The 141,861-nt window shown below is 38.9% G+C and overlaps 11 protein-coding genes across 25 annotated transcripts in view; 6 read left to right on the top strand and 5 right to left on the bottom strand.

Moving 5' to 3' along the window:
• The window catches only part of xpo4 (exportin 4), a 51,673-nt gene extending 51,131 nt beyond the window's left edge, over positions 1-542 (top strand). Inside the window, exon 23 of the mRNA XM_057336291.1 lies at positions 1-542. This exon is cut by the window's left edge and continues 649 nt beyond it. The gene's annotated coding sequence lies outside the window, so the exon portion shown is untranslated.
• Positions 543-664: 122 nt separating this feature from the next.
• On the top strand, positions 665-4,909 carry eef1akmt1 (EEF1A lysine methyltransferase 1). The gene is made up of 5 exons (XM_057335879.1): positions 665-767; positions 881-1,041; positions 1,138-1,220; positions 3,327-3,616; positions 4,368-4,909. The coding sequence occupies exons 2-5, from the start codon at positions 892-894 to the stop codon at positions 4,493-4,495; spliced, it is 651 nt and encodes a 216-aa protein (XP_057191862.1). The 5' UTR covers positions 665-767; positions 881-891; the 3' UTR covers positions 4,496-4,909.
• Positions 4,910-5,085: 176 nt separating this feature from the next.
• On the bottom strand, positions 5,086-6,116 carry il17d (interleukin 17d). Its single transcript, XM_057335881.1, has 2 exons — positions 5,642-6,116; positions 5,086-5,490 (listed from the first exon to the last, which is right to left on the bottom strand). Exons 1-2 carry the CDS (start codon positions 5,938-5,940, stop codon positions 5,220-5,222), a joined length of 570 nt encoding a protein of 189 aa, XP_057191864.1. The 5' UTR covers positions 5,941-6,116; the 3' UTR covers positions 5,086-5,219.
• Positions 6,117-6,346: 230 nt separating this feature from the next.
• Positions 6,347-17,086, bottom strand: ift88 (intraflagellar transport 88 homolog). 6 transcript variants are annotated; one of them, XM_057335873.1, is made up of 28 exons: positions 16,769-17,086; positions 16,380-16,469; positions 16,231-16,293; positions 16,077-16,136; positions 15,731-15,784; positions 15,581-15,644; positions 15,399-15,468; positions 15,214-15,304; positions 15,006-15,110; positions 14,822-14,924; positions 13,835-13,949; positions 13,503-13,734; positions 13,078-13,148; positions 12,880-12,966; positions 12,692-12,791; positions 12,228-12,314; positions 11,937-12,123; positions 11,676-11,784; positions 11,287-11,437; positions 11,045-11,160; positions 10,870-10,922; positions 10,722-10,787; positions 10,522-10,628; positions 10,043-10,103; positions 8,553-8,597; positions 8,132-8,179; positions 7,042-7,155; positions 6,350-6,739 (listed from the first exon to the last, which is right to left on the bottom strand). In XM_057335873.1, exons 2-28 carry the CDS (start codon positions 16,464-16,466, stop codon positions 6,618-6,620), a joined length of 2,568 nt encoding a protein of 855 aa, XP_057191856.1. In that variant the 5' UTR covers positions 16,467-16,469; positions 16,769-17,086; the 3' UTR covers positions 6,350-6,617. The 6 variants fall into 6 exon arrangements, with proteins under 6 accessions (XP_057191858.1, XP_057191857.1, XP_057191856.1 ...); XM_057335874.1 differs by lacking the exon at positions 8,132-8,179 and having other exon boundaries at positions 6,348-6,739; XM_057335877.1 differs by lacking the exons at positions 6,350-6,739; positions 7,042-7,155; positions 8,132-8,179; positions 8,553-8,597 and adding exons at positions 8,613-9,530; positions 9,637-9,696; positions 9,860-9,904.
• A 49-nt stretch (positions 17,087-17,135) lies between these two features.
• cryl1 (crystallin, lambda 1) lies at positions 17,136-33,671 on the top strand. 2 transcript variants are annotated; one of them, XM_057336887.1, is made up of 8 exons: positions 17,136-17,254; positions 17,728-17,835; positions 19,181-19,307; positions 20,011-20,172; positions 24,322-24,516; positions 31,444-31,570; positions 32,780-32,886; positions 33,002-33,671. In XM_057336887.1, exons 3-8 carry the CDS (start codon positions 19,212-19,214, stop codon positions 33,098-33,100), a joined length of 786 nt encoding a protein of 261 aa, XP_057192870.1. In that variant the 5' UTR covers positions 17,136-17,254; positions 17,728-17,835; positions 19,181-19,211; the 3' UTR covers positions 33,101-33,671. The 2 variants fall into 2 exon arrangements, with proteins under 2 accessions (XP_057192870.1, XP_057192871.1); XM_057336888.1 differs by having other exon boundaries at positions 17,144-17,272.
• Positions 33,672-34,853: 1,182 nt separating this feature from the next.
• gjb8 (gap junction protein beta 8) lies at positions 34,854-38,239 on the top strand. The gene is made up of 2 exons (XM_057336145.1): positions 34,854-34,963; positions 36,383-38,239. Exon 2 carries the CDS (start codon positions 36,407-36,409, stop codon positions 37,205-37,207), a length of 801 nt encoding a protein of 266 aa, XP_057192128.1. The 5' UTR covers positions 34,854-34,963; positions 36,383-36,406; the 3' UTR covers positions 37,208-38,239.
• Positions 38,240-38,672: 433 nt separating this feature from the next.
• On the top strand, positions 38,673-44,625 carry gja3 (gap junction protein, alpha 3). Of its 2 annotated transcripts, XM_057336814.1 has the most exons (3): positions 38,673-38,961; positions 39,443-39,502; positions 40,756-44,625. In XM_057336814.1, exon 3 carries the CDS (start codon positions 40,791-40,793, stop codon positions 42,093-42,095), a length of 1,305 nt encoding a protein of 434 aa, XP_057192797.1. In that variant the 5' UTR covers positions 38,673-38,961; positions 39,443-39,502; positions 40,756-40,790; the 3' UTR covers positions 42,096-44,625. The 2 variants fall into 2 exon arrangements, with proteins under 2 accessions (XP_057192797.1, XP_057192798.1); XM_057336815.1 differs by lacking the exon at positions 39,443-39,502.
• A 7,799-nt stretch (positions 44,626-52,424) lies between these two features.
• On the bottom strand, positions 52,425-66,889 carry zmym2 (zinc finger, MYM-type 2). 3 transcript variants are annotated; one of them, XM_057336365.1, is made up of 23 exons: positions 66,671-66,889; positions 63,408-64,227; positions 62,931-63,219; positions 62,663-62,828; positions 61,516-61,728; positions 61,138-61,285; positions 60,429-60,544; positions 60,218-60,340; positions 59,971-60,121; positions 59,623-59,795; positions 59,001-59,166; positions 58,886-58,917; positions 58,552-58,693; positions 58,338-58,465; positions 57,920-58,082; positions 57,602-57,739; positions 57,401-57,510; positions 57,021-57,210; positions 56,592-56,737; positions 55,836-55,950; positions 55,345-55,587; positions 54,607-54,742; positions 52,425-53,657 (listed from the first exon to the last, which is right to left on the bottom strand). In XM_057336365.1, exons 2-23 carry the CDS (start codon positions 64,210-64,212, stop codon positions 53,471-53,473), a joined length of 4,080 nt encoding a protein of 1,359 aa, XP_057192348.1. In that variant the 5' UTR covers positions 64,213-64,227; positions 66,671-66,889; the 3' UTR covers positions 52,425-53,470. The 3 variants fall into 3 exon arrangements, with proteins under 3 accessions (XP_057192348.1, XP_057192349.1, XP_057192350.1); XM_057336366.1 differs by lacking the exon at positions 66,671-66,889 and adding an exon at positions 65,506-66,291; XM_057336367.1 differs by lacking the exon at positions 66,671-66,889 and adding an exon at positions 64,912-65,484.
• A 1,472-nt stretch (positions 66,890-68,361) lies between these two features.
• On the bottom strand, positions 68,362-86,404 carry mphosph8 (M-phase phosphoprotein 8). 3 transcript variants are annotated; one of them, XM_057336165.1, is made up of 14 exons: positions 86,167-86,404; positions 75,110-75,259; positions 73,403-74,431; positions 73,213-73,303; positions 72,656-73,126; positions 72,099-72,221; positions 71,880-71,968; positions 71,530-71,670; positions 71,326-71,412; positions 71,045-71,199; positions 70,794-70,951; positions 70,584-70,708; positions 70,417-70,500; positions 68,362-69,651 (listed from the first exon to the last, which is right to left on the bottom strand). In XM_057336165.1, the coding sequence occupies exons 1-14, from the start codon at positions 86,263-86,265 to the stop codon at positions 69,610-69,612; spliced, it is 2,844 nt and encodes a 947-aa protein (XP_057192148.1). In that variant the 5' UTR covers positions 86,266-86,404; the 3' UTR covers positions 68,362-69,609. The 3 variants fall into 3 exon arrangements, with proteins under 3 accessions (XP_057192148.1, XP_057192146.1, XP_057192145.1); XM_057336163.1 differs by having other exon boundaries at positions 72,656-73,129; positions 73,403-74,428; XM_057336162.1 differs by having other exon boundaries at positions 72,656-73,129; positions 86,167-86,403.
• Positions 86,405-87,170: 766 nt separating this feature from the next.
• On the bottom strand, positions 87,171-105,791 carry aff3 (AF4/FMR2 family, member 3). 3 transcript variants are annotated; one of them, XM_057336823.1, is made up of 18 exons: positions 105,482-105,791; positions 99,660-99,737; positions 99,454-99,487; positions 98,793-98,850; positions 98,243-98,294; positions 95,843-95,880; positions 95,288-95,477; positions 91,623-93,635; positions 90,950-91,065; positions 90,465-90,618; positions 90,245-90,378; positions 90,084-90,147; positions 89,764-89,900; positions 88,994-89,065; positions 88,742-88,835; positions 88,588-88,637; positions 88,289-88,482; positions 87,171-88,127 (listed from the first exon to the last, which is right to left on the bottom strand). In XM_057336823.1, the coding sequence occupies exons 1-18, from the start codon at positions 105,548-105,550 to the stop codon at positions 88,006-88,008; spliced, it is 3,669 nt and encodes a 1,222-aa protein (XP_057192806.1). In that variant the 5' UTR covers positions 105,551-105,791; the 3' UTR covers positions 87,171-88,005. The 3 variants fall into 3 exon arrangements, with proteins under 3 accessions (XP_057192806.1, XP_057192807.1, XP_057192808.1); XM_057336824.1 differs by having other exon boundaries at positions 105,532-105,790; XM_057336825.1 differs by lacking the exon at positions 105,482-105,791 and adding an exon at positions 104,813-104,853.
• A 5,124-nt stretch (positions 105,792-110,915) lies between these two features.
• On the top strand, positions 110,916-129,289 carry arhgef7a (Rho guanine nucleotide exchange factor (GEF) 7a). 2 transcript variants are annotated; one of them, XM_057335769.1, is made up of 21 exons: positions 110,916-110,980; positions 114,056-114,140; positions 114,296-114,423; positions 114,573-114,774; positions 114,869-114,957; positions 115,126-115,220; positions 118,283-118,378; positions 118,728-118,850; positions 118,943-119,081; positions 119,452-119,511; positions 119,687-119,833; positions 120,589-120,675; positions 120,842-120,920; positions 121,025-121,164; positions 121,537-121,758; positions 121,862-121,955; positions 122,033-122,122; positions 123,101-123,271; positions 124,839-124,935; positions 125,095-125,149; positions 128,622-129,289. In XM_057335769.1, exons 4-21 carry the CDS (start codon positions 114,576-114,578, stop codon positions 128,781-128,783), a joined length of 2,145 nt encoding a protein of 714 aa, XP_057191752.1. In that variant the 5' UTR covers positions 110,916-110,980; positions 114,056-114,140; positions 114,296-114,423; positions 114,573-114,575; the 3' UTR covers positions 128,784-129,289. The 2 variants fall into 2 exon arrangements, with proteins under 2 accessions (XP_057191752.1, XP_057191751.1); XM_057335768.1 differs by lacking the exons at positions 110,916-110,980; positions 114,056-114,140; positions 123,101-123,271 and having other exon boundaries at positions 114,315-114,423.
• Positions 129,290-141,861: the final 12,572 nt, after the last annotated feature.

Genomic DNA, 141,861 nt, shown 5'->3' with positions numbered 1-141,861 from the left:
TTTTGAAATAGAAACCAAATCACTTTGTGTTTAAGGGTGTATATATTTTCGAAAAGACAAAAATGAAAGTGTTTAAGAGAAAAAAGGACTGTAAAGTTTTTATAAGATTATAGTTGATGGAATTTCAGATTTTTTATGATGACTTCACCTGAAGGAGAGAAGGGGGCTAGATTACATTTTTCTTTTTGATTGATTGTAGTTTTAATGTTTCGCCCTGATCACAGCAGTACTGAAAGTGTTTCGACAAGACTTGATCTCTGATCATCTTTGGACGTTTTTCACTGTCACGTCGCCTGATGTGCCCATTTATTTAGGATTTTCTTACTTCCAGTAATGTTCCACATACACTAGCACACGTGCATACTCAGAATTGTGGAGCAGTGACCATTGCTGTAGCAATAAAATACCAAAAATTATGATTACTGAGGGATGTTACCTGTTTTATTCAGATTATGACTTTATTTCCATTGTTCAAAGCACTAATTCTCTTGTTTTGGGATGCCTGAAAAGACCTGTAAAAGTGTACATAAACTTGCTGTAAAAATGGGTGTCGTCTTATTTGGTCATGCATTTATTGTTTGTCAAGTGCTGTCTGCTTGTTCTCGAAATACTGAAAGTGTGCCACTATGTGAACAGCCCACCGAGCGCGATTGATTCTCTGCGGCCACCGTAGTACAGAACACGTGTGTGTGTTTATGAGACGTGTGTTCTGTTCCAAGTTAGTGCTTCATGCTAATATTGAAATTGCGGCGTGATTCAGTTATAAGGTGAGTTCCAAGTCTATATAACGTAAGTATATTTGGTATCGTCTCTTAGCGTCATCTTGCCTTCAGCATAACGTTATCTTCACGTGCGTTAATTCTCGTGTCATTTTGTGAAGGCTTTGCTGTCATGAGTGACAGTGAAGATGATGTGCCGCAGCTCTCAGCGGATACACTTGCAGCTTTGCAACAGTTTTATGCCGAAAGTGGAAGGACGGGACATAGACGAGACTCAAACCCGACTGATAAATTCTCTGTCGGTGCCATGGAGGAAGACTGGGTAAAGTTTGAGTAGTACGGACAGCTGTCATTGTAAAATATGGAGAAATAGTTTTTGTGTTGATTGTAGCTTACAACAATCAGTTCTTTTCGACAGCACATGAGTCAGTTCTGGTACAATGAGGAGACGGCCACACAGTTAGCGGAGGAAGTCCTACAGCAGGCAGGAACAGATGGGAGGTTGGTTTCAAGCTCCTTTGGGCACGTTTTTACACAAGTGGAGTACTTGTGAATGTGTTGTGTAAAAAAGACCACTGCAAAAAAAGACATACTTCTAGATATCGTGCTAATACTACACGTGATAATATTGTAAATATTTCATCAGCACCCTTTTACATTCCATCACGGTTGATAGATCCGATAGATTCTACTTGTTATTGATCCAAAATGATACCGTAGTGTTGTTCCATCTTGTTCATACGCCATAACTGATAGGTCTAACTATCCTGCAGACTTGGATGTCAGAGGGGAAGAACAGCAGGCAGGAGACGAAGTGATGTTATGATAAAATGAACAAAGTTTATTGTAGAGAGATAACATAATTGCGTTCAGATGCCCATTCTAACTCTGCCTAGAGTTCACTCTTATCTCCATCTAACGTTGTCTGACTAGAAACACATTGAGCAGGTGTTATTATACAAACGTAGACAGTGGAAAATTACTGCTTCACAACATTATCTCGTGACGTTATTATGAACGTTGAGAATGAGACCACTGCAAACTCATATCTAGTTGTGAAGATGATACAAATGTAGCATCCAACAGAATGTAGAATATAGCATTAAGAAAAGCAATTTAGAATATAATAAATAGATAGAAATGAATATAATCTATAACTAATAAAGTAAATATGTAGCAAAATAAAGAAGAATAAAGAATAAAAAGGAAATTAAATATTAAAACAAAATGTATGTCTGTACTCTCAATTCAGAATTTCATCATCTTTAGGAAATACACACAAACAGGTTGCTTTTAAGAAATTCAGATCCTACGATCTATCAGGTTATAAACACTCACTACCTCACTTGTATTTTGGGTATGATCTAGGCCCAATTCTATTTTCTACCCCTTGCCCCTTGAAACAAAGTGGCAAGGGGAAGGGCTACAAACTTTCCACTAAGAAATGGGACTACACTGTTAAGCGTCATCATATACGTCGTTGCTACTAGCTCGTTACGTCAGAGGACATGCGCCGATGCACTGGGTATATGACATAAAAATATATTTTCTAATATCGTGCAATCAGTGCTGTCCGCTTGCAAACTTTAGCGATTTTTTTTGCAAACGTTAAAAGAACATCACCGTAAATAAAAACACAAGATTGAATGTAACATACATAAAATGAAAAAGTGTCATAAAAATCCTTACTAATGGCAAAAATTACTTACATTTATGGGTCTGCTTGCTCGAGTGAGCAGCCATGTTGGAAATTTCTCTTAACCCTTCGTTTGAAGTGAGGTCCCGAAAAATCTTCGTTTGAAGGGCTATCGGGCCCTTCCCCTTGGTCACCAACCCTGCTCCTGGAGATCAACCGTCCTGAAGATTTCAGCTCCAACCCCAATCAAACACACCTGAACTATCTAATCAAGGTGTTCAGGTTTGCTTGATAATTACAGACAGGTGTGCTGAAGCAGGGTTGGAGCTGCAGTCTGCAGGACGGTCGATCTCCAGGAGTAGGGTTGGTGACCACTGCCTTAGCCCTACCCCTCCAACCAAAAGAGAATTGAGACACCCCTACCCCTTCATGTGAACGCGCCAAACAGAGGGGTAGGGGAAAGTGTAGGGGTAAGGGGTAGAATTGGGATTAGGCCTTAGTCCAAAAAAAGAGAAGACCAAATTAAAGACAAATTTGACTGATATCATTATTTAAAATAAATTGTATTTATCTACATTGTGCAATAATATATATTTTTTCCTGAATTCTGTTGTCCACAAGAACTGTGTAGTGCATCCCATATGCATTAATTAATAAACACATTGAGATAAGTAACATTGATGGTGCTTGGGCATGTGACACTGAAAGACCTGAATTGGGTGTCTCTGATAAAAGAGGCATCCAAAATGTACTGGGCTAAAGGTTCCAGGAAAAGGTTGAGAAGCACTGTCTTAAGCATTTGTCTGGAGTGTATATTTTGTATTCAGCACAGTAAACATTGACAAAGTAGGCATCACTGAGGTGCTGTATATAACAGAGTTGTCAACTAAGTATCTTACTAGATACCACTGCCTTGTTTATTGTACTCCTTCACTCATTCATAAACAAAAGTTTTTTGTCATCGGCTGTAGGATAGCTTGTGTGAGTGCACCCAGCGTTTATCAAAAGCTAAAGCAGTTGGAATCCGAGAGGCCAGACAGCACCTCAGCTGTTCTGCTGGAGTTTGATCGACGTTTTGCAGCATTTGGAGATGAGTTCATCTTTTACGATTACAACAATCCTCTGTGCCTACATGAGGATATTCTTCCACAGAGCTTCGACATCGTCATCGTAGACCCACCGTACCTGTCAGAAGAGTGCCTTAGCAAGGTGGCGCTTACGGTTAAATACCTCACTAAGGGCAAAATCTTGCTCTGTACAGGTGAGTGGATGAGTTATAATTTGTCCATACTTGTGGTATTGTCTTTGTGAATATTACATCAGTGTTAATAGAAAAGTCAAAGGTATAGTTCACCCAAAAATGAAAATTCTGTCATCATTTACTCATTCTCTTGTCATTTTAAACCTGTATAGCTTTTCTCTTCTGCAGAACACAAAAGATATTAAGGATGTTGGTAACAGAACAATTCCGGCATTGACCTGCATTGGTTTTGTGTCCGTACAATAGAAGTCTACAGGTACTGCCATTGTTCGGTTACCAACATTCTAGTTTTTTAATGTTCTGCAGAAGAAGGAAAGTCATACAGGTTTGAAATGACAAGAGGGTGAGGGATAGTTTACCCGAAAATGAAAATTCTGTCATCATTTACTCACCCTCAGATTGTTACAAACCGTATAAATGTCTTTGTTCTGCTAAACACAAAGGAAGATATTTGAAAAAATGTCAGTAAGCAAATAGATCTCATCCCCCATTGACTACCATAGTATTTATGGGATGAGATTTGTTTGGTTACTGAAATTCTTCCAAATATCTTCCTTTGTGTTCAACAGAACAAAGAAATTCATACAGGGTTGGAAACACTTGACGGTGAGTAAATGGTGACAGAATTTTCATTTTGGGGTGAACTATCACTTTAAAACTTGTGAAGCTTATACACCTGCTTGGACTTAACTGGTTAAATGTGCAGTTATCTTATGATCTCTGCATTCTAATCTTGTGTTTATTCTTACAGGATCTATTATGGAGGAGCACGCAGGGAAACTTATGGATCTGAAGATGTGCAGTTTTTTACCAAAACACAGTCACAATCTGGCAAACGAGTTCCGCTGTTACATCAACTATGAATCAAGTCTTCTCTGATGAAAAATGCTTTTGATCAGACACTTAAATCTACCCTTTCCACTTGGACATGTACAGATCATTCGGAACAATTAATACTCTCACTACAGGATCCAGATTTTAGAGTGGAATATTTGGCGGTTCATGAGAGATCTGAGATCACCGTCTTTAATTATATTGCTGGCTGACTTGTGGTTTCAGTTCATCAGTCATACAGACATTGAAGACAACTATCAAACAGTATAATATCAATAATGATATTAGATAAGACTTTGAGTTTAATTTAATTGCATTTCTGTATAATACACTAACTAGATTTGTGTGGAACCCGTGTATTTAAAGCAATAATATGAGTGCTGTCACAAACTCAAAATAAATGGTTTCTCTTTTAAAAAGTGTAAATGGTTCAAATAAATGCTTGTTTTTAAAAGCAGCATTTCTGGTCATTCCTTTTGAGCTTGGACGCAGCTGAATGGTATTAGCTATTCAACACCATGGTGTTGACTGGCCTGTTCCAAGTATTTTGGATTTGTAAATGGTTATTTTTTGGCACCAAAGTTTTCCTTTGGCTTGGCACTCCAGACTCGAATCTGGAATTGAAGGAAAAGTTCTTGTTACACTATCTACCTTTATTTCTTACAATAGTTTCAGGTGTATAAAAAAGTAAAAGTGGCATGAGTGATGTAGAACTGGCAAAAATGTTTATCATCTCAGTTAAAGTAAGTGCAGTTTTAGGCGCTACTCTTTACCCAGTTTGCTTGCCCTTTCGTGTTTTTCTGTCTTTTTCCAATACTGGCAAACAAGTACAACCCACGGCGACGGACACGTAGCTCTCAGTGTAGGAATGACGTCCTCCGGCACACGAACCGACGCGGCGCAGCACGACGGTGGGCACGTAGACTGGAATGCTTCGGAAGCGGTCACTCTCCTCCCCGTTTGGACCGGTCAAGCATCCCTTACACAAGCAATATGCCTCCGGGAGAAATCGAGGGTATCTCGCAGGATCGTGGGAGATTCTACAATCAAACAAAAAAAACTGAGTTATATTAATGCCACACAAGATTAAACGCCCGTATGTGTTGACAAGATTTGTACAACAATTCTGAAAAGATTAAAAGATCTTGAAAAATAAAGAAGGGATTTGTCGAGTCTTGTGTTGCAACCTACCTGTACGCCCAAGGCGAGAGGCTGAGCAAGTTTACGGGGGTACGTGATCTGTCACGCGCTAGGCGATTCACTGATGTGCAGGTGAGATTTTGTCGCTCTGGAGGCGCGAGCTGAAGGGTGTGATGAAAAGCACTAAGCACCCCGACCGAAAGTCTCCCGAACATCTGCTCTAAAACTTCCTCCGGCATGTCCTGACAGGAGCGAGTCCTCTGCGCTCTCCTGGACACCTTCGGTCCCCGTTCACCCAGCGCGCCACCGCAATAACACATCATCACCAGAAGCGCCAAAACAGCCCGCATTTCTCCTTATAAGTTAGATTAATAACAAAGAAATAATAATACAAATCTTCAGTTAGCTCGTCAAGATTTTGTGTGCGACCTAAATTAAGCTCCCAGCTGTTGCGTAAAGCCCGCCTGTCCCGTGAATGCGCTCAACTTTCCACTCAGATAGCTACTGGGCGGACTATGATACTGAATACCGAAAGCTCAATGGAACAAGTATAATATGTACTCATACGGATAATTAAAATACCAAATATCAATTTAATAAGTAGACACACTAAAGATGAAGAAAGTTTTATATGGATATATCCATATTTAGAAGGCGTTTAGTAGCCTATATTGTGCCATGCAAATATAAAACATTTACCAATCAAACTGATAAGATATGCATCTCAATTATCTCTTTATTTTATGCAATTAATATGGTGCACTCAATTAAAACGCGTATATTTACATGATGACGTGGAATAAATAAAGGAACATATTTTCTAAATATGTTTTATATATAACTGCTAGAGATCTAAAATAAAACATAGTAAACAGATACAGTATACAAAACATGTTGTTGATTGAGGACAATGCAGACAAATGTAGTCTCGGTGTAAAAATGAATTGTATTGGGCAAATATTCAATATTAACATTCAACCTAAAGAATTTCTGCAAAGCAGAATGACAAAGACTTAAGTGCTGCATATCACTCAGGCAGTAAGTCATCTCCCAGCTCTTCATCAGCAAATTCATCTTCCTCATTACGTTTCCTTGCTGCAGTTTTTGGTCTCTGGATTTGAGGTCCCAACGGATCGACATAAGAGGCATCTGAAACATTGAGAATTTAAAATGAGTACAAGTCAAGCCTGCACAAAGCAGAAAAAGAATATTTGAAAAAATGTAATAAGTAATGTCCCATAATGAACAGACAAGGGTCGGCATTTTCAACAGGCTGACACTTTATGCAATTAGCACACAATTTCATCCTAAGAAACATTCAGTATTTGCATAAAAATGTGGGATAAAACCCACCTTGGTGTAACACTACCAGCTATGGAACTGTACCATCATGTTTCCATTCACTGTATTGTGAATTAGAGCCAATGATAAGAATTGATCTCGTTTCTCACCTATTTCCTGCTGGGTGCTGGCCTCGTATGGCTCATTGGATCCTGGAAGCGTCTTCAGTTTAACACTCAGCCGCTCACCCTTGGCACTGGTGCCATGGTTGCTCTGTCCACTGTCTGAGAAAACACAACCAAGCAGTTAATGCTGCACTTACAAACATTTCTGGAGTGAGAATTATTGCGCACACGTTTGGTCAAATAGTTCTGAACACCAGGAAAGAGAGTTATTAACGTTATGTGATGCCACACAGATGTTAGAAAGCTAGAAAAAAATCATGTAAAGCAACAGCTCTAGCTTGTACAAAAACGTTGCAAAAGTTGTGCAACACAGGAATTCTAATTAATGTAAAGTGAGTTTGATCATGTATGGTATGGTTTGCGTAATTGAGAGCATTTTCTAAGCAGCTGCGTTTCGCATCTAGACTGTGATGACAGGAACAAGAGCACTGAGGGGCAGCCGTGAGACCAGAGTCTGGCAGCAGGTAAATATAAAATCTTTAAAATTCCCAGTGACAACGCAGAGGTCATTAAAATGAAAAATCCTTCTCTAACATTGTTCCCCCACAACGTGGAATATACTGGTTAATCCAGCCAAACTCAAGAGCAAATGTAACGCAAATTTAAGAAGTAAAATATCTGTTGAGTTATTCTTTTGGTTCATATAAGTACAATAAGAAAATGGTGTGGTGGTGTTCAGGAGGGTACGTGTGAAATTTTTCACTGGTTTATTTGCACAAAGTGCTGTGCAAACAGAAAGCGGTAGAGGGGCTGGAAACACTCTGTCAGACAGCATGAGTGGGCTATTCTCTGGAAAGAGTGGTTTTGGCAGAGATGACATTGTCAGGCTTTTACACCACATGTTTATGTTTTATTGTGTTGGGATTTAATTGATGTCCTTGGATCTTTGGATGCAGCGTCATTTAGGGGAATTTAAGGCTTTAAAAGAGCATCTTGGCATATCCAGTGCTCTCAACCAGTGGGTTTGAAGTTCTTCATGCTGTTTGTAGCTGTACGAGTTAAACAAATAGGCATTTTTGTTTTTACCACACAGAGGTTTGATGATCTGAGCTGCGAAGCAGAATATAATACATACCTCTGCCCTGTTCCAGTGCAGGGCTATATTTAGCATCAGAGCGAGAAACTGCAGACAAAACAAACAAAAAGAGAAGAAAACAGAACTCTGAGGACAGTGAGAAGAAGAGGCTGGAAACGAGGATAGACAGAACACTCAGAGAGCTGGGCGAGGCCTACACAAGTGAGGTTGCACCATGCAACAACATCAGAAGACAGAAGTGGATTATTTTTTGAACACAATGGTCTCCCACTGTTTAAAACTAAAAAATAAACACAGCATTGTCTGTGGAGCTTAGTTATAACGGCAGGGCAGAATGTAGCCAGGCTCACTAATGGGTACAGTAGCGACAGTTTATTTGTGAGCAAAATGCCATGCCTGTTGTACAGTTATAGAGGAAGAGCTCATAAACGTCTGTAATCTGTAGTGTGTGTAGTCATACCACTGGCTCTTAGAGGAGGGGTAGTGTTGGGGCTTGAGCTGCTCCCTTTCAGGTGTACAGCCATGAAGAGAAGATAAACACAGAAATATAACAGACAGAAACAGATTACTAAATAAATGAAATTTGAGGAAAAATAAAGATAAAGTAAACGAACAGATCAGTTCCAAAATATTTTGAAGAATGTTGGTAACCAAACAACACTGGGCCCCATTGACTTCCATTGTATGGACACAAAACCACAGAGACATTTCTCAAAATATCTTCTTTTGTGTTCAACAGAAAAAGTCATATACAGGTTTTAAATGACATGGGGTGAATAAATAATGAGAGAATTGTGGTGATACAATACCAGGATACAATATTTTCATAATTACTTTAATTCTATAGACCAATTTGGAGTCGACGTCACGGTTACGTCACTGCCAGCTGCGCGCGCATACTGGTTGCAGAAAAACAGTGGAAACAAAGCAGCAATGAGCGAAACGTAGGAGACAATTCCTTCAAAAGCTTGTTTTTGTGTTGTTGAATGTCAGAATAGGAATGGCAAAAATTATGGTATTATTTCTTATGGAATATTGTCGTTGAATATGCCATTTTAAGCTAAACAAGTCATTAAACGAACAGGCTGGACTGACTAAATCACCCGGATCGGCGTTTATTTTATTTCAGGTAAGGTTTTCTATAATCTTTCTAAGTCTAACTATTTTTGTATACCGTATCCGTGGAATTCTCTAGTCGCTATGAAGGCTATCTCTTTTCTGCAACCAAGATGCGCGCGCATCCCGAATGTTTACAAACTTATAATTAGCGTATTGCTCTACAGTATATCTCATCAATAAGATCACAGTTAGGGAGTGTGGGTTAACTTCATTATTTTGACTGTTCACAACTGCTTTTATAACACCGTGTCTGTTCTATTCTACATGCAGCTGCTGTGAGTCATCGTACCACTGGACTTCTTTGGGTTTGACCCACTTCCTAATGCGTTGCGAGAAGAAAATATTGAAAGAAGAGAGCGGTTAGAAGGCTGATAACACTCGCATCCTTAAAGATGATTGTAAAACTGTATTAGAAACAGAATCACCTTTAATCTCAGAACTACCTGATGCACCCAACTGAATATCACCTGAGATGAAATCAACATCTGATTGTCCAAAAGAGTCAAGAAAAATAATTATTTACTATTACTAGTACCATATCTTTTCATTGGTTTTGACCTTCTACAACCAAAATTCTACTGAGGATAAGGTTCTATAAATTGTGTAATTTATCTAAAGAAAATACAATGAATTACGTCACAGTCATACCAGTGGCTTTCTTAGGGTGAGTGAGTGTAAAGTTTGAAGTGTTTCCTGATCAGAGAAGGAAATGACAGGTTTGGGTTAAAAACTAAAACTAAAGAAATATTTAAAAGTAAAGAAAAAGAAAAGAGGATTTTATACAGTTAATGAGGAGGATTTTTTCAAATAAAATCAAAAACGTCCACTCACCACTGCCAGCACTGCCTTCTCTTCGACTCCGAGCGCTGCTCTCTCTCCCAGACCTCACCCTCTGAGACATCAGACAAACAGAATCACTACAGTGCCACATTACAGTAAACACAGTATGCAAATTAGCCTTTTCAGGCTCTTTATTCTTGAATATCACAAATGATATAACACACAGCTGTGTTCCTTATCATCAACCATTATTGTCTATTGTCAAGAAATAAGGAAGAATATTCATTTTCTCTTTATGGAAGCTACATTACAAAAATGTTTCCTGGCAAAAGCAGTTGGAGATAAACCATCTGGGGTCATTTCAGTAAATTTCAACCTCTCAAACTTGATTTAAAGGCAGCTGTTTCTCCTTCAAAAGATGTGGGATCTAGCTTTTTTTGGTCACTCTTCAATCCCACTTGACTATTTTATTCCATTTAAGGAGTCCAAAGACGCCAACATTTAAGTAGAAGCAGGAATGAACAGAGTACCTGCTCTCGGATCTCCTTCATTTTCTCGACTTTCTTGAGTTTGGTGGCATAATCCTGCACCTCTTTTAATCCCATATCTGTGCACAACCTGACCAGGAAGCGCAAACCTGCCCGACATAGAAACACATGAGATGAAGACATCCTAGATAGATGACCACAGAGAATCAGTATATAAAAGGAAAAGAAATTCTGATGTGTACATTCAACGTTTTCTGGAAATTTCCGATGAATGTCCTTGTAGGTCTCAAGTGCTTTTTGATAATTTCCTAAAGACACAAAAAGTTTTGTGTGAAATGTCCATTTTCGCAAACTGTCTTAGTGTCAGGTTGGTTAAAATAATTTTCCTACCACTTCTTCTGTAACAGCTGGCCACCATTAGCTGCCACTTTACCTGTGTTGGTCTGAAATTCATGTCAGGTCATTTACACAAATCCATATTGTACATGTACTTGACTGTATACAAGTAGAATGTAACAATGAGAATATTAACAGATCATAAATACAGATTTCATGAGTAACTTACTGAATAAGGGTAGCTCTCTCAAAATACTGAATAGCTTTCTCACAGAACTGGGTGTCGATGTAATACGCACCCAACCATTCAATGACACTAATGTTTGAGGGAAAATACCTGTATGACTGAAACAAAACACACCATTTAAAATCAGTTAAAAGGATAGTTCACCAAAAACTATTATTTGAACACATATATTAATGCTGTATATGACATGTATTTTGAATGAAATAAGGATCCCCGTGCTTTACCTCATAATAGTACTGGAAAGCCTGTGATTTATCTCCTTCATTATCATATAGATCTCCAAGTTTGGCCAGCACCTGGGCATCTGTGGGGGTCACACTGGTGAGCTGCATCAGCCATTCAATGGCCTGGTGAGGGTCCTCCAACATCTCATATCTAAATCTGATTAAGGAACATACATCTATACTCTTTAAAATTAAACTACGCCTGAACTCAAATTCAATACCATGTTTAATAAGTACTATAATTTTAGTTACCATGAGCTGGTTATTATTTTAAAAAGCCCACTAAAGTGATAAAAAGCCCTGTGCAAAATCAGTTGCCCTGGACAAGAACAGTAATTTAGTGGTCAGTACCCAAAATAAGACCCTAAGAGGAGTCTAATAAAGGATACAGACTGGCCAACTGGTACATGACTTCAGCGCTGTTTCTGAGGATAGCATGCAGCTTGTGGAAACAGTCCAGAGCTTCCTCTAGTCTACCCAGTCTCTTATAGGTCAAACCTGTTTCAGGATACATTAGAAATGTACTAAATTACACACACTTTTATTTATTATTTAAGATGAAAAAATTGCTCTGTATTCCACTAACAACGAATTAGTTCAAAAAGATTGTCTCATGTCTTTATTAAAAGACGTCGTAAGTCATGACGCACCTAAGTTATAGAGACCCTCAGTGCAGGACGAATCATTACGAAGAGCTTCCTTATAAAACTCTGCTGCTTTCTCATAGTCCTCCTTTACAAACTCCGTGTTGCCCTTGTTTATGAGGGCAGCAGGGTTGTAGCGGTCAGCGCTCATGGCCAACTCGGCATAGCGGTCAGCCTGATCATAATCCTTTTCCTGAAGACACACAAACAGATGTACACAAGGGCACGTCTTAACACAATGTAACAAACAGCAATGCTTGGTTCTTTTAGGAATGTACTCCATAGCATTGTACTCACCAAAAAGTAGAGAAAGGAAAGGTTTGTAGCAGCAGCACTTTTCACCCGACTGTCCTTCTTCTCAAACATCTTTAGGGTCTCAACTGCCTAAATGCGAATCATTCACAAAAATGTGTTTTTTCATCATTTCTTTGCAGAATAAAAAGTTATATTTCAAGTGTCGCTACATAAAATGAGTGAAGCAATGTAACACAACACAACACAACACAACACAACATAAACGAAACACGTGTACACAAGGCCTAGAGCAGACAGACACACATTCTCCAACAACACATACCTCAGCCTCAAGAGTCATGCAGATGGACAGAAAATAAAAACAAAAGAACACAGAAAATTTAATGTGTACTGTATAAAAAGACAGAAACAAGGGTTCCACACAGACAAGGAGCATTATGGCCCTGTTCTGTAAAAATACTGTATGTCAAAAGCAACATCATTCCATTGTGTGTCTGCAGATATACCTGTTTAAAGTCCCTCTGTCTTAAGTAAGTAATAGCTTTGTTGATCTCCAAGTCATTTGCCAACTCCACATATTGTGAACCCTTCACCATGTCTACACACCTGCAAAGGTACCAGAGTCAATTAGGGACATTTCATGGAACAGGATGCGGTACGACTCCCCATCGAGAACTATACATCAATAACTCACCAGTCAAACCCAGCGGCAAATGATGATTCTATGGCTGGGGCGATAAGCTTAGCTGATGTCATGATGTATTTTTCTGCTAGGGCTTTCCTAGGTGAAACAAACAAAGAAAACTACGGATGACCAATGTATATTCGCTGAATTGAAGTACTTTCTAAAAAAGATGTAGTCTTATAGATCTAAGAGCATCCTTTAGAATACCTCTCCCTTTCCATCTGGTGAAGCTTATCATTCTTTATAGCCTCAATCACCATGTTTGCATGAGGGTCATCCTAAAATAAAAAAAATAAAAACGTTTTAAGAAAACAGCACAGTAAATTTGTATTATACCCTCTTGTCATTTCAAACCCGTATGACTTACTGTCCCTCTGCAGAACACAAAAGAAGATATTTTGAAAAATGACGGTAACAGAGAACCGTTGTCCCCTATTGACTTGCATTGGTTTTGTGTCCATACAATAGAAGTCAATGAGGACCAGTGGTTTTTGGTGACCAACATTTTTCAAAATATCTTCTTTCGTGTTCTGCAGAACAAAGAAAATCACACAGGTTTAAAATAACAGCAGGGTAAACGATGACAGAATTTTCATTTTTAAGGTGAACATTTCCTTTAACTACACACTCACATTAGGAGGGATATACTTGTCTTCGTCATCAATCCCGAGAGGCACACTGATGAGTTTCTGGAAGGCTTTCTTCATCCTCTCACGGTCTCCGATGGCGTAGTAGCACAGGATGAGGTTAAAGCCCGTCTTTATGTTGGGACTCTCACTCATGATGTATTCAAAGGAGGTGATGGCATCTGAGTACTGACCCATGTGTATGAACACAACCCCAATGTTCTGCATGATCTTTATCCTACACAGCATGAAAAAATAACATTCCACTTTTAAAATCTGCTGCCTATTTAAATGAATAAAATATAGGCATGCTGTTCAGTAGATCTAGTAACACTCACCTCATTGCATTGTGGGCATTTGAGATCTGATCCAAAGCCATGCGATAAAACTTGATGGCTTTCGTGTAGTTTTTTTGCTTGAAATAGATATTTGCCATGTTCACTTTTAATCGTCCTACAGTAGAGAAAACCGTTAATTATAACAAAGGAAGGTTCAATTACATTTACATTTAGTCATGTAGCAGACGCTTTTATCCAAAGCGACTTACAAAGTAGGGGAAAACAAAAGAAGCAATATGTGAAACAAAAGAACAACAATGTATAGGTGCAGTAAAACTGGTCTCAGTTAGCCTACCACAGTATACGAAGCTAAGAATATTCTTTTTTTTAGGAAAGTAGAAAAGAAGTAGAAGACTGTACTAATGTATTAGTGTGTAATTAATATATGCTGTTATTTTATTAAAGAGTAACTATTACAATGTCCTTAAAATGACATATCATGCAGTGTAATGATGCTGTGTGTGAATGTAAGCAGTCTGCTAAGTTGTAAAGCAGAAAGTGAACAAATAACAAATTATTGGCTCGAGGAAAAAGGAGTCGACTCTGAATCACGCGAACGACTTGTTTGTCGTTCTGATTTCAGTTCAGTTCTCGGTGTAATGCCTGCCTACGTTACATTTGCGACGCTGTACGTGGTAGACCAATCACAGCGGACTAGACCATCTGACCAATCACATTTACATTTAGTCATTTAGCAGACGCTTTTATCCAAAGCGACTTACAAATGAGGTAAACAATGGACATAAGACAACAATCACATCAGAGTATGCTGACAGAAAGGCGGGGATTAGACAGATGAATCGCCGAACGAATCATTTGAGAGTCAGTCAAGGAGTAAGGTAATAATAACTGCCTATTAATAGAAAATGAAAGTGTTTTTACACCTTGTGTGCACGTAAACTTGTTGTTGGGCACTCCATAAACCAAAGTAGGACCTTAAAAATCACAAAATATTTACTATTTAAAACAAATTTGAAATCCTCTCACCGGCATTATTGAACATTTTATTCTTCACAATGACTTGGTAAGTGTTCAGGGCTTCTGTATACATGTCATTATTGGCATACTGGTTTGCTAAATTAAACAGCACCTAAACAGAACAGAAAAGGTATCATATGAATGTTCGGTAAGAAGGACAGAATTCAATGTATGTGTTTTATTTGGAACTCACCGAGTAAGTCAGATCCAGATTGATGTGGTCTGCAGTGCCTGTTTGTTCTCTCTGCCTCACCAGAGCTCTTTCCTTCCTGCCTGCCTCTTTGGCTTTCTCTAGAGACTGTAGAAAAATGATAAATCAGCATCTTTTCACAAAGTCCATTTTTATTCTCAGGATGTGTAGTGTGCTAGACTTGCTGAGGGATGATAGCAAACAAACCCACCTGTTGTAAATCCCCACGTGCATGTGCGAGACAGCTCTCCTCTATTAAATCATTCACTTTCTTTTCCATGATCTTTATCTTCTCCTCTGGACTAAACAAGAAAAACGTATTTTTAGTCTTTTGTGGCAGTCTTTTGGTAAAACTACAGATGCCATGCGGGACTATGAGAACAAAAGAACTGATACGTGTCATCATTCTTCGTCTCCAGCGGAGGCGCTGGTCCTTTTGATTGTCCCAGCGGATCAAACGATGAGCCTAGAAAGACCATTTAAATAAAGACCTTGAGAACTAATTCGTCTCCATGATTTTTATTTTGTAGTGTTTAATACAGTTCAAAAATACGTTTAAAAGAATGTAATGAAGTCACCTTTAGCCAGCGTTGAAGAATATCCTGCTGCACGCACCGCAGTCATGGGACGGGCTGCACCATCCTGTATATCACACAAAAACACACTGAGGATGAACACAGTTTCATGGCAAGCAATGTAAACAAAAAAGATAGTAGAAAGTAGCCCACCTGAACAGCTCCAGTCATCGGTCTTCCTATTGCAGTACCAATAGGCATTCGAGACTAAAATATTATAGAAAAATGAGAGTAACGTACAACATAGCATCAATATACTGTGCAACAGCATCACAGTTACTTCATGACAGGTTAAGCTGAGAATTGCATACTACATTTAATGTCCTGACCCAGAATTATGCTTGCTTTTGTGTACTACCCCTTCTCTCACCTGTAAGAGTCTGACACCTTTCCTGCCCTGACAGCGTTCTTCCTAAGTACATACATTGATTCTGACATATTATATGTCTATGTTTAAAAAAACAGTCAAACGTTGTTTGAATCTTTATGCTCTACTTACTCCATAAGCTGTTCCAATTGGTCGCCCTCCAATAGCAGTGCCAGGATATTTTGCTGTCATCTAAAAAAAAATTTAATACGTGAATTACAGTACATGTCTGTATGGAATAAAATGCATATGTATGTGCTTTTTCTTCTGATACAGAACCACTTACTGGTGGTCTTCTTCCATAACTGGTCTTTACTGCCTGCTGAAAGCCCATATCATTGCGAAGATCCTGCAGGGAAAGGAAAGTTAAGATGCATCCAAAAATAAAAGTTGCTTTTCAATAAATTCAAGACTAGAGTTGAAGTTCTTATTTACCTCAGAGTCAAACGTTGGATTGTAGTCATTGTAGCCTGTATAGAGGTCATTTTCCTCCTCTTCTGGGGCAAGATGCACGTTCTCCATGATCTGTGAAAAGGAAATAACATAACACCAGTTTAAATAATACAACAACAGCTATTACATTTCATCTCTGAAAAACAACGATGACAGTTTCATATATGTCCAGACACAGATATATCGGGAGAGAAGGAAGCATCAAGCCTTAAAGTTTTTTATGATTACATTAAATGTTAGTTCAAATTAAGACGAACAGTTTGTTGACTCGGCTAGTTCATGACGGTACGCAAGCAGCTCACATTAAGTAACGTTAGCGTTGTGGAAATGAATTGCCAACGCCGGTGATTTGTGAATTTAGGATTGTTTACCTGCTCGACGGAAGAGTTTGTACGTTAGAATGAAAAATTAAAATAATAACGCATTAAAGTTATATAAAAGCGCGTCAGTAGCGCAGCAGCTAGCTAACGGCACTGAATGTGCTGTTTCGGTTGCTAGGATACAGATACGTGTTGCCGTAAATTACGCACGGGAGATTTCACAACGTTACGCTGTTTGTTGTTGCATCAACTATGGTTTATGGAATGTTGTAAATTTATTACTAATATACATTTCTAAATAATCTTATAGTACAGACTAGTAAACTAGCTAATGCTTTGCAAGCCGATAAAAATGATTGAATGAACCAGTGTATTTTGACACGTGTGAGACACCGTAGCTCCGCCCTGATTTCATGCACATGATAACTGTCTAAATAATAGCTTGGGGCTACTGTGAAGCACTGTAGCTGACTACTTCTCTAAACGCGATTTTGACATGAGTTCATTAAAAGGAAGGATAATTACTGTTGTCGGAAGGTGAGAGAACTTGTTTAAGTGAGTCTGTCAAACTTTAACAATGCAGAATTGATGTGATTGTCTGGTAGTAATGGTTGTGTGGTCTTTGAACTTTACTGTATGTAATGGTGTTTGTGTATAGATGTTTTCGATATCTATCAGGACTCGTATACTGCGTGGCTTGTGAACAAATACGGGGATTTAAGGATTTTATTCAACAGGATTATGCATAGATGCATATTCAGCTCTTTAAACCTTTTCTTGAATGTCTTGAATTTGTGTTCATTGTAGCATGTGGGTTCCTGCTTAGTCCAAATATTGAGATATAATATGTTTTATTATATCTCAGTAGTATAAGTATGTTTATTTATATAAATAAATAAAATTAGATTTTTAAAGTATATTCATTTTCTGTCATGTCAACTGAATCCACTTCTAAATATTTGCCTTATTTTCTTGTATTTTTCTCATTGTTTCTATGTTGCACTATAAAGTGGGCTCATCGGCCGTTCCTGGGCCATGGTGTTCCTGAGTGGAGGATACAAGGTCAAGATATAAGACAACAAAGCAGGGCAAGCCTCGGCGGCCATCGCAGAGATCAAGTCAGTAGAAAACAAGAGAAACAATAAATGGATCGCAGTCATCAATATCCCCTTGGTTTTTGCATTGCTTAACTTTTGTCCTCTATTGATAGTAGATTGAACAGTGAAAAATAAAAAAGCAGGGATAGGGATAGTTCACAGCAACATCACTGTCATCATTTATTCACCTTCATGATGTTCAACCCTGTTTATGACAAAAGAACATTTGTGACCCTGGACAACAAAACCAGTCTTATGGGTCAATTTTTCGAAATTGAGATTTTTACATAATCTGAAAGCTGAATAAATAAACTTTCTATAGATATATGAGTTATTAAAATAGGACAATATCTGGCTGAGATACAACCGTTTAAAACTCAGGAATCTGAGATCGCAAAAAAATCTAAATATTGAGAAAATTACCTTTGAAGTTGTTAATCAGGGGCACTGTGGCAGACCATCCACTCACAAAAATAAAGTTTATATATATTTAAGGCAGGAAATTTACAAAATATCTTCATGGAACATGATCTTTACTTAATATCCTAATGATTTTTGGCATAAAAGAAAAATCGATAATTTTGACCCACACAATGTATTTTTGTCTTTTACTAAAAATGTTCCCGTGCTACTTAAGACTGGTTTTGTGAACCAGGGTCACATTTTGCAAAATGTTTTAGTGGTTTTGTCTCCATACAAATGGAAGTCAATTGGGACCAATGTTGTTTGATTGTTAACATTCTTCAAAATATCTTCTTTTGTGTGTTGAAGAGGGAATACAGATCATACAGAGTTGGAATGACATGTGAGTGAGTAGCTAAATGATGAAAGAATTGTAGCTTAATGATAGTATTAATAAAGTATATCCATGTTATGTTTCAGTGCAGTGTGTTGCAGTCTTACTTGTTTCACGTCTTTTGTCAGCAGAGGGCGCTATTAGGCTTTTTATCTCCTAGATATGAATCTAGTTGTTTTGGTTAGATTAGGTATTGCCCCTATGACATACAGTATGATACCCAAATCATGCTGTTATACATACAGTCGGAGTCACTTATTACTATCCTGGAAATTGAGATAAATTGAACATAAATATGAAAAAAGTTTGATTAAACCATTGAATTGAAATTCATAGGGGCATAATGTACAATTCACATAATATACATATACAACAAGATATATTAAACAAATAAAATTAAATAATTAAAGTTCAACATATAGTTTAGCACAATTTCACAAATGTTGACTGAAACATTTTATATAACTTAGTAGTTGGACAAAAATGTTAACCACCTGCCCATGCTTTTTAAGCAGAATTAGCATTAATTTTGTCAAACCTAATGGTGAACATTGTGTTTTTGTGTCACAGGAAACAGCTTGAGGAGCTTCAGCAGGCCAGTATGCTGAGAGGAAATCTCAACGCTGCAGAGCAGCTGAGTCTGCTCAGCAGTCATGATGACCTGCAGCAAGCTCTAGAGGGAGCCTTTTTTGTCCAGGTGCTTAAACCCTACATGCATGACTTCCTGTTGACCTGAAAGTGAGACTGGGAAACAGAGGCCAAAATCTTCCTGTTATGATAGTGTGAAAAAGAACAAAAGGGAGAAGAATGAGTGATCACGTGACGAAGACCAAATCAATCTTTCTCCTGTTTTTAACCATTTAGTCACTATACAAAGCACATGAAACCGTTTGAAACGTCCCATGATGTTCTAATCTAGAGAGGGATTGTCTTTCCCACTCGTGTTTATACGTCTTTATACACAGGTTTGTCAGCGTTATGATAAAAGCGCCACATGCATAAAATGTAAATGTTTAAGTATTAAAGAATATTGATCACTTAGGCACAAAACCTCTGTTAGCTGTGGGAAAGTGCTTGTTTTCTGTATGCTAGTGGTGTAACGTGGCAATGGACAGTTCTTTTTCGTCTCAGTTATAAAGACATCAGCATGACATCAATTCCTGGTATGTGCTATTTTGACAAACTTTGATTTATTGTTTTGCTGACCTTTTTGTTATAATTGTTGGTTTTACTTTGTAATTGTTGTCCACGTTTGTTTCGTCAACAGTCAAAATGAGCAAATATCAATACGTAGATATCAAGTTTTACACGATTCACATATTCCACTTCCTTGTGTCTTCTTTTCCTCATTCGTATATGCTAATTATTAACCGTCAGCTGTTTGTGTTTTCTTTCAAAAGGAGTGTGTGTTTGAGGATCTGGAAGCCAAGCAGACAGTCTTTCAAGAGGTGGAGAATCTTGTCACAGAAAACGTGATTCTCAGTAGTTCCACTTCCTGCCTGATGCCAAGCAACGTGTTTTCTCGGGTCCAGAACCAAACTCGATGTATTATATCTCATCCGGTTAGTGATCACTGCATTCTGTGAGTTTAAAGGAATACTTTACCCAAAAATGACAATTCTGTCATGAATTACTCATCCTCAAATTGTTCCAAACCTGTATAAATTTAGTTGTTTGGTTGAACACAACTGAGATTTCAGGGGTAGTCAAGTCAAAGGTGCCTCAGAACTTGAAAATATCTTATTTTGTGTTTAACAGAACAAAACAATATACAGTATATACAATAGCATATACTACTATGTAGTAGAAATCTCAGTTGCTAACATTCTTCCAAATATCTTTCTCTGTGTTCAACAGAACAAAGCAGTTTATACAGGTTTGGAACAATTTGAGGATTAGTAATTCAAGACAGAATTTTCATTTTTGGGTGGAGTATACTCTCAAATTTAATATCCACCAGGATGATCTCTGTGCTTTCATGGCCAAATCATTCCAACTGCCAAGCCTTTTATTTACATTAATACATATTTATAAACTAGTGTTTATAGCCAGTGCTTATTTTGAGTTGAATGAAGTTTGACAATGCAAAGAATTTTACTGTTTTGTCTTTAAATAAATTGCTAACAGTAACAGTAGCGTAGCCAGAAAAGAGACTCTGGGTGTGCATTAGAAAAACTGGGTGTGCCACATTTATTAAAAGATTAAAGTGCAAAAAACCCAACTCTGCTTATACCGTTACAGAATACACTGGGCTGATGTGTAAAACTAAACTCGCCACATATCCATAAAACTATATACATTTTATATACATTATCAAATATAACTATTCATTACATTCAACAACAACAACAACAACGCCATAACACATAAACAGTACCGTTAATAATGCCTCGATGGGGGAGACGGCGTGGCCTGACCTTGAATGCGTCAATTATGTCATCTGGGTCCAGTGTTTCTGTGAGCTCTCATTGTAAGTAAACAACAATAGCACGAGTATAATTTTTTTATTAAAACCCTTTCACACGTAAGTTTAAAATTTTCAGAATGACTCCCTGGCGTGAGTTTTTTTCAAGGCAACCGTTAGAACGTATCACTTTAATATTTACATGGCGACGCGGGTCTGCTTATCATGTGACAGACACACTGCTTTTACGTAATTTTTCTTTTTTATTCAAAATATTCACAAACTTGTTAACTATGATATGAAATATTTGATATTCCGATTGTCAAATATGTGTATATGAATGTGTTTTGTTGTTTAAACACTTTTATAATTATCGCGTTAGTTGAGCTAACAGTTATAAGCGGGCGCTGTCATGTTTGTTTGTGCCGCATTTACAGCACGTGAATTTAAATGTATGAAGCCTAAAATAAACATTATGTGATTGAAAGCACTGCATAGTTGTGATATGTGAGAGGATTGAGTAAGTCTGTCTCTGGCTCAGTGCCAGCCAAGGCGCCGAATGTTCTAATCACACCAGTGTGATCGTATACGCGCCAAAGGGTTAACTTAAGACTTAAAAAAAAACAGCATTTATTTTTAGGTGTGCCAGCTGCCACTTTGGGTGGCACCGGCACACCCGTGTCTACGCCACTGAACAGTAACATTAATAAAAACTATTACTATTACTATCGTTACTATTGTATTGTGTACATTTTTACCATATCATTTCTATACAAGCAACAAGGCAGGATTGGTCAGTAGCATTTAAGGCGGGGTAAAAGCATTTAAAGCAAAGTCAGTAGCATTTAAAGCAAAGATTCAATTCAGTGCTGTTGCAGTAGTGATTGTAATGTAAGCTCATCGAAAAACTTGTTATTGTAGATGTCCTTACATCATTCAAGCTTTGAGAACATTTAGGAATAGTTTGAGATTTTATTCTACTACATTCAGTTTAGCTTTAGTATTTTTATGGGTATTAGGGATGCACCGAATGTTCGGCAACCGAACATGTTCGGCAGAAAATAGCAAAAAAGCATGATTGTTGTTCGGCCGAATATGTGAAATGGCCGCATACATTTTACCGAGCATGACTTGTGATACGATCAAGCAGCAACCAGCGGAGAGAGAGAGAGAGGCGCGCGCGCGTGTGCCTTGAAAGCGAATGAAAGCGTCTTTACCGGTCGGTAACTTTACTTCAGAGTAGGGCTGTGCCGATAAACGATATCATATCGAATCTCGATAGAATGTATTTCAAAAACGATGATAAGCTATTGGCATTTTGACTCGATATGGATTAATCTTACAGTTTAACAGAACGCAGAAATAAACGCAACAACAGTCAGTCAGCATGCAGCTTTTATCATGCGCGTCAAAGTACAAAGTCCATTTCATACTGCACTCAACAAAGAACACTCAACATGAGGAGGAAAACATGACTGGAAGCGGAAACAAATGTGAAACTAACCTCGAGTTGTCATCACGCGGTTTATCAAGTGTCTTATTTTTTTTTCGCAATAGCCGGTTAAACAAAACAAACTTGAGGCGCAATTGCAAGCAAGTTACTTCGAAACTCAAGCACAAACGTTTTTATATCCATCGTTAACATATCTGCTAACATGAGCTGGTGCTTATGAAACAAACCAGCGCTGCCCTGTACAGATTAGAGATGTAATGAAGTGAGTTTGTGTGCACATTAAAATATTGAACATGTAAGATGCTTGCATGATTAAAGAAATGAACTACAGTTTATGTGAGATGTCTTTAAGGTTCACTGAATGCATTGAATGAATCCCACTACTCGAGCAAGACATTATTGCAGCGTTATGTATCTGCGCAGGTGCTGAGCCAATAGCGTTCGAATGTACACAGTAACGGAGCCCTTTCATTGGTTGAATGTACTGAATGAACACTCCCTTTACTTAACAAGTCAAATGAGTCAAAATGAGACTGAAAGAACTGGTACATGTTGTTTATGGCCTAATATCCTCTGTGTTGCAACAGTGCATTAATTTAATTGAATTTTAACTGGTTAAAGGTTAACTTTTGTTAATAAACTGTATTTAAAATAGATTATTTTAAATACAGTTTTTTAAATTAAATATATATGGAAATAAATATCGTTATCGATCAATATAGAAAAAAACTATCGAGTTTACTTTTTTGCCATATCGCCCAGCCCTACTTCAGACGGAAGCGGGCTGTCTGACAGTAGCCCCGCCGCTCGCGACATCCTTTGACATCATACAGTCGTCGCGTGCACTCAGTCCCCTGTACTAAACAACTTGTCAAAGTATGTTCTGTGCATCCCGGACACGAGTGCACCTTCTGAGAGAACAGTCAGCTTTTGTGGGCGGAGTTTGGAGGAGAGACATGAACTGATATGGTTGTCAGTCAGAATTGCTTGCATTGGATGTTTTTTTTTTCTTAAAATCATTTTGCAATGTAGCCTATAATAATCCAACAGTTTTCGTTTATTCGTATTTTTATCTTATAGGCCTAATGTTGAATGACACTTTTTAATGAACTGTTTTGTTGTACGGGTATAGAGTAACTTACATTACATTCTTTTAGCAGTCAGTTATAGGCCTAATATAGGCTATTCAATTTCAATTTTTTGTTTTAATTGACTTTGTTTTGCTCAATATTATTTTAAGTTGTATTGTATTTTATTGAAAAGCAAGACAAATTATAAAAAGCACATTTTGACCATTCAGTTTATGCAATAGTGAAAAAAATGACTAAATAAATAGAAGAAATGCAAAAAACCATGTTCGGTGTTCGGTATTCACCCTTCGGCCAAGTGTTTCATTTTTATTCGGCTTCGGCCAAGAATTTTCATTTCGGTGCATCCCTAATGGGTATGTCAAGTTGTTCTTGTTAGTTAGCCGCAGGTGCACATGTTTCTGAAGGGGAAGAATGGGGTTGGATGAGTATGTTGGGCTTCACCGGACTTTGAGTTGTTCTTTACCCAAGGGCAATTCCACTCCCAACTCATAAGCAGGAATGTCTTCGTTTCATTTCTGTCCTTCAAAACAGTTTGAGGCAAATAGTTCACTTTTACCTGCTTTGAGTAAATATTTAATCCTAAATGCCACACGTTTGTGAGCAGGCATGCAGAGAGAAAGACCTTCATAGTGGAAAAAAGTCTAAAACAAAGGCCTTATCTCTAGCTATAGCAAACACATAGATACAGTGACCTTGTCTGTGAGCAAAGAAAGATAGAAAAATGTGATTTTTGTTAACTGCTTATTTGATCATTAATTCACAGGTAAACCCGCCATACTATGTGCGTCTGGTTGAGCTGGTGCCACACCCGAAAACACTTGATACTGTCATGGATGCCGCTTATTCACTGATGACCGATGTTGGTCAAGCACCTGTGCGTCTCAGGAAGGAGATTGACGGTTTTGCGTTGAACCGGGTTCAGTATGCAATCATAGCAGAGTCCTGGAGGCTGGTTCAGGTTGGTTGAGTCATGAAACAAACACATGTTAGTTACACATTGTACACATGTAAAATGACTCTGCATAATAATTTTTTAACTATAGACACCTTCAGTGGTAACATTCTTTCATTCATTAAATTGTAATGGCTTTGACCAGTGCACTCCTAAAAACTCCTAAAAAAAGTCAATTGGTCTTATGAATTTGTAGGTTAATAGAAAGAAAGGGAGTGAGGGAGGGAGGGAGAAAATAATAGAGGCTCTTATTGTGTTTGTTGCAACATCACAGTCTTATCACACTGTTTACAGATGATCGATTGAAAAAAATAATACAATGTCTTTTCAGTGTTTCTCTTGAGAGACTATCAAACAGCTTATCTTTCCTCACACTGGTGGTTTTGTCCCAGGCTGTATAGTACGTCCATTACAGTGTATCAAATGAACATGATCCACTTTAAAAACCAAGCCCATGAACTAAAAACAAAAAGCAAAGTCACGGGAGCACTTTTGCAAATAATGAATACCTCATTGTCAACTTGAAATGTCACAGGATTAAATCATTTTTGTTGCGAAATGAATTGCTGATTGCTGTTAAAATGACTCAAGTCATTTACATTAAAGACAAGTCGTAGTGGTTTCATTAAAGATGAGAAACGACTAGAAAGTCTTATTTTTTAATATATTGAATTATCTACTACCATCTACACTATTATCTTCTAACAGGTGTCAATCTGGATTATAAGGATAAAATGGAATTAAATGTAATAGGATTCATATATAGACCATTCTATGGTCATTTTATTGACCAAAAGGTTTTTACAGCACATTTCTTTAGCTACAGTTACGTAATTTTAAACTTCAAGTTTTGCTATCATTTATTTACCCTCACTCTGTTGCAAAACTGTATGACTTTCTTTATTACAATGAACACAAAAATAAATATTTTCAAAATAGTCAGATTATTCCTTTTTTAGACCAGTGACCGAAACGCAGAAATTTGAAAAGGCTTACAAGTATAAATGGCATTTAATACAAACAAGTCGCTGTGAATATACACAAGTGTGAATGAGATTTGAAAGCAAAAGGCAAACATTTTCTGATAATGACAACATGAATTTCAATCTGTTCTTCACACCAAGCTATTGTATGGCTTCTGAAGATTTTAAATATAGTAATAAGTCATAAAAACAATCAAATATTTTTCTTCAATAAAATACCTTTTTCCACTTTTACTTCAATATTCTACAAAAAAACATCTCCTTTTGCTTTCCACAGAAGAAAGCAAGTTGGACTGGTTTGTAATGATATGAGGTTAAGTAAATGATAACTGTGTTGTAATTTTGTATTTTTGGATCAAATAACCCTTCAGTTGTAGAAACAAATCCAATTGATTTTTGAAGATTTAACTGTCCTTTAACCTCTGAAGCATGTTCTCAGCATTTATAGTGAGTCAGGCACCTGAGGTACAGTACTAAAGACAAGAAATGGCTAATGATAGTGTTCTTACCAGAGGACATGCTGTCACCTACTGTAGATATTTTGAGAGGCTAAAATTGAAACATTCGTATTTTTCAGTTTTACAAGGCCATTTATTTTAATGGCCTATTTTAATCCATATCTGAATCCATTTAACTATACTCTTTAAGAGCCATATAGAAACAGAATAAAAATAGCTGCTATTCTACTTTTTTCTATTTCTGCTGTAGTTCTGAAGACCAAACGTCACATTAGTTGGTCTTTTGAATCGTGTTATTTATTTATTTACATTGGCAAGAAAAAGTATGTGAACCTTTTGGAATTTCATTGTTTTCTGAATAAATTTGTCATAAAATGTGATCTGATCTTCAAGTCAAGGGTATTGACAAACATAATGTGTCTAAAAATAATAATCTTTCATGTCTTTATTGAACATACTCATTCAACGTTCAAAATGGCAGTGGAAAAAGTAAGTGAACCCTTAGAATTAATAACTGGTTGACCCCCCTTGGCAGCAATAACCTCAACCAGACGCTTCCTGTAGCTGTGGATCAGACCTGCACATCGTTGAAGAGAAATTTTAGCCCATTCTTCCTGGCAGAACTGCTTTAGCTCTGTCATATTCTTTGGACGTCTCATGTGTATGGCCCTCTTCAAGTCAATCCATAGCATCTCTATTGGGTTGAGGTCTGGGCTCTGACTTGGCCACTCCAAAAGGCGGATTTTGTTTTTCTGAAGCCATTCTGTTGTGGACATGCTCCGGTGTTTTGGGTCATTGTCCTGTTGCGTCACCCACCTTCTACACAGTTTCAGCTGACGTACAGACATTCTCACATTATCCTGAAGAATTGTCTGATATACACTTGGGAATTCATCTTCCCCTCAATGATTCCAAGCTGGCCAGGTCCTGATGCAGCAAAGCAGGCCCAAATCATGATGTTTCCTCCACCATACTTTACAGTTGGGATGATGTTTTCATGATGATATGCCGTGCCCTTTCTACGCCAGATGTAGTGCTGTGTGTTTTTTACAAATAGTTCAATCTTAGCTTCATCAGTCCACAAAACATTTTGCCAATACCGCTGTGGAGTGTCAATGTGCTCTTTTGCAAACTTCAGGCGTGCAACAATGTAATTTTTACTCTGCTTGTTCAGTGTTTTACGTATTGTAGACTCATGAACAGAGATGTTAGCAAGTTCCAATGATGCCTTCAAATCTTTGGCTGTCATTCGGGGTTGTTTCTTTACCTCATTGATGAGTCTTCATTGTGCTCTTGGTGTCATTTTGACTGGGTGCCCACTTCTTGGTAGAGTAGCAACAGTCCCAAAGTGTCTCCATTTGTTTGCCTAACTGTAGACTGGTGAATTTCTAAAGTCTTTGAAATAACTTTGTAACCCTTGCCAGCTTTATGTAAATCAACAATTCTTGATCGTAGATCCTCTGAAAGCTTTTTTTGGTGAGGCATGGTTCACATAAGCGTGTTCTTCTTGTGCAGAGCAAACTCCAAAAGTTTGAGGGGTTTTTATCAGTCAAAGTAGCTGTAGTCCACACCTCCAAACTTATTATCTTAACGAGACTCCATGTGTGCTAAAACCTGACTCCAATTAGCTTTTTTGAGGTCATTAACTCAAGGGTTCACATACCTTTTCCACAAGCGCTACAAGGTTTTTTTGGTTGTTCTCAATAAAGACATGAAAGATCAAAAAAATGTTGTGTTATTATTTTTAGACACATTATGTGACAAATTTATTCAGAAAACCATGAAATTCCAAAAGGTTCACATACTTTTTCTTGCCACTGTACTTAAGTCTTATCATACGCATTATAGGATGAATGATTTTTCTAAAGATTTCCCATTAACGGCAGTTGCAGTACATTTCCTTCCTGGTAAAATTTTGCTTCTTTCCTTCCTGGTAAAATTTAGCTTCTTTCCTTATAACATCAGTGACGTCATAAATTTAATGAAAATTATTATTTTTTTAAGCTTACTGGTAATATTTAAGGTCAAGGTCAAGATTTATTTATAAAGCACATTAAAACAACACGAGTTGACCAAAGTGCTACACAAGCAGTATAGCAAAAGACGCGCATGATAAAACATCACACCAAGTATTATTATCTGAATTCATAATAACACAAACTGCTACAACACAAACTACTACCCCTGAAAAAAATATACATACGAGAATAAAACCAAGTTATGAGTAAGCCTGAGAGACAAGATATGTTTTAACTGATACTTTAAAAGCAGTTATTGTAGGCGAAGCTCTAATCGGTAGCGGGTTCCAAAGTTTTGGAACATAGACTGAAAAAGACCTGTCTCCCATAGATTTCAGACAAGATTTCGGGACATTTAGTAGCAACTGGTCTGTAGATCTAAGTGATCTCTGAGGTAGATAAAAACTTCTGATATATAAATAGCTTTAAACACATAGGTTAAGACCTTAAAATCAATTCTTTGTTTCACTGGGAGCCAATGGAGATAGGCTCGGATAGGTGAGATATGTTCCCTCTTTTTTGTCCCAGTCAGAAAGCGAGCTGCAGCATTTTGGACCATTTGTAATCGTAAGAGTGATGACTGCTGATTTGTTTTGCAAACTTCAAATGGCAATCAAAAACGACTCCCAGGTTTTTAACATAAGACTGTATTCGTCAATCAGCGATTTGGAGCCAAACAGGACAACCTCTGTCTTTTTTTCATTCAACTGGAGAAAATCTTCATCCATCCATTCCTTAATATCCTTTAGACATGCTAGTAAAGAAAGAACAGAATCGCTGCCAGAATCTAGTGGCAAATAGAGCTGGGTATCGTCTGCGTAGATGTGATAGGAAACCTTAAGATTAGGGGTGTCACGGAACGTTTAGACAGAACCCAATCGCAGACGGGAGATACAACAGAAATGTTTTTTTAAACAAAAAACACAAAACAAAATCCCACGAGGGGGAAAACAGACAGGGAGTCAAAAATAACACAAAATACACTAATACAACGGGTAGAAACGAGGCTTGGACTAGGGAACCAGTGAAACATGAACAACTCGAGAATTACTAGAAACAATTGACACAACTATTTCAACATGGAGTATAGACAACAAACCGGCAAAGGAAAGAGAACAAAGGGGCATTATATAAGGGAAAACTAACGAAGGATAATTACATACGGGAGGTGACGGGCAAGTAACTGGGATTAACACTCAGGGTATGATTACGGGAGACAGGAAGGCGGGGCTGAGAGACAAGACAGGATGACACACACCGAAAGTGACAACAAAAGCCACGTGTCTCCACACAAATGCAACATAAACCCGTAAGAAGTGGTACTGTCACGACTCCGTCCAGCGAGCATGAAAACTCATAACAGGAAGGACAGAGTCCTGACAAGGGGAAACATGTAAAGGGAAAATAAAACTGGACCCAAAATTGAATATTGACAATGAGGTTTTACAAAATCTGATTATCGATGTCTTCTTAATACTACACTTATGGTAATATTGTAAATATCAACCTCAATGGTTGCTCACAATGGTTACAAACTCTCTCGCCATCTCCTTACACTCTTATTTTCATTTCTTGGATTATTTTAATAGATATTGGGATCCTATCGTTATTGTAAAATCTTTCTCTGCGATAATGGTGTCGTGAAAATATGATTTGTTCTCATTAGTTTTGCCATTTCCGTTCTTTGCAATGTCATGATGTCATGTAAGACATTCAGAGGGCACGCTGTGTGTTGGCACTTTATTTCTTTACATGTTTAGTATTAAGTAATGAACTTCAAAATGAAAGATGTACTCATTGAAAGACAAGCCTATCGCTTCAGTTCTAGACAAGAGCCACCAATGATGCACATGGGTGTGATGGAATTTAAAGATGTTATGTGTATTAAAAAATGATGTGTACGCAAGTGCTACAGGTATGTGTTTCAGTATGTGACTATGTAGACTGGACGACCCATGAAATTGTGAGTGTTTTAAATATGTGAATGTTCAGTTTTTCAAGTGTTTATGAAAGCAAAATCTGCTATATTTACTAAGAGGACTTTAAAGCAGCACTATAGAACTTTTGCTCACGGTTCCCCCATGTGGTTGATAAGCGCAATTGTCTGTTACCAGTGTTGTAAATAATGTCGCTGTATAAACTTCCCAGTGGGCAGCGCTTTAACATGTTTGGAAACACATGCTAAATGCGAAAAGGGATCATCTGCTGTCTTGTTTTTCTACAGCAACTTCAGAAGAATCTGCTTGCATAACTCTTAAATGGTATTTAGGCTTTAAATGAAGATGAATGTCGATGAACCAGTTAAACCAGCACGCAACTGTGGTAATTTAAAAGAAGTTGCAGAAGCTAGTCTATGTTAATAATTGTTCAGAGTTCATTGTGGTCACTCTAGCTGCTGTGACCTTTGCACATGTGCTGCCGTATCACGCTTTTGTGTTCAGCAGCATTGTTCTGGTCTTCAGACGTTTGATCTTTTGTTCAGCTTGAAAAGTCTTATTGAACATGTGTTTGAGTTTGATGTTTTACATCGTTTGTACTGACATTGTATGTTGTTGTGACATTGTGTATGTACTGAGCCCATATCCATTTGAATTGTTCTGTTGCTGAAAATCTAGTTGACCTGGAGCGGATATCGCCAGAAGGCTTTAAACATAACTAACAAAGTGTCACTTAGGCACTTTAAATGAAAGGTCTTGGATGTTAGTTTACACTGTTTGTTTTGGAGTATAGATGTCCTTTTTTGTAGTTTAGTTGTTTTATTTGTGCAAATCAAAATAAGATTTGGGAATTTTTTGTGTTTCGCATTTTAAGTTTGAAGGCTACCCCACTATAGATTTGCAGCTCAAATCCACTTCGGCTTCCTCTTGGAGTTCATTTGGGACCTTTGAGAGAGAGCCAGTTCTGGAAAGTAGAGCAGCTGGGAAAGCTAATGGCTGCCCCTGGTTATTACCGCAGAGGAAAGGACTCTTTTCACGGTTCCCCCAGCCAGTCCGCCGCCTGGCGACACCAAGATAACAGCCTCGTTGTTGCCCACAGGAAATGAACAAAGACTACCCTGTCCCCCTCCTAAACTCGTCCCCCGCTACCCAGTCTGTATCCAAGCTTTGATTTCAGCACAGTCAGGCAGCAAGTATCTGTAGTCACAGGTAACCTGAGTGCAAAGTGGGCCGAAGCCTGGCACAACCACACTTACCTCTCCTGCCATCCCATTATTATGAGGACACTGAGTTAAATGATAAGAGAAACCCTATACGGTGGGAGCGGCTTTAGTACTCTTCGAGTGGGTTAAAAGGGGGACAGCCTCCGATTTCCCCCAGTGAGGTTGACCAAACCTTGTTTGCCAGACAAACTACAAAGTAGGGAAGACGTGATTTTAGGATTAAAAGATTAGTTATCCAGTTTGAGAAACCTTGTCTTCGATCCAAGTGTATGATACATGCATTACTAAATGAATCTCTTATTTTCCTGGTCCAGGATGGTGTGATCTCAGTGGAGGACATTGATCTGGTGATGTCAGAGGGCCTAGGCATGCGCTACGCTTTCATAGGCCCCATTGAAACCATGCATCTCAACGCACCAGAAGGCAAGCTACGTCTTAAAGGTACAGTTCACCCAAAGATGAAAATTCTGTTATAATTTACTCACCCTCAGGTTGTTCCAAACCTGTTTAAAACTGTTTAAAAAGATATTTGAAAAAATGTAACTAACCAAACAGATCTCATCCCCCATTTACTGCCATAGTAGGGAAAATAAATACTAGTCAATAGGGGATGAGAGTGGTTTGGTGACTGACATTCTTCCAAATATCTTCCTTTGTGTTTAGCAAAACAAAGAAATGTATACAGGTTTAGAACAAACTGAGGGTGATTAAATGATGACAGAATTTTCATTATTGGGTGAACTACCCCTTTAACCAATGCAATTTTTACAAAAGAAAACTTGTGAGCTCAGTGAAAGAAAGGCATTTTCATGCACTTTTAATGGTGCATATTAGACGCTGAGCAAAGCTCATACCACACACTCAAACGTTTGTAAATCCACATAGGCATATATGTTAAAATCTCATGTTCGTGGTAAAAATCAGAGGGCAGTGTGAAATGTGTAGGATAACCCCATGAACTCTGCTCTGCCATGTGAAACCAGTACTTAATGATGACGACAGATTAATAACCAGCCTCAGTACTGACTACTCGTATTAACAGTGAGGTGTTACAGTACTTTGCATAATGATAATAAAGCCCCCTGTTACATTGCATTAAGGGCAGGTTTGTTCTCAGAATGTAAGGCAAGAACTGTGGCTGAACTTTCACTGGTGCACATTTTATCTGCTAAGGACCTTCGAAAAAGCACTCATGCCTTTCAAGTGCCAGCTACTCAAGTTATGCTTGAAAATATCTAAGTAAACAAGACACTAAATAAAGCATTTTTTGCTGAATCATCATGTCCATGTTAAAATATGAGTAGTTGACAGACTAATATGCAAATTTGTCCTATGGTGTGACGGAAACAATTTAGGGAAAAAACTAACAATGAAGATAAATCACTCTTATTGTATATGAAAAAAATATTAATAATATAAAACAATGTAATATTATCAGTTTGTTTTCAAAATTTTGCTATGTCACACCATAGAACACATGTACGATTTATTCATCAACTATACCCACATTCTAGTTTTGCTACAGTTGGTCATATCATGTAGGGTGTCATCTATTAACCGGTTCTAAACATCTCTTTGTGTGTTATCGTGATATACAGTATATATCTTTTTATCATCGAATTGTCTGCTTTCTGTGTTTTGTCTGTTCAGGTATAGAAGACTATCTCCAGCGCTACAGTGAGGGTATCAAAAGGGTTCTTAATACTTTTGGACCTGTTCCAGAATTTTCAGGAGAGGCAGCAGCTAGAATTACAAAAGTATGATAATTGTGTCTTTATTGTGAAATTCTTGCACAACTCTGAAATCTGTTGTTTTAGAAATCAGATTTTTTATTGTTACAAACTAAAATGAAAATTGAATCCGCCACTTCAGGAGATCTGTGAGTTGATCCCTGGAGATCAGGAGCACCTCACAGCCAGGAGAGAGAGAAGAGATCAGCTGCTGATGGGTCTGGCCAAGCTGAAGAAATGATGCATGCTCTATACGATACTATAGCTGAATAGATGGGTATACTGTAAATCATCTGAGCCAATGATGTCTGGAGTACAACCTGGAAGATCAACATCATTATTCATTATTAAAAGATGACTGTAACAAAACATAACCTTTAATGGTTTAAGGGAGTGAACATGCAGTGATTTTCATGTAATTATAGGTAGAATGTTGAGAAAGATATATTAAGTAATTTTTTTAAGTCTGTTTTTGCTACAAATGTTTCATTGAAACAACTGAAGCACTTTTTTCCTCATGGTGTAATAAAAAGGAAAATGCAAACAATTCACTAGTTGGCATGTCCATATGGTCCACCCCGCCGGAAGGTTTGGCTCCATGTAATTTCCACCTTCCAGCAAACTTTACAGTGATGACTGCTTCATGTCACAAAGTACTTCATGTAACTGCAAATAGTACTTGAGCAAAAATAGCTCAAGTACTATTTTAAACAAGTATTTAACTGATACAGTAGACACATTTAAATATTTAATAAAAAAAATTGACAGAAAAAACTCCCTCTGCTAATGAATGCAAATGTAAAACCATTACTTCGAAAAAAAAATGTATCGGTTTCATCGGACACACACACTACCCACTTACGATCTGTGCTTGGTTAATATGTGACCCTGGACCACAAAACCAGTCTTAAGTAACACAGGAACATTTTTGGTAATAGCCAAAAAACATTGTATGGGTCAAAATTATCGATTTTTCTTTTATGCCAAAAATCATTAGGTTAAGTAAAGATCATGTTCCATGAAGATATTTTGTAAATTTCCTACCATAAATATATAAAAACTTTATTTTTGTGAGTAATATGCTATGCTAAGGACTTCATTTGCGACTTTAAAGGCGATTTTCTCAATATTTCGATTTTTTGCACCCTCAGATTCCAGATTTTAAATATCTCGACCAAATATCGTCCTATCCTAACAAACCATACATCAATGGGAAGCTTATTTATTCAGCTTTTAGATGATGTAAAAATCTCAGTTTTGAAAAATTGACACTTTTAGAGGCTGTGTCCACCGAGGCGTTTACGCCTGCGGCCGGCGTGTTTATTCAATTGTTTTCAACGGAAACGCCGCGCTTTTTAAAAAAAGCCATCAGTTGACGTCTTTTTCCGCGCTGGTGCTATGCGTTTTTCCCACGATCAGCGCCGGCGTTCGACCGGGCGCCCAGAGTTGAAAAATGCTCAACTTTGAGCAGAACGCTGCGCCTGCAGCGGGCGTTTTCAGCCGAAATCCTGCCGTTTTCAGCCGCGTAAATGCGCATCGGTGGACACAGCCCCTTAGACAAGTTTGGATGTCCAGTGTCACATATGACAATTTATTTTAGATTTAATTTATATTAATATATATATAATATTAATTCATATTTTATTTTATTGTATATTATTTGTATTACATTAAATAAAAAACACTCAACAGTTATTGATTCTTTACTGAGGTATACCGGAAGTTAAGTTTGGTCCACGTAACGTTTATGTTGTTGCCACTGAAACCGTCTTGCTTTAGCCTAGCCCAAATGGTAAGTTTTGATGTAGGTATATTTATATCGTGTATAATTTACTGTACTTATAAGAGCCGAGGCGAGCCGCACATTGATGATTATACGGGAGCGTTGTTTTCTCGCTTGTCCAATGAATGTTGAGACTCCGCCCGATGGCAGGTGCAGCTCTCTCTCCTTGAGAAAGCAGTAATACTGCGCTGTATAGGCTATACTCAATCACTTCACCCTTCTCTCGGGACCGTAAAGATTCTCTTTTAACTTTAATAGCTTTAAATAACTGAGTGGATAATCACGCATTTTTTTCTGAATCATTTTGTTGTGGACTAACAGGTAAGCTTCAATGTATAAAATGAACAGAAAACTCAGCTGAGTTTGACGCGGGTTTTTATTTGACATTACTGACAGGTTAAACGTGACCAAATGTAACCGAATTGTTGAATAGGACTATGATGTATATGATGATTTGAAGTATTTTAGCGGAAAATTAAACGATTGAAGTTACAGTACAAAAAATGAACCTAATCATTACACTGTTGTTCAAAAAAAACCGTAGGCTATTTTATTAATGGGATATTATGAGGAAGTTAATTAAGATTTTTTTTGGTTGAAATTGACGAAAAATAGGCTTTTTTCATAGATTTATTTGTGATTTACCGTTTTCTACATAACATAATCAAACATAATGAAACTATCGGTTCTGTGAAAATATAACCATATCTTAATTGACTAAGTAAGCTCATATCAAAGATTGAAATCAAACTTTGATGCTCTCATCATAAGCCTTTAGCCTGGATTTCACAGATCACATACCCTATTCCTGTTTTGTCAATTCAGTATATTTTTATACCGTAAAAAGTCATGGGAAAATATATTTTTACATTTTACTGCCTTAAATGTTATATACAATGAGTCTTTTTAATTTTAATTAAGTTCACCCAGAAATGAACATTCTGTCTTCATTTACTCACCCTCAAGTTGTTCCAAATCTGTATAAATGTATTTTTTGTTCTGATGAACACAGAGAAAGAAATTTGAAGAGTTTGGTTCCAAAATGAGATAACTCCGTTTTTAGAATTGTTCAAAAATCATGTTTTTTCATTGTGCATTCCAATTAATATCAATCAAACTGCAGCTGGTTTGTTTTGATTTAAGTCATAATAACTCAAAAAATACAGCTAACTAACACAATAAAACACAATAAAAATATGATAACATAATAAAAACATGATTTTTGACATTTTGGAACCAAACTCTTCATTTGTAGGAATGCTTGTAACCAAACAGTTCTTGGCCACCATTGACTATAGTAGGAAAGATTGCTTAATACATTTTTTTTAACACAAATGAAGATGTATATGAAAAGCAAACAGTTCTGGGGCACTTTTGACCATCATTGTCATTTTTCCTACTATGGTAGCCAATGGTGGCCAAGAACTGTTAAAAGGATTCATATAAATATCTTTCTCTGTGTTCATCAGAACAAAGAAATTTATACAGATTTGGAACAACTTTATAGCCCATTTACAGCAGGTTACATAAAATAAACCACTTGTCAAAATTTAATATAGTAAGTAAAAATGATTCGTAAAGCCAATTTGTTTGTACTTGAAACAACATTTATTTGAAAAACTTATCAAGTAAAATGCACACTGCTCTATAAATTGAGCTCACAGTTAAAATAAATCTTATATGTGATTTCACACATTAATGTTCTTATCTGTCTCTGCTTCTCTCTTCTCTGTAATTTAGCAGCTGAGAGCAACAATTGACAGGATGAGTTGGGGAGCGCTATATGCCCAGCTGGGAGGAGTAAATAAACACTCCACTAGCTTGGGAAAGATCTGGCTGTCTGTCCTCTTCATCTTTCGTATCTGCATCCTTGTAATAGCTGCAGAGACAGTCTGGGGAGATGAGCAGTCTGACTTCACCTGCAACACACAACAGCCCGGCTGCAAAAACGTCTGTTACGACCACTACTTCCCTGTCTCGCACATCCGTTTCTGGTGCCTGCAGCTCATCTTTGTTTCCACACCAGCTTTGCTGGTGGCTATGCACGTGACCTACCGCAAACGCAATGTAAGGAAAGGCCTCATAGCGACCCGTGGTGACAGTGTTAAAGAAAATGACCTGGAGACCCTGAAGAAGAGGCGTCTACCCATCACTGGCTCGCTGTGGTGGACGTACACTTGCAGTCTGTTCTTCCGGCTGATTTTTGAGGCAGGATTTATGTACGCTCTTTATTACGTCTATGACGGGTTTCAGATGGCACGTCTCGTGAAGTGCGAAGAGTGGCCCTGTCCCAATAAAGTTGACTGCTTCGTATCACGACCAACAGAGAAGACAGTCTTCACTATTTTCATGGTGGCATCTTCTGCCATCTGCATTGTACTCAATGTGGCTGAGCTGGCTTACCTGATTGTCAAAGCATTGATGAGGTGCTCGGACAGAGCCAAGAGGAAGAAGTCCTACGTACACCAAGACAAACTATCAAAAGAAAAGGCATACCTACAGAACCAAAAGAATGAGAGGTTGTTGTCATCGGTTTCGGACTCCTCAAGCAATAAGACGGTTTAGGATCAGCCCTGCATCCAGTGATATAACAAAAACAGAAGTTAATAGGCTTGTAGATTTTGACAGTATTTTAACAGCATTAAATAGCCTATAACAGCTTTAGGCCTATACTTTGTATTTGCAACTTAGCATGTTGCAAACCTCAACATGGTTCATTCCAAAGCTGACTTTTCTTTCCGAGACAAAAGATATTTATGGCACAGGTTGAAAATGCAAAAGCAGAGCTTGTCTGACAATATGTTGGGCTGTATGTATGGGGGTCACATCGCTCTCTGAATGCATTGCAATTGAAGATCGACGAAGATCGACAGTGACCCCTGGCGGTCACAATAATACAGACATGAAGTCGTCTCGTGCCTTTTGCACAAAACCGATTGTCCTGTTTTTTAAGAGTTAAACATGTATTGTGTTCTCGGTTGCATGAACACACTGTCTCTTTATTTGTCGTTTTTAGTAATTTCGTTTTGTCATTTTGTATACAACAGAAATGTGGCTGCAAGACAAATAACGGGGAACTCATTTTCGGGGAGCTAAGAGGTTTTATGTTTTTACTCATGCTTGGTGAATTGTCTTTAATGTCTGTAGTTTTTATCATGTTATACTTGCACTGACCTCTACCGGGGATTTCTAACAGCTTTTAACTGTGCCTTATTTTAGATGGGAACATGATTTCCCGTTCGCAGTACATTAGTCGGGTGTTTACTAGTGGCGCGTGCTCAGTTTACCTGTCAACGGGTGAGAGTGTGTAAACTCAGCTCGCGCTTTAACAGTTGTCCGTTCTATTGATCTTTTTTCTTTTTCTTCCCTCTGCGAGGCTGGAGCAGAGAACAGTTTTGTTTGTTATGGTTGTGATTTAGAGGTCATTTTTGCTACCAAGGTTGCCACATAACCAGTATTGACGCATCATCTACTGCCATTTCCAAATGCGAGTTGTTAGACTTTTGTCATCAGCTGGTAAAATAAAAATTCATAATTTTATATTTGCAAAGATCATATAGCTTATATTTTTGCTAACAACTGACATTTACATGAATCTCCTAATAAAATGCTTTGAATGTTTACCTTTTTGTGTGTGACTTTTGGGTTCTCCCATAAAAACCAACCGAGGGCGGTACATTTCTCTTCTATTTTAGGCAAGGCTTGCTGTAATGACGGAACATTTTCCCAGGCAGTACACTCTTTCCGACTGTCTCATAAAGTGTATATGGTCCGTTTATCGTCCCAAAGCTTTATTTATATTAATAACTAGCACAATTAAAATGCCTATTTGAAAGTCCAGACGCTAGAACATAAAACAAAACCAATATTAGCCTACATCATAAATGCAAAATTAAATCATGTTTCAAATTGTGTGTCCGAGTACATTTGGAGTAGGGGTGATGAGTTTACTTCAGTTGACAGGGGCGTGGCGTGCGCTCTGACGGGCTCATGACTTTCATGCATGGCCATTCAATATGACAGTAACGATGGCTGGGAACATGACACAGCTGCGCTCGGCGAGACCCCGTCTCCACACCCGATTTGCCATGAAAAACTAGGTGTCCTACGAGAACTTGGCCTCCAGTCTGTGTGTGAAGAACTTTTGTGAATGAATAAGTTGGCCTGCCACATTGAAAAGAGTTTGGTAAGCTGGCACTGCTGCCAGGATTTGGGAACGGGGGAGCGGGGAGGGTTCCGTATGCTTTTCAACGCACTCAACCTATGGCACCAGTGGCCGCTGGAAATTGCTTTCTATAAGTTTGGCAACTTCAGTCAAGGTATGCTTGAAGATAGGTGTGCGAAATTGTACATTGTTTTACATCCCAAAATAATTCATGTGATTTTTTTCGCGTGCTGGTAGGCCATCAGCAACCCCGACTTTTAGTGTTTCAGTTAGACGCATTTAGAGAAATCCTCAGGTCACAGGTATGAGCGCATAATAAAAGCAAATAAGATCTTTTAACAACTGTCTGACCTCATGCTTGAATATACAACAGCAAGACACTAAGGTTGTTAAACTTATAATATTCTGTATTTTAGGGATAATTTGATCTAAATGAGCCTTTCTCAACATTATTTAGTAAATTTGACTAGACTAAGACCAAGCGTGGAACTGATAAAATTATATTAACATTATTTATAAATTTAGTGTACTTGTTTAAAACAATAGTACTTAATATTGAAATATACAACTAAAAGTCAAATTTGCTGATATTTGATTTGCAAGTGTTATAATGTAACTAGCACTCTCTTTTTCAGGATCACTTGTTATAGAACCTTAGTCAATGGATTTACCGCCCTCAATACTACAACTTTTTAGTAAGTTGTATTACTTCTTCTGACTTTTATATGTATTTCACTGTTTTCCTCGGTTTTGTGTACTAGTGGTGATTCTCTGAGCTTTACACGATCTTGTCATGTATTTGTATTTAATACTTATAAAGGCGACTTTACCAGTAGCTCAATTGGTAGAGCATTGTTTAAGTAACACAAATGTTGTGGGTTGAATTCTCATGAAGCCCACATACTGATAAAACGATGATAAATGTAATGTAATATAAATGTGACAGTTTATCAAAAATTGCTCGTGGATCCATCTACTTTACAGTAACTACAGTAAGAATCCATGAATTATACAGTTTTCCTAATGCAGGTACTGTATGACACACTTAAAAACCGAGATAAGGAATTTTGATTCAAAACTATAGACTGAAAACTATTCAATCCATGTTTAATGCATATTTCTTGATGTCCTGAAATTGGCTCCATCCGGGCCCTCGGCACATCAATGTCCACTCAACACTTTCAACTGTTTTTGACTATTATAACGTCGATCTCAGCACATGCCTGCTGGGCATTGAAGCGAACAGGTGAGAGAGAAAGAGACAGTGTGTATGAGTGTGGTAAAAAAAAGTGTGTGCACGAGTGTGTGCGTGTGTGTGGTTGGAGAGAAAGCCGGCCAGAAAGAGTTTGCTTACACTGTCCATTGCCAGGTTTATAGCAGCCAGTTAGAGACTTTAATAGACAGAGGTCACAAAATGAATTGTATGTGAAAAGTTTTAAGTGATTTTCTGTGAAGGGCGATCAATGTCAAGCCTTATTTGGTCCATTTTCTCAAACGTCATTTGCTAAACACTGCTGGCAATTGGAGAATTCTTCATCAGGGCTGACCATTTGGATCTTACAACTGTGAGATGCTGTGTGAGTTCATGAGGGCTGAAGCATGTTTTAAGTGTTAATAGATGTTACAGAGAAAGTCCGGTTGCTTTTGCTGTATTCAGCATGTGTATTTGAATGAACACGGGCCTAGATGGCCTGGTAGAACACAGGGAGAAATTTGAGGTTATACTGATAAAAAATTTCCATACGATGAAAGTAAACTTTTTTGCGTCCGGTGGAAAAAGTTTTGAACACGAGCAATACTTTGTCTGATGATTGTTTTTGGTTAACTATGCCTTTAATGTTGCCTGTTTCAGCAGTTACTTTGTTACCTGTTCTGATGAAATCTCTTAAACCCTTTCCCTCTCTCTCTCTCTCTCTCTCTCTCTCTCTCGCTCTCTCATTCACTGTAGACTGTACTTTCTCTCTAGGCTAGAAATCGTGAAGCATGGGTGACTGGAGCTTTCTCGGCCGGCTCTTAGAGAACGCACAGGAACACTCGACCGTGATCGGCAAAGTCTGGCTGACCGTGCTCTTCATTTTCAGGATCCTGGTGTTGGGTGCCGCTGCAGAGGAGGTCTGGGGCGACGAGCAGTCGGACTTCACCTGTAACACGCAGCAGCCCGGCTGCGAGAATGTGTGTTACGACGAGGCCTTTCCCATCTCGCACATCCGCTTCTGGGTGCTCCAAATCATCTTCGTGTCCACGCCGACGCTCATTTACCTGGGCCATGTACTGCACATTGTTCGAATGGAGGAAAAGCGAAAAGAGAGCGAGGAGGAGCTTCGAAAGGCCAGCCGGCTCCGGGAGGAGAAAGATCTCCGATATAGAAACGGAGGGGGAGAGGAGCCCGGCGGTCGGGGTGGGGGCAAGAAAGAGAAACCGACAATTAGAGATGAGCATGGAAAGATCCGCATTAGAGGTGCCTTGTTGTGCACCTACGTGTTCAACATCATTTTCAAGACCCTGTTTGAAGTGGGCTTTATTTTAGGTCAGTATTTCCTTTATGGATTCCAGTTGAGGCCCCTGTATAAGTGCGCGCGGTGGCCCTGCCCCAACATGGTGGACTGCTTCATTTCCAGACCCACGGAAAAGACCATCTTCATCATATTTATGCTTGTGGTGGCTTGCGTGTCCCTTTTGCTGAATTTGTTCGAAATCTATCACCTCGGATGGAAGAAGGTCAAACAAGGCATGACCAACGAATTTACCCCCGACCACGAGCTGCTGCCCGATTCCGATGCAGCCGAGCCGGAGTCCTCCGTCGTGTCGCCCAGGACTGCCCCTCCCACCCTCAGCTACCCGCCGGACTACACGGAGGTGGCAGTGAGTAGTGGCGCGTTCCTGCAGCCCATGTCGGGGTCCTCCACGGCCGAGTTCAAGATGGACCGTTTGCACGAGGAGCTGGAGGAGTCTTCCCCTTTCTACATCAGCAACAACAACCACAAGCTGGCCGCTGAGCAGAACTGGGCCAACCTGGCCACCGAGCAGCAGACTCGGGAGATGACCGGCGCCTCCCCTTCCCCTTCCTCCTCCTCACGTTCCTCTGATAACGGGCGGCAAGTCAAAGACGCGGCTCAGCTCACCGGCACCTCCACCGGGGGCAGTTTGAGCATGGGGACGGAGGAGGGGCACGTCACCACCACGGTGGAGATGCACGAGCCCCCCGTCATTTTTACTGACGCTCGCCGACTGAGCAGAGCTAGTAAAGCCAGCAGCGTAAGAGCGAGACCCAGTGATCTGGCAGTTTAGCGGCTCTCTAGCTCAACCCCAAACATAAACAGACACACAAGAGAGGAAATGAGAGGCAGATTGCTGGAAGATAAAAAGATTCATAAATATTAATGCATTTATAAAAGTTACACGGGTGTGCAGTCAGTGAGTTCAGTCAGATCTTATGTTATTGTAGGCTACATGCATATGGAAAAGCATAATACTTCTCAATTTGGCCTTATTACAATCATTTTTTTGGCTAGTGTTGTGGATACACTCAACTTTTCATTCCTTTGATTCATACGCATTTGGAAGACCGGAAACACAAGCTCATGGTAAATTTAGTTGCTGAAAGGATTTATGACCTGCGGATTTGTGTCACATGAAAATGTGTTGCCGGTTGAAGATCAATACGTGATGCCGTAAACGTTTAAAAAATCCAAGATGGAAGAATCAATGATAATAGCAATACTGCAAAATCTAAAATGTTGGTTAAATTAAATAAATAAATAAACGCGTGTGAAAAAGTGTGAGGAGAATTGTTTTTAACACTGAACTATAATTATTAACCAAATTGATGTCATGTTACCTGAATTAATTGAAAATAGTAATCCTAGTATAAGCAGAATAATGGAATATTATTACAACGTGCATTAGAGTTCTAATAATTTTATGGTCTATCAAATGTTAGTGCTACAAGTACTATGTGCCATATGCAACTGGTATTTTTTTGCTATTCCTACTTGTAAATGAAGCTTTTGGGACAACTCACTGACTGACATCCTGAGAAACTGGGTGCACCCTTTAATCGTTGCATTAAGAAATGGAAGAAAATTAGGCTGCAATTATGGACTTAAAGAAATAAGTAAATGATATAATGACCTCTTTTGGATCTTTTATGATAAAAGGTAATACAGAGAAGGTTTCTCATAATACTTATGAGAAAATGTAATGTATTATTAATACTTACATAACAAATTATATTTAAACGGTTGCATTTTTATATTTGAGCAAATGCCATTTTAAATGATAAAACTGTATCTGCTTGAAGCGAAGATCAAATTCACAAGCACCCATTACTTGAACATTTTAAAACTTTGTCAATTATACAGGCACATGCCTCCACATTTCCTCACTTTAGAGGAGAGATGAAGACATGTTGGGGAGAAACCCAAAGTGAAAAGCACATAGCTCTATGAAAGTGGAAAACCTTATCGCATTACTATGAAATATACATAGTAATTTACAATATTTACAAATGAAAGTATTACTGAAAGAAAGTAATATTTGACAGTGAAGTATTTAGATAACTGTTGTACTACTGAATGGTGCAGAGCATGTATTTCTCTGGACCATGTTTTTCCCCACTTTTTTAAATCCCATGATCTGAAGTTTACATCCTGCTTCTATATTACATTTGAGAGTTTTAACACGTGTCCAATTTTACCATCAGATACATTTTGACAATCTGGCAAACTCTATATACTGTATGTGGTATCATTATTGGTTTTATTACAAAACGTTTGAAAAAAAAGAAAAGAAAACAAAGTTGGTTGAGAATGCGTACAAAACAGTTTTTCTGTAGTCGGTTCCCGGTTTCCAAAGTAGTTACTTTAAAATGGACATTCAATGATGCTGAAGGTGTCTTATGCTGATATGGAGATTATCTCTTGTTTTGTACAGTTTCAGGTTACTGTTGGTCCTTATCAAAACTGACTGCTGCTGTTATAAGCTATAACATGCACAGCCTTCTGTCACAGTGCCAGTAAAGATAGGAAACAGCAGATAAACTCTCACACATTTGACTCGGGTTTTGGGGAACCTTTACTTTTTGGGACCTCTTTAAACATGATGTACTGTATCAGGTATATACTACATGCTTTCAGTCCATTTAAAGAGACAGGCAGCCCTAAAAGAGAAACACTATACCGAACAGAGACAGTGCAGGTTTGCGCTTAATACAGTATTGTTTTTTATCAGATCATAGTATCTACAAATGTATGTTATTTATTTCCTGCTGTTTAATGTATCCCAAATGAAAGTGTGTTATTTTGTCATTCTTGGTTCTTAAAGTTTACATTTTAGTAAATAGTTGAAGATTTGCACATTTAGGCGAAACAACACACTGTTCAAGAATTCTTACATAGGTAGAAAAGACGGAAATATTTTTTGATCCTTAAAGGAAAATGTCTTAATGGTAAAACTTGTTGTGTTAATGGCAGTGTTATTACACTTAAATAACATCAAATGTAATTTCTAAAACAGCACTTGTAGAGTATAAGAAATATACACGTTTCCAGTGTTTTGATTTTAGGACTGTTGTGATGGACCGCAGGAAATTTGAACATTTTTCATCAATTCTGAATTTGAATTGGCCAGCCAGCTCCTTCTCCTTTCTCGATCCGTTTGTAGTGTATTTAGTATCAGCCCATTCTTCTCAGATAACGCTCATTTCTTGATCTTACTGAACTGATTTTCTCAAGCAGAGCTGATTATTCTGACCAATCAGGGAAATGAACCACCTACATATGCTCAGAACAGCAGCCTGTTTCAATGCTGTCTTAAGAGAAGTGCCTTGTGTATTCAATTTTATAAGAACAAGTTGATGTAAATGTTCATTTACCTCAAATGTTTACGAAGCTGTTACTAAATACATTTTTTGTACCATAAATGCATTCTGTTCTTTTCATTTGTAGACATAGGAATAGTTCATACAAAAATGAAAACTCCCTCATAATTTGCCATCTCGGAGGTATTTGAACACAAACAAATAATTGTATATTTAAATGCCATCATGTTATCTTTTCTCAAAATGGTGAAGCTCCAGAAAGCACATCCATCCATCATTAATCCAAATGACTTCAATCGGTTAATGCATGTCTTCTAAAGTGATGACAAGACATTTGTGAGAGAAAACTGTTAATATTTCGATCTTATTTAGGATAATTGAAATTTGAAATAGTTGTTGAATGTTGTGTGAGTAGTTGTCATATGATATTTTCATGGGATGACAACACGATGGCATTTTAATATACATTTTTTGTTTGTGTTTAACTAAAGAAAGGACGCCACGTATATCTGGGATGGCATGAGGCTGAGTAAATGATGAGAGAATTTATTTTCGATTAAATTATTGCTTTACGAAGGCATTGGGAAGACATGATGTTACTCAAAAAAATATGTTCGCATCGTTGAGTGCTCTCAAGCTCTGGCCTGTTCACCAGACTTCACTAAAAATGTGATTTCTCACAAAGTCAAATTGAATACAATTAAGTCAAAAATGAAGTCAATTTAGTCATTTTAAGTACGCCCGACGTACAAATTCAATTAAACCATATGTTTAAATGTCAAAGGCTGGCATAAACTTTGTCATGACATGCAACTGCAGATCCAGCCTGCAAGCGTGATGAGCAACACCATAATGAGACAAAACCTGAGCACATCTCACCATCAGAACTTACACTCATTGACCTTTGACCTTACGTTTATCAGACCCCGCTCCAGATGTCAAGAGGAGATGTGTGAGTGTGACCGAAAGAGATGCATGACACATCCGCATAGTCCTTGTGAACCCCATACGACAATAGCTTGAACAAAACAAATGAATCTAAAAGGACAGTCGGCAGCTCATACGTACGTTCATATGTGCACGCTTTGGTTTTCCAAACATTGTTGGAGAGAAACTAGATACAAGTAATGATTCTAACTTACCCATCAACATTTAAGTTCTGAACGACAGATTTCTACACACTTTTTCAAAGTATATAATATTTCGTTGAGTGGGCGAGAGAGAATGAAAGAACATTTTACACATTATTACATAATTGTACAATTTTCTCATTGCGTTTCATAATAACCAATTTTCTGTTCTGAAAACAAATCATCTAAATTACGCCACTTACATGATTCATGCAGATCTTAGGGATCAGATTCGTTATTTTTATTGGTGTCTGGTGTTCAAGTTCAGAGAGCGGATAGCAATACTTTTGACCAGTCTTATTAGATTCAGTCAGCACATGTTGTAGGAACAGCTTCACACACATACAGCAGTTGAAGCAGCTCCATTGGCTGTTCAGTGAGCTCTGGGTCTAGATATCTGTGAGGCGAGTGTTGGGTTATTTTAGGGGCAAAGGATTACACAGACAACGTCAGTTTCCAATCCAAATCATTTTGAGTATCTTTAAATATTAATGCCGTGATTCAAATATAACCCCAAAAATAAACAAAGCATATACGTATTTGAGAAAAATGAACATTATGAAAGAAAATACAATCTCTGACTCTCTGTACATAGGCCTAATGATGATCAAAATGATTAGAAGGGCAATGATTGTTACAAGCAGAGCAAAACAATGGCATCAAATGAAAGAATGGATGCAGAAGAGGACTGTATAGGCAGAGGTTCGTGGAGCCAGGCACAGAAGAGGAGGTGATAGGCAGTAGGTGTTAAGCCCAGTGTTTGGGGGTGTCATTAGATTGGTTGTCTGCGGGTTGAAGGTTGCAGTGCTGTCTGTGAAGGGCAGGTCCCAGAACTAAAACACACAGGCAGTTATTAATAGCCTTTAATCACCTTGGAAATTCATGCAGCCACTCTGCCTGAATGCCACTGATCCCTGTTGTTTATAGCCACTCGGTGTTGGGGCCCCTTTCATGTCCAGCCAGTTGCAAGGTGTGTATGTTGTGAAGCTAAAGGAATAATGAGAAAATAAAAGTGATGTCGTGGTTTACTCTAGTCTACCTTATGTAATTCCTCAACCATGTGACGTTTTCTTGTATGGAAGACATTAAAAGAGTTTTAGCAGAATGTCCAACCTCCTGTTTTCAATGAAACCTGATGGGGACAGCCATAATCACCAATCACAATTCTCTTGTACAGTGAATAGCCTATTATATCATCGATGTCCTTACGAAACCTTGGTTGTCCAACAGTTTTTCAGGAAATGGAAAAAACACTGTACTTTTTAAATGATTAAAGGGGTCATATGACAGGGCTAAAACGAATATCATCGTTTGTTGTAGATGTAATGCAATGTGTATACACGATTTAAGGTTCATAAACGCTGTATTTTCCACATACCGTGCATGTTTGTATCTCCTCTTTGCCCCGCCTCTCTGAAACACGAGGATTTTTAACAAAGCTCATCGCTCTGAAAAGAGAGGTGTGCTATGATTGGCCAGTTAACCAGTGCGTAGTGATTGGTCGAATAATGCAAGCATGTGACGGAAATGTAACGCCTCTTACCATATTTGGAACATCAGGTTGCAAAATCAATTGTACTGACAGGTACGGCCACCTTACTTGCGTATACATTTGGGCGGTCTTAGTCAACTCATACCACGAACTGACGTAGATTTGTGGGGGTGTGGTTACACGAGGCATTTCAGGCAGGTCTGGGTGAGCATTCGCTTTTAGATAGAATGCATCTTTTGTTCCGACACTTTAATTTTTGCCATTTTACGTGTCTAATACATGCATGGGCAACTTATAACACACCAAAGACACAGAAAAACACGTGTTCGCGCCATATGACCTCTTTAAATACAGTGTTGTCAAAGTTGACAAGCACTTTTTAATATTTTTATTGGTTAGATATTTGCAAAACCCAGTGACACATATAATGGGTGACTAATAATAACGATTTATGGCAAAAATCACAAAATATGGACATACAGTACAAGGTTTCAAAAGGACAGCAGTGATATCGTCATTTAAATAAAACAAAGGTAGTGCACATATCTGTCTGTACATAACCCTTACAAAAAGTGTGCTATTTTTATACTTTCAAACCTGCCTTTAAAAATAAGCAAGTTTCTGTCTACTTTCTATGCACTTCTCAGAACTGTCAGGAAAGGGTAAGTATATTTAGCCCATACTATTCAGTCTTTTCATAGAGATATACATCAAATGTAAAATGAAGTATTTTTTGGCTTGCGTTTACCGTTTTGATTTAGTAGCCTACACTTTAAAAAATATAGGTGCTTCACGATGCCATAGAAGAACCTTTTTTGTCTAAATGGTTTCAAAAAGAACCTTTGACATCTGAAGATTTTTTTTCTTCTAAAAAAAAAAGAGTTCTTCAGATTATAAAAAGGTAAGGGATGGTTCTTTAAAGAACCTTTGACTGAATGGTTCTTTGTGGAACCAAAAAAGGTTATTTTATGGCATCGCTGTGAAGAACCTTTTAAGCACCTTTATTTTTAAGAAATACTTTACCACATAGTTTTACATACTAAACTTACAGTATATTATGTTCAAGTTGATATTGAACCAAGTCAGCTTTGTGGTGGAATAGCTTGGAGTAAACTAAACATGCATGAAAGTAAACCTGATCTTATCTGTACACAGAGATAATATAAATTTACTTTAAATCTACTTGAAGGTTTATTACAATAGAATATAGTATATGTTTAGTACAAAATGACTTTACTGGGAATATACTTCTAAAACTAAAAAATGTACTGAACTTGCAAACCATGGGTATTATGTGTAAAGTTTTCTACTGTTACACTTAGCTATACTTTTATACTTATACTTTTATAAACTAAAAAGTGGGCCACTCTCCCTCACCCTCTTCTCATTTCAAACCTGTATGACTTTCTTTTCTCCGCAGAACACAAAAGAAGATATTTTGAAGAATGTTGTTAACCGACACCCATTCACTTGAATTGGTTTTGTGTCCATACAATAGAAGTGATTGGGTGCCGATGCTGTTACCAACTTTCTTCAAAATATCTTCTTTTGTGTTCTGCGAAAGCAAGAAAGTCATACAGAGGGTGACTAAATGATGACAGAATTTTCTATTTTGGCTGCACTATCCCTTTAAGTAGCCTAATATATAAATAGTATACGTACTTAAAATATTTTCTCAAACTTTTTTACTTTTTGTATGAGAAAAAAATCTCAATATAGTGTGACTGTGGTGAGGGTCAGCCTCTTATGGGAAGAACACTTTTGTAAAAAAAATGTTTTTAACAAGCTGTGCGACTTACATCATTAGTAGCCAAAACATCACTAGTCAGATAAACTTGACTTCCACATGTTAAATGTCATTTATGTTTTGGTTTGCACTGTGTTGTCCAGTGTAAAATGGGCTATATTTCACGCAGTACTATCACTGCATCTGTGAGCTTTCTAAACAAACACAGGCCATCCTAAATTTAACAATCTGAGATAAGCACTGCAAATAAGTCCTACTAGCTGAGCTGAAATAGACAACAGCTGGCCAACAGTGTATTTCCAGTTGACTGGCAACATTATGTATCAACATCCATGTAAATATCATCACTTAACGAATCATTAAAGAAATAAATAACTCGTTTATAGTCCATAAAGAATGTAGTTGTCATCATACTAGAGGCTCTCATAGGCAGCTGGTCACTCTGTTTCCCCCTCCTCCCTTTAGCCAGCGTTCTATTGTTTTATAATTAAATGGTGACATTAGTTCATATGATGTGATTCTGAAAGGATTCATCGCACATTAGAGAGCCTAATCGCCACCTATAGTCTGCCTCTCTCCCCTGCCGCGGCTCTATCCCAGATGACCCTGCTGAGAGCTGCACTTTCATTATGTCCCGTGAAAGCGCTGGGGATTGAGCCCAAACAAAAAAACCCACGAGGGTGAAAAAATGTTTTTACATCCGCCAGCCCTCTCGCCCGGCTGGCTGTGTATGTGCGCTCACGGTCATAGTTTCAAATCAATGGGACCAAGTTATTGGAGTCTGACCAACTCTAACCGGTGGAAAAGAAAAAAGCTGTCTCTTCAAAAAAAAGAGGGTTTGTTACACCTGCACGTGCCTTTTCTCGTCATAAGCACTGATTTACAGTATCTCTCCTGTACATATTTTTTTGTCATAAAGCAGATTTGGGCCTGCGCGCTACAATGCTTACAGGTGCAGGAAGGTGCCAAAATTCACAAGCATGCTGTCACATTGGTGAGGTAACCTCAGACGGCTTTTGCGTCACTCGAACGCAGAAGAAAAAACCTGAAGCAGGGATCAGAGTCGTGGAGAGCGATGGGTGTTTATTTGGAAGCAAAACTCATACCCAAACGTGAAGGAATTTAATGTATCTCTTTCATCCCTGCCAACCCGTTTAACTTCAGCTCTAACACACACTCTCAATGTAGGACGCCCTCAACTGGATGTACTACAAAACTCTTTAGGACACAGATATTCTAAAACTACGAAAGGGTGGAATCAAAGGAGTTCATTGAGGTTTGCTTAGCAAATATGTTCTTTATGGATAATACACTGCTGTGTTATCACAGGTCAACTGGAGAAGGCAAGATAAGTGAATTGTCACATCCATAATGGACCATATTTCTCACAAATAAGCACATTTTAATATTTTTAATAAAATAACTATTTTGTGGTCTATGGCATGAATTACCCAAAATCACATTGTTTCAAACCTGTATAAATGTCTTTGTTCTGTTGAACACAAATATATTTAGAAGAACGTTAGCAACTGAGATTTATGGGGTAGTCAAAGTTTCCCCAGAACTGTTTGCTTTCCTAAATTCTTCCAAAAATCTTCTTTTGGGTTTAACAGAACAAAAATAAAATACAATATTTTTCTACTCTGGGAGTCAATGGTGCCCCAAAAATCTGAGTTGCTAACATTTTTCCAAATATCTTCTCATGTGTACAACCAAACAAAGAAATGTATACAGATTTGGAACAACTCGAGGATGAGCAGTTCATGACAGAATTTTCATCTTTGGGTGGACTATCCCTTTAAGTGACCCAAATCTGTGATGAAGGGTCTTCTGTGATCTTTTATGAAAATATTACATCGGCAAAACACATATTGAGAGCATGTTTGAAAAAACTTGTTCCTTATCACTGTTTGGCTGTTTTTATTATATTTGAATAGCATTAGGTTTAAAAGGTCAATTGATAACATTCTGTCCACAGAATAGACCCATGTCTCATCCACACACCTCAATAACTCTTGAGTTATAAAAACTTCCTCATGCTAAATAATTCTAATTTATATTGAAGCAGGAAGTGATATGATAACTGTGTCAATCCTTAATCTCAAAAGAGCTCCCAGACCCACTCACAACCATTGAAACACAGTGACAAATCCTCCTGGCAGTTATTTCCTGTCACATGATCATAACTGTGGCGACCTTGTATTTCCTGTATTCCAATGCAGCTGTTGACATGACACCAGCTGGAATAAAGAGCATCATGGGGCTTGGTTTGCGAGCCATGTGTTTGTTTGGGAGGAGATGATACCAGCCATTGCTGCCAAGTGAGCTCATGTCACTCATCTGGCAGAAAAAAACTTATGCAGTATGAGCCTGATAAATATAATCCAACTTTACATCATGACAAAAAGTCTGCCTTAAAGGAGTAGTTCGATCAAAAATAAAAATTTGGTTATCATTTACTAACCCTCTTCTTCCTCTATTCAAAATATATTTTTTTGTCAGCGGCAGCCATTCACTTCTATTGTATAGACACAAAGCCAATGCAAGTCAATGTCTAAAGAACATTCTTCAAAATATCCTTTTTTAGTGTTCTGTGGAAGCAAGTCATACAGGTTTGAAATGACAAGAGGGTGAGTAAATGATCACAGAATTTTCATTTTTGGACGAACTATCACTTTAACTCAACTAGGACAATATATTCAGATAGACAAATCTGTTCATCCTTTAATATTAGCATAATTCATATTAATGAAACCACACTTCAATGTACCATGTGTCAACATTTACAGCATCTTCAACATGGCTTCTTTTCATGGGCACTTTAAAGTCAGTGAGCAACTAGATTTTGCATTTCCTCAAAAATACTTGCAGATTTATTAGAGCTGCTTATTTATAAAGTTTGGTGCCACAATGTTATGGCATGATGGTGCGAGTGGTTGCTAGGCAGCAGTCACAATGTTAAGCGATTGCTTACTGCCCCAAGACTAACGAGCCCATGCCTCATGTCTCCGAGACCCATAGATCATTTTTAGATTGGATGCATCTAGTGAACTTGTGTTTCAATAACTCCCATTGGTCACACGACAAAAAGCATCCCAAGCTCCCACTGAAAGATGAGCTAACGTTACGATGTTGAGAGCAGAGGTTTGGCAACACCAGAAAGAACCACAGCATTTACACTTGACTCACACAATGATACGCCTCTCCCAAACAAGTCACATGATTAATACAAACCCATAACAAAAGGACAAATGTGGGAACTTGTTCTTTCCCAAAAACCTTTTTTTGTTGTTCCAAATCTGTATAAATTTCTTTGTTCTGTTGAACACAGAGAAAGATATTTGGAAGAAAGTCAGTAACCAAACAGTTCCTGGCCACCATTGACTACCGTAGTGGGAAGAATTACTTTAAAAAAGGTCAAGTTTAACCATTATGAGAGCAAGAAATTAGCTTGTAATTTATTGGTAGAAAGGTCAAAGAAAATAATAAAAACCACGAAAACATAAAAACCATCTTATAAATAAATCACTTTTACTCTTGTGTAACCCAAGCGTTTTGAACGAAATGTTTAATGATCCAAAAGCCGGAATCACTTTTGTACACGTGCAAATCCTTCAAATGACTCCAGTCCTATATTTAAACTTTGAAAATGTCTCTGTTTATCCATGTATTCAGCACGATGCTGGAAAGAAAATTCAAAGCAAAGTTTCAGTTATTTGATTGTTCAGAGGAATAGTTTCACACTTAGAGGTTCAATACCAGTTAAGTATCGGCTGCGTCAGATGAACTCCTGATTAACTGCCCCCCCCCGAAACAACACAACAAAGAGGAAAGACAGACACGCGTACGCACACACACACTCAGAGAAGAGGTCCAGGGCTGCAGCAGTTTTAATGCTCTTATGGAAGGCCAGAGAAATTGCACACATGGGACAGCGTCCAACACACACCCTGCTGGGAATCTTGGACTCTCTCTTTATCATACGTCAATAAATAAATGTTATCTTTAGAAGGTTTTGTTGGGTCTAAGTTAGAGAGGATAAAAAGAATCCTCAACTCAGTTATGTCCCTCACAGGACCAAAGTTCCTGTGTCTTTGCGCTGGCCTGTTAACAGGCTTCACTATTCCCTAAATATTTACGGACCACTGCGGCCTCACAAATAATGCTACATAAACAAAGGTTTCTGACAGATTTATAAAGAAAAAAAAGGACACAAAAACAACTAAACAAAAGTGAAGAGCAGAGAGCAGCATCCTATAGGTGGCGTTTCTGGAGAAACTTTACTCAGATCAGGATCAGGGTCCTCTGGGAAGACTGATTTAAATCAGCATTATCCCACCATAATGTTCATCTCATAGCTGTACCGGGATCAGTGTGTTTAAAGGGAGAGTGACAGGGTGTGACTTGGAAAGCAGCTTGTCTGTGATGCACAGGGTGTATTGATAGCATAGTGAGAAGTCGGAATTGCACGGGTGTCTAAAGTCCCTCCTCCTCATGCTGGTTGTCTTTATAAATCTCTCTGACCAGCAGCACTCGGGTCAGGAGCCGAGCCAGCGTGCTCTTCTCTAGAGGAGTCGAGCTGAACCACAGCGGACTGTCCAAGGAAGCAGACACCACTGGCTTCATGTAAAAAAAATCTGTCCTCTGTCTCACAGACTCTGGGCTGGAGAGAAAGAGAGAGAGGTGGAGAGTTCTGTAAGGTTCATTGAAAACTTTGATCAAGTTCGTTTAAGGTCATTTACCGTTGCATTATTACTACACAACTGATGTGCATGTTAAAGCGACAATATAAATTATATCAGATATCATCTCATGTTTGTGTGAAATGTCCTCATATTTGGATTGTGTCTACACAGTTTTTCAGGATGTGAACAGCAATCGTTATAATCATTGGACACTTGCGTTTTTAGAGTCAGACCTGTTGTTTGGTTTCTCATGAAAATGGTCCATGACTTTGAACAGCTCATCCAATTAGAATTAAAAGTCACAACTAATCAATCATAAGCACATCCAATCAGATTGCAGAGCAAGACCCCGTTATTAAAAATCATTTTCTACTATACATTGCATTATCTATTGAGTGTCAATGTAAAAATGTCTAACAATTTGTTACACAATAAACAAGATAACGGCAGCTGTTCCCTCTTTAAAGGGATAGTTCACCCAAAAATGAAAATTCTGTCATTAATAACCCCTCCTACGAAGTTGTTCCAAATCTGTATAAATTTCTCTGTTCTGTTGAACACGAAGATAGATATTTGGAAGAATGTTAGCAGCACATTACTGGGACATCATTGACTACCATAGCAGAAGTTAAAATGGTAGTCAAAGGCACCTTAGAACCATTTGCTTTCCTAAATTCTTTGAAATATTTCATTTTGTGTTCAACAGAACATAAGAAAACGATACAATAATTTTTCCTGCTACGGTAGTAATGGTGGATGTCACAAAAATGAAAGTTGGTAACATTTTTCCCAATATCTTTCTGTTCAACCGAACAAAGAAACGTATACAGATTTGGAACAACTTGAGGGTGAGTAAATGACAGAATTTTCATTTGTGAGTGGAGTATCCCTTTAAAGAAGTCAGAATCTTTTGAATGTCAAACTTACCACTTCGATAAATAAAGCTCATACAGTTGGCACTCGTGTTTCTTAACAGGACATTGAGTTGAATCTCCTGAACCACTGTCAGCCTCAAAGTTTGAGTCATCATCGTCTTTACGCCTTCTCTTACTTGCCGATTGCTCTAAGTAAACCAAAAACATTTTAGAACTAGGTAAAAGACAAAATAATCATTTCAATATAACATTTCTAACATCTCAACAAGAGCTGAACAGGCCATCTGTCCTCTCATTGTCCTGCAAATGCTATAACACCCACAAGCAAAATGGGCCTTTAAGGACCAAATAGACAGGTACATTGCTAAAGAGTACTTTGTTGTGTCCTCATAGTAAAAGTGTCAACACCATGATTCAGGATGTGAACAGCAAGTTATAATCACCGGACACTGTTTAGATCAGGACTAAGGAGTGATGAATCCTGCAGTGTTAAGCCTCAACTTCAAATCCAAAACTAACAGCAAATGATATGATATGCTGTGAAAGTGTTATTGTATTCTAATGGCTGAAGAATTCATGTTGCACAGCTGTCATTCTCATTCAACATGAATGCGCAAACAAAAATTAACTACTGTGCGCAATAAAAATGTATAATATACTGTATAATTATACAGCTGAAAACCAACAATAAGATATCAAAAATATTAAGTTACTTACATTAAAATATTAGTTACACTAAAACATACTTGGATGAATATTATTGCTCAATTTGATTTTGTTTTAAACACACCATGCTGCTCCCGTGAGATGGATGGGATGCGTATGCAGACGGTGGTGTCATGGCTGTGCGGATTAGAACTGCTAGGCCCATAGACATTTCCAAAGGAGAGGCGTGAGTGCTGTTCAACTGTGCGGAGGCCGAAGTATTTGGTGTTGAGATGGAAGAGAGATCTTAACAGGACAGAGGGCGACTGCTCCCCCAGCTGTCCACTGCTCCATAGACACTGCTCTTCAACACGGCCCCACCGGGAACCTAAACACAAACCCGTATGTACTAAACAATAACAGACAATGCAAGGAACAAAACGGATTTCTCCATGACAACTATCATTTTGGGGTGGACTGTTCTTTTAAACAAAACTATACAGTCAGTTAGTTTAGCGTGCATGTGTCCTCCTCATAGTTGGGTTGAGTCAACACCACTTTTCAGAATGTGAACAGCAACAGATATAATCATTGGACACTTCAATATAACAAACATCTTTCAGGAGTTCCACTTACCATCAGGAAGAACACTGGGTTGCCAGTCTTTAAGGATCTTGTTCAGTTCTTCCCCGAACACATGGTACTCCGGGTTGCTGAACAGGTCATCTGTCCTCCCCTTGTCCTGCAAATGCTACAAAACACCCACAAATATTAACAACAACAATCCAAAGAAAAATGTATCCTAAATAAAGGACCAGGTAGACATGTACATTGCTAAAGAGCTCTCTGTTGTGTCCTCATAGTAAAAGTGTCAACACCATGTTTCAGGATGTGAACAGCAAGTTATAATCACCGGGCACTGTTTAGATCAGGAGTGATGAATCCTGCTGTGTTATGCTCCAACTTCAAATGCAAAATCACGTGCAACATTAAGCCAACAGCAAATGATATGAGCATTTATAGAAACAAAGATCAGAGTGGCTCACCAATACATTTTTACTTATAATTCAAATGACGCTTGAAGTTGTGCACATTAATACTTTAAGGCAAGCAGAACTAGCTGTGAGAGTGTCATTGTGTACAAACGGCTGCAGAATTCATTGCAATTCAGAATTGCAAATCGTATCGCACAGCTGTGTTATCAGAGTTATTGAATGTGTATCGTGATTCTGAAAGCACAGCACGAGTAAGCTTTCCATTTACTTTTTAAACCCACTTCAAAACGGTTCAATAAAGCAACATTTCAAACTCCACTCTTAAATATCAGGCTTCATCTTTCTTTATCCAGAGCCTCTAAACACAACACAAACTCAAGGCTGGGGACCATCTCACCTTCTGGATGCTGAGGCAGAGGTACAGGATGCTGTCAGGAGCATAGCTCTCCCCGTTGGGTCGACGCACCTCTTTGACAAAGCGAGACAAAGACTGATTCAGCTCTGTCGAGCTCAGGGACAGAAACGAACTGTCTTTTAAACGAACTGTCAGGAGAAACACAAAAATACTTTTAGCAACATCAGTGCTGAGAATTAAAGCAGAACTTGAGAACTGCAGGCTTCCAACGATGTGATTGTATTATCATTAATAATGAATAAAAAAAAAACTGAACTCGAGTGCGCTCATAACTCAAAACTGTCAACAACACTTTCAGAATGTGAACAGCAGTAGTATAATCATTGAGCACTTTTAACCCAAGCAGAAGCCTGTATCCATTTAGCTTTACAGTTTCATGCTTGTTCATCAAAAATAAGAATCCAAGAGTACCTTGTTTCTGGCTCTCCTTTCCTTTGGACTGGCTAGGCTGTGAACCTGCAGTCATGGCCCACCTCCTCCACGCGTTTAAGCCATACCTGGAGTTCAAGGGGAATGAGCAGTCTGCCGCTGGAGACTCTATTGCTGGTGATGAGGATAAAGACGAGGGAGACTCATCCTCTACTGCCCGTCTCTTCTGGCCCTATGGCAACAGCAGGTCAGTGGCATTAGCATACACAATGCTAAGCATCATCCTCTGTGACAGGTCACGACCCCGTCAGCCTCATACGAAACCTCAACAATCACTGCACTTCAGCATGTGAACAGCTAATGGTTTTCTAATCACAGGACAGCACTTGATGTGTGGCTACAGGGGTGCATCTGTACCGTACCCTCCTCCTGGTTCTGGGCTGAGGCGTCTTCTCTTTCTCTTCAGGCAACACGGGAGGCAATGAAAAGAGCATGTCTGAGTCCAGATGCTCAACCAGGACAGGTTCTGATGCTGGAACAGAGCAAGACAAGACGGGTTATCCAGAGACAGATTTTATTTTTAGAGAGATAACCAAAGGTCTGTGTGCGTCAGAAGTAGCTACCTAGTGGAAGATCCTTCTCCAGGTCTAAATCTGGCTCATATTTGTCTTCCTCATCCTCTTCTTCCTCCGAGCTGCCGCTGCCATTTTCGCATTTTACATTTTCAACCTTTACTTCTTTGCTCTTTTCACTTTTGATATCTAAGGAAAGGCAGAAAGGGGGGAAAAGATTTGGTTGCAGAATTTCTATCAGTGATGTAGTATTAACAGGTTCAAGACGACACACTTGATACGTGCCAACGTGCCATGTGATTATAACAAGCACAAGTATGAAGACTACCTGTAGTCTGGTTAATGGTGGATGCTTTAATACGTTCTGACCTGAGCAGTCTGGTTTCTCATCCTCATCCTTTGCAATCCCATCAGCCATCGCTTCAATGGTTTTCAGCAAATCAAAGGACATTTTGGCTTTCAGCTCATTGATGGTCTTCACAATTTGCTCAGCGTTCTGTAGTGTGGTGGGCAGAAACACTGGCACAGGCACCTGAAAGCACCACGATGTGGCACAAAGCAGTGAGGGACACGGCAAGGTGTTAAATCACACACTCTTAATATAGTTTCATTAACGACCACTCTTGTTTTTGGAAAATATGACCTATTAAAAAGAATATTTAAGCATTACTCAAAGGAAAACTGCCATAGAGCAACAATAAACTAAGTGCACTGGTATCTAACAAACACTAAACATAGATTGTATTGGAAATAAAGAGTGTTCAGTTTGTGAAAGTTCATCTCTTACCGGTACAGGTATTGCAATAGGAGTGGGCGTGGCCTGAGCGTAGAGGTTCATGGGTAATGGAACGTAAACGGGAACAGGGATCGGGACAGGAACATACTCCTTTCCTGAGCTTTCCAGGTCTGCCTCCTCTGAGGAAAAGCAGAGACAATCATGTCAAACTCCACATTTTCCAGAGAGACTGTGAATTTGTACTGGTGTTGTCAAGGGTGCTTACCTGTCTGCAGTGGTTTGCTCTGCATGTGGGGTTTGCAGTACGTGGCCTTGGTCATAGTGAGTGGCTTACAGAGCACGGCTTTATTTTTCACATCTTTCAGGATCCCACCCCCAGCATACGACACAGGCCCCTGAGTAAATGCCTGCAACAAACAAGAACATTGTTTTGAACATCATTTGAACATAAAACCTTTAGAACAGCTGCTTTTATTTAAAGATTCTTACAGCGCATGCTTATAGGATATGGGAAATTAACCTATAATCGTTGTTGTTTTGCCAAATTTCTAGCTTCTTAACATTGAGTATAACATTGAGTATTAGCATGACCTACTCACCATTTTTGATCCTTGGGTTGATCCACCAAACTCTGTAAATTGACCACATGATTTCATTTTTTAAATATTTATCACGCAGTTAAACATGCCAGACATACATATTTTTAAATCTTACCGAAAACTGTGTTTTCAGGACCTTTCTGTGTGGCCATGTTGGGCTCGTTCTGTTGGCAGTAAAATCGCAGGAGACACTGCTGGTCACAGAAGTGCTTCATCTCTGTACGCCACTGCACAGACTCCAGCAGGTTCCCCTGGACCTTACAGCAGTCGCAGCGCGCCGCCTAGTGGACACGGCAGAGTAATACAGATGTCTAAGTCTCTGCTGTTCCGTAAAAACAGAAAATGCTGTCATTTACTCAGTCAGATTGTCCCAAACCTGTAAATGTCTTTGTTCTCCTAAACACACAACGAAAGATATTTTGAAGAATGTCAGTAACCAAACTGAGTCCCATAGTATTTATTTTCCCTACTACAGCAGTAAATGGGGGATGAGACCTGTTTGGTTACTGACATTCTTCAAAATATCTTTCGTTGTGTTCAGCAAAACAAAGAAATGTATACAGGTTTGGAATAAACTAAGCGCGAGTAAACGATGACAGAATGTTCATTTTTGGGTGAACTATCCCTTTAAGCATACTGCTTAGACCAATGCCTGACAATGGTCCTTAACTGTGAAAAAGTCTTTATAGCTGATTTCATTTTATGTCAAGCGAGCCAGGAAGGTCACTCGTACGTACCTTATAGTACCAGTCGTGAAAATGATTAGCACACATCTCACTGCAGAAGTCCCTGCTGACCCCATCTATCTGTTTGGTGATTGATTTCTTGCACATCTGTGTGCAGTGGTTACAGGTGACGCACTTCAAGCCCAGATGCCTGATAAAATCTTGCTTGAACAGAAACTTACAGCCTGCAGAAGAAATGTGAAGGTGAGGCCCTATACAACAGCTCAGATGAATCTTAACCATCCTACGAGTCAAAATCATTGTCCTCATACACAAAAACTATAATCACGACAGGTCATGATGTGAACAGCAAAAGGTATAATCACAGGACAAAGAACAAAGGACCAAAAAGACACAGACCTTCACTACAGAAAGGCCTCTTCACTCCAGAGAACTTCACAGACTCGTGAAGGGTTTTCTCTTCCTGACAGTACTCGCAGAACGTCACTATGCAGTGGAGCTTCTTATAGTCCTCACAACAGGTCTTACTGCAGAACTGATAAACTTTATCCTGCAGAGATCAGTTATAATTGCATTTTAACCTCACACCACTCAAAACCTGTAAGATTTAAATCTTGATGAAATAAAAGGATTGCAGGAAACCCACCTCCCACTCCAGGATCTCCGGCTTTATACTGAAGGAGCTACGACAGTAGTTGCATTTCAGCTGGATGTTCTCTGAGGCTGAAGATGGGATCTGTCCGTTGGCTGATGTTTGGATGGTCGCGTTCTGAACAACAAAAAAAGAAAATCATAATGCAGAAAGTAGCTGGATGCACCAGCATGCATAACACAAGCTTTGATGGCATCTACAGTACCTGGAATTTGGTGACACACAGTGAACTGCAGAAGCTCAAAACGTTCCCTTCAGGCAGAGTTGCATGATACTGAGGTAATGCATTTCTCTTACAGAAGTGACACGAGGGCTCAATATCTACAAATACAAACAAGATTCTCATTTATTCAGACCTTGACTCTGACTTGGTGTTTGAAATCATAAAACAACTTTTTTGTGGGACAAAGTGGGTCACATTGTAGAAATCAAATTGGATGGAGAGCATGTGAAAGGAGTTGTGAAATGTGATTAACTCTATGGACATTAATCTAGTTTTCATAACTTCCATTGTTAATGCATATGTTGTAGAGTTTAAAGGAACAGTTCACCCAAAAATGAAAATTGTGTCATCATTTACTCACCTTCTTGTCATTTCAAACCTGTATGACTTTCTTTCATAGAACGCAACAAAAATATATTGTGAAGAATGTTGTTAACTGGCACCCATTTACTTGCATTGGTTTTGTGTCCATACAATAGAAGTGAATGGGTGCTGCTGCTGTTGCGTTACCAACATTCTTCAAAATAGCTTTTCTGTTCGGTGGAAGAAATAAAGGCATATAGGTTTGGAATGACAAGGTGAGTAAATGATGACACAATTATCATTTTTGGTGAACTATCACTTTAACCTTGGGCCGCAGAACACAAATGTGAACTGGTACACTATGTAGAGCGTTTGGTTGTCTACTCACTCTGTGCGGAAGCTGCAAATTTGCTCTTGGTCATACAGGCCGTAGAGCAATAGGACTCCGTGGCTCCATTTGGCCCAATGCATTGAGTGGCATCAAATGATCTGCACATCACCTTACAGCCACTACACTGCACCATCTTTCCATGAGTCTATAGAGAGAGTGTCATTTAGAGATGCGTGATAAAAACTAACCAATGAGACACATCTTGCTCATAAAAGACACTACAATGTCTTTATACTTATTGCTCCATAAATTTGAACAAATATGACAAAACAGCCAATTGAAATTTAATATACTATAAACAACATTTTAATTGCAACGTGAATTTGAGAATTTATTGGAAACTATTAACACTTGTTTTTTTTCCTCTATACTGACCTGTTTATAGTCCCTGATGCAATTTTGACAGCAAAAGCGTTTCTGCTGACCGTCAATGAGTAAAAAGTGGTTTGCTGTGGCACGACTGGGCAGATAATTCCCACACTGTTCGCAGCAGTTCATGATGAGCCCGTTAGCCATACGGTAACGATTGAAGCATGCATCGCTGCAGATCTTGTGCGTTACATTCTTGAAGCTCACCTCATGTCGAATCTACAAGGTAAAAAGCATGCATTCAAATGTGCATTGTATATAATGTTCATTTATACTTACACATTAACAGAGATCATTCAACAAATTAGCCTCAAACAGGTCTCTTATTCCGTTTCCAAGGTGATCACCATGGTAAATGACAGTAGTAAGTAACCATGGCTACAAGGCTGAACGCTTGGATACAACAAACTGAACAGTGATAGTGCAATGGAAGGAAATGAAAACTATGAAAAAATAATGAAACATACAGTCTGAACAAGGATAGAAGTCCTGAGGAACTATAGTATAATAGTGTAGATTATAATGAATATGTGAGGATACAATTCTGACAGTTCTTCCTCATTTACAGTGAATTTTAAATCTAGATTAATTGTAGTGTGTGAATATTAATTAGACGTCATGCAGATACTGTCAATTATTATTCATGACCCAAGCCTTTACCATAGTAGTATTACTCCAGTATATTAAAGTTCACCCAAAAATGAAAATTGTCATCATTTACTTACCCTCTTGTGATCTCAAACCTGTATGACTTTCATTCTTCTTCAGTTCACAAAAGATGATATTTTGACAAAAGTTGGTAACCGAACAGAGCCGGCACCCATTTACTTCATCAAAATAACATCTTTTGTGTACTGCAGAACTCACCCTCTTGTCATCTCAAACCTTTATGACTGACTAAGTAAATGAGGACAATTTTCATTTTTGGGTGAACTACTACTTTAAGGCCCACTTCATAATGTCTTCCTTTCAGCCATCATAATTTCTGCTTACGTGTGGTTTGCCTAGTAGGCCAAACTAATGAATCATAATTAAATATTCGAGAACAAAGATCTTAGCAGCAACCAACCTAGTGTTTCTAAATCTACAGACTATTTTCTGCCATTCTCATTCCGAGTAAGAGAAATCAAAGGTATAGCAGAAGATATCTGACCTCAGTGAGCTTTCCACAGACGGTACACTTAGTTTTAAGTTGATTCTTCTGAGGATTCTGTTTGCTTTCATAAGATGCCAAACAGCCGGTGCTGCAAAACTCCTGAAAGGACTCACTTGAATCCACCTGGGCCACTATAGTGCCTCCTTTCATATTGGTAATGTCTCTGATTTGGAGAAAACAAAGGGCAAAAGATTAAGATTGTTAAGAGCGATCACATGTGATTATAAGACTTTCAGACACAGGTTTAAGTTCTCAAACGACATACTTCTTGCACATGGTGCAGCTCTTCTTGGGAGTGGGTTTGTGGGAGAAGGCAGACAGGCAGGTAGTCGAGCAGAACAGGTGGGATGAGCCCTTGCGCTGGTACGCGGTCTGGCCTTTCTTCAAAGGCTTCTTACAGTTGGCGCACGTGACTTTCATGGTACGTTGGGGTTGCTGGGATCCTGAGGACGACTGGCAGGGCGGTTTGGGGAGCGGAGCTGCGGGAGACGGTGAGTCTACTCCAGGCTGCTTCTGGTTACGGGGAAAAGAGGCTGACTGGGAGATCCATGAATCTGAGGGTAAAAAAAAAACGAAACATGAATGAATCTTGGTGTCTGACTAAATAAACTTTTAAAAACAATACAGAGAGGCTTAAAGCTAACAATGATGTGTTATTGTGTTGTCAGTGCAACAAAACAAGTAAAGGATTGTCTATGGTTTGTATAAAGGATGACACAGCAGCTTTGTGTGGATGAATTACCAGATCTCTGGTGTGTCCCCGTTTCTCCATTCTGCACCGGCTGGCTGGCAGCACTTACGCGTCCCGGGTTGAACGTGGGTGAAGGTCTGCTGGCTGCACCCTGGTTCTGCTGGACTTCAGGGTTCAGGCTGAACGCACTGCTGATCTGTAGCCCATTTTCAGTCCCCTCCAAATCGTCCAACCTGGTCGCCACTACCCCACCCACACTCTTTAGCGATGTCACGTTTGTGATCATGAGGTTTATATCCTCTTGAGCGCACAGCGCCAGTGGCGTTACAGTTGACGTTGCCATGGCAACTGCCAAAGAGTCTGCCCCCAACGTGGTAACGCTGGCGATTTTGATTTCAGAGTCAGGCTCTGTGCTGCTCAGGATGTTCCCATCCTCAGCGGACAGGATGGAAGAGGAGGCATCCCTGAGCTCTGAATCCTCCTCATCGTCAATCACGATTGGCTCGCTCTGGCTTTTGGGCGTCGTGGCTGCAGAGGAGGGAGGACTGGGAGTCTTGGAAGAGGCTGTTGCCGTGGTAGCCGGCTCTGTACAGTCTTTGGCAGCAGTGAGGGTCTCTGCAGGTGTGTTAGCGTCGGTGGGCTGCACCCTCCCCTGAGAGTGAGCAGGAGGCTCTTCTACTAATACTACATCATCATCATTGTCTTCCGAGGACTTGGGAAGGTCTGATTCTGTCTGTTGCTCTTCGGCAGATGGAGTCAGCTCTGTTATGGGTGTGGTTTCCATATGACCCTCCTCCTCCCCTGTGGCTGTGCTCGCCTCCTCAACATCTGCCATGGCTTCCAAATCGCCATCCATTGCTTAGGCAACCACCTGTTGACGCAATACAGGAACAGTTACCTGGAGAACCCATATTGAGTATTACAAAAAGGTCATGCTGATGAATGTTTATGAAAAAATGTAATGAATACATAAATATCCCAATTTAACAGTATTAGTCCTACTATAGCTGGGAGATTTTTATCCTGTCTCCTGACAAAAGCTCTCTCTCTCACACTATAATGAATATACGCTTCCCTCTTTACAATAGACGCCTCAATATGGTTGATAAGATTTAGAAATTAACAGGGGATTACCTCACGATCAAATTACAACAAGATGTGTCCAGAATAATTACTGCTAATCAATTTACATTATGAAAGATATTAAAGAAATGAAAATTCTTACATTTAGGAACCTGCGGACCACCTATGAAGGCAGGTATCCATAACATCAAAATCACGAAACCATTACTATGCAACCAATCAACATCATTCACTAAAACAAAAGCCCAAGTAAAAGAAAAGCAACTCAAATGGCAGGTAAAACGGGGCAAGGCCTCATCAACATGTGACCCACTTTGGCTCTCAGTGCAGAGCTCAACAACCACCACCTACCAAAATACCTAGTATATCAATATACTAATATCATAATTAATGCATTATTCAAATTATATATTTACAAAATAACAGGCCATTGAGAAACACACACCAAATCTTTTTGCAGGAAAACACAAACCTTTCGATCCCCCTGAAGAAACATGATGTGGACTGCAACAGAGCCCTTTCTTGTGTGCATCAGTGCAACACATGATCACACACAGAGACTTCATCCAAATGCAAAGACTTGAACTTTAATACCTCTGGACTGCAATGCAGAACTACCTTTGGACTGAGCTACAGAAAGCTTTCAGATTTTGACAATGAATTCCCCATGTAAGCAAATATCATAACGATGATTCAATAAGAGCCATATGAGTCTTTATTGAAGCAATACCGTAGTATCAGATCATTATTATGAATTATTCTGTAAATCATTCTGAAAAGACTTTGAATGTTTGGGATTTCCTCGCAGGCTGATGTCATGATCAGGATGCTGTGAGAAACTATATGCAGTGACTGATCCGCCACTGAGACGTGATATAATCGCACGCATATGCGCCATGCGCTTGCCAGGTCTGCGTTTAACGCTAATAGATGTGCTCACAAACACGCGAGTGTTTATTTGAATGGCGCCACAAAAACGCATAATCGTTATATGGCTTCAAAAACTCTCTCTTGCCCACAAGTTGTGTCAATTAGGACGAAGAAGTAAAGCTTTGGAGATTCATACCATTCTCCTTTCGGATCGGGCACCCGTAGGCCGTGCCCTTGACTCTGGACCCTCCGTGTCCACACTCACAACCGAGCACGATCCGCGCGCTGTCAAGGCAACCGGATGACGACGTCAACACGCCGTTTCGCAGGCTTTCGTTATTTTCAGGAAACGCGAGGTCCACCGGGTTACAAACTTGCTACGCAAGAACAAAAGGCGGTGCCGGCCGTGGCAAACTACACTAACTGACTCTTTGCGTAGAAATGCATTGCGGTTTTCACGCAAAAACCCCGGCCCATGTGTCCCACCCCCGGCCTCTCTGGCGCATGCAGCCATTGGATTAGCGGCGAACTGGAGGGAGGAGAGCCTCAGAGACTGCGCCATTGTTATTGTAGTGAAAGAATTAGTCAGAAGTTGTAACCCATAAATAATCCATCGCACCAAAATGACAAGAAAATTGAATCACAGGTATTCCAAATGATGTAAAATAGCACTCTCAATGAGGTTATATTTAAATACTAACGTTACACTGCGTCCAAATTCGACTTGTCATATCAGACATACCACACACACTCTCTGTTATACGCAAATGTGCTTTTAATTGGTATCTCAGATGAAGATTATTTAGAGAATAAAGTTTTCCTGCTCGTAATACACTTCGGTCAACGTTTAATTGAAGTTACCCCTGAGCGTTTACCCCTTGCAATCAAAAGGCAATACATGTGGTGACCTGTAGGGGCGCTGCACAGTTAACAAACATCAACTACAACGCCTCTAGGTGGCTAGCCACAAATATTTCAATAAATATGTCAAGCGTATCAGTCAAACATGACGCACGTAAACTTTAAAGCTCAAGTATTTGCAAGATACAAACCAAACAATGTTTCCTAATTGGTAAATAAATTTGCCCCCTTCAGTCAGCGGGTAGCACTGCCTCATGTCCGCCATTAGAGAGCGAGCGAAACAATGCGCGCGAGCATAGGCAACAGCAGCCTGCCACGGCGGAAAGGGGGAAATCTCAGGCGGGTAAAATTGCACGCCTCTCCCTTCGTTAAATTACCCTCATGCACAAACGCATGTGACCCCAATGCTTTCCTCGCCGCGAGCTCCAGGCCGGACATAGTTGGGAAAACTTTGTCCAATTATACCCAGTTCGGCATCAAATCGCCAGAGAAATTCTTACCGGAGTAGAGCTGGAAACGATAGAGCGCCACTTTTGTGCCTTGACATAAATCCTGGGGCGCATGCGTGAAAACGTACGGACGTTCCAGGCGCGTGGGAGGAGGATACTGCCAGCGAGTTATTCGCTACGCACGCGGCGTCGTGCTCGCGCATTACGTGCACGAGCACAATATATAAGCCTTAATTAATGCGTTTATTGATCAAAGCAGTTGTTTTAGACAATCCTAAAACGCGTATTTAGATGCTATGATCGTCATATTAACGATTAAGTTTGAGTTATTTTCCGTTCGATGAAGTCCAGCTTCCTGCTTTAGAGATGTTTTGGTCAAATAACATTTGATACTGAATTTAACTTAAAAAGACTGTGTTAATAACACACATATCAGTGCTTTAATATATCGTATGTTAATAGTAACGACTGAAAACAGCAATGTTATATTTTTAAATGGAATGCCACTCATGAGTGTAACTACAACTGCAATCTTTTCCTTTATTCGAATCAGATTAAGCCCTAGTTGCTATAATATTCCAATCAATCAGTAACCTAACAAACCTAATAGTTCTCGTTATACGCACTAAAGCGTTTGCGCAATCCCACTGCAAATAAGGTAAACAGCACGTTGACTGGAAGGTGGTGTAGTGTAATATGGCGACTGAACTACATTGCGTAAGAGTCAAAATGTTGGGAATTCCGTCCAACATAATAATACAAATAATAACGATAACGACCTGTCTTCAGTTACTTCAGGTAGATGGTGTCCTTGCAGACCCACTTCAAGGGGTTCTTGTTCCAGATACCGAATAAAGACCAGAGAAACACTGATGGGATTAATTAAAGAAACGATGTTTTAGCAGTTTGTCGTAGTATAACAATTATATTGGGTAGACACGAGTAATTTTTCTCCATTTTTGAAACTATGTTATTGGTCATAATGGCTCTACGTGTGTACCTGAGATATTAGACCAATTTACACTCAGCAGCAGACTTTTATTTTGACAAAACACATCGCAGATATGTATTATGTGTACTTGTAGATACGAACAAAAGTGCCCTAGTTTACAGCATTTTTTTCAGCTTTTGCATTAGTTATTATAATGTTTGTGGCAAATAAGACAATGTTATATATAGATTAAAATGTAATTTTAGTCTTATTTGCTGTAAAATATTCGAGTTATATTTTAAATGTGCACAAACGATAATTGTCCAAATGTGTCCAGAAATGGCTTGCAACCACTGTCGGGATTGTTGATGACGTTATCAACTACAGTACATGTATTTGGTCAGAGAGCGATGCGTTCTGTATCTTAGCTGTATTTGTATTTATTTAAACAACTTGACATAGTCGTCAAAAATATTTGTAATGGCTTTCATATTAAGACCTACTTACACCAAGAATTTAACTTAAAAATATAAAATAAAAATCATTGATAAATCCAGAATGTATTAAGGCCAGACAGAATATTTACTGGGCCAACTGTATCACAACCTTCCATACCTAAAATTTTGTTAGAATAGGACCATCTTTAAATTTAGAACATTTAGAAGATGCATTAGTTTTGCATACACTAACGTAAATATGTATATTAAATTAAACCAGATTGATCGGAGTCTACATATGGAGCAGCACTTCCAAGAAATGTAGCGGCTGATGTCCTTTCTCACTTCAGCTTAAAGAGAAGGCAAACTGTTAATTGTTATGGAAACATATGTACAGTTTATTTTAGTCAAAGAGGAGGTGAATCAATGAGCAGTCTTTCTCTACTAACAACACAATGAAGGAACAAAAAGAGGTAGGCCATGAAAAACAGCAGAATGAAAGAACTCGCCATGGTCTTTCCAGAGAGAACAGGATGAGTCCAGCTTTACATTCTAAACTGAACTCTTTGTCTAGTTATAAATAATTTTACGCAATGTTTGTGAATAGTACAAGAACTATGTAAGCAATGCCAGATGACTTGTGTGCTAGAAATGTAATAGTTTTTCAAAACTGAACTGTTATGAGAAATACAAATTGTACACAAAGGTAAAAAATGGATAATGTGTTTTGTACTAATCCAGAACCAGCATTTCTTTACAGATCCCTCCCAATTCGGATGGCTTCCACCTGTGTGAATCCTTACTGTCAATGCAGACGAACACTAGCCCTTAAAAATGTACTTTTAGCCCAAAACGTATACATTCTTTCATTTTCTCAACTGCAGTGGATTCCGGTTGTCTGATTTAGAAACCACACCATAGTTCACAACTTTAAGATTCTAAGAAAGAAAAAGGAAAGATTGCATTTCTGTAGGACCCTTCAATCACATTTAGGTACAGTCTTGTCATGGTCCCACAAGCATAAAGAAGGGAGGCGAAAACTGCTCATTCATTCATTCATTCATTCATTCATTCATTCATTCATTCATTCATTCATTCATTCACACACCCTCCCACTCATACATTTATTCATTCATTCTTCACAAGCAATTCCGACATCGGACAATGTGTGGTCGGGCTAAACACACAGAACTTAAAACAAAACGAATAAATCTAAGGTGATAAATTATTCTATTTAAAAGGAAAAAATAAAAAGGAACACTTTACAAACAAGATTTACAAATGACCCTTAGATGCAAGCCCAATTTGTCACATTTTATGCTGACCTCCTGTGAGATGCAGCTGAACTCCAAAATGTGTTGGACATCGTCACAGAACCTCCAGAAACTCATTCAACACTTAACAGAGCAGGTATTGAAAGTCACTCTGAATTTCTTAAAGACCTTTTAGTACCTTCAGTCTTTTAACACGGTAAAACAAATAAATGTCTAAACAGTTCTAAATATATTTCTAAACAGTCTTCTGCTCAGCATGTCATGACACGGTTTAGAAGTGTAGGAAAAATCTCTTGGAGAGGCAGGGCTTCTGCAGTGACCTTTGACCTGGAAGGAATGACTGTGGCATCACTGCAGCTGGACTCTGTATGCACAAATGAGGAGTTTAACCTGAAAATTAAGAAATGCACATTACCGGATTAAAAAAAAATCTTAAATGGATGATAAAGAATGCTTGTCCACAAAAGGAAGTAAATACATTTTTAAAGGGGTATATACTTCATACTTCAGCCAAGAAACAAAATTCCCCATGTTTTACTCAACCTCAAGGCATCCTAACTGAATATGACTGTCTCCTTGAACAATAATGCAGTCGGAGTTATAATACCACGCATCTTTTTTCTTCCAAGCGGTAGAATGGGGGGCAAGTTTTTGAAGCTCCAAAAAGTGCATCCATCGATCCTCGACACGGCTCTGTGGTCTTAACAAAGGTCTTCTGAAGCGAATCGATGCGTTTGTTTAAGAGAAATATCCATATTGACAATGCTATCAAAGATAATGTCTAACCTCCGTTATCAGAGTTATCAGTCTAACAAGAACCAGAAACCAGAGGCTTGTTTTTCCGGCAAATGACGCAGGCTTGTCGTAAATTCCGGTGACGAACGCGGCATTTTTCGTTTTGTTCCAATAGGTACATTTTTCCACAAAGGAAACAAATCGTTCATTTTAAGAGACCTGTCTTATTTTCTCATGGATATTTAGTATTGCTCTTTAATAAAGAAAAGTACTTATTATTTGAACACTCGACTAAGTGATGGAATAATTGGTAGAATACTCGATTACTAAAATAACTGATAGTTACAGCCCTAGATGGGGCTGTTGGGGACCTATATCATTTCATTAAGAAGTTTCTATTTGTCTTGTCCCACTTATTACCTTAGCTGTTGGTGACTCTGCCAGACGGATGAACAGTTTGTTGACTCCTTGAACGGGACTGAAAGAGTAGATGAAATGGCTGTCCTGCAGGGGGAGCAAGACACAGAGTGTTAAAGGTTTCTACATGCCCATCAAATTAATAAAAAAGGATTGTAAACAAGTTTTACCAAGAAGATGGGCAGCTGGAACTTGTCATTCAGGACGACTGCATGAACACTACACGGCCCGCAGAGTCTAGCTGTGATCTCATTAAGAAAGTTTGCATGAAAGATAAAAAGCAGAATGCCAGATCCTGAAACACAAAACACGTAAATGTCAAAGTTCTTTACTACATAAACCCTGACACCAAATTGCATTTACATTTACTTATATTTCACCTTCTCCAGGTGTGGGTTGAGGGGGTTTGTAGTTAAACTCCAGTGAGAAGTCTGGTCCCTCGCACAGTCTGTGGCAAGCCAGAGGAAACACGGGTTCCAGCAGGGCCAGCCGAGTTTCAAAATAGGCTCTGATTGTCTCCTCCGCCACTGTCGATAATCTGTTAGATACATTTTTTTTACAAAATCATTCTATGGTCGGTGTCCTATTTAAATTGATGGTGTTAAATATAATGCAACAATGGAGCACTCACGTTTGCATGTGGTCTTTGATGAGATCATAAACTATCACGTTGTTGCTAACTTTGGCATAGTACAAGGCAGTGTTCTTATGTTTAGACATGATGTTGCAGTCTGCCCCATATTCCAGGAGGAGGCGCACTACATCTGCATTTCCCCTCTTACAAGCCTTACAAAGAAAAACAATAGGACTTCAGTATGTTACTGCTACAATAGCATTCAACATCAGTTTCTGTTTTTAAGAGTTCGAGTTCACAGATCAATATAAATCTCTAAATAACAACCTAAATCTTACCTTCATAAGAGCTGTCTCTCCACCAAGTGTTTGGGCATTTACGGAAGCACCTGCCTCCAGGAGAATAGCCACTGTCGTCAAGAAGTTCTGCATCAGAGAGGGTATATTATTAAAGAGGTTGTTGTGGGTTTGTGTACTCACAACAAAGTTCCTTAGAATTAGTGTATTGTTATATTTGTCTTTAGGATTGATGATGTTCAGCACCTTTTCTGCAGCATGCATCAGGGCTGTGGTGCCATTCTTCTGCCGGGCGTTGACCTTCACACCTTTCTTAATGAGCAGCCTGAGGATGTCATCCTGTCCGCCTGCCGCCGCCAGCAGCATTAAGGACATACCGCTAGAATCCTGCAGGGGGCAGCACAAACAAGACATTCACATGACAGCCTCTCCCACACAGCATCAAGGCCAGTACAGACACAAAAATCTTGCTCAAGCAATGATGATTAACTGAGAGGTTCAAAGATAAACTGCACCATGACCTCTGATAGGGCTTTTCTTAGACACTTCAGTACAAACAGAATGCAGGAGATAAGAAAGAGAAATACGAAGCACACCTCCTGATCCAGATTGTAGTCCTCTTTGGAACTAAGTGCACGTTTTACCGATAGGTAATTCCCATTTTTCACTGCTTCTCGCAACTCAGCTGAATGAATGATGATAAAAAAGAGCAAAGGAGAAAGGGAAAATGAAAATAGTCTCCAATAACAGATTGATGATTGTGTAATTAAGGAATTAATGATTTTTCATGTTTTGTATGTGTGTGTATCACTCACTAGGGGTTAAGGATAGTGGAGAGAGATTCTCATCTTCTCCATTCAAGTGTTTCTGAAAGTCCTCCAGTGTCATCCAGTCCAGCTTGAGCTCCACCCCAAGATTAAGAGAAGGCGGTGCCCGGTCTGTCACACAGAGACACAGTTATGACAGTCGGTGATTGGAATAGGACCTGCTAGTTTGATCTTATAATAGTCACAAACTCATCCTTTTTTATGTAGTATAGAAGCCCGAATTGTGTTCAGCAAAAAGAACCAAACTTAATACATTTGAGAGTAACACCAGACACAGTAAAAAAGTGCCAGTTCCCCCAAAAATGAAAAATATTTTTTCATTTACTCAACGTCAAGTTGTCTGTATATATACCAAATCTGTATAGCTTTCTTTGTTCTGCTGAAAACAAATTAAGATATTTTGTAGTAAAAGTAGGAAAGCAAACAGTTCTCGGCACTTTTGAGGAGCATTGTAATTTTTCCTACTATGACAGCCAATGGTGGCCAAGAACTGTTTTTTATTTTTATTTTTGGGCGAACTGTCCCTTTCAGTTATAAATACAAACCAGGAGTTTTGTCTGAGCGTTCCGTGGGCTCTTGAGAGTCCTGATTGTCATCGCAAGCAATGAAGAGCCGCGATTCACTGTCCTCCCTTTTTCTCCTTCTCTTGTCTTTCCATCTGGAGTCTTCTGTGGAGTCAGGAGATGCCATTGGTTCAGCCATGGACTTCCGTTCCAGACGTTCCTGCCGGGCCTCCTCTGCAAGTCTCTGCGCCTCCTCCAACCTTGCTTTCCTCTCCCGCTGGGCTTCCTCTATCCTCTCCTTCTTCTTCCTTTCCTCTTCTTCAATCCGTTCTTTCCTCTTTCTTTCCTCTTCTTCCATCTTTTCTTTCCTCCTCCTTTGCTCCACCTCTCTCTGTTCCCGTAGTAATTCTTCCTTTGACTTGGGGGGCGGCTCGTCTGATTTGTCGCTTTTGTCTGTTTCGAACGTACCCTTCTCATCTGTCTCCATAGGAATGGGACTCTGACCGGATCGAGCTGCTGTGAGGGAAGGACAACATTGTGGTCATTAAGGTAATCTAACAAATGAAAACATTTCAGTGAGGTATAACCAAGAAAATCACCATCTTTTGACTTGTCGGACTTCTCTGATTCTGGTTTGCGTCCAGGAGATTGCTTTGACACTTTTGCTTTCTTGTCGGTTTTCCCCGTGGCCTGTACGGATCAAGTTTCCAAAAGTCAAATTAAATCAAAATGAAAACATTTGCATGTGCCAACAGAAATGGCTTTTATTCAAGCTTTAGACACAAGTACCTTTGGAGCAGCATTCTTGGTCTGTTCTGCTGGTCTCCTTGGTGCACGATCTTTCGCCTCACAGTTCAGCAAGAACTTTTCAAACAGGTTAGTGGAGGCACCTCCCTTCTCCCCGCCTTCCTCTTTTGGCTCCTCCTCTTTGGGCTTGGTGGGGGCCGTTGATGATGTTGAGGAAGAAGAGGAAGACGCAGATGAGAGCTTTTGAGATGGTGGGGCTGCATCCTGACCTTTGCTTTTGACCTTCGATTTGGCTGCCGACGATGTCGCCCCAGTATCGCTGGAGTCAGGCTCCTCCTCGCTGCGAGAAGATTTGCTGATGCTCTTGCTGCTAGTTATGCTCTTGAGCTTGTTTAAGCTGCTCTCTTTGAGAGTGGCCGTCGACAGCTCTGCTTTCTTATGCTTCTTCTCCTGATGGTCCTTGAAACCTTGCATCTTAGAGTCAGACTTCACTTTCTTCAGCTTGGCCTGTTTGGAATCGCCCCCGTTCTCACTTCGAGCGGGTTTGTCCACGGCCTTGGCTGTCGTGATTTTGGAGGAATCATTAGGGGCTTCCGTGTTCGTCGTATCATCCGTGTGGGACTCGGAGGGTGCGTCACTCTTATCACCCTCATCGTCCGAGGAGTCGATCTCCTTTTTTGACTTCACTTTCTTTTTCTTGCGCTCCTCTACAGTGTCTTTCTTTGTCTTACCTCCATCTTTCACCTTGCCGTCTTTCTTTTGTTTCTTAATGGTAACTGGGCCATCATCTTCATCGGATTCAATGAGCCTCTTCTTCTGCTCTTTTTTAGGAGGTGCGGGTGAGGAATGTCTGCTCTCTTCCTCTTCATCAGATTCGGGAGCTGGCAGAGGTCTGTCATCTCTCCATTTGTCCTTCTTCTTTTTCTTTTTTTCCTTCGCTGGCATCTCATCCTCAGATTCATCAAATTTCTTATTTTTCTTTTTCTTCTTTGGAGATGATTCTTTGGGTTTGTCTTTATCGCTCTCACTCTCGGAGTCAGCGTCAAACAAATCACTCTTCATGGGCAGCTTCTAGTTGTAATAAAGAAGCACTATTTACAAACAATTAATCAAGTAACCCAAATATTTTAATGTCCATACTAAAAAAAATATTAAATTACCAATACATTAAAATTTATGTTTGGACATTAAATAAATTGGAGCCCAGTTTCACAGACAAGGGCATAAGGCTAGTCCTAGACTAAAATGTCTTAACTGAAAATAACTTTCCCTGACATACTGCAGAGAGAGAGAGAGAGAGAGAGAGAGAGAGAAAGCGGGAGAAAGAGAGAGAGCGGGAGAAAGAGAGAGAGCGGGAGAAAGAGAGAGAGCGGGAGAAAGAGAGAGAGCGGGAGAAAGAGAGAGAGCGCGCGAGAGAGAGAGACACACCAGCAAGTCTACCTCTGAATGGCTGAAGAAAACTAAATGAAGACTTTGGAGTGGCCTAGTCAAAGTCCTGAATGCATCCCAATTCTAAAGATTTTTTTAAAAGTGACTTAAATACCCTAATTTAACTAAGGCCTAGTCTGTGGAACCTGGCCTACATAAAATAATAAATATACCAAATAATACAATAAACTAGAACAGAAATAAATGGAACATACAGAAGAGAAAATCTACATGAAAACTAAGTTGAATTGAAAACAAATAATGTAAAAAATATACAAAAAGAACAAGCGTGGTACTCAAAACAAATCCTAAGAGCCTCACCATGCCAGTGTCTTTCTTTGCCTTTATCTCAGCCAAGTTCTTCTTGTAGGCCAGCAGCACCTCCCTGCAGTCGTCCAGGTGCGCCTCGGGCTCCCAGGTGTCATCGTCCGACGAATAGTTCTTCCATCGCACCCGATACTGCACCTCTCCCTAAAAACAACTCAAAGGTGAATAGTCATGGCCTGCAAAGGTGAATAGTCATGGCCTGCAACGGGTCTATCTCCATATCTCCAGAAGCAGTGAAGGTAATGTTTGTCAAAACAGACAGATTTAAACAATCCTCAAGGCTATGATTCTTGCCAGATGTTTATAATAATCAGCAGGTTGATCAGATAACCACCAGGACTTCTTTATTTGTTTGGAACAGTTCTCTGTTACTATAAAAACAAGCTCACACATTTAGGAGAACATCCACATAACAAACTACACTTTGTCTTATGAAATCAATCACGTAGCCTGTGGTGTGGGATGTCTGCATCACATGATCACCAGTACTGTGCATGTGACATGAGAAGGTGATGTTTATAGCAGGCATTTAGGCAGTAATTAATGCTTAGCAGACACATCCCAAGCGCCACAGGTTCGTTTCAAAGGGGAAGTTCATTATCCAGTGTTGCTAAGTAACAAACACAACTGATTCTCTGTGCCTCTTATTTCCTGCGATTCTGGAGGATTAATAATAGCAGGAGACCAAAGCCAAATAATACATGTTAATCTGAATCGACAGAGTTGATGGACTCTCTTTCCTGAACCTGTGTCAACTCTCTCCTCTCCTTATAACATTCCATCTACTGCTTTCACAACACTGGCAAGCAAAACTGAAAAACACGTTTGTGGTTGTTGTATGTAAACCCCCATCTGTCTGTATGAGACAATCATACAGAGTGCCAGAGATGTGATTGTAGTGCTAGTGTTCTGTAAAACTGCCTTTTGCGCAGTAACAAACAGCAGTGTGAAACGGTTAACTACTGTATTTATGTAAACAAGTGTTAAAGACATGACTGTCTTGTGTCTGCCAAAGCCAAGGAGGCTGTCAGTTGATCTCCAAATGGTTGCTGCTGGCTCACAGCCATCATGGGACTGTCTCATGTCGTATTTAGTATGAATGGAGATAACAATGCTCGGATAACGCTATGACCGATGCGGAGGGAGATGCAAACACAAATTTGTTTATCTTTCTAGTGGTGTCAGAAATCAACCTGGGGCAAATCTCTCTGCTTTTATTCTATGAAACATTTGATATGTTTCATAAAATTTGACTAAATCTAGTTATTGGTTAAACACCTCGGAAGGCACTGAAACATTCTGTAACTGACAAATATTTATATAGTTGACAAATATATACATGTGTCCTATAGTGTGACAGCAAAAATAAATAATTAATATTTATTTATATATATACAGTGGTGTGAAAAAGTGTTGGCCCCCTTCCTGATTTCGTATTTTTTTGCATGTTTCTCACACTTTAATGTTTCAGATCATCAAACAAATTTAAATATTAGTCAAAGATAACACAACAGGGCAAGGAAAATCATCATTGACTCCACACACCCAGCACACAAACTCTTTGATCTGTTGCCCTCTGGCCGGCGCTTTAGAGCACCAAACACCAAGACTTCCAGACACAGAAGCAGCTTCTTCCCTAAACAGATAACTGCTCCTTAAGAGCAATATTCCACTTCCACTACTCCTATAGTGTGCACTATAGTGCCTTATTATATCTACATTTTATTTATACATGTATATAACACTACCTCTACTTACTACATTATCCATTTGCACAAGAGTACATACAATCTGTTAATATGTATATTCTACTATATACTACCCTGTACAATGTCTCTTATATGTTATTATCCCCCATTTTCTGTAAAATAGTCTTTATTTTATATATGCATATTTAGAATCTTTTAGACTGTAAATCTTATTATATTGTATTGTCATTGTGTTGAATGTCTGTACTAGAAGCTTCCAACACCAAAGAAAATTCCTTGTGTGTGCAAGCACACTTGGCAATAAAGCTCTTCTGATTCTGATTCACAAGTAAACACAACATGCAGTTTTTAAATGAAGGTTTTTATTATTAAGGGAAAACAAAATCCAAAACTACGTATGAAAAAGTGTTTGCCCCCTAAACCTAATAACTGGTTGGGCCACCGTTAGCAGCAACAACTGCAATCAAGCGTTTGCGATAACTTGCAATGAGTCCGTTACAGCGCTGTGGAGGAATTTTGGTCCACTCATCTTTGCAGATTTGTTGTAATTCAGCCACATTGGAGGGTTTCCGAGCATGAACCGCCTTTTTAAGGTCATGCCACAGCATCTCAATAGGATTCAGGTCAGGACTTTGACTAGGCCACTCCAAAGTCTTCATTTTGTTTTTCTTCAGCCATTCAGAGGTGGACTTGCTGGTGTGTTTTGGATCATTGTCCTGCTGCAGAACCCAAGTTCGCTTCAAATTGAGGTCACAAACAGATGGCCGGACATTCTCCTGCAGGATTTTTTGGTAGACAGCAGAATTCATGGTTCCATTTATCACAGCAAGTCTTCCAGGTCCTGCAAAACAGCCCCAGACCATCATACTACCACCACCATATTTTACTGTTGGTATGATGTTCTTTTTCGAAATGCGGTGTTACTTTTACACCAGACGTAATGAGACACACACCTTCCAAAAAGTTCAACTTTTGTCTCGTCAATCCACAGATTATTTTCCCAAAAGTCTTGGGGATCATCAAGATGTAATCTGGCAAAACTGAGAAGAGCCTTTATGTTCTCTTTGCTCAGCAGCAGTTTTCGTCTTGGAACTCTGCCATGCAGACCATTTTGCCCAGTCTCTTTTTTATGCAGGAGTCATGAACACTGACTTTAACTGAGGCAAGTGAGGCCTGCAGTTCTTTGGATGTTGTTGTGAGGTCTTTTGTGACCTCTTGGATGAGTCGTCGGTCATTTTTGGGGTCGGTAAAACTTGGGGTAATTTTTGTCAGCTGGCCACTCCTGGGAAGGTTCTCCGCTGTTCCATGCTTTCGCCATTTGTGGATAATGGCTCTCACTGTGGTTCGCTGAAGTCCTAAAGCTTTAGAAATGGCTTTATAACCTTTTCCAGACTGATAGATCTCATTTACTTTCTTTCTCATTTGTTTCTGAATTTCTTTGGATCTCGGCATGATGTCTAGCTTTTGAGGATCTTTTGGTCTACTTCACTTTGTCAGGCAGGTCCTATTTAAGTGATTTCTTGATTGCGAACAGGTGTGGCAGTACTCAGGCCTGGGTGTGGCTAGAGAAATTGAACTCAAGTGTGATAAACCAGAGTTAAGTTATTTTTTAACAGGGGGCAAACACTATTTCACACAGGTCCATGTAGTTTTGGATTTTGTTTTCCCTTAATAATAAAAACCTTCATTTAAAAACTGCATGTTGTGTTTACTTGTGTTATCTTTGACTAATATTTAAATTTGTTTGATGATATGAAACATTAAAGTGTGACAAACATGCAAAAAAATACAAAATCGGGAAGGGGGCTAACACTTTTTCACGCCACTATATATTTATAGCATAAGAGAGATGATCTTCATTTTTTTTTGCTGTCACACCATAGGACACATTTACGGTTTATTTGTATACCCACTTGCTGATTCAGATGTGAGTGTTGTTAAATGTCTAACTAAAATGTTTTTAAATGTGTAACTTATGTGTTTTTTCGATGAAAATGCTTAACATGAAGAACACAACCCTTCACACTTACTAGTAACATGAACACAGTAATGGTAGACAGAGAGCTCTATCTAACATGGATTAGGGATGTTAATGATTAATCGATGATCGTCTATTTGTCGATAACAGTTTACTCGAAATAACTTAAGGATGATCGAGTTCAAGGTCATGCATGTGTGTGCGACTCATTCACAAAACACCTACAGCAGAATCATGGAAAACCACAATGGCTGTCCACTTATTACATTACTTGGCTAACGACACACCTTTGTTTTACATTTTTATAGAAATAAAAGATTAAAAAGTTAATTTGGACAATGGACGCAAGAGTTCGTGAGGCGCGATGATTGACAGGTCAACTTGGTGGAGAGCTTTTGTTAATTCAAGTTTTATTTCTTCATTTAATTAAGTAGTGTTGTCCATAACTTGTTTGGAGCGGTCGTTCGTTCGTTAGAAATATGTTAGGCTAACTAATGCTGATTTCAACAACTTGAAACATTAAAATGTCAATTTCACTGCAACTACAAGTTTGGCCTTAACATATGACTGGTACCCTTTTCCATACCTAAAGCCTGTATTTTCCTCCTAAGAACTTCAAATAGGGTCATAACCTGTAAATAAATTAGCACAGATTATTTTTGTTTGTTTGTTTTAAAACGTGCTGTAATTCCTTAGTTAGACTACCTTAGTTGATTTTATTTATTGATGCAAATGCAATACAAAGCTAAACAAGACAGACACTGACCATAAAACGACAACGAAAACAATATTTATATGCGGTGGTGATCAGCAGGATTAGTAATTCTACCTCACATGACGATCAAGTATAAAAAGGACAACAGGCACAATGGCTCAGTCTTTGTTTTTAGGATCAATTAACAGTTGGCATGGAGGTATCAAGCCTGTTTACTTCATTTATAATCAACATTATAAACAATAAAGCCAGATATTCTTGTCAGATCTAGGTTTTGTTTCCGGGAGTTAGAGAAGCGCGTTTTCTCCGCTGTCGGCTTGTTAACCGTCGGCTTGTTGAAAAGAGTTTCACCAGAGTAAAATAGACCATATAGGCTATATGCTTGTTTTTCTTATCAAGAACATGTAAAACAAAATAAACAAGATAACCATATATCACAGACTGTCAATAAATGTTACGTTTTGTTCGTTTTGTTTTGTGAGTTTGGTTTTTGTATGATTTCGCGCAGGTTTAAATGCAGTTTTTTAATGTATTTTTCTGTTTTTTTTTCAACGTTGCTAATCTTTTCAATGTTATATCAACAGGATATAATATTAGTGTGTTATGAATATTTAATTATAATTATAAGCTTGATGTGAAATTGTGACTACATAAAAACGTAACAAATTATGTCTTTTTAAACTTAATTTAAATAGACGAATATTCGTTTTTTATGAGCTCAAATATGAAATTATTGAAAAATGCCCATCCCTAATGTCCATGCACATTCAGAAACAAATCAACCTATTTTCTCATGCAGACGCATGCAATGATATGAATATGCTTATATGCAATTGCCAGAGTGCACATCTGAGGCAGCGACACGCTGTATATTGGTCCATATGTTAATTACTAAATACATCATTTTATATATGATTATATTACCAATCACACCGATTCATTTTAACAATGCTACTAAACCTTTTTATTCAGGTGAGGAAGCTGGCATTATGCATAGCATTTGCGCGCCCTCATGCCTTTATGCCACTGCAGAGGCATATTGCAGTATTAATATTAAAGAGTAATCGATTAATTGATCGTTAATTTAAATGAAGATCGATTATGGGAATTTGTCTAAATTGACATCCCTAACTTGGATAATATAGTTTTACATGTATTATTCATGTCAACAATGGGTAAGTAACTTCCCAATGTTTGGATGATTACTCGAAAAATAAAAGGTTTATGAAACGCTATTTTCATCATTGTGATTCATCTTGTTCTTTCTGGACCACCTGCTTGTCACGTGATTGTCACTATTTGCATGCACCTTCCCCATGCAATATAAACACTGTAGGATATTTGTACTACAAATAACATAAGAAAAGGTAGTAAACTTAATTTATATGCATTTATGGTGAAATTACTGCATTTGCATTTCTGTGACAATTCCTGTTCATTTTGAGCATGATACATGTGCTATCACTTTAAAACACTCCATGCTGTACAGCAAAAATAGACTCGATGCGTAAATGATCGCTGCACTGACGCAACGCACCGCATCTGCAACGGACGGACCACACCGCACACACGTGCTGTGTGAATGATCTAATCCGTTAACACACGCACGAAGTATGTGTGACCTGGCCGTGAGAGATTTTTCTATTCTGTGTATTCCGCAGAATGTAAATAAGTAGGCGTGGTTAACTCGGCGCTCTGCAAGTTGGAAACAAAAACATTTCATCGCACATCATGGCCACTCTGCAGAGGTAAGGGATGTTTTTACACTTATCCTTACAGAAAACCCCCGGTGGTGCACAGCATGTTGTATTTCTAGCTCTACTTTTTACATCTTCTATTTAAAGTATTGCAATAGTATTGTCACGATACTGGAATTTCTAACTTCGATTCAATACCTAAAAAAATATCGATATTCAATACCATTTTCGATACCACGGGGAATAAACTGCCATAGCAATAATGCCCTAATAAGCAATAGCAATATAGGCCTTTTTAATTTTTATTTGAAGTTAAATTGAACAAGACTAGACAATGAGGTATATATTTTTACATTATTTATTAATTGTTAATCTAATGTTAATTTTACGAATACAAAATCAAAGTTGTATTTGTCAGTATTAATGGACCAGACCCTGTTGAAAAAACCAGCCTATGCTGGTTTGGTATGTTTTGATGCTGGTTTGTGCTGGGTTAAACTGTTCATGTGCTGGTTTAAGATGGTCATATGCTGATTTAAGATGGTTCTTAGCTGGTTTAAGATCAAACCAGCATCGATCAAAACATACCTTACCCAGCATATACTGGATTTTTCAACAGGGGAGCTTACATAAATAGTTGTATTTTTTTGCTAACATTTAAAAGAGATTAATAAATACTTGAACAAATGTATTGCTCATTCATTGTTCATTAATGTTAGTTAATAGCCTACATTTTTATTTGGCTAAATTGGCTTTTATTCACATAGGCCCATACTGTAATCATTGATCAGCGCACATATAGACAGAAACGCAAACTTAAACGCAAGAACTGTTGCAGAGACTCCGCACTGGACATCTTTCTAACATTAACAACTTTTAACCGGAGCGAATGAGACGAGTGGATGAAATCATTGAACAGCGCACATACATAGAGCGCTATGGTAAACACTGAAGTGCAAACGTGTATCACACGCGAGAAATGTTGCGGAGACTTTACCCGCACCAGCATTACTTCAAACATCAACTTAACTGGAGCGAACGAGATGAGTGGATGAAATCATTGAACAGTGCACATACATTGAGCGCTATGGTAAACACTGAAGTGCAAATGTGTATCACACGCGAGAAATGTTGCGGAGACTTTACCCAGACCAGCATTACTTCAAACATCAAATTAACCGGAGCGAACGAGACGAGTGGATGAAATCATTGATGAGCGCACATAAAGACAGAAACGCGTGCATTAAACATGAGAACTGTTGCGGAGACTCTGTACTAACATAAACAACATATAACCAGGGCGAATGAAACGAGTGGATAAAATTATTGATCAGCGCACATACATGGATCGCTATGGTAAACACGGGAAGCGTAACGAGCGTGCACCACACCAGATGTATTACTGAGACTGGCCATCTTTTCTAACATAAACACGATTTAACTGCCACAAACGAGTCAAGTATGTGAGAGGAGGCGGGGCTCTGTTGTTATGCGTTCACGTGCAGTGTGTGTTAACTCGCTGTCGGAAAAAAGAAAGAGAGTGGGAATGCGCAGCTGATATCGATATGTGGGACATGGAACCGTTTCAGATTCTTCAGTATCGATACTTATCGAAATATCGATATTTTTGACAACACTATATTGCAATATATCGCAAATGTCTATCGTATCGAAATACATAGCAATATATTGTATCGTGACCCATCTATCGTGATATGTATCGTATCGGGAGGCACTTGCCAATACACATCCCTACTCTCAACCCACTTCCTTCAAAAGTACTTCCTTTTCCTTTAACAGACCTTTTGTTTCTACACCAGTCGTTGGACTACCTATGACAGAGGATTCACAGACAAACACACTCACGCTAGATGAGGCAATGCTGAATGCAGCCTCACCAAAATAAACTGAAGCAACCCGGCACTGATCGTGATCTGTCAACCTCATATAGTAACACAGCTGGAGCAATGCAGAAAAACAGCCCAGCTTTCTAAGTAGGACAACGACTCCCAGACTTCATTTAGTCAGCATTTCACATCTGCTGGGGCAACCCGGTATCCCAAGACATGAAGGTGATGTCAGTTGGCTGTAATCTGATATAGCCCCCACACACCCTCTGTCTGTTAGAGCCCAAGAGAGGACTTTAAATGACGCTTCTAGAGAGAAAGAGGTAAACACAGGCTAGGAACCCAACTTTCCCCTTCAAAACACACAGCTTTTGTACAAAGACCTGCCTAAAATGGCTACCCAGCCTACAAAAACGATGTTCATGAACTGTTACAATACTTTAAGTAATTTAAATGACCATTTGATTGCCGTTTTCGTATAAAAACAAACGACTTGTCAATCTATATCCCGAAATGCTGAATCATTGCTATGTATTTTGTCAATACGATCACACATGAAGGATTAGCATGACAATATTTATTCCCACTATGGGTGGATGTTGACAAGTCGGCGATCCGGTCACCATGACAATGCTGAACCAATCATTGGTTAAAGCTCAACGTGCAAGTGCAAAAAGGTGCTCTCCGCAGTTAATTTCAACTCTATCTTTGAAAGAAGCAGCACATTAAAACCTTAACAACACAATTTTCAGTTTCAATTAATTATCAAATGACTGGGTTGTTACTGTAAGGGAAATGCAAAGACAGAAAGAGAACAAATTTGTTCCAAGCTGTTCTCTTAATATTGGATAATATTGGGGCTGGGAGGGAATTATCCTTTTATAAAGTTATAAATTATAAAGTAAAGATGTGGTTTCTATGTAAATTTGTATGTAAGCACCATTTTTATATTTATGCTAATAAAAAAATAAACATTTTTATTAACAAAGTTTGCTTCAACTTTACTTTAAATACTTAAATAGATTTAATATAAAAAGTACTTTTGATACTTAAGTACAATACTTTGTAAAGTTACTAAATTACTTTAAGGGGCGGTTTCCCGGACTGGGATTATTTTAAACCAGGACTAGGCCTTGGTAAAATTAGGATATTTAAGTTGTTTTTAAAAACATACTTTACAAAAAAACATCACTGGAGGGCATCTTCAGACGAAACAATTGCACTGATTATGAAAATACACCTCTAACATTTAAATTAAGTCTGGGACTAGTCTTAAACCTGGTCCAGGAAATCGCCCCTAAAATCAAATCAAGTCATATTCTAAAAGGTTTCTTTCACTTATACCAAAGTAATTTTCTGGCAAGATATTTGTACTTTTACTCAAGTATTGCTTTTAAGTACTTTACACATCACTGATTTACAGCAGTTAACGTGGATATATAGTCACTTTACTTGTTTGTCACAATGCATTAGGGCTGGGCGATGTGAAGATGTTATCGTATATCGCCGATGTCTCGTAAATATCGCGATGTCGATTACAACAGACAGACACCAGACGATAATTGATAATAATGGAAAATACGCGTTATAACATTATCATGCGATGTAGGCTTTCGCGTGAACGTTAATGTTCATATGCCCTGGCAGTCAGTAACAGTGACAGAATTTTGGAAACGCCGTTTTGTTCGGTCAGTTGAAAGTGCTGCGGTTTTCTGCCGGTCGCTGCACAGATAGAGCAAGAGAAAGACGAGCTGCGTCGGCAAAGCAAAACCTCACGCTCGCAGGGCTGTACCGGTGTTCGAATTGTCCTACCCTGTCAGATTTTCCTACCGCAGGGCAAAATTGAATATAATCTAAACCACATCGACAAATAAACAGGTAGGATGATTTTACAATGCAAAATACCCCGTCAGATAGATAGTCCTACTATCTTAAAATAAACACATAAAATAAATTTACATCGTAAATACCCTGTCAGATTATCCTACCAGCATAAAAGAAACATGTAGGATTAATTTACAGCGCAACACCCAATCAAATTGTACTATAGGTATTAAATAATATGTAGAATGATTTGAATGACGAAAATACACCATCATATTCCACTAGCAGTATAAAATAAACAGGTAGAATGATTTTATAGAGCAAAAAAATTACGTAACATTGCTGTGCGCATGCATGGTAGGATAATCTGACGGGCAGGATGACATTTCAGGAGGACACCTGCAACATTTTTCTACTGCATAAAAGCTTTATGGTTTATCTACGCGCTTCACCTGATGAAAGAAGTCACTGCAACACTAGTTTGTGCGCGTGGCGCGCCTGCCTGTGTGTGTGTGTGTGTGTGTGTGTGTGTGTGTGTGTGTGTGTGCACGCGTGCGTGTTTGTTTGGCACTAGGCGGGTCCGGAACGAATTCCCTCGGTGTTTTTATGTTTAAAACGGAACAAGTCGTGAAATTTCATAAGAAAGCATTTCTCCTGTTTTTGTCCCGTTCGTTTAGCAGGTAACGTTAAAGGGGTAAGGTGCCTTGCTCAAGGGCACCTCAGTTGTTACCCGCCGGCCCTGGGAATCGAACCGGCAACCTTCAGGTCACGAGTCCGACTCTCTAACCATTAGGCCACAACTGCCCCTAAATAAACAGGTAGAATGATTTTATAGAGCAAAAAAATTACGTAACATTGCTGTGCGCATGCATGGTAGGATAATCTGACGGGTAGGATGACATTTCAGTAGGACACCTGCAACATTTTTCTACTGCATGAAAGCTTTATGGTTTATCTACGCGCTTCACCTGATGAAAGAAGTCACTGCAACACTGGTTTGTGCGCGTGGCGCGCCTGCCTGTGTGTGTGTGTGTGTGTGTGTGTGCACGCGTGCGTGTTTGTTTGGCACTAGGCGGGTCCGGAACGAATTCCCTCCCAGTCTCGGTGTTTTTATGTTTAAAACGGAACAAGTCGTGAAATTTCATAAGAAAGCATTTCTCCTGTTTTTGTCCCGTTCGTTTAGCAGGTAACGTTATATTCAATATTTACACAGGATTGTGATGCTAGATGCTACGTTGCTAACAAGATGGCATCCAAAGCGCGAGCCACACGCACACTCACCTCCTCCACCCTCGTGTCAATAATCTTCTCCACTTCATAAACATCTTCTTCGTCCTGATCGCTGTCTCCAGCTTCTGCTCTCTCGGCTCCGGAGGCCATTTTTACTTTAACGAGAGAAAATCTTCACGCTACGCACTGATACAGTATGTGTGAGCTAGCAACATGAAGGCCATACGGTAACCGAACTCTGCAGGAGCGCGCGCGCACACACACCACACAGCTCTGTGGTTGATAGTAGTACTACAACAGCAGCAGCAGCAGTGGGATGACCCTGTGTGTCTGTGTCTGTCTGTGTGTGTGCGTGGTGTACCCACTCACTCCTCAGTAGTAAAACCTGAGATCGTCAACATTGTTTCCCACTTTTTTTATAAACATACTAAATGACGCTTATTTTGAAAATGTTAGAAGGCAAAACGAGGAGTGTGGTTTGGTGAAGGTAAATCTGGCAAGTCCCCACGTGTGAACGGTGACGCATGAGAGTTGATATGGTTATCGCTCCCCTCTGCTACATTTATTTCAGGCCAAAAGAAATTCCTTTTACATTTTTTAAACATGATCTTTTAAAATAAAAATGATCTTGGTAAATAGGAATATTTTTAAAATGAAGTTCTATGTATATATGTATGTATTTTAACAGTAACAACATTGGTTGCCACAACTGAAATTAACAATGAAAGACTATATTTATACACTGGTCTAAAAATAATAAAAGATGGGGGATGTCCCAGAGCCATTTTGACGTAACCGGGATTACCATATAAGGCAAAGGCTGTATTGTACGTTTATGATTTTTGCCTTGCAAATCAGCAAACAGGTATGTGTACACAGCTATCACCAACCAAGGTAGCATACAAGAATCACCATGGTACCACATATGCTAACAAAATATTATACAGTGTTTATTAAATGATGGTATTATTGATACTGCTTTAAAATCATATTACATCAATAAACAATGACACATTCTTTCAAAGATATTTCTACTTTACTGTACCATGGTGTTAACAAGAATCCTGCACTTCATAGATCATAGACAATATTGTCCATAAAATTTCAAAGACTAGACATTGTAATGTCTTATTCATTTGTACAGTCTCTGTTCATTTGTGGCTATATGTTGGATTGTAGAATTGCTCTAAAAATATCATTTTCATTCCAACACTAACTACAGAAATCTCAAAAATCAGACAAATTTTTGTCATACAACATTACAAACAACGACCAAAATCTACTGTAAAAACACTTTATTTTAAAAAGCCTGGTTATGTTCTTTTGTTTCTTACAGTTTAAATTTTACAATAACTTCACAATGCCATAAATAGCCTTGCATAGACCGAGTACATGACTTTTTGCTGGCTATTGAAAAACAGCACCATCACATCTACATGACAACAATCTGACTTATTGCACAAAAAAATGCAGTCAGTTGAAAAAACATTATTCACATCCACAGTGCATACACTGATATTGAGATGAAACAATGAAAGGCTCATTTAAAAACATACAAACTTACGGATTTTTTTTCTCATATAAAATGTGGCACATTTTGGAAAAGCAGCATTTGAAGAATTAGCCAGCAATAGTTTCTTGCAAAAACTTGCAGCAAATTAAGCATTAAGAAACAAGTACTTAGAATCTCAATAATCAAGATTGTCCCAAATGCATTAAAGAAAACCTGATTATTTTTGACACGGTGCCCTTGGATATTATCGCATTTAATGCTAAGAAGGCTGAGGCATGAATGGATGTCCACTCTCAAATACCCAATCATTACATAATTCTAAATGATTTTGGCTTTAAGCATTCTTGATCTTGGAGTTTGAGTGTCTTTACATGGTGCTATGATAGATTAGCACTGATCCGGATCCACTGCAGCCCCTGCCTGGTATACTGGACGATATGGGCCATGCTGCTGTGCAGAGTCAAAGGTCCAGTCAGTGTGTTCAAATAGTTAAAAAATTCTGATGAGACAGAGAAATAGACAATGCCTGATTACATAACCATAAAAAAAAGAAAAAAAATGTCATGCAGTCAGAAAGGGGGCCCTGAGGAGATGAAGAAAAAGCAAACAATTTTCCATTAACAGCACTGCATCTCCTTCTCTGAAACCCTAAGAACTCACCTTTATTTTCCTTGGCTAGGGTATCAGCCACCTCCCAGTACTCATAACTGTACAGCACACTGTTGGTAATATTGAGGTGGTTTGCTGCCATCTGGTGGATACGATGGGGAATGCTGATAACGTTGCTTGGTGAGCTGCCTGTATGAGGTCCCATTATATTGACAGAGCAAATAGAGGCAGGAGGTACAGATCCCCTGTAGAAATACAAATAGAGATGTATTGACACTCAAGCCCAACATAAAGGTCATTCACAGCTGCTCTGTATTTAAATGTGTGGGCCAGGCATTATTAAATCTTACTTTCCAGAATCGTTCCAGGGAGGGGTTTTTTGAGGTGCTTTTGGAGAACTCTAACAAAAGTAAAAAACAGTACAAATGTATAAAGGTATTAAATGGCATTTCCTTAAAATGCTGTATTGGCTTTAAAGCCTTCCACACACAGAATGATACATACCTTAAAGAAATCTAGCAGGACTTTAGAGTATTTAAGAGCGTGGTCCTTCTTGAGTCGAAACATTTGCCAATAAAGGAGAGCAAGACAGCGGAAACTAAAACCCAGAAACAAAGTTTGCTGTTTGTCAACAGACTTCAAGATGCAAGATGTAAATCTAAATGAAATGTCATTTTAAATGTACATTTTAAATTTAAGTTAAAATGTAACTTAAACAGAATAAGACCCCCTAAAGGGGTTTTGGAGTGCACTTACCACAGTACAGCTAGCTGTTTGTCCTCCTGACTGGCTCCAGGACCTGCATGACTCTTGAGTCTCATTGCGTATCTAACCAACACAGAAAACATAAATAATCAAAACACAAAGAAGGTAAAGGTAAAATAAATTCCTATAGCCAATGTGGTAGAATAAGAACATGGGTTTAAATTCTCATAGAACATATATATTGTTATTTACAATATTTACAATTCCATATGTCCAAAACATACAATAAAATGTTAGGGATGGGGATAGGATGTTAAAGGGATAATTCACCCAAAAATGAAAATTCTGTCATCATTTACTCACCCTCAGATTGTTCCAAACCTATGTAAATTTCTTTGTTCTGCTAAACACAATGAAGATATTTGGAAGAATGTCAGTAACGAAGCAGATCTCATCCCCCATTGACTCCCTTAGTATCTATTTTCCCTACTTATGGCAGTCAATGGGGGATGAGATCTGTTTGGTTACTGACATTCTTCCAAATATCTTTCTCTGTGTTCATTAGAGCAAAGAAATGTACACAGCTTTGGAACAATCGGAGGGTAAATGATGACAGAATTTTCATTTTGGGGTGAACTGTCCCTTTAAGGTGGTAGTCACCATTCACTATCATTCATTGTTTCACGTCATTCCTTAACATTCTGCAAGACATCTTATTTGCCACCAAGGACAGAAAGGAGGGTTTGGAACCACACAGGAGTGTTTGTTAATGTACTTAAAGTTGACATTTGAATATGTTTTAAATACTACAAATTAAACACCTGATGAGCTCCACAGTTTCAGCATACATAGCATACGGAGACTTGGATTCCAGTGGTCCCTCTTCCATGGCTTTACCACACTCCATAAATGACAAAGCAGCATCCACATAATTCACAGCTTTTCCTAACTTATCCACCTTAAAACAAAGTCAAAGACATTTGAAAAACAGTGGATAAAACAGGTGTAGAGGAAATATACACACTGGCTATACTTGTTAAGCAGTGCATTAAATCAAATCTTAAGCAAACTATCTTTGTAAAAAATGTTGTCCAGTGGCAACATGCAGTTTTTAAGGTATACGTTCAAAGTGATGTCACACCATTGCATCTGCTCGATGTTTCAACCTCTTGGCTTCATGCATGTAGTATTCGGCATGATGAGAACTACCACAAGGGGAAGAAAGAGAAGAAGTGAGAAGTTCAACATCTAAATTGGAGCATTGTTTAAATGAAACAGAAGCATTAACAAACTTGAACTTACACATCACTGATAGGTACAGTTCCTCTGTAGTGAGGAGGAAGGTTTGGGGGAGGAACGCGGGATCCAGAGAATGGCTGTGGCTGTCCTGAAAGCCCGACACACTCCATCTCTACCTTGGGCTGCATCTTTGGGACCTTTGGCGGCATTGATTGTATTACATTATGTAAGTGGATAAAAAAGAAAGCAAAAGAAAGAAAGAACGTTTTTGAAATTTACATACTTGCGTTTTCTGGGCTGTTGGATCTTTTCCTGGAGGTGTGTGGTACTTTTCTGTATGCTGTGCTTTCACCGAGGGCTTCGACCGCTCCACTGGGTCAGATGGAGGAGACAATGGGGACAAAGGCCTCTTTGCGTAAAAGTAATCTTCCTGGCATCTGCATGCACAACAGTAAAACGAACATAATTCAAAGCGCACAGCCATACTGTAAACATCAGATTACGCCCTCTAGTGGAACAGCAATGAATGTACCTTTCCCATGTTTACTTTTTGACAATGTGACCAACAGTTTCAATAATGCCAAGTAAAGTGTCAATGCAGTACTGTAGAACTATTGCATATTGGTAACATAATAAATAAAACACACTTAAAATAAGGTACTTTCGGAGAAAGATATTGGAAACAATTCATTCAAAAACGGTATCTGCATGAGAAAGATTGAAGAAAGAAAAACTTAAAGTAAACAGAATTTTTAGCTCTAAACATACCCATTGTGTTTGTTGTCAGTGCAAGTTTCTCCAGTATCTCTATTTTCTGACGCAGAACGCTTGTCTGTATGAGCTGGAGTTCTCTTATTGACCCTCTGAACTTCTCCATTCTCAGCCTAATACAGCAAAAACACCAAACTGTGCATATGTACCAAAACACACAATATATATACACAAACATACTTTTGCCAAGTAGCACATGTTCATGAATAAACATCTTTGTTGGTCCTGGAATAATAATATTTCAGGGTTATGTTTAGGCTTAAAGGGATAGTACTTCTTCGTTATCATTTATTCACCATCATGTTGTTCAAAACTTGTATATGATTCTTTATTCAGTGGAACACAAAAGAAAATATTGTGAGAAATGTCTCAGTGGTTTTGTGTCCATACAATGGATGTCAATGATGGCCAATGTTGTTCGTTTACAAACGTTCTTCAAAATATCTTCTTTTGTGTTCTGCAGACGAAAGAAAGTCATACAGGTTTGGAATGACATGAGGGTGAGTAAATGAACAAGAATCTTCATTTTTTGGGGGGATAAACTATCCCTTTAATGTTTAGATTTGATTTAGGACTCATTTACCCTCTGATTTTAGGGGTTGTGTAAGGCATTTTTAGATCCAGCAACACATCTTACTTAGCAAGATTACAATGACTGATTTTTCCTCACTTTTCTTTTACATCTGCCATCACCAGGCAGTTGCTCTGAGTGGTGAAGATGTCTCATTGATGTCTTTTCTTTTATCTTTCCTGATGACAAAGATGAAGACGAATGTCTCTCTGTAACCTCATTTGTATCTGGGACTCTGGACAGGAGCGAGAGGTCTATCCTCACTACTAGGTTCCTCAGGCCTCGATGTGAGATGGTTGGAGAATTTTCAGAACGGCCAAAAGGAACAAGTGTGTAGAGTTTGTGCCTGCCCCGACCCCTTTTATCTGCTTCTGGGGTGCTTAAGCTTGACTTGTTGGATTGACCACCTGCACCTGAGTTCTGTTTGTTGTGCCTCTTTTGGCCTGATGTTGAATCTGCAGGAACTTTGGTAACATTTCGTGGAGGACTGGACTCTGATTCTGACTCAGAGGAAGACGATGAAGACGACGAGGAAGATGAGGATGAGGAAGATGAAGATGATGGAGGCTTGGGCTGGATGACAGGAGTAGGGGAGGGTGGAGACAGTGGAGGGGAAGGGCTAGAGTCTATTACATGCGGACGTGAAGAAAAGTCCTCGTTGCTTTGCCTTCTTTTCTTCCTCCTCTGCTCCTCAGGGTTTAGGCTATTGGATTCCACTGAAAGGTGATGCTGGCTGTTGGTATGAGGTCTTTGCTTGGGCTGCACTGCTTGCCATTCAGTTTCATGCTCCCTCGTCCGTTTCCTTTTCCTCTCTATTTCCTCTGTTCTCCTGACCTCCTCGTCTTCCTCTTCGTCAGAACTTTGAACCCAGCGGCGCCTTGTTAGCTGCTCCTCTGCCAGTCTCCTTTGTCTCGGCTCCTTGCCGGTCGGCACCAGGGGTACTCCCTGGGCTTTACCTCGGCTGTCCACCTCCTGTTCTCTTTCTCTGGGATTTGAATGTTTTTGTGGGTGCCCAGATCTGGGCACTGGGGCATCACCAAGTTTAACCTTGGGCCTTGGGCTGGAACTTGTTTGGGAGCTTGGTTTAGAACTGGATTGCTTGGTATCAGGGAAATGTTTAGACTTGGAGCTAGAGTTCGAGCTGTGGCTGGATTGACTGTTTACGCGGTTTCTGGACGAGTCTTTGGGTTTTAAGGTGGGACCTCGGTCAGAGCTTTTAGAAGTATTAAAATGGGATGAATGCCCCGATTTGGAAGTTGACCGGTTGATTGATACTCCTGTAGGCTCACTGGTTCTGTGATTATGAATACTATGGTTGGTTGTAGATGAGTGCTTACCTTGTTGTTTCGGGCTAAGACTTGGTCTAGAGTTCAGCTTGGATTGATACTTTGGGTTAGAAGTTGGGTTAAATTTTTGCTTGATTGTGGATTTAGAACCTTTGGCTTCAGGCTTGTGTTGAAGGTTTTTGCGTGAGTTTTCCACCAAGCTGTGTTTGGAATGATGTTGGTAAGGAGGACCAGGTCTAGTGTCTTTGGATCTAGAGTCTTTAGGTCTAGACTCTTTTCTCTGGTCAGTGTTATGGTCCGGAGGCACCCATGGCCTGACTTTAGGACGATGCGATGGATTGGAGGCAACAGTTGGTCGTGCAGTATGACTTGGACTTTCCTGCTGAGTAACCTGAGGATATGTTAAACAATCTTGGGTGGGTATTGCGGTGGATGTGAAACATGGACTGGGGCTTCTGGGACGGTGTGGTGGTAAAGGACTGGGACTTCGACTCTCTCTGAGGCTCTCTCCTGGACTTGGGCACACACTTGGCACTGGACTTGGCACGAGGCTAATTCCTGGACTGGGGCAAGGACTATATTCAGGGCTGGCATGAGGACTGTTTCTGGGGCTATAGTGAAATTGTGGACTAGGGACCGGACTGTCACATGGACTGTAATCCTGTCTTGACTCAGAGTCTCTGCTCCAGTATTTTCCTGGTGATGGTCCTCGCCCACAGTCAGATTTTGCACTCCGGCGTCGTCCTCCTCCTGGGTCGTGGTCAGTCAGTCTCTTGGGGACTTTCTCAAGCCACCTGTCCAGCTGCCACTGTGTAGACGGCGGACTCTGCCCAAAAGTAAATTAGACAGAAGTAACATTTAATATAAATAAAAAATCACAACATATTGTAAATACAAATTCAAATATCAGGGGAATAGAGGAACCTAGATTATGATGACCATTAAATCTGGTTTTAACCATACATTCTTTAATCAATGAGGATGACAACAGTTAAACCACAGTTACTGCAAAATCATCTGCGTAAGAAGACATTGTGAAATAATAAAATATGAATAAGTAACATGAGCAGTTATGTAAACAGACTAGTGTGTCAGTGGAAAGGAGGGAAGGAGAGAGATTCCACAAAGTTCACACTCTCAACATAGCCTAATACCTGCTGATCCATACTACTACAGATCACAAAGTTAGAAAATTAGTCGCAGTTTAAACAGTATAGAATATTAGAAGTATTACTCACATTAATACTTAAGCTCCAGACTGTACTTTCCTTACTCTCCTCCGGTAGCTGACCAGAGCTAATTTAAACTTTTACTCCTTCCCTCAAACATTCCCCCTTCCCCTTTCTCTCTCTCCAGTACAGACACTGCATCTCTTGTGCCCCTTTCCCAGTGCCCCTCCTTTCCACCCCCCTCCACCTGGAACTGTGTGGCGTTTCCAAGCAGTTCCTCAGAGACGCTGCATGACTACATGTAGATGAAAAACACATGGTGTTCCCTCCCTTCTCCACAGGTTCCAAATAGATGGCATGTTCAGTAATCAAGCCAGCTATGTCACACAGACACCTTCATTCATATGGTGGTGTAGCAGCTCTCCACTACTGGGGCTTTTAATCCCTCCTTTTATAAAGTTGTCCACAAGCCCAAAAAATGCCCAATCTTCGATACAGCCGCATACTTGATTACGCAAAGACATCAGAATCAGAAGAAGGAGCTTTATTGCCAAGTATGTTTACACACATAAGGAATTTAACTTGGCGTCAGGAGCTTAGTCTAGAAGAAAGTGTACACATGGTGCAAACATAGTGCAAATATACTGTACATTAAGATAGAAAAAATCTATCTTAATGTGTCTATCCATACGAAACAATAACACAGCATGAGAAGATCTTTGAGAAGTAATAAGCTTAGTCAGGTAACAAATTATGACCCGGTTTCATAGACAAGGCTTAGCCTAAACCAGGACTATGCCATAGTTAATTTAGGCTATTTAAGTAGCTTTTATTAAAATGCCATAGAAAAAAACATTAGTGATGTCCATCTTGAAACAAAACAATGGCACTGACATATTTTAAGATACGTCAGGGCCAGTTATTTTCAGTTAAGACAGCTCAAAATTCATTTTAGTCTGGGACTAATCTTAAACCTTGTCTGTGAAACTGTGTCAACAAATGTTAAATATTCCTGAACCAACTAAGCGCTATGTTCTGTTTTCTGTTCTGAAATGAATGTGGACATTAATTACATTAGGTACTACAGCACTTCCTATCTATTTAGTCATCTGGTGCACCACATGTTGACATGACACCAAGATTCTAAATATCGGGGGGGCTGTGGTCCCCCCTCCACATTCTTCTCTCTCCACCCCCACCGTTCCTTTTTACTTCTTCCGCTACATAATGTTGCAGAAAGAGACAGAGGTCAATAGGAAATAGCAGATATGTCAAAATAACAGATGAACGTGAAAATGTATCCGTTTACCTCTGTGCTACAGTTTAGATTTTGCTGCCGGGTCGGTGACCCGTATTGGGCACGCGTTCTTGGGCTCGGGCTGCGTGATCGATGGCTACCGCTTTCCCACTCGCTGGAGGAGTCGGATCCCGACGACCCTGAGCTAGAATGTCTCACCCGTCCGCCATGTGTGTGTGTGCGCTGCTGCCGGCTTGACAAGCTGTCAATAAATAATGCACATGACAAACAGGGATTAGTTTAAGATATACGTTTAGATACATTTACAGAAGATTATCTATCAAGTTTAAACGAAATCCAAAAATCCTATCAGGCACACAGACTAAACACTGACAAAATGCTTGGAATTTAAGTGGTGTGTGTAGGTGTTCAGAGGATTAAACATGTTGAAAAGCCAAAAGAGACGAATAACGGTTTATCATCCAGCTGTCACATTCCACATATTCTGACCTCTTCGATATGTATCACATGCACGCACGCACGCACACACACACAAGCATTAGAACATACTGACACTTCATACAGTTACAAACATATATGAACACATCACAATGCACACACACTTACCGGTCATTATCTGCCCAAGAAGTTGTTTGCTCACTTCCCTGTTTGACAGATTAGAATAAATAAAAGACAGTTTCAACTTGGAATCTTCAACTGAATGGTAATTATTAGCATCTTGACCAAAGCAAAAGGAAACATTGATCCCAGCACAGTCTTGCAGTGAGCCAGAAAGGTCACAAGCGTCTTGAATGACTCAGCCTGTTATGACTCATAAACCTGGAGTCCTGGGTTGAGAGTGTGGGATACAGGCACGCACTAGTAGCTGGTGTCCTCAATTTAACATTTTAAATCAACAGTCCAACAAACACATACTGTATGGACATAAACAAAAATACTGAGCACTGCATAGAAAAGAATAGTAGGATTTCTAATGTAACTTTAAGACTAACTGTCATTTTACAATCCAAAAACAATCCCTCATCAAAAACAAGATTTGTATTTTACACAACAAATATGAGTGTTCTGCCAGCTGTGCATGAAAATCAACACATACTGGAGCTTCTGTGCTAAGTTTGTTTGTAAAGGTTTGTAATTAAAACACAGATTAGAAATACATGCAAGAAAAACTTTAATTCAGTAAGTAAAGAAATACAAGAAAAAGATCATTTACAATTCAGTGTGCATTTACGCATACTGAATGTGGAACTGTAAGTAATAAATAAATAAAGATTTTCAAACTCTTCTTTGAGGGCTAGCTCACCTCAAATTCTTTTATTCACCCTCATGTCATTCAAAACCCATGATTCTTTCCTCTGAGGAACACAAAAGAAGATATTTTGAGAAAAGTCTCAGTAGTTTTGTATCCATGAAATTGAAGTCAATGAGGTCCAGTGTTGTTTGGTTATCAACGTTCTTCAAAATATCTTTTGTGTTCTTATACAGGCTTGGGATTTGGTGAATATTGATTAAAGATTTTATATTTTGGGTGAACTCCTACTTTAAAGTGACCATAACTCAGACAGTTTCTGCATATCTCATGTTAATCTTGAGTCCTTACAGAATAGTATCGCACCCTTCAAATATCCGTAGAGTCTTTAGTTTGATCACATTTATAAAAGACAGATACAGCTGTACGATTATTTCCGAAAGGGGGGGCACGTGCGCACCCATTGCCAACAAGACACAGACAAAAAAACGTTACGAAACCTATACGAACGCTGGGGGAGTGTATCGAGCACAGAAATACTATGTCATACGTCCAACTCGTTTTTTGACAAGTTGAAGCCAGCATGTTTAACATTGTAAATAAGTCAGAATGCATGAAACACAGTTGCATGACCCCTTTAATAAAACAAAGAACCTAAGATTAAAATTACCTAGAAAACAAAGTTTGAGTGAGGTTGGAAGTATTACATGTGAACATATCAGAATATTGCTTTGCAAGTTCTGCAATGACAGTATGCGAACAGAACTGTCACATGAAACTGTGCGTGTAATGCATGTTGTCAAACATACAGTATAAGCTGTTTGTTCAGGTAGGCTACAACTCATATCTGTGAGGAAGGGAAATAACCATTAAAACTGTTTGACAAAGTTAGGTTTCATATCAGCAAAAACACTGGACAACAATAGAGTATCGCAGAGATGGCATATTTTTGTAGGCCAACTCTGAAGTTAGCGCTGAGTTGGAAGATCGCAAGAAATGAGCTCTGTGATTAACAGAGGTTTATGATGTTAAAATGTTTTGTCTATCAAGATATTTACGAATTAACACAATATTTGATATTTTTTAGGCATATGTATCGGCAGACATAAAAAGCTAACATGATGCTATTAACAGTCGCGGTCACTCGATATCAACGTCACCACCACCAAGCCTCCAACAACTTTTTAAAAACTTTATTAAAAATGTGTTTCCTGGTAAGTAATTACTCAGTGAATAAATATCCATCAACGTTTTTAGGGATTTGCGTCTATTTGACATAATTTGTGAAATTTTTATGCGTAATGACATTTAATCTCCCCGCCAAAGTAGGCTATGTAGTCGCTTTTAGCAAACTTGTTAGCAACCACCGTTTTAAGACATGATAAAAAGGGTTATAACTGGTGGATTTTGTCATAGAATAAAACATGAAGATATTTAGAGGTTTTGTTAACCACAAACCTTATTTTAGGCATTTAACCAAAAACCCATTAAAAAACGCATAGACTTTGGGGCGATGGAACCTGAAGTGCTAAAATGCTAACTTGCTTCTGGCTTTTGCATACAACAATACGTCATCTCTGCATCACTCTATGGTATCATAAATTTAGATTTTTTTTTAGCTCAAATCATGCTAAACAACTGTACTTTTCAGGTTGGTCCAGTTAGTGTGTTTTTTAAGCAAACACTATCAGAAAGGTTATTTTAATTAACAGATGGGACTTCAATCAGCATTGTGATCCCTCCCATTCCTTTCCTACCTCATCCCTGTTATCCTCGTCACTGCTGAGTTTCAAGTCATCAGCGAGCATGCTGGGATAGAAAAGACAACGCGGTCAGCATAAGCATCTTAAATATGACTACTTCACACCATCTTGACAGAGATTGTATCACATTACAAGTTTCAAAGAGAACACACTCATAAACACAGCGCCCCGATATAAAACAGTTCTTGTTTTTTGATGGTGGCGTGTTGCAGGGACCCTCTGAGGCTGTGTTAACCAGCTCTGTAATTAGATACTAACTCAGTAAAGTTTATGAGGTCAGTGAAGTTTGTTGGTGCTTAGAGATAAGATATATTGCTGACTGAACCCTCTGTATGAAGTTAGTTTTAAACAGCAGTTGGTCCCAAGCAGTAAAATTCCAGAATCCTTTAACTGATTAAACATGCTAATATGTATAGATGTTCAACACAGAATGTCGTGAAGTTAATAGTTTATGGTACAATAAAGCTCACGGTCAGAAGCAGTTCAGACACAAGCTGGTACTTAGTAACTGTGAATAGATTCGGGTGGTGTGCTGTTCACTTACGATTTGTGAGGGGCCACGTGTGGACGTGAGGGGACCCTCAAAGAGACACCATCCCTCACTGAGAGCGAAAAACATAGAGATAAACATCATTTAGAGAACAATGTAAAAACACATCTACATTAGTATAGCTGTGTACACATGTACAGACTGTGCAAGTTAATCACACTATTTTATTTTGATTTACTTTACTTTATTTTATTATGCACATACATATTTGGTTTGTGCACCATATACAACTGATTTACTTTTTAAAGCTGAAGTGTGTTTTTTAATTAAAATATTTGTTTATTCCAGCATAACATGCTATTAGTACTTCATTGGTACGTTGAATTTCCTAAAATTGTAAACCCTGTTGCTCTGTTGTTCCATCAAAATAATGATCTGTATTAACCAATGAAATAAGTTTGGGGTGGCTATTTGGCCAACCAATGGAAGACAGGAGGAAAGTTCAGAATTAGTTTGAAAACAATCATTATTGCAAACAAAACTTGTCATTTGAAATTCAGTTTGATAACGCTGGAAGTTACTCACGTCAGCTTTTGATTCCAAGTTATTTTCTTACATTCAAATTTTATTTGAATCAGGAACAAAACATTCTGACTAGAATTCAAGTCAAATTTATAATGGAACACAAATTTGTAATTAAGCGTAGCATGTTTACCATGTCTGTGACGGGAATTGGACTGCTTTCCTTCCTGTGACAAATAAAAAGAATAAACCTGTGTCAGTCTCACAAACACACAAAATTAGCATCTCACAAAAGGCAGGTGAGGGGACAGTGACAGACAGAGACACTACAGGAGCCTGTGCGATATATTGTCTAATTTATCGTGCTTGCTGGCAGTCTATAATGACTCATGTGAGTACCTTTGAGTGTGAGTACAGGAAATGTTGAGTACCCCCTTCCTCTGGGGGCTGCTGGTAAGGCCAGGACTGGGTCATATCCTGAAGAGAAATAAGAGGACAAATGAAAAAGTGCTTTTAGTCTGAGGTTCAGAAGAGAAACAAACAGACGTTTTGTGATATATGTATCACAGCCTTTCGCAATGTTTTTATCCACTGGCATCGTAATACTTTACAGCGATTGTGAATTTAACTTTTGAGATGGCGTTGATGTATTGTGAGGTATAAAGACATTACAAGCTTCCTCTATATGGAGTTTTTCAAAAATGCTTCAAAAGTGTCCCTAAACCTTAAAATATTATAGAGGTGGTAACCGAGTGATAAAGCAAGTGATGACTTCAGAGGGTTTTAATGATCATTTGCCAAATGAACGCTTTCCTCAAACCACTCATTGAAATTATTATGAACTTATTATTGATTATATTAAACTGCTATTGAATATTATACACATATAATAATTTTATACACGTTTCACATACAGTTTGCCACACATTTAAATTAATAGACAAAATCACTGAAATATAGAGAACAACAGCTAATTCAAATATACCACCTTCTCTCTGATCGCCAGATAGCTCAATCTTCACAAATTAAGCCAAAGTAGTATTTTGCAGTGTAGCTGATGCTTTTCCCTTAAAACGGCTTTAATTATAACTGTGTCTGTATTGGTTTAAATTCATGAAATCCATGTAAAACTGCTGCAAGTGTACTGTGGGTGTTGCAGAAGTCTACAAAGTCTAGTTTCATTTTGATCTAAAGAGATGCTTTTAAATGAACTTTGCAGGAGAGTTCATGACCTTTTTAAAGAGAACAGTTTCCATGGAATTGTGGAAGTTCGGCCATTTCTCATAAAGTGTGTGATTAATGAAATACTCAGATAAAAAACAACATATCGTTTATTGTGTGCGGTTTCTGGTAGAGAATGTTTGTGTGTATGTGGCACTGAACAGGAAGCAGTCTGTGAAACGGTGATGAGTTATCTAGTGATAGTCGTCAGGGAAACAGATGTACAGTAAGTGTTTGCTGGATTACACATAATTTAAACAGATCTAATTACAAGCAAACCAGACACACTGGAGATTTCATAGTTACATTTACAATGACTACAAAACCTAACTGTACTACATTTACAGTGATACCAAATGCAAATTATTTATTCTTTGCAGACATTACCAAACTTTGTAATCTTCAAAGAATAGCAGAGTATTAAGAAAATGTATTTGAAAGGCAGGGATCAGTTAAATCCTTCATTACATCTTATATTAATATATATATATATATATACAGTATATATATATACTGTATAGCCTAATATTTTAAATGGTTCAAAGAAAACTACTTTTCTCTCTCTAAAGGTGCTTTTATACAAAAGGCAGAATACGTAAGGTTGCAAAACAACAACAAAAGCGCAGGACATCATACATTACGTCGTGAAAAAATCTTGGATTAATAGAAACAACAACAGAGTGGCATGCTGTAACAACTACTACTAATGCATTTTCATGAGACTCATTGTTTTGCCATGAGGTGTGTGCGACTGCATGCGGTGGCACTTTACACATCGATCACTATATGTGACATCAAAGTGTCGCGAGAGCGACTCGACAGGACTGCTCTCGAATCTCTCTCACAATATTTAATGTCATATGCCGATCAGTCTGGGCAGCCACATGAAGTCAAACACCTATGATTTTTATGGCAGTAAAAACAGAACCCGAGGATAATACGGTCAATTCAATTCAATTCAATTTTATTTATATAGCGCTTTTCACAATGTGCATTGTTCCAAAGCAGCTTTACAGGAGCAAATAAGAAAAACACAGAAAGGTAAAACACAGCACAGTGCATGGTGTTTATAGACCAAGCAAGATCATTATAATAAATAATATCTAATAAATAAATGAATAAATAAATAAATAAATGCAGTCTCCCGGTAAGCAAGCCAACACTGAACTGCTCTGCTCTGCTGTGGCGAGGAACCCAAACTCCAATGATGAATAATGGAGAAAAAAAAACCTCGGGAGAAACCAGGCTCAGCCGGGAGGGCCAGATCTCCTCTGACGTGTCATAGCTGCAATCAGTGACCCCTACCAAGCCACCGAGCAACGTCCACGAAGAACAGGGAGAGCCCACGAGCCGCGACCCAGGAAACCCCACCCGCCGAAACCGTGCAGGTCCAACCCGGTCCCATTCCGCGATCAACAACAGAGAACAAAGGAACAACCAGGGAAAAGTAGTAATGGCATAATTAACTTTATTCCTCTGATGTCCGACATCGACCACAAAACAAGACCAACCAGACCAGACCCACACAGTCCCAACAAATGAAACGCCCCGAACCACAACCAACAAGCCCCCCCACTCCCTACAACACCCACCCAGCTACCTCCAATCAAAGTCACTGAGTACAGCCATAACTTCATGTATGGTCATGTCACCATACCAGTGTTGGGCAGTAACGCATTACTGTAGTTTGATTACTTTTTTGGTACGGAGTAATTTAACGCGTTATAATTCCTAAAATAGTAATTAGATTATAGTTCCAAGCCCAGGTAACTATACGTTACAGCTGCGTTACATCGTTGCCGTTGTATCGTTTTATCATTTAAATTGTAAAAAGCGAAATAGCTTTTTCAAAGTCTGGATGCCTGACTGTCGCACCCGCGACGTCATCAACATAGTTGCCAAGTCCGCTTATAATACGCGACCTTGGGCTTTTTTTTCTGTCAAGTCGCGTTAAAAAATCACTTGTCGCGGGTTGCGGGTTTTGGGGCTTATTTTAAAAAATATGGTAGCTTGCTCTGAATCTGACAAGCAACTTCGTTTCTTTACATCTATGGTCGCTGTTTTGTTCAACCCATTAACACTGTCTGCCCACAGCTAGGCTTTTTGGACTACATGAGGCAGCGCACAAGCTAACAAGCTAACACTCACGGTGTATATATAATCCACACTCTCAAAGTGAGTATAGTATATTTATAGTATATAATAAATATAAACACTGTGAGAGTTAATTTGACCCTTTTTAACACTGGCGATTTTGCTGTGTTGGATGTAATGAGGACAGAGGTTACACTGGTTAAAATGGTAAATTCCTCTGGATTCAAACATGGAAACATTTGGGACACTGTTTTTTATATATATTAATGCAAAAATCTTACATATTGGGACTTTAAGGTTGCTATTTGTCCACTCAAAACAGATGTATTGGTGCATGAAAGCCAGATATTAATCTCATACCATTATTTATACATTTATAAATGCATGCAATCTCTGCAGCACTGAATAGTCAGTGTAAATGCACCTACATTTCAGATCCAACTTCTGTATTTTGCAGTCTAAATACAGTTAATTTATTTCAATCATTCTTCCTACCCTGTAGCAAAATCACTCTCAAAAACACAATCTTCCCTCTAGAGCAAAGCTCCTCCCCCTTTCCACTCATCCACCTGCTTCATTATCTCTCTCGTTGCTTCAGTCACCAAGGACTCATCTTTCTCCTCCAACAACAAGGCTTCCCAGGTGAACCTTCCACTTCAGCTATCTCTCTCTCTCGGTCTTTAACTCTTGGTCCTTAAATGCTTTAGAGTCACGACACATTTATACAAAAACCAGGTTAAGGGGTTAAAGTTGCCACAAGGCCAACAATCATTTTTGTGAGAGAAGAACAGCTGGACCAATCCCAATGCCATGTGTGTGTTAATGCGAGCAATCAGCCTCTCTTTCCATCAAAACATAGCCCTAATGAAAAGAATGACAGCGTTGTTGCAGAGAGACGAGGCCAAATGACTCATGCTTGTAAAGACACCTGCTCTACTTATACCCAAGACCACATCTGTGGATGTGATGTTTTAGAAAGTTCAGACTCATAGTAACAGGCGGATATGAAAAATCCAACAGTGTACTAAGATAACCCTTACACATCAAACATCTTACAAACTGCACGACGGTAGCAAATAAAAACTATTCTAAACAGCATACTGGTACTTTAATAATTACGCATGCTGTCTATTGACTGTATTAATTGGGAGACTGCATGAAAGATTAGTCACACCCAGGGCTAGCAAAAAAATCATCAGGTCCAGAATAAAAATTTAATGATTGAACACCCCTGGGTCCAAATAGTAGACTTTACAAAAGAAGACCTTAATGAACAACCCAACCACGTCATAGGGCCCTCTACAAAGTTGGTAAAAAATGGTGACCAGTCACACTACCTAAAATTAAAAGCTCCCTTAAACATTCATTATATACATTTTAAATATTGATTTAAAAACAACAATGCAAAATAGACATGTTATTAATATAGAATTTAAGTGTGGTGAACTGCAAAAATCACCGCATTTTAATCTGTGTGAGAGAGCGTTTTCCCTCCAAAACGATTATTCACTATTCATTGAGAAATGTAAATCCTCTATAGAACAATCCTATTCATATAGATTTTCTTTGTAAACAGTCCAAACATTTTTATTCAGCTAAATTCTACTCAAATAAATTCCTAATCCCCTTATTTTGCAGAGATTAAAAATGATGATTTTACAGTTTTAATGTACAAGTTAAGTATTAAATGTAAACATAAAGCATATAGAATTTTTCATAAAGGAAACACACACACACACACACACACACACACACAAACAAACAAGCATAATAAAAAAGTTATGCATGAGCAATTGTGCTCTAGAAAATATTTACCAATTAATATTTGTGAAGTGTCACTTGTTATAAATGGAGCACTATATCTGTGATCAAAGTATACATAAACGCTGCACAGCTGTCATCTGCATGTCTGCAGGTGATTTAAGTGCCATTGTGGTTGTCTGCACACATACACTTAAATACAGATATAAGCCCTCAAATGCTCTCAGTGCAGGGTCTGAATCACACACAGGTGTGAAGATTTTCTTTTTTATAAAGCCTTCCTATTGTTATTACATTGCAACTCTGAGCATGTGCACGTCTAAACAACCACCACAGCACCTGTTTGACTATCTTCAGAATGACTGACACAATGAGTCATCTGGAAAGCCAATGTTTGCATGAGTGAAAGAGTATATGAGCGTGTGAGAGAGAATTTCCCAAACTTCAATGACCGCATTTAACCTTAGGCTACTTACTTAGAACTGGTCTTCTCGCTCCAGCCAGTAGGCTACCTTTGAGTGGTCATAATGCACATTGATCTTCAACTTGTCTTTTCCCAGGTTGTTTTTAATTACTATTCAGGCGTACGCCTCAATAAATATTATTACAAGCAAGCTTTAGTCAGAAAGCCCACAAAATCCCCTTGATGCCATTGCGTCTCTGTGGATTAGTCCAAACCGAGATACTAAGGCGCAGCGACAAAAAAAATGATGTAACAACAACAGAGGCAGGTGATAATCGCCTTCACAGAGTCAAGAAACCCTCTAGTGTGACAGAAGAGGAAGTCAAGTTTTGAAATTTTGAATTTGAATATTTGAACCACATAATCAAGGTTGCGCGCGCCGCACTGCAAAACCGAAAACACCAAACTTGCGCTCAAAGGTATTCTCACCGGAAAACAGTTCAACTGCCAAAACCAAAAAGCATCACATCTCAGAGAAGCTGTCAGTTTATAGAGCGCATATTTCTTTAAATGACTGCTTTCGCTATTTTTGTTTTTTTTTGTCTTGCTGGTATAATCAATGATAATGTTACCACCACTACTTGTAATATTAATTCTAAACAAATCCGTCTTGATCAGCCAGTCTTTTTTCGCTGGCTAAAAACAAACGTACTGAAATATTGAGATTTTAAATGTCACTAACCTGGGACGCGTGCTGAAGCATGAAACAAATACTAGAAAGTTTCCCCTTACTTCCATAAACGGTAGGCATGTTGAGGTCGATTGTTCAGTTGTCCATTTTGGCAGGTACAAAAGCGCAGGACTGCGCTGCGCGTCAACAGGTCACGCATCAGAGCCACGGTCGGGGTTTCTGTGGAAGCACGCGATGGGCGGAGGCTGCGTGTACCGACCCGGTGATCATGCACCTTATCGCGTCAGAGAGCTCTGACGGCGGTGGAAGAAGATGCTCGTAGAGAGGCTTGTGCGTAAGCAATAAGGGAGGAGAGAAATACAGTCAACGAGAAGCTAAAGCGTGTATTCATCTGGGAAATTAATCTATCTATCTATTAATTTTATACAATTGTATTAAGATTTTTTTTATATTTAACAAACTAATACCCTTTTATATTTTTAAAGCAAACATTTTAACAAACTGATTTTTAGTGAATTAATTGTGTCTGCCTAATAGACTCAGTATGGATTTTAAGTGAGACGTCATTTCCAATAACTGAGGATCTTCCAAGAGAACTATTACATAACTGCAGATAAAGGCAGGACCCAATCTCCAGTGAAACTGTAGGAGTTTCCCAATGCATTTGAATTTGTTCAGAGAGAGAGAGAGAGAGAGAGAGAGAGAGAGAGAGAGAGAGAGAGAGAGAGAGAGAGAGAGAGAGAGAGAGAGAGAGATAGAGAGGAGAGGAGAGGAGAGAGGAGAGGAGAGCGGAGAGAGAGAGAGAGAGGAGGAGAGAGAGAGCGAGAGAGAGAGAGGAGAAGAGAGGAGCGAGAGAGAGAGGGGAAGAAAGAGAGAGAGAGAGAGAGAGAGAGAGAGAATGACCTTTTGTTACTCAGCATGCAGTGCACACCCCCACACCCTGTAATTGGACATCTCCCCAGTTCCCTGATTTCTCCACAATGTTCACAAATATGAATGAATAGACACTAATGCATTAAGCATCATGTGATCTACTGTAAGAGACGATTTATGATGCTTAGGAAGACACACTTTCACTAACCAGCCAAAGTATAATACTTATGATTAGTGGTTTCATCACATATTTCAAGTGATAGTTCACCCAAAAATGAGAATTCTCACACGAATTACTCAACCTCAAGTTGTACCAAACCTCTATTAATGTATTTGTTTGGTTGAACACAAAGAAAGATGGCAACTGTTAGCAACTGATATTTCTGGGGCACCATTGACTACCATTTTAATGGTAACGGTCTTTGTGTTCAACAGAACAAAGACATTTAGACTCTTTTGGAGTGGTTTGGAACAACTTGAGGTTGAGTAATTCATGACAGAATTTTCATTTTTGGGTGAACTATCGCTTTAACCTCAAGTATGAGCAATATGCATTCCAGAGCAAACTTCACTAAGGACAGTACAGTAGGTTACGATATCCAGTACACTGTGTGTGGTTGTTCAGCGCTGTGTGGTTTAAGAAACAAAATGAAGACGGTCTGCATATGGTGATGACAGGACTGTCCCAGATGTGCTACTTGTCTGTCTCATAGTGGTTTCATTACTCAAACCCAGCATGTGCTGCTTATGACCTCTTGGTCTTAGTCATTACTCATCCATATGTTGAGATACACACCTGGAGAAAGATTGAAACCGAGAAAAAGCAAGCAAGCGCATAAGAGAGGCAGTGTGAAATCAGTCTAAAAGGGAAAGCATGCAGTGTAAAAAATAAATTTCAAAGTAGTAATGCAATCTGACTAAAGTGAATCAGTGAAGCTGATTTGAATCTAAAATGAGAGTTAAAAGCAACACTTCCGAGTAAAGCACAAACAAGAGACGTATGGGAAAACGACATGCTTGTTTGAGGATTTAATCAATGTGCATCTGAGGCCTTTTGTGGAGGCAGAATATTATCTTGAGTAATAGAGTTATTATCTCTCCAACAGAAACAGAAGCAGATGAGTGACGCACTGCATAGGAGAAAACAGTCATAAAATAGTAATGAGTGTCAATAAACATTCACAGCTTTTTTTTGCTGTTTACACACATAAAACCAAAAGAATGTAGCGACAATAAGAAATTGTAGCAAAATGTATTTTTAAAGTCATTAAAAAGGGAAAGGGGTCATCTAGAGAGTGCTCAAGAAGGAAATTATAGCCGAGGCGTCCTTTGTTACAGCAACTATGATGGTGGGTCTGGGGGATTGTGGGTAATCCCGTGGCAGGCCTGTTAAAACATGATGTTTCTCCCTCCCAGCCACAGAGGGGTTGGCTCTCTCCTCCACTGACTCTGGAGACAGGCACTGAACCTCTACTGGTATCCATGGTGACCCACTGGGAACTCAGATTCCTCTAGGTAGCTAGCCAGATGATTCAGGAGGGAGAAGTTGTGAGGTTAACTGGTGATGTTTTTCATGATTGTGGTAAATGCTGATTTGTTGTTATTTTGATTTTTCAATTCCATCACACTTTTAGGATAAATTAGATTATACTTTGTTTCAATGTACTGCCATGTTGCTCAATATTATGGTACTAAAAATATACCAGCACAGTGGACACACTGAATCTCTTATCGTATCGTTTTTGCCAGACACACATGGAAACATATCAATGTTATTCAACAAGTGATAAAATATATATAAAACAAGAATAAATGTATGACTGTCTTGCACACCTCTTTGACTGAGTAATAGGACTGTCAAATGTTATGATAAAGTACGCCACCCCGCGGACTGTTTAATAACTGCATACGTTTCATGATCAAATATAACCTGTTTAAAAATGAAACAATCGGAAAGGATGTGTGTTCTCTTATTAATACTGATGAACACGCTTTCAACTCACACCGTGTAGCCTATGTATCTCATTTCACGACGAGTCTCTCATCACGTGCATTTTTCTCATCCTTAATACACTACGACGTAACGCGTCGTAATGAAAAAAAAAAACACACCACAATATTCTTTTGACACATTTGTCATGTAAAGACGAGTTGAACCCATGTACAGTCCAAATGCAAAGCAGGCGGGATAAGACTAGTCACATAAAGCTGTCTATGCTGTGATGTCATCTGCCGGAAGATGTGAAGCAGACGATGCAGGTTTACTGCACTGACTGTATTCCAGTGAAAGGCGTTTGAAAGCGTGTCGTAATAAAGGAAATGGGGGCGAAGGGATAGCGATACTCATCTCTATGGCGCAAGACGGACTAAATACCATATAATGCGAAATCACCTCAAACAACAGATTTAGAGAAAATGGTGCCCAGTTTGACGGCTGGGTAATAATAGATAGCCTGATTTTCGCTGTACACATACTGAAAGCATCGACCTTGCTGGTGTGGCCATGAATCCGGCGGAACAAACGGTTACGTGGCTCATTACGCTTGGGGTTTTGGAGTCGCCGAAAAAGACCATTTCGGATCCGGATGGATTTCTGCAATCTTCTTTAAAGGATGGGGTCGTCCTGTGCAGGTTACTGGAGCGGCTGCGTCCAGGCACTACTGACAGGGTAAGCGCGCATCCTCCCTTTGACGCACCGCGTTTCAGTGCGTTTATTTTTCTGTAATCCTCTACGCACGAGTTGATATTTATTATTAGACCAGCATTCTATTCAGTTTATGTCTCGAACATCATATCAGACGTTAAATCCTCTGTCTATATACAGTATATATACACATCTAGGCTACATGTTACATGCAGTTATACAAACAGCAGCAGGTCGGCAGATGAGGGGATCAGTGCGCGCTATTGCTGATGTTGCTCAAGGCAAAACAACTAGTCCTCATTTAAAAATATGATGTAAGACTCGTATTAGATATGTCATGTATATCGTTTATTTTACAGAATGCGGCGAGAAAAATAAATGTGTAATAGACTGGATATTTACCGAGTGCAGGTACTGCGAGATGTAAATGACAAGTGAACGTTATGGAAACCTGAGGATAAGCGCATGCAAATCGCATAACAAGGCTGGTTATGAATAGCACCAATATGCAAGCTATTATTTATCTAGTTTAGCCAGGCATATATTCTTGCAATTGGGAATGGGCCACCATACAGTATATAGACAAAAAGAAAAGAGGCTCTCATTTAAAGAAACAGTGTTTTTTTCTCCTCAAGGTGGCCTTTATATTTCAACACAATTTGGAAGACATACACATAGAATGCAATTATAGTTTGATTTTCTGAGTCAGTAATCTTAACTAGTTAATAAAACTGAAATATTCTTAATGTATAAAAATGGACCTCATATAATAACCAAGAGTGAAGAATATGTATAAGAATGAAAACAACAAGTTGTTTTAGATCTCTCCACTGAATAATATGCCTGAAGGTAAATGCAAATCTATGAGACGCAAATATATTTTAATATACATGCAAGACCTCAAATAATTCAAACAGGAAATTTACTAGTTTAATAATTAAGAACAGTACAATAACCACTCTGAGCTAGCTAGTGTGTTTTCTAAAGAAAGTGTAGTTCATCTTATCGATGGCTTATGAACGTTGGCATGGGCAACTAAAACGTGTACATTTGCATATTTAAAGAGGAAACGGAAGGATTAGTGCACTTTACCTCTTTTTAGACTGTGTGGGAAACAGCATCATGTTGCTGTCAGGACTGTCATGACATGTTGAAAAAACCTTACACTCAGAATGTAAGGGACATGCAAGAAATCCATTTAGTATCACTGGTGTGACTCATAAGTGTCAATGATGCACAAACATCTCATGTCCCAAACATGATTTTTTCCTTTCAGGTAGATTTACCTCAGAATCAGACATGGAACAAACTGTTGTTCATCGATTAGTTAACGTCATAGAGAAACAATATTTAAGGGAAAGATTCATTACCTCTTATATGAGGTCAGGGTAACACAACTTCACAGATATGCAAAATAACATTCGTATCATACCAAATATGCATTCGTGCTTAAACATCGTCGAATACATAAAAAATAAGATTTGTGTGGCAGAGATTGTGATTTCTTTTCACAGTTTGTGACATTAAACAAACGTCAGTAGGCTATTTGTCCCCTCAAAAATAAACAAAGCGAGCTCACTATCCGAGCTAAAAACGTGAAATATACGTGAAGCTTATTTATGCAATGCTTTAACTGTTGTATGATTGTGCGTTCTTTTATTGTCATTTATGGTCTTTTTGAATGGCTTACCAGTGCGTTTCATTTTGCCCGCCAGCGCACGGGTGTGTTGTTCTCGTCTCGTTTGTCCCATTGTGTTCGGCGCCCGTCTGACAACGTCATTTCCTCCTGATGCTGCTCACTTCTACACAGAGCTGTAGATCCCAATGTGTGTGCGGTTGTGAACACAGTCAGCCAGTCAATCCGTGGATTTTCATGCATTTAGTCAGTTCCCCAGTATTAAATGTTGAGCAAAGCGGCAGACAAATTTAGACGCTTCCCATCTGCTCTTCTTCACAGATCTTCCAAGATCGACAGCGAGTGCTTGAGCAACATCACGGAGTTTCTGAAGGGTTGCGCTGTGTTTCGCGTCGAGGTAAGTGAATGCGTTTACCGTTGACTAGTATGCTGCAGTATTGTTGCATTGGCGCCACGATCATGAAAACAATCAACAAAAGATACGTGAAGTAGACTGAGGGGACACAACTCTGGGACAGAGCAGATCGAAAATTCATGATCATAGCCCGGACAAAAAGCTTTGTCGTGCTGAAAAATACTGATTTGATTTTGGTCAACAAAACGTTGACGTTCATCAATGTTTTTGCTAAAGAGCATGTGCAATACAGCATAGTCCATTGAAACGCTGTGCCATCATCATGAATGGCGATACTTGATCCATTCATGAACAGTTTTCACTTGGGTCTCCATGAATCGAAGCTTCGGGCATTGTTATTGCAGAACAAAAGTGACTCTTAAAACATAAGTCCGTAAAGAGCCTTAAAAAAGGTTGTATCCAAGTTAAAACTAATTTTACTGCTTTGTTTATAGTGTCATATTTTTTTAAACATTGCACACACAGCCTCTATATTAAATATAACAGCATCATCAATGTAAGCGTGATATGAAGAAAAAGAATGGCTTATTACAGAAAAACAAGAACTCAAATTGAGTGGTTCAGTCATCATCAAGATCAAGAAGGATGCAGCAGTAAACACAGGCTAATTCCCACCCCCCCCAAATGTATGAAAATCTATAGAAATTCTTGAGCTGTGTGTTATCAGAGCCTGTGAATTATGCTATAAACCGATTTATCGATTTAAATTGATAGTTAAATGACAATTTGGGCATCGACAAACAATGACATACAAAGGGCTAGAAGGATTTTGATCTATGCGCATTTATTATAGAACAGATGGTTCAGGGTAAAGCTCATGTATTGTCAAGTGTGTCCAAAAGTGGTGGGGTTGACACACACGTCGCATGTAGGGCTCTTGATAGCTGCATAATTTCAACCAAATAGCTTTTTGGAAAAAACCTAAACAGTTTTTCATTTTAAATGTGAAATTCTTGGTTTATAAAAAAATATTCTGCATTGGGACTTGTGTTTCTTTGATGTTCTCTTTGCTGACCTCTCAAAAGGTGTTTGGTTGGCCTGGCAGTATCCAGAGCTTTACTTGACAAGCCCTCACAAGCTTGTGTTTGTTTTATGGTATTGGTAAGGTCCCTGCATGGAGAAGGGCAGGTAGGTACACTGTTCTTTTCAAGGCTTCAAGCATGTCAGGCCGAAGGTACGAGTGAGCATTTTAAAGATGCTTATTTTTAGAATTGTTGATAAAAGATTCCCTCTGTGAGCATTTGTCACAGATGTTTCAAGTAGGGCTGCAGCTATCGATTCTTTTACTAATCGAGTATTCTACTGATTTTCCATCAATTAATCGGGTATTCGGACAATAAGTACTTTTTCTTTATTAAAAAGCAATACTAAATATACAAGAGAAAATAAGACAGGTCTCTTAAAATGAGTAAAACAACTAATTTGTTTCCTTTTTAGAACAATTAGAGTTTTTATTGCTATAATTGCATACATTAATATCTGTGAAAATTAAACCCATTTAGTACATTCCAATGCCATATTAAATTCAAAATGCAATACAATACAAATATATAAATAAGAAACATCAATAAAAATAGAAAGAATCATTTCAAAGGTAAACAACTAACTTCAGCTTATGCATGATGCATTTAGTTTATCTAAATTAGTTTTAGTTTATTTTTTTACTATTAAATAGTAATATATGACTTTTATTTTGGCAGATTGTCGGAAGACACTTATTTTTTAGTATGTCTGTTTCTTCACTCAAACAATAACATGTTCGTGAAATAAACTCTTAGAGCAACTCTGGAGGTGAAGTTCATGACCTCATTCAGCGCAGACGCAGACAAATTCATGAGCATCACGCGTGTAGCACGTTAAACTGTGCAGTTCATTCACTCAGACACGCAGAACAGACAGATGACGTGTAAATAACAGGATTCGGCGTCCACAAGTCCGCATCTAGTTTTATGCAGTTAATGCAGCCGGACAACAAGTTTCACTCACAAAATAGACTAAAACTAAGTAAAATAGCAGTTCACCAATAAGCTAACACTTATTTATCAGCATGAGAAATACGTGTGAGCGTGTGAACAGATTAAAATGCGTGTGTCTCACGGTGAATGCGTGAGACTTGAGAGCCCTGTAACATGTATAGAATGAATGGACTGATTCCTTTTAGCTAACATTAAATTCAGTATCATAAAGTTGTGCATCCTTTATACAAAACCATTTTGGTAGATGTATAGCATCTTTACCTCCTTTATACAGACAAATTCATTTAAAGTTATAGTTTATCCAAAATAAAAATTCTGTCATCATTTACTTACTCATGTCATTTCAACAAAAGAAGATATTTTGAAGAATGTTGTTAACTGGCACCCATTCAGTTGCATTGGTTTTGTGTCCATTCAGTAGAAGTGAATGGGTCCCTGCGCTGTTCGGTTACCAACTTTCTTCAAAATATCTTCTTTTGTGTTCTGCGAAAGAAAGAAACTCATACAGGTTTGAAATGACAAGAGGGTGAGTAAATGATGACAGAATTTTCATATTTGGGTACTCTATCACTTTTAAATTAAATGCAAGAACTTTGGGCAAATATTTGCTCAAACTATCAAACTATAGGGCATCATTTGCAATGAGACATATTTTATACAATGAGATATTTAATCATAAAAATGCCAGCGTAGGTGTTTCTTTAAAAGTGAAAGTGTTTGTTATGAGACATTGGCCACTTCTCTTTGCTTCTCTCGGGGCACAAACTGTAATCAGAGCGGAAAGTGAAGCTTATTTTCCTCTTATTCAAGATGCACACAACTGAACCACACCACTGTCAATCAAATGGCCCTAACACTGCCAGAAACGCAAACACAGGCTTGACAATATAGAGTTGGACACATCTCTAGCTAAGAAGCTGCTTTTTGTTTAGTTAGTAGTAGCTAAGTTTACTGTATTTTAGTATGCATACAATATGTGCTTGGCCACATGAAAGGTTTCTTTAGAAATAATCTAGGCCTTTCTTTCTCTTTTCAGATGACATGCTATATGTTCTTATATAATGTTTTTCTCTCTCTGTAGCCATTCGAGGCATCTGACCTGCTTCAGGGCCATAACTTTAGCAAAGTCCTCACTACACTAGTTGCCCTCAATAAAGTGACTGCAGGTATGCATGTTTTTTATTCATAATCAAAATTGTACAATAAGTGCGAAAGTTTCAATCTCAACTGCACATATTCACAGATTAAAGTGTGTGTGTTTTTTAAATGCTATGTTATACATATGTGTGTGCTATTTTCCTCTGTTGCTCTGCTGGTATAGATATTGGCATCGACAGTGACTCTGTATGTACACGCACCGCCCACCGGATCAAATCGTTCGAATCTCTGGCCTCCCAGTCTTCGCTGGGCCGATCTTCTAAACTGCTTCATAACCAATTCCGTAGCTTGGTAAGCAGCATCGCTGTTAGACATCTCAAACTGAGATGCAGATTTGTGAAAATATGTTACATTACATTTTATCAGGATTTGATGGCATCTGTGTGTGACTGGAGATACTGGGCACTTTGTCACTCTCATACAATATTCTCCTGCTTCAGGACATGACGGAGAACAGTAACGCTCAGTTAGTGGTGAAAGCTCGCTTCGACTTCCAGCAGACCAATGAGGATGAGCTTTCTTTCAACAAGGGTGACATCATCAATGTTACCCGCACAGAAGAAGGGGGATGGTGGGAAGGAACTTTCAACGGCAAGACAGGCTGGTTTCCAAGCAATTACGTCAGAGAGGTCAAAGGATTCGGTATGTGTCCACCACTGTCCATTTACCGTTACATAACAATTACATAAAATAGTGAGCATAACATCATATTGTGTCACTTATTGTTTCCTCACAGACAAACCAGTGTCTCCTAAATCTGGAACTCTTAAAAGCCCTCCCAAAGGTTTTGATACCACATCCATCAGTAAAACATACTACAACCTGGTGAGCACCTTTTCCTCCGTCTGTGTTTACCATGTGGGAGGTTTTGTGCGTCAACGGTAATCACTTGGTCTGGAAACAAACACGTGGGCATGTTCAAAAGCTAAAGCATATCACCATGTACACTGTAAATGTCTCTTCTAAAAATAGCGCCTGTTTGTTTTCTTTCAGGTGCTACAGAACATTCTAGAAACTGAAACGGAGTATTCAAAGGAGCTCCAGAACATCCTGTCCAACTACCTGAGACCACTACAGATGACAGAAAAGTGAGAAGCGCTTGTAATGCTTTTATCCTGTCAATTACATATGTCGGGAAGTGTGCAATGTAGAACACTGAAGATCTGTTACAAATCTTGGTGAGCTACATTTGGAAACAGTATTTTAAGGTATTACAAGGCATGCCGCTGACAGGAAGGATGGCAGCTTAAAGGAATAGCTTACCCCACAAAATGTATAGACCCCTTTACAGCCGACGTCACGGCATTAGCTGGAGGCAAAACAAAGGGAAAACGGCCAATACAAACCAGCACAGATTCGGCTACATAAGGAGTTTACAATATCATCTTGTTGTGTTGTTTAGTGCCACAATCGACAGAATACAGTCTCCAATTTGATATTTTAACACATACCTGCTGCAATTGCCAAACAAAAACACTGACGACAGCTGTAGTTAAACACAATAAAACGAGCGGACTGAACAGAAAAGATCATCAAAAATGCTCGCGTTTCACTTCGTAGCACATAAGATTAAAAACGACTGTCTTTTGTTGGTGTGGATTGTGATTTGGGTATGTGTCTGAAAATATTTCACGTATGCCCAAATCAGAAACTGGGGAACACGATTATTTTTCACATAGCGGTCACTTTTGAACGTATAGGGTATGCTCGCTAACTTTGTTAGTTATACAGCTAGCAGTTAACTATCGGCCAGAAACTAAACATAAAGGAAACTGTTTGTCATCTCTTTTTCTTTAGTTGTCACAAGTGCATTAGTATAAAGGGAGAGGGAACAGTGAGAAGGCTCATGTTATGTGTCAGGTTTGTGTTCAAGTAAATGCATTTGCTAACGTTTGCCACTGTTAGTACACGCAGGCATGTATAGATGTATACGCTCTCAGTTTATCCTTACTATACACGGTTGGTTTCTCTGTCTGGTAGGTGTAGATGTCAGGCCACTTAATTGGAGGTAATCCTGTCAATTCGTCCCTGGATCCATTGAGTGAGCACGTACAGGTCGGCCAGGTTCCTTGCGTTAAAGTAAACTTTTTCAAAAACAATCGGGGTCCTAGACAGTAACTTACATGTTAAAATTTAATCCGATTTTTTTTCTAGACATTGTCAAAAAGCAAGCAAACAAAACGTGCTACCTAGCATTAGTAATGCGGTCAGTGGTTTTAGCTCCGCCCACAAAAACACATCACAATGTTTACTAACAGGAAAGGTGTCTATTAGGGAAAAAAAAGCACATACATCCATTATCATTAACCTTCTGAGTTTTTTTTATTTCTGTGTTAATTTCCTTTTATTAAAAATAACTTGGCCTTAAGGACGTCAAACTGATATGCCCCTATGTGCTGACAAAATTCCCATTTAGAAGATATAAGTGTTCAAAACTGACAGTCTGGCAAAAGCTCTTAAAAAAATCTAGAAATTCCATGACATCACGCTACAGCCTATTGTCAAAGTTCTCGTCCAATCAAATCTGCTTTAGAATCGGAAGAGTCCCGCCCCTTCACTATGAGAGCTGCGGAAGCGGCGCCTCATATCAGCCACTTGTTCGCACATTTATTATGTCCTACATGGTGAATGACACATAATGCACTAGATGGGAGATAGGGGATGATCCAGACAGTGTAACCATTAACATTAAAGTCTTAATTTCGCGCAAGTGTCACACGAGCGGTTGCACGTGAGTGTCCTCCGGTTCAGAGACAAAGTCATATCATATCCGTCGATCATACGCTGCTGAGAAAACAAAACGTATTAGACCCGTTTCAAGTCTACACAGAATATTGGATGTTAAGGCTGTATGGAAGAGATTGGACATCGCAGCCATGATGAGTAAAGGAGAAGACAAAGTGTCACTCACCAACGTAAATAACTAGCTTCACTGGGATGTTTCACTGGGACTTTAAGATATTTTAGTTGAGGATTATTTGAAAAATGGACTTTAACCTAAAGTTGGCGTGTGCTATGCATCTTAATTTTTTGAGGGTACTTAAAGAGTACAGAACTAGGGATTTTTAAGGTCCTACTTTGGTTCATGGAGTGTCCAACAACAAGTTTATGTACATAGAAAGTGTAAAAACACTATTATTTCGTAATAATAGGCAGTTATTCTTACTTTACGTCTTGACTGACTCTCAAATGATTCGCTCCGCAATTCATCTGTCTAATCCCCTCCTTTCCGGCGCTAGCCTAGTCTGATGTGATTGGTCAGATGGTATAGTCTGCTGTGATTGGTCTACCGCGAATGAGGCTCACGAGCTACAGTTTTGGGGAGAAGAGTGAAGTTTTCGCAGGCAGTCCTAGCAAACCGTTGCCGAATCCGCGGCGGTTCGTGAATCAGACTAGGGACGACTCGTTTGCGTGATTCAGAGTCGACTCCCTTTTTTCCAAGCCAATAACTTTGTTATTCATTCACCTTCGGATTTACAACTTGGCAGACTGCTTACTTTCAAACACGGCAACATTACACACTGCATGAAATTATCATTTTCATGATCTCATGTTATGTACTCTTTAAGTGTCATTTCTAAAAGGTGTCCTGCTTTTTACCTTACAGATTGATTGTAGGGCTGTCAAAAGATTATCTTGATTGTACTGTGTACTATACATATTATTGTATTTATAAAACACATACATGTATATATTTAAGAAAACATATAAAATATAAAAATTAACAAACATTTATTAATCATTTTAATTATTAGTACATATAAATAAATGCATGTAAATATTTCCTAAATATGTATACATGTATGTGTATGTTTTTATAAATACAAAATGAATATGCACAGTACACACACATACTGGATATTATGTAAACACAAACTTTTTTTCTGGATGCGATTAATCGTTTGACAGCGCTAGTTGATTGGTTGCTTGGCAACGTGGTAATGCTAAAATCAATTGAGAGTAAAGTCACATCGTTTGTGACTCCATGGTGCCTTACAGGCAACAAGCAGCTCACAGGTCTTATAACAGAGATTGTATGATGTTTAGCATAACAAGTGGCACATGGAGAGATGAAAGATGCTCAATTGTAATAATTGATTATTAAACATGATTTACGGTTCCCGCTGCTTCCCATTATCGTTCCTTATAGACTGAGCACTTCAGACGCCAGTATCATCCTCGGGAACCTGGAGGAGATCAGCACTTTCCAGCAGACTCTGGTCCAATCACTAGAGGAATGCACCAAGTGAGTTTCATTCTGGCCGTAAACAGTCATGTGATTTCTAGCCCTTCTCTTAATGGCTCCGAATAATTTACGACAGGTGGGCCACAGCACTTAGCGAAACGGAGACTCAATGAAATATATCAGGTTGCGACTTGTAGATGATGAAAATAGACCAGGGCAAAGTAAACGTGTGGTCCATTAAATCGATTGGAGTGTCACTGGAGGTTTCTAATGTTTTTACTGACCTAGTGTTCTTTAATGAGTTTGAAAAATAAAACTTTGGTACTATAATTTTGTTTATATTTGCATCTTTTTTCATATCGCTTCTAAATAATTCTAACTAATTCTTTCACTGTGTTCTGTGTTGAAGACTTCCAGAGTTGCAGCAGAAAGTGGGAGGGTTCTTCTTGAATCTCATGCCTCAGATGAGATCTCTATATGTGTCTTACTGCTCCAACCACCCTTCAGCAGTCAGCGTTCTCACTGATCATAGGTACTGTACACTTCCATACCTATATCCTGATTTCACAGCGAGCCTTTCCACCGCTGCAATGTGTGATCATTGCATCACTTCTGTCCTGACAGTGAAGAACTTGGAGAGTTTATGGAGGCGAGAGGTGCGACCGTCCCGGGTATTCTCACGCTGACCTCGGGCCTCAGCAAACCCTTCATGAGACTGGACAAATATCCCACATTATTGAAAGAGCTGGAGAGACACATGGAGGTAGAGAGGGAGACCGTTTCGGTTGTTATGTGTACATTGTTGTGATTGATTTGATTTAAAAACGTTTTAAAGGGACAGTCTTCATCATCTCGAATCTCACATAACTTTTTTTCTGTGCAATACAAAAGAAACGCAACTGAAATTTCAGTCTATTCAGTCTAAAAAAAAACAGACCACAGACTACCTTTATGAAGGTTTCCTTGTGCTTTTGGGTTTAAACAAGCCCTGGTCTCCTCCATCCACTTCAACTGTATTGAAAAAAAACCTTCAAAATGTCTCTTTTTATGTTCCACAAAAGAAAGATCAAACAGATGACAACATTTTCATTTTTAAGCAAACTCAGTCTTAAAGTCGACTTTTTCCCCTTCAGGAGGGTCATCCAGACAGGACAGAGATTCAGAAGTGTATGGCAGCTTTCAAGAATCTCTCTGTAAGTCTTTGTCTTTCTGTCTTCTATGAGTGTACACTGTCTGCCTAGTTAACATGCTATAATGATTTTCCTCCAGCTCTGACAGACTGATGTCCCGTGGCTTTGCTTCTGCAGTTAGGTGTGGATCATTCCCATGGCAACTAGCCTTGATAACGTAATGTTTCCATGGTTACAGGCACAATGTCAGGAGGTGCGGAAGCGCAAAGAGCTCGAGCTTCAGATCTTGGGCGAGACGATTCGGCTGTGGGAGGGGGAAGATATCAAGACTTTGGGTTCAGTGCTGTATATGAGCCAGGCCATGGTCCAGAACCACGGCTGTGAGGTGAGACGCCACCAAATCTTAATGGTATACACATCAGTTTTTTGATAAAAGTGCCCTAGTTTATGGATATACAGAGAAATTACATTCTGTGTCAAAATGGACACATTTACAGGCATTATTTACAGGATTAAAGTAACTAGTGATGTGTTTATGCATTTGTTTAACCTCTTAATGCTAGAACTGGATTACTATTATTTTTGTTATTACATAAAACAATTTATTAGAATTGTGTAAAAACATGTATTAGAAAAAGTGTACTGATTTTTATGTATTTATTTATTAATATATAAATATCGCCGCTGTCCTTTCAAAACCTTGGATGTCCAATTTCAATGTTTTTCAAGAAATGGAAAAAACACTGTACTTTTTAAGCACTTCGCAATACTTTTTGTTGGTTAGATATTTGCAAAACCCAGTGACAAACATAAAGGTTGACTAATAATAATGATTTATGGCAAAAAATAAAAATAATGGAGATACAAGGTTTTAGATGGACAGCAGCGATATGAACATTATATAATCCATATATTATGTAAAATTATATATAAATGTATAACAATTATAAATGTGTCGTAATATAATATAATATATGAAAACATAGAGTAATACCTATATACCTGATTTTCCATATATTTTTTATTTCTGTCTTCATGTTTTTATATGATTCATTTTTAAAACATTATTTCTGTATATTTTATATACTTTAAAGAGTTTAGCGTAAATTAGATGCTAGTCATAAATGTTGTTTTCTTCAGGAGAGACATGAGCGTTACCTTCTGCTGTTTCCTCATGTCCTGCTCATCCTGTCTGCCAGTCCAAGGATGAGTGGCTTCATCTACCAGGTCAGAACCCAGTCGCTGTCAGAAGTGATTATAACGGGCAAATAAATCTCACTGTCCTGCTCTGTCACCCCTTCAAATCCACTCAAGCCTTGCTTCTCTAAATACACATTAAAATGGCCCTTCTGGCTTTAGCACAAAGAGAAAATATGTCTTCTTGGTTTTTCAGGGCAAGCTGCCTTTGAACGGAATGACAGTGACCCCATTAGAAGACTGTGAAAGCCATAAAAATGCTTTTGAGCTCTCTGGTAAGGACAAGTTGGCTCTTGTTTTCACGGTTTGGGGCATAAGAGTGTTTTTGATCTTTTCAATCTGTTTTTTTGTTAACCATGCACGTGTTTCTTTCATGCAGGAAGCATGTTTGAAAGGCTCCAGGTGATCTGCTTTAACAAACAGGATCTACAGGACTGGCTCGAGCACCTGAACAGACAGACCAAGCATACCACCATGGCGGCTCCCAGCATGAAGCCCCTCACCGTTCCCTGCCACACAGTCAGTGTGTTTTACTAATAAAATATATATTATGTATTGTTAGAACGCAAATGGTAAAACTATTCTTTTGCATGATGGTTGTAGCTGATTCAACACAAACAAAAAATACAGAGTGCACCTTTAACAGTCATACATAGAAGCTAAACATGGAAAACCTTTGGGGGGTCTGAAAATGCAAACTTGAAAACAATACTGTAATATTGCAAATGCAAATCTATGTAAACAGTGACATAATGAGCATGTATATTACATGTTCAGTCTATAGGCATATCCAAAAACAACAATGGCAGACCACAGGATTGTGTTTGTGCTACTTAACGTACTTATTATTAACATTTCTCCAGCAATCTAAATGTTAACCTCTTTCTCCAGCTTCCGTCCCACCCGCTGACACCATCCAGACATGCGGAAAGCCGAAGCCTGACGGTCGCCCCTGCTTACCACACCCTCCCGCACCCCTCCTCTCATGGGGCTCCTCACAGCACAATGATGTGGGGTCCCCTGGAGCCCCCCAAAACCCAAAAACCCTGGAGCTTGAGTTGCCTGCGTCCAGCACCTCCACTCAGACCTTCAGCTGCTCTCTGCTATAAAGAGGTACACTGGAATACTGAAAGCTACAGTTTTTTTTATAGTATCTTAACAGAATCAGGAAAACGCGTCTGACCCTTTTGCATTCACTCTCACTGTCATTTTTCAGGACCTCAGTAAAAGCCCCAAGACTATGAAAAAGCTGCTGCCCAAGAGAAAGCCTGAGCGAAAGCCGTCTGATGAGGAGTTTGCACTGAGGAAGAGTGAGTCACTGGTTTGGTGATCTTATTGATATTGTGCATCTCTGGAAGGTCGCTGATGTAAGCTGTGACTTGTGCAGGTACTGTAGCTCTGGAGGAGGACGCTCAAATTCTCAAGGTGATTGAGGCTTACTGCACGAGTGCCAAAACCAGACAGACCCTCAACTCGAGTAAGTCATGTGCATACGCCGTCTCTGTTTTCCTCTGAGAAAGAAGCAGTTTATGGTTGTTCGATCAGGGCAGTGTTGAACCTGTGAAGGTCTAGAAATTAAACTCTCTTAAAACACTTTTTTATGACTTGCTAATTTGTTTACTAACAACGTCAGAGTGGATATACGTGCGTCATACATTTACATTTATGCATTTGGCAGACTTGGCAGCTTTTATCCAAAGCGACTTACATTGCATTGTATTATACATTTGTTTTTGACTATGTGCAATCCCCTGGGATTGAACCCATGACCTTGACATTGCTAGTGCCATGCTCTAACCACTGAGCCACAGGAAAGCTTGCGTCATAGAATAAAACAATTTTGTGAACGGTCACCATACACAAACTTTCCCACACCGACACTGGTTTCTCTTTGGGATACTAAAATAAGTATGCCAGTTGTAGTAAAAATGAACTAAAAGACATTTTTTGAATGTCTGGGACAATAGATGTACACAAGACTATAAAACAGACTAAGACCAGTGTTAATGTGATCTTTTTTTATGACAAAAAGAAAAAATCAAGTCCAATTAAAAATAAACTCTTTGACACCCCTGGGTGAGAAAAAGTCACTCTCATAGATTCATATATTCAAATATTCTGTATAACATACCTCAGCTGTCCTGTTATATCGTATCAAAGTTGTTCTTGCATCTCTTATAACAATATCCTTTCTCTCTCCTCCTCATCATACTTACATGTTTATCATTTATCTATCATGTACTTCTCCCCATCACACTCATTCATTTTCATCCATTTTATTGAACACTCATTTCCCTTTTCCCGATTATTATTGCTACTTTGACCTCCTCTCTTCGTGGTCGGACCACCCACGTACATTTTTGGTTTGCCCCCTTTTCGTTTTATTCCCTGCCATTTGCAATCCATTCATGATTTGCTCCCGCTCTCATCATGTGCGACCGGACGTCCCGTGCAGCATGGCATGGCACTGACCTCATGCACAACCACGTTTTGGATCAGTCCAGCGTGGACTCTCTGGGCCGCCGTAGCAGCATCTCCAGGCCAGAGGCCACGTCGGATCTATCAGAGGACTCGGATTATGACAGTATATGGACGGCTCACAGTTACAGGATGGGCTCTGTTTCTCGTAAGAGCTCCTACATCTCCCATCAAAACTAAACCTTCTCCTCACTCCTCTTGTTTTTAATGACTTTTATTTATTTCGAACCTATTTATTTATTTATCATTGGGTCACCCCGATGCATATTTATTTGAGTCATTTGTATTTATTTGTCTGTCAGTGTTTACTCATTGTTTTGTATTAATCTGCACTTCATCATTTTCTGCAGATGTGTGCACTTTTCCAAAGCAGTTCCCTGTTGCCTTGACTTCTTAATACCCACGACACTCCCAACCTCCCTTAATTTGTTTATTTACCTGGCATTTGGTATTTATTTAAGTGTCCTTTGAAAATACGATGATGTTTATTCGTGCTGCCATCATTACCGGATGTATTTTAATGATTGACGATGTTTAAGGTACAGTGCATTCGGAAAACAACCAGGACGGATCTGAGAAAAGATGCTAAAGTTTCTTAATGTGTCTGTAAATATTAGCGTAATGTCATTCATCTGAATTATGTGGTAAATGTAAACATTTTGATTGGTCTTTTACCATGAACAAGCTTTCATTAAATTCATCCCTCTGGTTCTTAGAAGGCACAGTATTACTGGGAAAGATTGTTCATACTTATGTGATATAAATGTATTTATTTTTAATTTGTATATGTATTTTGAATGATTTTGGACTTTTTGTATGCTTGTATTTAACATGTAAGTTTATAGTGGTGTCTGCCTTCATGGTGAAAGGAATGGAAATCGTTAAATCGTTAAATGTAATGTTGGTTGAAGTACATCAGGTGTGTGGATGGTAAAAGTCAAGAGTTCTTCACCACTCAAGACTGTGTCAAAGCTCAGTGTTTGATGCTTTTTCTCTTATGTACGATGTGTTTGAGACAAACCGATTTGCCAATTATTTCAATGATGACAGAGTATATTTCCTCATGTTATGTGATTCCTTGTGACCAAGTTCTATTCTGTGGTTTAAAAAATGAACGAGAAGAATATGAATATTTACTGCCTTTTTGTCGGTTGTATCATGAAGATATTCTTAAAAAACTGTTGAACTGAGAAACGTCAGTGATGTTTACGTGGTCCGAAATTGACATTATTTATGTGTTTGTTATATATGCAGAGTCAAATATATGACGAAATACCACAAATGTTGTAATATACATTTTGAATAAATCTGGGGTTGTTTTGTACGTTTACTCTGCCAGAAATTGATCTTTAATGACAGAACAATGCATTATTTTTTATTTAAGCTGTATTCAAGTTCATTTTAATTTTGAAAACTGTCAGACGTCAGACATGCTATTTGTATAAACAGAACGTTTTTTTTTGCTTTACACGTTTACCTTACACTCTTAAAGAAAGCCCTTGTTGGTCCTCTTTTCAACACGTTTGATTTTTGACATTTTCTCGGACGATCCCTCTCTGCATGACTAACTCCCGTCTCACGCACAGTCCTGTGTAAGTCTGATCCAGTCCTAACCATCTTATGGGACACGATAGTTTTGTCACTGACATAATCAATGAGTCCAACTCCAGTAAGAATCATAAAAATCAGTCTGTGGGGCTTTTCTTTTGCAACAGGACAGTGGAAAGATGCCGGTCCAGCACTGATAGTTCCTGGTGAGGAGAAATTCACTGTAGATGAGTTGAAGACTAACGGTCAGGCTCTGGAAGAAAAGTAAGATTGCATGCGTCTACTCTTAAAACATGGTATACAAAGACTGTATAGACTATAGAGGATGATTATTTGCCAAGAGATGCAGAATTTAAATGACCAAAACATTTAAACACATAGCTACAGTATTTATTGAAACTAAATGTTCAATGTTTCTCACAGGAGTCTTGTGGATGTTGTTTATGCCCTGCGAGATGAGGTACAAGAACTTAAACAGGTATGTGTTTGTGATCGTACGTCTGAGATGCTCTCTCCCAATATTTAATGACAAATTTTGCCATTATGAATTATAGTATAGTAAGTTAACTTTACGTTTCCAACAGGATAATAAAAAAATGAAAAAGTCCTTGGAAGAAGAGCAAAAAGCCCGGAAAGATCTGGAGAAGATTGTTAGAAAAATGCTTAAGAATATGAATGACTCTTCCTGGGATGAAACCAATTTATGATATCGTTGTGACTAGATATCGGTTTTGTTCTGCGATACACTAGTGCTAAAGAATTGTTACGCGGTTTTCTTTCCAAAAAGATGTTATTAGACGGTACAATATTTGATCTAAACTACAGTTGATCATTTCATCATTCAATTCCTAACACATGCTTTTTCTAGCATCTTGCTTAAGTTTGTGAAACTCAAAAAATGAGAGAACCACTATTATGGTGTCACACATTGCCTAAAGTCTTTGTTAAAGGGATAGTTCAACCAAAAATCATTTACTCACCTTCAAGTTGTTCTAAACAGGTATACGTTTTTACTGCTGAATGCAAAAGATATATTGAAGAATGTGGGAAAACCAAACCGTTCTGGGGCACCCCTGAATACCGTAGTATTCGTTTTTTTCCTACTGTGGTAGTCAATAGAGAACTGTTTGGTTACAAATGTCCTTCCAGATATCTTTCTCATTTATACAGGTTTAGAACAACTTAAGGGTGAGTAAATGATGCCAGAATTTTCATTTTTGGGTGAACTATACCTTAAGCACACGGTGTCTCCATCCAAAGAGTGTGACTGTAGTATAGGAAGAGCAGAACTAAAGAGTTTGCCTTTCACCTGGTTAAACGTTCAGGAACAATTTACCAAGAAGTAGGATTTCTCTTGGCATTTACACCCTTGTGTTGTTTCATGACTTTCATCCATATAACTCAAAGAAAACTTTCAAACTTTTGATGCTGCATTATTTTTCTACTTATATGTGATGAAAGAATAGGAACTGAAGCTGTCGTTCACGTGTGTTTGAAACAACATGAGGGATAGTAAATAATGACAAGATATTCATTTTTTGGCAATAATTGTTTCTTAAAGACGTAAGATAGCCTGACTTATATCATCACAAATGTTATGATTGTGCACATGATTGTTCAATCTGCTTGCTTCTCAACAGATCACCAGTGTCATTTCAAATGGTCAGGAATTGATTCTAAATATTTGATCTTACCGTTGCGTTTCATTTTAAAAAGAACTTTTATTCAGATACAAGATAGTATAATATGGTGAGTCTGTGAATATATCAACGATGTGACACCATACGTTTACATTATAGTTTACAAATGACTCTGATTTTGATACTTAATGTAAAACTTTCATTTCAACTGCGGGCACGTTTGGTCATAGCAGCTAGTCGAATGAGAAACACAGCATTCAGGTGTATGTATGTATTTTTGTTACTATGTTGGGTACATAACTCTAGGTGCCATTGTGATGGTATTATGGTACCTTGTGTATCACTAGCTTCCCATCATCCCTTGAGAAAAACGCAAAGTTAAGACTGCATACCTCTCTTAGTGTGACCAAAAGAAAGGCCAAACTCGTATTTATAAACTGTGAAGGATATTCCAATAGCTCTTACAGAACACTAGTAAAGTATCCTCATCTGAACTCATGAGGATATTTATTATGAAGTGTTCTTGACCTCAAATCCCAGATCCTTACTGTAAGTGAATTCTGTAAATAAAGACCTTTTTGATAGAAGTGTCATGTCTCTGATGACTATAATCAAATCTGGAAACCATTACCACATGAACAGATGCGGGATGACATGTATCACACACATTAACTGTCCGTGACCGAACACACCTGCGGTGAGCTTAACTTCGAAGTTTAAGCTTTAAGTTTATGTCATGGGGTGATGACATGGGTGACTTTATGCCCTTGTCTTCGTCTGCACACACAACAGTTGTGGGTGAAGGTTGTGCATGCGCCAGGCCCTATTACAGTGACAAGGCAATCTAGTCCCTTTGTGGGCGATGATTCTACTTCATTGATTTACAATGGAAAGGATATAATTTTGCTGGTGTTGGCAAAAAGCTCAAATGTCAGGCTTTTCAGAATGCCAGCATTGCCTTGTTCGCAGATGAATAAGGAGAAAGTCACCTTTTGTCTCCTGTTAAATATTCCTGCATAAATACAAAGGAACATAATGCCCTCCTGATAAAAGGAAGCCCTGATTTATCCTGATTTATCCTTTGGCGTATAGATAAAACCCGAAGATAAATGCCAGGTTGGCCTTTTCATTTTTGTTCTCTGCCGCTCTCTTCGCTTTGTGCGGCTTATTGAGTTTGGGAGACGGCTGTCGCTTTTTCGCCATATATAGCCCACCATTATATTTCACGCTTTTCAAAGATGTGTCGTTCGTCGCCAAATGAGCATCAAATTGATGTGTTTGTGTACACCACGGGGCTCTCTCAGTGGGAAGTTTCTTGTTTAGCATCACCTGTGAAGTATAACAATGTTTGTGACTCCCAGACTCTGACCAGGTATTAATGTCCTCTCCATGGTAACTACCGGTTAAGCCGAACTACCCGTCTGCGGACATTGAATCAATTAGCTTTTGACCAATCTATACACGCGCGCCCACACGCTCGCGCAAGCGTTCGTCTGAGACCCCGTCTTTCTCTCGTGGTCTATTCAGTAGCCTGTGATCATTTAGATTTGACATGCATTGTGGCTGAGCTGGTCTCTCTCTTTCGCTCTTTCTCTCTCCCGCTTTTGCTACTGTCTGTCATTAATTTCCAGGCTTTACAATTTGCCAAAAAAGAAAGAGAAAAGAGTGACTGAGTGGTGGAAGGATAAGAGCTCAGTGTCCTTTTGAAGGGGTTTGTTATTGCACAAAACAGCCGCCCAATAATTTTTCGTCAATGTTTAACTCTAAAAGCTTTTCCCCGTCAGCTTTTGAAAAGAAGAGCAATAAAGCTCTATTCATACCGACTGAATAAAAACAGTCCTCTGGGGGCTATGACCGAAGGGCTTCTTTTCTTCTGCCTCTAATCAAATAGGAACTGAAATGAATTAGAGTTTTCTTATGAAAATAGCCTTTGTTGTCAGGCAGGCCAGTAATTCATAAACAATAAGCAACGTCATTGTGTGGATAGTAATATATTCATGCTCTGGAAAGGCTAGAAGGCAGTACGGGACTATGGCTCTGTGGATAAGGGGAGGGAAGAAGAATCGGTCCTGGACTCTTCATTTGCAGTCTGCACAGTGGGTGGTTCTGGTAACCACCAATTTCTCTCTTTCTCTCTCGTGCTACTGACGTGGTCCTCTGAGCTCTCCTCGTTTGCTCGTTTTCCTCAATAATTCTTTCCTTCTCACTTCAGCCTTTCTACAAGGCCTCTCATTTCTCTCCCGTGTTTGACCGGCGAGTCTTTTTTTCTTTTGCTCTCTCACTTCCACTCGCTTCTCCTCTCTCTTTTAGCAGTGTGAGCAGTGTATTCTGCGCCCCTTGAGAACTTCAGGACAGCGTTGGATTGTGCTCACAAACTTCTGCCGGTCCTCTCGTGGGAAAAGTATTGGATTACTTGAAGCAAGGGGCGACATGCTGTGGCGGTCAGAGGGCAACTGGACCCTAAAGGATTGAGTTTGCAAAACCTCAAGTTGGAGTTTAAACCCCAGATCATGACCAGTTCTGGATTTGTGTTACCTGCTTATTAAGGATGAGGATTGCTGTATATGAACCGTTACACGGCATAAACGGTGGATTCGATCTTTCTGTGGACATGGACTCCTGTCGTGTCACTTACATTTTTCACAGGCAAACTTAATCCGGTCAAATTTTCTGCAAATCCAACTCGTGAGATTGTATGTTTATGACAGTTTTTGTAGGCGTCCTTCTGTTCTTATGTGACCTGCAACTTTCTCTCCAAATATCAAAGGACTCGAAGTGTTTTTGTGGTAGTCATTGCTCACCTCTCCCAATCCTGCAACTGCAACAATGAAGAGTGCTACCATGAAAGTGAAACAAGAATGTCATTACGATCAGTGGATTTGCGTTTTCCTGAAGAACTTGTATAGGAATTACAGCACAAGAACTTCTGGTGGCGCTGCAACACGAGGACACTTGAATAAATCGCCTATCAACAGCACGTGAGTGTTTGCGTTTAGTCTCTTAGAATGCTTTAACTTTATTAGCTATGACTTGAGTTTTCGAAAGAGTTTGACAACTTTCTAAAGATTAGAGGGTTAATAACGGAAGGACGTATATAAAGTTTTTTCAATCCCAATCAAAAGCATTAACGTATTTCTATAGTGCTGAATCGTTCACATTAGCTGCTTCTGAACTGTTTTCTGAAAAACAACCTTTCAGGAGACTGTTTAACTTTCGTCTGCTCTCCGCCCACTCGTCTACTTCTCATATCGGCAGACACAAAAACATTTCGCTTATAAACTGCGGATGTTGCTTTTTCTTTACTCAAAACGATCTTCGTACAAAACGCAACCGAAGAATTAATTACGATGGATGCGAGCGCAACGTGTAAATACGTTTGGTTGGTTATCGTAAGCATTCTCATATATGTTTATGTATCATTAGGTGTTTGCACGCATTGCATCATTCACTAACTGAAGCTAACCTTCACGTCAGACTACATAACATTTATCATCTCCTGCACCTGTCGCGTGTAAACTAACGGTACTGTTTAGCGTGTTGACAAAATGTTACATGCTCTCCTACTCGGAAGTCGCTTTGGATAAAAGTGTCTGCCAAATGAATACATGTAAATGACAAAATCCTACACCCACCTTCACGACGAGACTACCGACCGATGCGCGAGAGCTGTTTTCTCGACTGTTCAATGTCTATAAGCTTATACGTTCGGGGTTTAGAGTTGAAATTAGTGAATTTAGGCAGTAGACGCTCAGGTATCGAATTAAACAAATACTTCAACTCACCAGCAGGTGGCAGTGCTACTCTATTTTAAATCGAACAAGTTTTTAATTGTGGACAAATACTTATTAAACTTACGTTGAGTGATAATAATAGCAGAATGTGTAGCTAACTTCAGAAATACTATTATTTGTCATAAAAGTAATAAGCTAAAGTAGTATAGGCATATTTTGTCTTAATATATCACAGTTGAATAATATAACAGAACTTTGGTGATTTTTTTAAAAAGGCAAGTCATTGCAAAACGCCATTGTCATTTTATGCGTACGTAGTTTTCACACACTTATTAGCAAACCATGTATAAACGCATAGTGACGTGGACTGGAGTAAAAATGGCTAATGATTCGTGTTGGCATCTAGAGGGCGCAAGAGACCTTTATTATCCACTGACTCCTGTTTTATCCGACGTGATCTTTACACATGTTGAACTGAACAGCTTCGCATTTATTTCGTCAATGTCCGTTTTGAAGTGGACCAAACAGGATGACTTCAAAGACTAAGTAACTAATTATATTTTTGCTTGTGAAACATTTGTGAAATTATTATCTTTAGTAGATCAAAACTATACCCTCAATGATTTAAACAACAAAAATTACACAACTCGTTATAATCTGCATTGCCGAAAGATTAAATGTCGTTATTGTGGTTAAGTACGGACAGTGTTATTTTACATGACATATATTAAATTAGATAGAGAACATTCCTTATTGACATCAGACTAACATAACAGGAAATGCCGTGCCATTAAGCGAATTGAGTGGTATGTTAAAACATCTAAAAATGTAAATATCTTTTATTATAATCACTATAATCGTACAGTTTATATTATGTTAATTTCATGCCTACTTATAGATATTTAAAAGCTTTACAATAGAGTGACTGTCAATACTCCCACCATGTTTTGTCCCTGCCCACCTTTCTTGTCATCTCTTCATAAAAAATATGGCTTTTGTATCACACACTCATAACTAAAAAAAATGTAACAAGTGACATTCAAAAACAAGTGAAAGAAGCATCTTGTTTTGCTACCTGGTTTAACGTTTTACAAATAGATGGGCGTTGGCATGGGAACATGCCCCTGACTGCAATCTGATTGAGGATGCAGGGCCGCAGTCAAAGGAATGACCCAGCAGGCTGCACATTCTTACCTACAGCCGTATCCATGACAACACAACTGGACTCTGCCATTGAATGTTTGATTGACAGATGTCCAAATGTCAACCACTCCCTCCCAGGTATACAGTCCAAACGTTTTGTATTTTAATGTCTGAAACCTCGCTTCAGTCTTCACTCAAAAACGCACACACAGACTGTCTCTGCAGCATCTCAGGGTCACAGGTCATGCACACTTTTTGGTACGAGTGTTTGTATATGCTTTTACTTCGGTTTAAATTGACATCACGCCTGACTGTCGGCTCGCTCCTTTACTTAGCCAGTGAGTGTATTTTTTTATTATCTGTGATGCGTATTAGCTGAGACAGAACCACTATATAGAGCTAGGCCATCTTTTTGAGCGAAAAGACTGTATTAATCCATCTGCTCAGCCTAAAAGAGACACTGTACTTAAAGGACCAGAGTCTCTCCCATATTAGAGCGTCAAAGTGGAGATTCAATCACAGTAATGGTCAGCGTCTCACGGCGCATCTCCATCGATCCAGGGGACAGTGTATCGGCCGCATTAGTGAAAAGGAAATTGAGTGCTATTTTCTAGTCGTCACAATCTATTTGTCATTCAGAATTGAGACATGCGAGTCTATGGGATGAATATAAATGTCAAAGCTGGTCTGATGTGTGTGTGTGTGTGTGAGAGAGTGTGCACCTATTACCTGCTTAAATAATAAGTAGATATAACAAATAATTCGAGCTAGATTAGTCTTTCTTTCATTATGTTATGTACGATACATATTTTCATACTGTTAGTATAAGACGTACTTGTATTATAATTTGCTCTTCAAATTTATAAGGTCAGATTTTGTTTGACAGTTATTCATGATGTAACATGCATACTGCTTTTGTTCCAAAGCATGTCATGCATAATTTTATTTTTGGAAAAGTTGTTTGTTTATTTAATTAATAAATGCTTGGGAGAGCAGGAAGCACATGTACCCACCCTTTTGTTGTGAATCATTATGAGCACTGTAAATTCTCTTATCTCTTGCTCTGATAACCCATTCACAATCTGGCCGTAAAGAATTTGATAGGCTAATTGAATAGTGCTTTGATGCACACTTTTGTAATAGGGCATTATAAATCCGGTATGAAGGTGACAGGGGTACAAAAGGGAGCGCTTTAGGGTGAGACTCCCTCCCTTTCAAGCACCGACTTTACAATAAGTTTTGTGTCTTTGAATGTTGGGCTGTAAAAGAGTGCCCGAATCGATTGCCCCCACCTAACAAGCCCTCTGTCCTCCGACATTGAGCGCACGGGCAATAGATTTGTTGAGGGCAGTGATACAGAGGCCCGACTGCTATCTTGATCCTTCATGCGCCGCAGGGCCATATGGACCATTAACCCGCACAGTTTTATCTAACACTGGTGATTAGCGTCAAGACCTTGCGGTCCTATTGACAGCGTGTGTACGGAGGAGAGTTGATGTATGACTATTATTTCTTTAACATTTATCTCCTTTTGTCTGTCTTTTTGTATTTAGGGAGTGAATTAGTGGAGCTCTGCTGACTTTCTGATGCGATGTGATAGCATTATTTGGCAGATTGTGTGAATTGCTTCCCTAATTTGTCTCTCCTTTCGTGGCTGAGTCAGTATTGGCTGAGGTGTGTTAGCACTTTCTCTTCTGGCTAATAGCACAATAGGTTACAGTATCTGTTTAAACCACACATGCCATATACTTTCTTTTTCTCTTTGTAAGAGTTCTTGGAATGTCCACCACTTAAAGGTGTTATACTAAAGGCAAATAACTTTTCTATTGAAGAAATCACAATGCAGACAAACAGTGATCAATGTACCCACGTTGGCATAATAACAGACAGAATGTAAACGCTTAGTATACCGAATGTTACTTATGTATTTTTATGCAGTCAAACAGAATCTAAAACAACTATATACAAAATACAAAATATAAAATGCAAAATTAATTATTTTTTGTCGTATGTGGTTTTCGACATGAAAGAGTAGAAACAAGTGGTAAATTTATCGTTTCGCTTTGAATGCCACTTGCCTCTCATTCTCTGAATTTTATGATAATTATTTATTTTTCAAGGACAGTCATTTTAATAAGAGCTCACACAAAGGTGTAAATATTAATCATCCCCCCACCCCCGCTGCCATTCATGCTATTTCTTTTTTTGTTCGAAAATATCACAGCAGTCTGGCACGTGTAAATGTTATCTTACTAAAAATTGTATTTTCTGTTTTCAATTCACTATTCAAAATTTAATATGCAAATCAGCTAATTAGATCATTAAGTTTTTAAGATTTTCAAGTGATTTTGCTTTGTTTGCTTGAATTGCTTGAAAACATTTATTAAAACCTGGGTTAAGTGTACACGCAAATAAAACCTAGATCAATTGCTGCACAGAGAAATTGATGGAAAATGGCAAGAAATAGCCGTAACGTCCAGATGTATTTGTACCGTAATGTATTTATACAATATTTGCCTTTAATGCCCCACAGGTTGGATCAAACCATTAAAATATGAGGCGTACGGTACAAAATAGCCAAAACTTTTAAGGTATTTATTAGAGTTGCACTGATACTAAACTTGTCCACCCATACCGATAGCCGATACAGATTCTGAAGATAAAACTTTCTGAATGTTATTAATTCATGTAATCATTAATATTGAACATCAAACTGGTGATGTTTCTTAACATTATCTATATACAGAGCACAAATACATAGCATTTTCCTCTCCTCTTTTGATTGACAGGATATATCGGCCCTGTTCATCGGCAGTTTTTAAAACATTGGTTGACACATAAGTGGTCGTGTTTGTGTCTTACATTCTGCTTATGTTTTGTTTCAGCCCAGTGCGCCAGACACCACACACATACGTGTGATAGGAGTGTGAAAAATTGCTTTTATCGACCGAGACCGATTATTAGCCGATATATCGGTGCATCTCTAGTATTTATTTAATTCAATTTATTTAATTCAAAATTATTTAGTAAAAAGTAAACCTACATCAGGGATATGGTCAAATATACAAAATGCATAGAAAAACAAAGAGCTTCAGTTTATACTCAAAACACATCAAAGTAACATGGCTACAACATTTTTAACAAGTGGTTTTCAAAGTGGTTAAAGAAATCACTTATGGTCACTGCTGTACTTGTTTATTTGACTGAAGCATCATATTCTAAATAATTTGACTTCAAAATTTCACTTTATAATGAATACTTGTTTGCTTCCTAAGCTATAGATGTGCGTCTCAGTAAGACACATAAGTGATCGTGTTTGTGTCTTACAGTCTGCTTATGTTTTGCTTTACCCCAGTGCGCCGGGCACCACACACATACCCACACTTGCTGCGCTAATATTTACGTGTGTTTTATCTGTAATGGCGTTTAGTGTACACTTAAACGCTGAGAGCTATTGACAGTGAGAGGCGAGGTGTATGCCGCCATCACTTTACCTGTCAGAGGAAATACAGACACATACAAAACCGCACAAATCTGTCAAAGAGGACGCTTTGAGTCAATGGTGCTACATGGAGAGGCCTGTAATGGCGTCTATTTCGAGTGCTGTTCTCATAAATTGAGTGACACTTACGTACGTGCCATTTCTGTTAGTGTAGCACAGACAGTGCAATTCACAGGATTTGGTGACTTTCAATTTATTTGTTTGTTTATGTCGAAATTGGTTAAAGACGATGTACTGGACATTTTGTTTGCACACAGGTCAATTGCTTTATTCTGAGAATTTTTTACTTTTGAGTCAGGCTTTGATGATACAGTGTATCAGTCTATAAGGTACTAACCAGGGATTTACAGATAAACTAGAACTTTAAGTGCGCTAATAACATAAGGACTGTAAAAGTGGGATGAACAAAATGTAAACATGATGAACCGAGTTAAGTTCTGTAGCAGTATTTTTAATTTTCATCAAACTCACCCAAAGAAAATGTACACTTTGGTACATCTCTCTCTTTCTATTTTCTGTTTCTCTATTGGCCAGCCTGTCTATAAGGATGTATGTGTCCAGATGGGTGCCTGTAGATCCCAGTCAACACGTCAGCGTGTACGTTTGTATGTTTACCGTGCAGTTGCGTGCGTGCTCGGGGGTGTTGCGTGCAGGCGAGAGACAGACACGCCAGTGATTTTTGCCAATTGCTGAAGTGGGACGCAAACTCATCTTATTTATCAGAGAATGGGCCAATTAAGAATGAGCCGTGGCGCAGGAAACCAAGTGAATGTTCCATTGATTAGCAGCGTTTGCTTAATCACAGTCTCTCATAAGCTCATGCGCCGCTGTCAGCTGGGGTTTGCTCTGCGCTCCTTCTCGAGGAGCAAAAGGTTCGGGTGTCAGCGTGGAGGTGACACAGGCCAGTGATTACGTTTCCGTCTCCTCAAAAACATCAGGATGTCATCCAGAAAAATGAGCCGCGATTAGCTCCAGCAACTTTTCCCGCTCCGTGCGATGAAAAAAAGAAAGAAAGAAGAATTCCCAATTTACAGGAAATGGGAAGGTTTCAGTCGAGGAAAGGCTGTGAATGAGCGCTAATGCCGGTTGGTTACAGTTTAATTCGTGGCGTGTGTGTTTGTAGAGCGTAATGGATGGTGTAAAACATTGCTCATATTGACTCTCTTGTTTTGTCTCCTAAACCCCTGCTTCCCCTCTTTTCTAGCCTTGCCTAAATTCTGGCAAATTGAAAAGCGATAAAGAAGCAGACTCGTCTAATAAGCATTACTTATCATATTAATTAAAAGAGGATGACACAATATGGCTGACAGCTGTGGGTTTTGATTTGTTGTGTTGCTAATGTGACACTCATTATACAGGTCATGGTGAGACAAAGCCGCAGGGGTAGCCGTGGTAACATGCAGATGCGGAGACTGAGGCCTGCTACACAAACACTGGGGTCTCGCCTAAACAGCCCATAATTACCTCAACACGCAGACAAACAGTAACCATGGAGAGGTGAATGGCAGTTATGACCTCCGAGCGGGACATGGATTCAATTCTGTAATTGTTTTTTAATGGAATTAGTTTTCGGCAGATTTTTCGAGAGGATTCGTCTTTCTGCGCGAAAGCTCGCATTCAAAGGCTGCGGCATTAATGATTGAATGAATATGAACCGGAGGTGCTCGGCTCTTTATCTTCCATCCCGCTTTCATTTTATGAGGTTTGTTGAATATGTAGAACAGTCCAGAAAACATATTAGTGCTCTGACCCACAAGGTTACTGTATCTCTTCATATCGCACCTTTTCCATTTTATTACTAGCTCGCCATTCATTCTGATTATTAAAGGAAGGCGAGTAAGTATGGAGGGAGCTTTTGGTCGGTTGGAGAGTTTGCGTGAGTAGCTCGCTTTTGCGTGGGACCGTGGTGAGAAAGAGTGGCAGGAGTTTTTTGGGGGGATTTTTCCTCTCAAGTTATAGTCATACATGCATTCTCTGTATATTCATCTATTTCTCAGAACTGCAACACATCACCGAAATATATGACTGTTTATGTATTCTGTATATTCATATGCACCTGTACAGTGTATATACAGACAGTTTAATCGGATGCACACACACGCCTGGCCCGAAGTTAACTTCCGGTTAACAAATAAATATAAAATATAATATAACAGTTTATTTCATATTTAATTGATATAAATATTAATATATGTCATTGTATATTAACTGTATTAAATGAAATGAAAACTACTCAATAGTTACAATGACTTTTCTGTGTGTTTCAACGCGTTTTTTTCGGGGGTCTACCGGAAGTTACGTTTGGGCCACATAACGTTTGTTTATTTTGTTGCCGGTGAAACGTCTATATTTTTGTATATTCCCATACATTCTGAATATTCATATATATATATATATATATATATATACAGTATATATATTTTGTAGGTCCACATGCATTATGCATAGGCATATACAGTATATATATACTCTCAGTAAAGTTATATGTAAATATACAGTATATTTACATTCTGTACATTTACGTTTTGTATATTCATACATGTATAAGTATTTATTTTTGTATATCTGTACATAAGTCTATACTGTACTACTACATTGCACTTCTGGTTCGATGCTAACTGCATTTCATTGCCTTGTGCAATGACAGTAAAGAAGCTGAGTCTAATCTAGTACCATGCAAATAATTCAAAGTGGAGTGCTGTTGAAAAATTTTTTTTTACGTCCATTCAATATAATTTGAAATATTTATTTTACAACATCAAGCCACTTTCAAAATACTCTCTCTATGCTATGTGTGAAAACCCTCTCCTAAGGTCTTTTGAATATTCATATCTCTGTATGTGTGTGGTCTGAAACATTTGGAATGTTGTCTGAAATGACTGACTAAATATTTCTGCTCGACGAAGTGAAGGACAACAGGTTTCATGAAGTATTAGCCAGCATGCTGATCATACAGGTTTTTGGTCAATTCAATGTGGTTGACTGCATAATAACAATAGGTGTGTATATTGTGTGCGTTCAGATAAAATGCAATATAATTATACATAATGACTTTTCTGTGTGTTTCAACATGTTTGGCCTTCAAGACAGGATGTTTTCTGCCTATTTGAGCATTGCGTGTTTTGTATATGTGTTTTTGATGGGCTCTGACAGGACCTCATGGAGATCTGGGCACAAACCAGATGAGAGGGTGGGGGGTGACGACAAGGGGTCGGGATTGGACGCCCTGAAAGCTCACCCCAACGCCAGAGGGCACACAGAGCTGGAGGTCACGGTGGTTTGGGTCAGCCCAGAGGTGATCCAATTCCCCTCTAGTCTCAGCATTTCTAGATTGTGCTAGATTGTGTGCGAGTCCTTTTGAACTCACTCTGCCTGGAGGTCAGTGGAAAGAGATGGAGAACCATCATGTATCATAACACTACATTTGTGTCCTGGTGTGTGATTGTGCACACTTTTAAAATTGATTTGACATCATTTGAGTGACATCAGAGTTTCTGATTTGAGAGTACACGCATAGAGTATATATATGTGTGTATATATGTGTTTGTATGTATGGCACATCAGCATTGGTGCCCGTGAATCTAAGTGACTCGGCCAGACTGTAATTAGGACTGGGATTGGATGGTCTGTGAAAGCAATGCATAATGGGATGTTTCCTCTGACACTGAGCATTTCACCAACAGCTGCCTGTCAGTCTGAGCTCGGTCCCTTTAAAAGAGGACACTTTAATTAGTCACAATCCCTAGAGGAGCCTCTCATTTACAGTCATGCCCATCTTCATGTAAATCAGCTCTCTGCCCATCTCACATCACTCTTTTCTGCTTTCAATCCGTTTTGTTTCCAACGTTTCCCTCCATCACTCCACGGCTCCATCATTATGTCATTTTATTCTCCCAAGCACACCCGTCTCGCTCTCCCTCTGAAGTTCATTTCTGTTTGGCCCTTCACCCACATTTTGACTTCTCTCAGTCCAAACAGATCTACCAGTAAATGTTCCTGTTGCTCAACTATAGATCATGATGTTAAGCAACACCAAGGTTGTTGGTTTGATTCAGGGAAAATACATACTGATAAAATGTCTAATTTGAAATGTTTATTTGTTATTGTAATGAGAATTTGTTTAATGCTGAAAAAAATACGCTGAAAATACTGCAAATTTCTACATGTATGGTGGTCATTCCATTTTAGTGTCTGTTAAATTCCAAACCTCAAAAGCAAACCTCAGGATAGACAAAGGCATGTCCAACAGCAGTGTGAAAGACCACAAGACGCATAAAAGCTGTGAATAAAAATCTGTGTTATTCTATTAAATATTTATTTTACTAAACTCTCCTTAGATATAACGTGTAAAAACATTAGTATTGTGTTGTTTAAAACAAATATGAACTTATTTTCTTTGCAGTAATTGTGGGCTTAAAAAATTGCATTTGGTCGAGATACATCTATTTGAAAATCTGGAATCTGAGGAGGCAAAAAATCGAAATATTGAGAAAATCGCCTTTAAAGGTGTCCATTAGAGGCACTGTAGCAGACCGTTGCTCAGAAGAAACAAGTTTGTTTTAATGCTCTCTATTGGCTTACTGCTGTGATGACATTGTGGAGAGTTTATGAACCTGAAAGCAGCAATACTAAGATTTACATATACCAAACTTGAGTGAGTAATTCCCAAATAGCGGGCAGGTTTTTAGGCATGTTTCCAGCCATTTTTGTTCGCGATTTTGCTGCTTCCACTCACAAAAATGTTCTCACAAAGTTTTGAAATATTTACGGTAGGAAATTTATAAAATATCTTCATGGAACATGATCTTTACTTAATATCCTAATGATTTGAAAGAAAAATTGATAACTTTGATCCATACAATGTATTGTTGGCTTTTGCTACAAATATACCCGTGCAACTTAAGACTGGTTTTGTAGGCCAGGGTCACAAAACAATAAATTTAGAAAAAATAATCTTGGAGTGATTTCTTAATTTTTTCCAGTGATGTGCATTGAAACACTGTACATTTCCCTCTGCGCTCAACGTCTACTGACTTCAACCATCCTCTCGTATTTTCAGCCTGACAACATATTTGGCCAGGCCGGTGTATTTTCTGCTGACCCCAAGAGTGTTTTTGTGTGGGAGGTGACATTGTTTCCTGACCCTGGGGAGATCCTGTCACTGTGCACACTCATCTCATCTCTGATTGCTTTCTCTTTCTCCTTGTTTTTCAATAGCGCGCTATATCTCTCCCTCCATCTCAACGCGCTTCGCCTCATGAGGAAAGATTTCACCTTGGCTGGCTCATAGTTTGAACCGGGCACCTTGTCGCCCATCCTTAGAAACACAGGTCACCCGAGGGTCAGCGAACTACTAATGACCGTTATTTAAGGTTTGTCGGGCGTCTGCAACCGAAAGCGTCATGTTTGCGTATAATAAACATCGCCAGAGGCACAATGTGCAGCTCTTGTCTTTTACCTTGGTTTCTGCAGTACATTTGAGTTGTTTTTTGGCAAAGCTCTGGCTTCAGTTTTTCTCTGTTGGTTTCAATCTATTGTTCACGATCTATTGTGTGTTGGGTGAATGGAACAACATTGCTGCATGTTTCCTGTCAGTCACGTTGGTTTTAAAGGAGAAGGGTGAACTCATCGGCTGTTGACTGTTGTGGTGCCGTCAGAACCGTCCATCTCTGCGTGTCAGCTAGTGAAGTTGTCATTTCCAATGTCATTTTGACACGGTAATAATCAAACGGAGTTGAATGCGTCGCACCATTCCTGAAAATGTTTCAGCTCCTACCCACAAACCTTACGTTGCTTTTAGCTAGTTTATCAACTAAATGAGGCTTTTTGATTTTGCGACAGCATCTTTTGAAGGTGACTCTAATATGTGGAAGTCAGTGACTCCGTTATGATGAATAAATTATATTTTGATATGTCTGGCTCTTTTAGCAAAAGAATCCACCGGACTGTGGTGTTTTTGTCCCCATGAGGCCACTGGACTCTTGCTACAGTAGTAGTATAGAATTTGCAGTCATATACGTATATAAAAATAGGTCATGTCCACTTGAAAAAAATGGATATGGATTCGTTTGTATTAGTTTTGGCATCACGCTGAGAGTTATAATATCAAAAATGGACATGAAAACACTTGGATAACAGGAGGATTTGAACCTCTGATCTTCAGAAAGACATCAGCACCTTTAGTGTGCTGTCAGGGCTTGCGGTGTCTGGTTTGACAGTGTGTGTGTCCATTAGACTGGGGTCAGTTTCACTTAGAGAAGGCTGAGATGGAGCCCTTCAGGCTCTGGAGTCAGAGGTTGGAGGTAACATAGAGAGGCTTTTTAGATCTAATCCTTCTGAGGTACTGTAGACGCTTCATCTTCAGACAGATTAGAGTTGATCCAATATAGCTGCCAGAGGGATTACTGGCGGCTCTGTTTTTGTCATGCCCCCTTGATCCCTTTTTTGTCGGGAAGTGCCCCCCTGAATCTCACATCAGATGTCTGGACTCACTGAGTGTATGTTCACATTACAGGCCTTAATGTTGAGTTACAATTATTTATTCAGGGCAAATCTTTTCATGGTGCTCAGTGCTTTCAGAATGCTCAGTGCTTGTATGGGTGAAAGCAATGCAGAACCTACTGCAAATAATACATTCGAAATGGTTTAAATGCAGAAGCATCTGTTTTTTTAAGGGCAGTCTTGCTCTGAGGTTGGGTGTTGTTGTATGTTGGTGGGGTTCCGCCATCTGTTAGTGATGGTCTAAAGGACGTTTTGTGATATTGTGTTTTTCCTGTCATCTCCAGCTGCATGGCTCCACCTCCACCTGTTTACGCCATCACAGGCTGACACACTTGTCACAAAGCCAGAGTACATTTGTTACTCGTCCTTGATGGCACGTCCCGTTTATTTACAGCATGTCAGTATCACACCTTTTTTATCCATTACCACTGATAAAAGTTGAGTTGAAGAATGAGAACCACATAACATTTCTCTTTCAAACTTTCAAGCATTTGGACAATTCCAGTGTTATGGATGTGACATTTTTTTGTCAAAATTTGAAATATAAATTTTCAGGGAATGTATTTATTACCAATATATTGAACCATCTGTTTATATTTTACTCAACACCTGATGATAGAGTCCAGACGTCAGAAAAATATCAGTCTATAATCAGTCTGCAAACCAGAAGACA

This window comes from Triplophysa rosa, linkage group LG6, assembly GCF_024868665.1.
Source record: "Triplophysa rosa linkage group LG6, Trosa_1v2, whole genome shotgun sequence".
Classification (NCBI taxonomy): Eukaryota; Metazoa; Chordata; class Actinopteri; order Cypriniformes; family Nemacheilidae; genus Triplophysa; species Triplophysa rosa.
This window is presented reverse-complemented; position numbering and strand designations above follow the sequence as displayed.

What these genes read in the sequence shown, in the direction of transcription:
- gjb8 (XM_057336145.1), top strand. Translation starts at nt 36,407, where the DNA reads ATGAGTTGGGGAGCGCTATATGCCCAGCTGGGAGGAGTAAATAAACAC.
- il17d (XM_057335881.1), bottom strand. Translation starts at nt 5,940, where the DNA reads ATGCGGGCTGTTTTGGCGCTTCTGGTGATGATGTGTTATTGCGGTGGC. An exon ending in CTCTCGCCTTGGGCGTACAG is followed by an intron (nt 5,491 to 5,641) that starts GTAGGTTGCAAC and finishes GTTTGATTGTAG; the next exon opens with AATCTCCCACGATCCTGCGA.
- cryl1 (XM_057336887.1), top strand. Translation starts at nt 19,212, where the DNA reads ATGCTGAGAGGAAATCTCAACGCTGCAGAGCAGCTGAGTCTGCTCAGC. An exon ending in AGGGAGCCTTTTTTGTCCAG is followed by an intron (nt 19,308 to 20,010) that starts GTGCTTAAACCC and finishes TTCTTTCAAAAG; the next exon opens with GAGTGTGTGTTTGAGGATCT. An exon ending in AGGCAAGCTACGTCTTAAAG is followed by an intron (nt 31,571 to 32,779) that starts GTACAGTTCACC and finishes TTGTCTGTTCAG; the next exon opens with GTATAGAAGACTATCTCCAG.
- ift88 (XM_057335873.1), bottom strand. Translation starts at nt 16,466, where the DNA reads ATGGAGAACGTGCATCTTGCCCCAGAAGAGGAGGAAAATGACCTCTAT. An exon ending in TAAAATGTTCAATAATGCCG is followed by an intron (nt 13,950 to 14,821) that starts GTGAGAGGATTT and finishes TCTCTACTGTAG; the next exon opens with GACGATTAAAAGTGAACATG. An exon ending in ATGTACCAGTTGGCCAGTCT is followed by an intron (nt 11,438 to 11,675) that starts GTATCCTTTATT and finishes AATCAGATTTAG; the next exon opens with ATATGAGATGTTGGAGGACC.
- arhgef7a (XM_057335769.1), top strand. Translation starts at nt 114,576, where the DNA reads ATGACGGAGAACAGTAACGCTCAGTTAGTGGTGAAAGCTCGCTTCGAC. An exon ending in AGCGTTCTCACTGATCATAG is followed by an intron (nt 118,851 to 118,942) that starts GTACTGTACACT and finishes CTGTCCTGACAG; the next exon opens with TGAAGAACTTGGAGAGTTTA. An exon ending in CAGCTTTCAAGAATCTCTCT is followed by an intron (nt 119,512 to 119,686) that starts GTAAGTCTTTGT and finishes CCATGGTTACAG; the next exon opens with GCACAATGTCAGGAGGTGCG.
- mphosph8 (XM_057336162.1), bottom strand. Translation starts at nt 86,265, where the DNA reads ATGGCCTCCGGAGCCGAGAGAGCAGAAGCTGGAGACAGCGATCAGGAC. An exon ending in TTGACACGAGGGTGGAGGAG is followed by an intron (nt 75,260 to 86,166) that starts GTGAGTGTGCGT and finishes AGTTGTTTTTAG; the next exon opens with GGAGAGGTGCAGTATCGGGT. An exon ending in ACTACAATCTGGATCAGGAG is followed by an intron (nt 71,671 to 71,879) that starts GTGTGCTTCGTA and finishes TGCCCCCTGCAG; the next exon opens with GATTCTAGCGGTATGTCCTT.
- gja3 (XM_057336815.1), top strand. Translation starts at nt 40,791, where the DNA reads ATGGGTGACTGGAGCTTTCTCGGCCGGCTCTTAGAGAACGCACAGGAA.
- aff3 (XM_057336823.1), bottom strand. Translation starts at nt 105,550, where the DNA reads ATGCCTACCGTTTATGGAAGTAAGGGGAAACTTTCTAGTATTTGTTTC. An exon ending in TGCTTCAGCACGCGTCCCAG is followed by an intron (nt 99,738 to 105,481) that starts GTTAGTGACATT and finishes ATTTCTCTTCAG; the next exon opens with GATATGACCCAGTCCTGGCC. An exon ending in CCTAGCCAAGGAAAATAAAG is followed by an intron (nt 88,128 to 88,288) that starts GTGAGTTCTTAG and finishes CTGTCTCATCAG; the next exon opens with AATTTTTTAACTATTTGAAC.
- zmym2 (XM_057336365.1), bottom strand. Translation starts at nt 64,212, where the DNA reads ATGGATGGCGATTTGGAAGCCATGGCAGATGTTGAGGAGGCGAGCACA. An exon ending in GCATCAGGGACTATAAACAG is followed by an intron (nt 61,286 to 61,515) that starts GTCAGTATAGAG and finishes CTCTCTCTATAG; the next exon opens with ACTCATGGAAAGATGGTGCA. An exon ending in CAACCCAAGGATCAAAAATG is followed by an intron (nt 58,694 to 58,885) that starts GTGAGTAGGTCA and finishes TGTTTGTTGCAG; the next exon opens with GCATTTACTCAGGGGCCTGT.
- eef1akmt1 (XM_057335879.1), top strand. Translation starts at nt 892, where the DNA reads ATGAGTGACAGTGAAGATGATGTGCCGCAGCTCTCAGCGGATACACTT. An exon ending in CAGGCAGGAACAGATGGGAG is followed by an intron (nt 1,221 to 3,326) that starts GTTGGTTTCAAG and finishes CATCGGCTGTAG; the next exon opens with GATAGCTTGTGTGAGTGCAC. An exon ending in CAAAATCTTGCTCTGTACAG is followed by an intron (nt 3,617 to 4,367) that starts GTGAGTGGATGA and finishes TTATTCTTACAG; the next exon opens with GATCTATTATGGAGGAGCAC.